General features: G+C 34.6%; 14 protein-coding genes, 1 long non-coding RNA gene and 2 pseudogenes across 18 annotated transcripts; 12 read left to right on the top strand and 5 right to left on the bottom strand.

The window, feature by feature from the left end:
* The first annotated feature begins 14,997 nt into the window (after positions 1–14,997).
* LOC142531243 (uncharacterized) lies at positions 14,998–17,992 on the top strand. The gene is made up of 4 exons (XM_075637337.1): positions 14,998–15,694; positions 15,780–16,005; positions 16,124–17,201; positions 17,277–17,992. Exons 1-3 carry the CDS (start codon positions 15,272–15,274, stop codon positions 16,486–16,488), a joined length of 1,014 nt encoding a protein of 337 aa, XP_075493452.1. The 5' UTR covers positions 14,998–15,271; the 3' UTR covers positions 16,489–17,201; positions 17,277–17,992.
* A 7,843-nt stretch (positions 17,993–25,835) lies between these two features.
* On the top strand, positions 25,836–26,763 carry LOC142531618 (heavy metal-associated isoprenylated plant protein 12-like). The gene is made up of 3 exons (XM_075637823.1): positions 25,836–25,936; positions 26,043–26,121; positions 26,413–26,763. Exons 1-3 carry the CDS (start codon positions 25,925–25,927, stop codon positions 26,586–26,588), a joined length of 267 nt encoding a protein of 88 aa, XP_075493938.1. The 5' UTR covers positions 25,836–25,924; the 3' UTR covers positions 26,589–26,763.
* Positions 26,764–29,785: 3,022 nt separating this feature from the next.
* Positions 29,786–32,286, bottom strand: LOC142531366 (pentatricopeptide repeat-containing protein At3g60050-like). Of its 2 annotated transcripts, XM_075637468.1 has the most exons (2): positions 30,657–32,286; positions 29,786–30,551 (listed from the first exon to the last, which is right to left on the bottom strand). In XM_075637468.1, exons 1-2 carry the CDS (start codon positions 31,738–31,740, stop codon positions 30,244–30,246), a joined length of 1,392 nt encoding a protein of 463 aa, XP_075493583.1. In that variant the 5' UTR covers positions 31,741–32,286; the 3' UTR covers positions 29,786–30,243. The 2 variants fall into 2 exon arrangements, with proteins under 2 accessions (XP_075493583.1, XP_075493582.1); XM_075637467.1 differs by having other exon boundaries at positions 29,790–32,286.
* A 12,168-nt stretch (positions 32,287–44,454) lies between these two features.
* LOC142532004 (protein SHORTAGE IN CHIASMATA 1) lies at positions 44,455–51,626 on the top strand. The gene is made up of 7 exons (XM_075638302.1): positions 44,455–44,842; positions 45,335–45,430; positions 45,528–45,602; positions 46,088–47,401; positions 48,357–48,866; positions 49,306–50,913; positions 50,990–51,626. Exons 1-7 carry the CDS (start codon positions 44,558–44,560, stop codon positions 51,077–51,079), a joined length of 3,978 nt encoding a protein of 1,325 aa, XP_075494417.1. The 5' UTR covers positions 44,455–44,557; the 3' UTR covers positions 51,080–51,626.
* Positions 51,627–51,950: 324 nt separating this feature from the next.
* On the bottom strand, positions 51,951–56,219 carry LOC142531190 (uncharacterized). Its single transcript, XM_075637262.1, has 9 exons — positions 55,917–56,219; positions 55,522–55,722; positions 55,306–55,428; positions 55,051–55,088; positions 54,831–54,936; positions 53,151–54,731; positions 52,895–53,017; positions 52,476–52,576; positions 51,951–52,391 (listed from the first exon to the last, which is right to left on the bottom strand). Exons 1-9 carry the CDS (start codon positions 55,977–55,979, stop codon positions 52,154–52,156), a joined length of 2,574 nt encoding a protein of 857 aa, XP_075493377.1. The 5' UTR covers positions 55,980–56,219; the 3' UTR covers positions 51,951–52,153.
* Positions 56,220–60,109: 3,890 nt separating this feature from the next.
* LOC142531206 (uncharacterized) lies at positions 60,110–61,642 on the top strand. Of its 2 annotated transcripts, none has more exons than XM_075637290.1 (2): positions 60,110–60,254; positions 60,913–61,642. In XM_075637290.1, exon 2 carries the CDS (start codon positions 60,919–60,921, stop codon positions 61,486–61,488), a length of 570 nt encoding a protein of 189 aa, XP_075493405.1. In that variant the 5' UTR covers positions 60,110–60,254; positions 60,913–60,918; the 3' UTR covers positions 61,489–61,642. The 2 variants fall into 2 exon arrangements, with proteins under 2 accessions (XP_075493405.1, XP_075493403.1); XM_075637288.1 differs by lacking the exon at positions 60,110–60,254 and adding an exon at positions 60,308–60,832 and having other exon boundaries at positions 60,913–61,640.
* An 8,637-nt stretch (positions 61,643–70,279) lies between these two features.
* Positions 70,280–72,896, top strand: LOC142531890 (remorin-like). Its single transcript, XM_075638161.1, has 5 exons — positions 70,280–70,678; positions 71,290–71,337; positions 71,456–71,543; positions 72,376–72,457; positions 72,551–72,896. The coding sequence occupies exons 1-5, from the start codon at positions 70,510–70,512 to the stop codon at positions 72,749–72,751; spliced, it is 588 nt and encodes a 195-aa protein (XP_075494276.1). The 5' UTR covers positions 70,280–70,509; the 3' UTR covers positions 72,752–72,896.
* Positions 72,897–73,952: 1,056 nt separating this feature from the next.
* On the bottom strand, positions 73,953–75,602 carry LOC142531953 (transcription factor LAF1). Its single transcript, XM_075638240.1, has 3 exons — positions 75,425–75,602; positions 74,680–74,809; positions 73,953–74,535 (listed from the first exon to the last, which is right to left on the bottom strand). The coding sequence occupies exons 1-3, from the start codon at positions 75,561–75,563 to the stop codon at positions 73,953–73,955; spliced, it is 852 nt and encodes a 283-aa protein (XP_075494355.1). The 5' UTR covers positions 75,564–75,602.
* Positions 75,603–92,276: 16,674 nt separating this feature from the next.
* Positions 92,277–95,876, bottom strand: LOC142531730 (pre-mRNA cleavage factor Im 25 kDa subunit 2). The gene is made up of 7 exons (XM_075637953.1): positions 95,602–95,876; positions 95,354–95,399; positions 93,697–93,790; positions 93,474–93,547; positions 93,042–93,128; positions 92,832–92,942; positions 92,277–92,649 (listed from the first exon to the last, which is right to left on the bottom strand). Exons 1-7 carry the CDS (start codon positions 95,718–95,720, stop codon positions 92,578–92,580), a joined length of 603 nt encoding a protein of 200 aa, XP_075494068.1. The 5' UTR covers positions 95,721–95,876; the 3' UTR covers positions 92,277–92,577.
* Positions 95,877–96,240: 364 nt separating this feature from the next.
* On the top strand, positions 96,241–98,590 carry LOC142531288 (uncharacterized). The gene is made up of 3 exons (XM_075637384.1): positions 96,241–96,565; positions 96,807–97,014; positions 98,303–98,590. Exons 1-3 carry the CDS (start codon positions 96,416–96,418, stop codon positions 98,368–98,370), a joined length of 426 nt encoding a protein of 141 aa, XP_075493499.1. The 5' UTR covers positions 96,241–96,415; the 3' UTR covers positions 98,371–98,590.
* A 451-nt stretch (positions 98,591–99,041) lies between these two features.
* On the bottom strand, positions 99,042–101,389 carry LOC142531289 (uncharacterized). The gene is made up of 2 exons (XM_075637385.1): positions 101,101–101,389; positions 99,042–99,372 (listed from the first exon to the last, which is right to left on the bottom strand). The coding sequence occupies exons 1-2, from the start codon at positions 101,293–101,295 to the stop codon at positions 99,298–99,300; spliced, it is 270 nt and encodes an 89-aa protein (XP_075493500.1). The 5' UTR covers positions 101,296–101,389; the 3' UTR covers positions 99,042–99,297.
* A 2,197-nt stretch (positions 101,390–103,586) lies between these two features.
* On the top strand, positions 103,587–111,664 carry LOC142530468 (fasciclin-like arabinogalactan protein 21; annotated as a pseudogene).
* A 9,059-nt stretch (positions 111,665–120,723) lies between these two features.
* On the top strand, positions 120,724–123,051 carry LOC142531665 (protein phosphatase inhibitor 2). 2 transcript variants are annotated; one of them, XM_075637887.1, is made up of 4 exons: positions 120,724–120,902; positions 121,403–121,524; positions 122,230–122,403; positions 122,606–123,051. In XM_075637887.1, exons 1-4 carry the CDS (start codon positions 120,895–120,897, stop codon positions 122,848–122,850), a joined length of 549 nt encoding a protein of 182 aa, XP_075494002.1. In that variant the 5' UTR covers positions 120,724–120,894; the 3' UTR covers positions 122,851–123,051. The 2 variants fall into 2 exon arrangements, with proteins under 2 accessions (XP_075494002.1, XP_075494003.1); XM_075637888.1 differs by having other exon boundaries at positions 120,752–120,902; positions 121,409–121,524.
* A 1,991-nt stretch (positions 123,052–125,042) lies between these two features.
* Positions 125,043–126,573, top strand: LOC142531788 (heat stress transcription factor B-2a-like; annotated as a pseudogene).
* A 1,410-nt stretch (positions 126,574–127,983) lies between these two features.
* Positions 127,984–129,425, top strand: LOC142531938 (putative non-specific lipid-transfer protein 14). Its single transcript, XM_075638220.1, has 2 exons — positions 127,984–128,369; positions 129,157–129,425. Exons 1-2 carry the CDS (start codon positions 127,987–127,989, stop codon positions 129,188–129,190), a joined length of 417 nt encoding a protein of 138 aa, XP_075494335.1. The 5' UTR covers positions 127,984–127,986; the 3' UTR covers positions 129,191–129,425.
* A 1,835-nt stretch (positions 129,426–131,260) lies between these two features.
* On the top strand, positions 131,261–137,649 carry LOC142531163 (uncharacterized). The gene is made up of 2 exons (XR_012816220.1): positions 131,261–131,327; positions 137,100–137,649. It is a non-coding gene; the product is annotated as an uncharacterized LOC142531163 (long non-coding RNA).
* A 2,643-nt stretch (positions 137,650–140,292) lies between these two features.
* On the top strand, positions 140,293–142,392 carry LOC142531835 (protein COFACTOR ASSEMBLY OF COMPLEX C SUBUNIT B CCB2, chloroplastic). The gene is made up of 7 exons (XM_075638108.1): positions 140,293–140,506; positions 140,595–140,713; positions 140,801–140,872; positions 141,415–141,558; positions 141,682–141,835; positions 141,931–142,122; positions 142,269–142,392. The coding sequence occupies exons 1-7, from the start codon at positions 140,329–140,331 to the stop codon at positions 142,271–142,273; spliced, it is 864 nt and encodes a 287-aa protein (XP_075494223.1). The 5' UTR covers positions 140,293–140,328; the 3' UTR covers positions 142,274–142,392.
* Positions 142,393–142,631: the final 239 nt, after the last annotated feature.

Genomic DNA, 142,631 nt, shown 5'->3' with positions numbered 1-142,631 from the left:
CGATTCTTTGAGACATCTCATTATGAAGGAAGCCCACGACACACCATATTCCATTCATCCGGGCAGTACGAAGATGTATAGAGATTTGCAGCTGTTGTATTGGTGGCCAGGCATGAAGAGAGACATCTTGAGATATGTATCCGAGTGTTTGACTTGTCAGCAAGTCAAAGCAGAGCATCAGAGACCAGCGGGAAAATTGAAGCCACTCCCTATTCCCGAGTGGAAATGGAAAAATATCACCATGGACTTTGTTGTGGGATTGCCTAAGACTGTTAAGAGATTGAATGCCATTTGGGTGATAGTTGATCGTCTTATGAAATCAGCGCATTTTCTACCTATTAAGATGACATTCACCATGGTTCAGTATGCAGAGTTATATATTCGGGAGATAGTTCGTCTGCATGGGATACCAGTATCTATTGTTTCTGACAGAGACCCACGATTCACTTCATCTTTTTGGAAGAGTCTGCATGCAGCGATGGGGACCAAGTTATTATTCAATACAGCATTCCATCCTCAGACCGATGGCCAGTCGGAGAGAGTTATACAGATTTTGGAGGATCTACTGCGAGCATGTGTTATTGATTTCCAAGGCAGTTGGGAACCCAAGTTACCTCTAGTGGAGTTCACCTACAACAATAGTTTCCAATCATCAATTGGGATGGCTCCTTTTGAGGCACTCTATGGAAGAAAATGTAGATCTCCTATTCATTGGGATGAGGTTGGGGAAAGAAGAGACATTGGTCCAGATGTGATTGAAGAAACAGCTAAGCTTGTAGTCAAGATTCGTGATAGAATGAAGACTGCACAAAGCCGACAAAAGAGTTATGCGGACAAAAGACGAAGGGACTTGGAGTTTGCAGTAGGCGACCACGTGTTTGTGAAGATAGCACCCATGAAGGGTGTTATGCGTTTTGGCAAGAAGGGCAAGCTTAGTCCTAGATTTATTGGCCCATTCGAGATTTTGGAGAGGATTGGGACACTAGCTTATAGAGTGGCATTGCCACCCGCACTTTCTGGAGTTCACAATGTGTTCCACATTTCGATGCTGCGGAAGTACATGTCTAACCCGTCACATGTGCTTAATTATGAACCTCTTCAACTAACTCCAAATATGTCGTCTGAAGAAAGACCTGTCCAGAATCTAGGCTAGACAAGAAAGACGAATGCGTAACAAAGTCATTCCAATGGTCAAGGTCAAGTGGCTGAATCACTCGGAAGAGGAAGCTACTTGGGAAACCGAGAGGGACTTGAAGAGTCGCTATCCTGATCTATTCGGTAAGTTTTAATTTCGAGGACGAAATTTTATTTAAGGGGGGGAGGAATTGTAAGGTCCAAAATTAAGACGACATAACCCAACTGCATGCAAATCTAGGAAATACGAAAAATGAGAAGTTAATTTATTTTAATTACTAATTAATTATGTGATGTACTTGTTTATATGCTAAATGAGATTTAATTGTCATCATGCATAAAAATGTATTTTTAGGAATATTCAAGCGACGATCGAGGAACGGGGACCGAGGGCTGAAGAAAACGTAAAAATATTTTTATTAAATAATTATTTTTAATTATTTAAAAGATGGTCGATGCTTTTTAGTATTTTTGTGAAATTAAGGGTTTTGAGGTGATTTTATACGACGGGACGTAAATTTTATCGGTGTTGGTTTTCCAACTAAAATAAGAGCTTTTTGGCAAACCCGGCTAGTAAATTCACAAATTTATTTAACAAAAAACTTTGTAAATATTTTATTTAAATCCTAATTAGACTAATGGGCCTAATTTAATGGCTTATTAGGCCTAAGACCCTAATAGAAAACTAATTAGTATTTAAAGTGTTGATTAAGCAAAACCTTTCACTTTTGCACCTCCAAACAATCGGCCACGTTCTTTTAATTCTGAAAAACTCTCCCCACCCCTCTCCCAACCTCACGGCACACACACACTAACAAGCTAGAAGGGGTTTTCGAAGGAACAAGCAAGAACAAAGCCAAAGGTTGCGTCCTGTTCTTCGTCGTCAACGGATTTTCGAGCATATAAAACGCAAAGGCACGCCATACATCTCCTTTTCTCATCCATCATATCATATTATTGTTTGAATTATTGTATGCATTAAGAACATGAAATATTTCTCATAATTTTCGGATTATTGCATGTATACATGAGGAAACTTGATTTTTGAATCCAATAATTTGTTTATTGTTCGGTTAAGGGACTACCATGACATAGGGTAGGAACAAGAGTGGTTTACACCTGTTTTAAATTCACACACACCCACCCTAAACACCACAAAAAAATCGGCAGGAACAAGAGCAAGCAACCGCGAGTTGCTGTCAAGGGGGAAGGGCGCGGTTTTCATGCACAAGGGTCGGTCAGGGTCTTGGCTTGGGCCAGGGCTCGGCCAGGGTCGGTCATGGGTCAGGGAGAGAGTCCTAGCCAAGCTAGGACTCACGGTAAGGGCTGGGGAAGGAGTCCTAGCCATGCTAGGACTCCCACCCGAGAAACACGCAGCATGAGCGTGGGAGAGGGCAGGTGTCCAGGAGTCGAGGGGCTCGATTCGGGGGTCACAGGGCTGGGTTAGAAGGGGTCCCTAGGGTCCTAAGCAAGTGCACATGGGTTCGGTTCAAGGGTCGGGGCGTTGGCTAGAGCCACATGCACCAAAACTTATAGTCCTAGCAAAGTTAATCTCTCGACCAGATTATGGGCAGTAGAGGAGGTCTTCGTTTTTGGCTCTAGGATAGATTTCTTGGTGATCTAAGGGTTCAGTAGGTTAATTTAGGATGTTGGTCAAGTTTTGGACCAACATGGTTCGGGGGTAACTCGAGATAATCGAAAGTTGGCTCGGGGTCGAAGTTTAGGTGTCAAGTTAGAGTTTTAAACTAATTAAAAATTGCAAAACGGCTCACGGGGGTCGAGTCATGGTCCATAAGGGCTAAAATAATATAAAAAGACTAAATTTAGAATTTAGGAATTTTATATTAAAGTTTGGTATTTTTCGGGATTAAAACACTGTTAAAACAATTAAGAAAAGATAATTCAAAAAGTCTAACATTTAAGCCAAATAAAATTATGAAAAATTCACGTAAGCTTAAATAATTATTTGGGACATGTTAGAGTCGTGAAATCAAGAAAAAATTCGAAAACGTAAAATGTCGAGTCCAGGGGTAAAACGGTCTTTTTATATCAGGAAATTAGTAAAGGTCATGGCAGTGCCCTAAATGCTATTTTTTTTATGAAAATATGATTATTTTTAAATGTTTATGAATTGTTCATGATTAAATGATGATTTTTAAATGTCTAAGGGATTTTTATGATTTAAGAAGACATTTAAAATACATGTTGCATGCTTGGTTTCAAAAATGAAAAACGTAATGATATTCATGATTTTTCTAAAGTGATGTGAATGAAAAATTGTGAAGGATGTGAAATAATTGTGACTAATTCGTTAATGTTGGCGACGTCGTGAGGGTTATTATCCCAGTGGGAGCCCGACGATCGTGTTTCCATCATTGCGAATATGTGGTAACGGAAGAATGAGAATATCGTGATGGGAAAATGCCCCAGAGGGAGCCCATTTATGGGAAAAGACCCCAGAGGGAGCCCCGACGATCGTATTTCTATTCGAATCATGATAGGCCAGGGCCCAGTTGACCGGTGAGAGTGTTGCTGGTGTCCCCCGCCGCCCAGTACTGTGGTTTTATGTAGATGGATCCATCGATCCTCATGAGCATGATCAGGAAAGTCACAATTAACGATCTGAATTCAACAAAGGAAAAAAAAAAAGGAAATGTTCATGATTATGTTTAAGGTTTTATGTCATGTCATGTTGAGGAAAAGGAAATTCATGTTTGCATGTCATGAAAATGTTTATGTTTAAAGTTTTATGCATCATGAAAATGTTTACGAAAATGTTTATGTTTATGCATCTTCATGAAAACGATATTTTAAGTACAAGTATTTTTCACCGTTATATGTTGACTGTATTACGTATTACTCGTTATAAAGATTATGGTGTGTTGAGTCTTTAGACTCACTAGGTGTGATGGATGCAGGTTATCATTATAATGCTAATGGAGGTCTTGATGGTTGATCCGACTGGACTGAAGGTGCACATGACCCGAGGACCGACGCTAGTTTCCGCATATATGTTATGATTTATGTTAAAAGATTTTATGACTTTTATCATGAGTATGAGTGATTTTTGAGAGGTTATAGTATGGGCTATACTTTTCAAATGTTATTTTTAGTTTTAGAAAAATGTTAGTTGGTTGTTTATTTTAAAATGATGTCAAAAATATTTTATGAAATTTTATGGTTCGGCCGAATGCTATGTGAGGTTTTAAAAAAAAAAAATTTCTAGTGCTTTTTAAGAAAACGAATAGGCAGATGTTTCATTTTCAATAACATGAGAAAAGAAACATCAGGGATAGAACCTGTGATTTGGTTGTCGCCTAAATTCAGCCAAACGAGACGGGGAAGTTTTAGAAAGCCCTTAGAGATGGTTCCATTTAGTTTGTTTACTTGAACTTTCAAGACCGTCAAGGATGAAAACCTCGAAAAATCAGGTAGTGATCCGCTTAGATAATTGTCACTCAGATCCAGATACTGCAACTTGTTTTCTGAATATCCAAACAAGTTCAGTATAATATCAGAAAGTTGCCCTCTCATGTTGTTTCCTGCCAAACTTAGGTGTTCCAAACTGCTCTTGTTTCCGAGAAATTTATGAAAATCACCGCTTTTAGCTTTCATGTAAGAGAGATCTAGATACCTCAGGAACCCCATGTTTCGAAAAGGATGATCTTCAATTTGACCCATTACAATGCTCTCAGAGAGATCAATATAAATATTAATGTTGTTGCTGAAATTTGACCACCATCGAATATAAGAGGGATTGAGTTGATTTCTTGAGAGATCTAGGATCGCAAGCTGCATAGTCGTATTGATCGAGGGCCGCAGCACAGAAGGAAGTATGTATGGAAGTTCACAACCACTCAAGTGTAACTCTCTTAGGGAAGTTAGTTTACTGATAGCTTGTAACCAATTCGTTGCAGATGAGCGGTTGACAGAACTCAAGTCCAAGGTTTCCAGGGAATGAAGATGAGAGAGCCAATCGAGATTCTTGCTATGGCGTAGTACATGATTAAAATCAAGATGTTGTAGCTTGGAAAGGTTCCCAAGTTGATGCGGAATTGGTGCGTGGAATGTATTACCTGAAAGATTGAGATATCACAATCCTCGCATCGAAACAACAACATCAAGAGCGGATGAATCTTGGGAAGTGATTGCGGCTGAGATCTAGATATGTTAGATGTTTCAGTTCACGCAATGAAGGGCTAATTGTACCTCTGAGGGGAGCACTGGTGGAAAAACCATCATCCAATGGACCTGGAAGATCTAGTCGTGTGACATGATTCGTTCGAGCATGACAGTGGACACCTCTCCATTTGCAGCAATCCCTTCTACTATCTTCAACTCCCCAAGAGGAAAGTCGACCGTATTCATCGACAATCTCGTCTTTCATGTCGAGAAGAGCCTGCCGCTCCCTTTCGAAGCACCTGATTTCAGTAGAATTTTGTAGTTTGGGAGAACAATGTGTCAAGCCAAGCAATAGCTTAATACTTGACAAAACTAGAAGCTTGATAAAGTTGGTTTCTTTATTCATTGTAACTAGTGTTTTGCGAAAGATTGAAATATGTTCGGAATTTATGAACAATTATGAATCAAAATCAAGGCCACATGCATCAAGCAAATTAATGGACTTACGCAGTGTTTGGTAGATAGGATTAGCGTAGGATAGGTGTCACGCCTCGGGACGGGGGTTGGTTGACACCGACGTTGCTCTCAAATTCACATTCGAAAACAACAAGCCTCAAAAGTACAGAATTCAGAAACCAGTCTTTTACTCATAATACTGAATATTCAATGTCTGATACAACTCAATTAATAATGTTTTATAGCGGAAATGTAAAACCAGAAATACAATGTCTGAACAGATGCAGCGGATATAAAATATAAATCAGAACTGAAAACAACGATCTTCGTCACCAGCCCCAAAATTGAATCTGCTCTTCTTCTTCTAACTTTTCTTCTTCTTCTTCTAACTTTTCTTCATCGTTCTTATCTGAGATGGGTTTGGTGGGTGAGTGATATGGTTGTCACTCAGTAAGCAAGGATGGGAATAACTCCCAGTTTTCGAAATCGTTTTCAACAGAAACAGTAATACAATAATATACATAAACTTATATTTTCAGAACAGTAATCAGAATTCAGAGATCACAGGTTTCAGAACAGAAATCACAATTAGTAAGCACTGAGCACGTTAGTAAATTTCTTGGATAAACTGATATCAGTCCCCTATATGTTCTCTCCTCTAAGGGGTGAGACCAGAATCAGAATCAGAATTCAGAAGTGTTCATAATATATATTCCTATCATTAGTTCACTAGGGAGTTTCAGTGTTTCAAAATCATATATCAGAAATCAAACATACAGAACTGAACTTTAAAACAGAATTATCAAACGGATTTCAAGATATTTATATATAAGCCCACTTACCGTAATTTGCTAGAGTTTTTCGGTTGAAATCTGGAAATCTGCTTGCCTTGCTACTGGATTTTACAGCTTCGAAAAATGCACTCTCTTAGCTCTAATTTCAAGTGATAACTCAAGATTTTCGTGCTATTTATAGGCCAAAATCTGACTGTTAGCCTTCTAATTAATGACCATAATCTGTCATTACTAGTCTTTATTTCATGTTAAATGCTTCAGTTACAAGTCCTGAGCACAACCAGTAGCTATCTGCTAGAATCTCGCTACTGAACTCTTCTGCTGCTGGATTTTGTCTGCTGGATTTTTGTCTGCTGGAAAAATACGATCTTCTGAAATCTAAGTTGCTGCTGGAATTGTTAGCTTCTGCTGAAATTTGCTAGCTGCTGCTACTACTGGAATTTCAGGTTCTCACATCCTTCCCTTCTTATGAGAAGTTTCGTCATCGAAACTTGGCTATGCATGATCTTCAAAGAGATAAGGGTATTGTGCTCGCATATTTTTTTCCAACTCCCAAGTAGCTTCTCTTTCGGTTTGGTTGGACCATTGTACTTTGACATATGGAATAATAGTTCGTCGCCTCAGTACTTGGTCTTTGTTATCCACAATTTGAATTGGAATCTCTTCATATTTCAGCTCTTCATTTAGATTGTTCTCAACCAGAAGTGGTCCAGCTTCCAGAATGTGACTTGGATCAGAAATATATGTCCTCAGTTGCGAAACGTGGAATACATTGTGAATTTCTTGACATGTCGGGAGGAAGTGCTAATCTATAAGCAAGTGTTCCCACTTTCTCAAGAATTTCAAATGGTCCGCGTATCTGGGATTCAGTTTCCCAGCCTTATTGAATCGGATTACACCCTTCATGGGTGACACTTTCACATATGCTTTCTCTCCAACTTCAAATTCCACGGGCCTTCTTTCCATGTCCGCCCAGCTTTTCTGTCGATCTTGTGCAGCTTTTAGTCGCTCTTTGATCATAGCAACTTTATCCACTGTTTCTTGGATTAGTTCGGGTCCAACGATGGCTTTTTCCCCTACTTCATCCCAATACAGTGGTGATCGACATTTTCGTCCATACAGAGCTTCGTATGGTGCCATCCCAATACTGCTGTGGTAACTATTATTGTAAGCGAACTCGATTAAGGGCAGATGTTCGCTCCAATTACCACTGAAGTCTAGAGCACATGCTCTCATCATATCTTCTAGAGTTTGAATTGTCTTCTCTGTTTGGCCATCGGTCTGAGGGTGATATGTCGTACTAAGAGTAACCTTAGTCCCCATAGCTTGTTGAAAGCTCTTCCAAAATCGAGATGTAAATCTAGGATCTCTGTCTGATAGTATGCTAGATGGAACTCCATGTAATCGTACGATCTCATTCATGTACAATGTGGCTAGCTTGTCCAAATTATAGTTCATGCGGACAGGTAAGAAATGCGCAGATTTCGTGAGTCGATCTACGATTACCCAGATGCCATCATGACTTTGTCTAGATTTTGGTAACCCGACAACAAAGTCCATGGAGATATGTTCCCATTTCCATTCTGGAATTTCTAGAGGTTGCAGAAGTCCTCCAGGTCTTTGGTGCCCTGCCTTGACTTGCTGGCACACGTGACACTTGGAAACAAACATTGCCACGTTTTTCTTCATTCCACTCCACCAAAAACTTTTCTTCAAATCTCTGTACATCTTGGTACTGCCAGGATGGACTGAAAATTTCGAATTATGTGCCTCAGACATTATTTCTTGTCGAAGGTTATCGATGTCTGGTACGCACAATCGTCCTTTCATCCAAAAGATTCCTTTGTTATCCGTCTCGAAATCTGGTGCTTTCCCTTCTTTAACTTGCTCTTTTAGTTTCACCAACGCAGAATCTCTATCCTGACTTATCTTTATTGTCTCTCGAAGACATGGTTGTACTGAAAGTGATGTCAGGATCACCTTACTCATATTTTTTTGACTTAAAGCATCTGCTACCTTGTTGGCTTTGCCTGGATGGTAGCTTATCGTCAAGTCGTAATCCTTCATGAGTTCAATCCACCGTCTTTGTCTCATATTTAGTTCCTTTTGAGTGAACAAATACTTGAGACTTTGATGATCGGTGAAAGTCTCGTACTTGGCTCCATAAAGATAATGTCTCCAAATTTTTAGTGCAAATACCACTGCAGCTAGCTCAAGGTCGTGCGTTGGGTAATTCTGTTCATACGGCTTCAACTGTCTCGACGCGTATGCTATCACCTTCCCTTTTGCATGAGTACACATCCTAAACCTTCTTTAGCTGCATCACTGTAGACGGTGTAGTCCTTACCTTCCATAGGTAATACCAGCACTGGTGTGGATGTAAGTTTCTTCTTCAAGGTCTCGAAGCTTTGCTCACATTTTTCACTCCATTGAAACTTAGAGTTCTTCTGTGTGAGCTTGGTGAGGGGTATGGCTATTGAAGAGAATCCTTCAACAAATTTTCGATAATAGCCTGCTAATCCCAAGAAGCTTCGAATTTCTGTCACATTCTTTGGTCTAGGCCAATCTGAGATTGCCTCTACTTTCTTAGGGTCCATAGATACTCCTGCTGCTGATATTATGTGTCCCAAGAATGTGACGCTCTCTAGCCAAAATTCGCATTTCTTGAACTTGGCGTACAATTCCTTTTCTCTCAGCGTCTGGAGGGTGAGACGAAAATGTTCTTTGTGGTTTGTGGTCTTCTTCCCTTGACGAATATACCAGAATATCGTCGATGAATACCACAACAAACTTGTCAAGAAATGGCTTGAACACCCTGTTCATGAGATCCATGAACACTGCTGGAGCGTTGGTTAATCCGAATGGCATTACCATGAACTCATAGTGTCCATATCTTGTTCTGAAGGCTGTCTTCGGAATATCGTCTGTCTTGACCTTCAATTGGTGGTAGCCTGACCTTAAGTCGAGCTTGGAAAAGACTGAAGCTCCTTTGAGTTGGTCAAACAGGTCATCTATCCTTGGAAGCGGATACTTGTTTTTGATTGTGATCTTATTCAGCTCTCTATAATCAATACACATCCTCATGCTTCCGTCCTTCTTCTTTACAAATAGGACAGGAGCTCCCCACGGGGATGCACTTGGTCAGATTTGCTTCTTATCCAACAATTCTTGAAGTTGCCCTTTGAGTTCTTTCAACTCTGCCGGAGCCATTCGGTATGGTGCTTTTGAGATTGGTGCAGCATTGGGCACTAAATTAATCTCAAATTCCACTTCGCGGTCGGGAAGTTCGCCAGGGAGTTCTTCAGGAAAGACATCCGGAAATTCTTGTACTACCAGAATCTCTTCTAGCGTACGTGTGGTTTCTTTCTTTACCTCGCTTAACATAGCCAGGTAAACTTCTTCTCCAGTTTTCATGGCTTTCCAAGTTTGAGAAGCAGAAAGAAGAGTCTTTCGTTCTTTTGTCTTGCCATGAAATAAAAGTTTCTCTTGGTGTGGAGCTTGGATGTTTACTATCTTTCCATGACAGTCTACTAAAGCATGATTCTTGGCTAACCAATCCATTCCAAGAATTACGTCGAATTCCACCATGTTTAGTTGAATTAAGTCTGCCTTGAAACTCTGATTATCTATGAGAACACCAATATCCCGATATAGAGTGCGAGTTTCTAAAATTCGATTTGCAAGAGTTGCTACTCTATATGGTTCTTCTAAGTTATCAGGCTTAGCTCCTAACTTCTAGGAAAATCTCTTAGACATGAATGAATGCGTAGCACCATAATCAAATAACACATAAGCAGGTATATTATTGATTAGAATGGTACCAGCTACAACATCATTCGAGTTGTCAGCCTCTTCTTGAGTGATAGCATAGACTCGAGCATTTGGCTTGTTCTCTTAGGCTTGTTTGGAGTCGTTCCTCCTGCTGGTCCGTTCCTTGGATCTGGAAGAGGACATTGAGCAATGCGATGGTCCATCTTTCCACAACGGAAACAAGCTCCAGAATTCCTACGACACTCACCAGTGTGTGTGAATCCCCAAGTTTTGCACTTGACTCCTTCTTTGCTTGGTTGAGAAGAAGTGGTTCCTTTGGATGGGGCACTGGTAAATTGGTTGCTTGAAAACCTAGGCCTCTTGAATTGCTGGCCCGGTTGGTACTGACTTGGCCGAGGACGTTTGAGTTTGTTCTCACCTTCACGCCTCTTAATGTCATTTTCAGCTCTGATGGCGGCTCCCATCAATTCATCAAAACTAGTGAGCTCGATAACGGCAAGAGCAGATTGAATACGGCTGTTCAATCCCTTCTTGAAGCGATGCATCTTCAAGGCCTCGTCTCCCATGATGGTTGGGGAGTAAGTTCCCAATGAGTGGAAATTGGACGAATACTCCAACACTGTCATGTTTGGTTCTTGAACCAAGCTTTCAAATTCTGACAGCTTCTGCACTCGAACTGCTGTCGGAAAGTACTGCCTCAGGAATGCCTCCCGGAACCTTTGCCAGGTGATAGGTCTCGTTCTTCGCATAGCTGGTGAGACTCCTTCCCACCATTTGGCTGCTCTATCCACAAGAAAAGGTGTAATCACATCTACCTTGATCGCTTGTGGAACCTCAAGTAGTCGAAGATGATTCTCCACCTCCTTCATCCAATTCTGCCCGACCTCAGAATCGGAGCTTCCATCGAAGTTTGGAACTCTTGCTCTTCGGAGACACTCGTAGTGCTGCTTGGTCCCATTCTGAGCTGGAAGTGGTGGTGGTGGCTAGTTAGCATTAGGGTTCACTAACCCTTGTAGCGTGGTAGCCACAATCGTGGCTATAGCCATCAAGTCCACTTGACTGAGGCCAACTGCTGGTGGTTGCTGTGGGGGTTGTTGTGCATCTTCGTCATTACGGTTGTTGTAACGAGGGTTGCGGTTGTTTTTCACTGGTCTTCCGTCCATTTCCTACAATTATGAAAGTTCTAAGGTTGATGACAGAATAGAGACTAAACAAAGAAAGCAAAATGATTGAGTAATTGCTCCAAAATTAAATATGAAACCAATGCATAGAAATAGATTTTTATTGATTCCTCAAGAAAGTGCAATTACAACGAAACATCAAAATTGAAAACAGAAATGCGATTGGAACAAGTGATATTACAAAGAAAGCCATTACAGATGTTCTAATCTATCACTTCTCCTAATCCCAAATCCATATGATCCTCTTCGATTTCTTCTTCTTCTTCGGGATCCTCCTCAGGTTCGTCTTGGTTGGCTATTACTGCTTGTAGGTGTTCAATATAACCATGCAGAACTGCATTATGGTCACTAAGAACTTCAACAGTACTCTGCAACTCATGAATCTGTGCATCAGTCTGTTTACTATACTGATTATGCTGGTGCACGAGTTGGTGATTTTGATCCTTGAGTATTTGGATCTTCTCAACTAGTGTATCACGTAACTCGATGAATTCTGCCACAGTCTCTTGTGAGGTTTCAAACTCTTCTTGAGCCTTCCTACTCCTCTCTTCTGCTTCATGCAGATAATGAGCATAACATTGAACATCACTTCTCAAGTGTTCTGCTCGGCGCTCTAATTCGTCTTTGTCCAGCTCTAGACAATAGTTATGTTCCTTGAGTTTCTCTAGCTTCCTTTCTAAGCTCTTAATGTAGCTACTCTGGTCAGCCATATCCTACATCCAAAACATGAGAGTGAAGGTTCAGAAATGATATCAAGAATACAAGTCGAATTATAGACAATTACTGAAATGAACAGAATCAGCATGCCTATAACATTTAGTAGAAGAAAGTGGCTCAAAAATTTTTCGGTCTCAGAATAGCGTGAAAATTTTACTAAAAATCCTTCACAACAAGAACATGAATGGTACCAAGTTTGGTGTAAAAATGCTAAGCCATTTGGAAATGAAAATTTCTCAAAGTTTCGAAAAGTTTAAAAATTTTACGGAAATGATGATATCCCTATCTAAACGAAGGATTTTGAGGTTCGTTGGCGGTGCTAGAACGATTGAATGGTTCTAGGTTAGGTTCTCTTCTTCGAGATCTTTCCAACGCCTACTTTTAATAGTAAAATTCATCCTGGATCAAAAGTTATGGCCGTTTGAAGTTTGCGCGAAAAACACCTCAACTTCCATGTCATTTGCAAGGTCGACTGCATGCGCTTGCTGGAATACACTATCTACTGCAACTCTGATGCTACTGCAATCAGTCTGCTGCTTTTCCAGCACTGTTAGAAGCAGTCTGCTGCATTCCGAGTCTACTGACCCAATCTTCTGCATTCAGATCTACTGGTTTCCATCTACTGGTTCTGGTTTCGGGCTACTGGTTTTGGGTCTACTGATTTTTTTTTCCTACTCATTTCAGACATGCTGCTTATTTCAGACATGCTACTGAAACACTCAGAGCTCTACTGTATTCTGATTTGTTTCCCTTATTGATTTTTCCCAACTGTACGTAGTTAGTCTATATTTTCAATAGTCTATTACAGTAGTAAATTTTCAGTAACCTTCAGGACTTAATTTCAGAACTCTATCAGAACTTATTATTTCTAGTTCCTCCTCCCCAGATTATGAAACCTGGTTTGCTCTGATACCACTTCAATAGTCAATGTCACGCCCCGGGACGGGGGTTGGTTGACACCGGCGTTGCTCTCAAATTCACATTCGAAAACAACAAGCCTCAAAAGTACAGAATTCAGAAACCATCCTTTTATTCATAATACTGAATATTCAATGTCTGATACAACTCAATTAATAATGTTTTACAGCGGAAATGTAAAACCAGAAATACAATGTCTGAACAGATGCAGCAGATATAAAATATAAATCAGAACTGAAAACAACGATCTTCGTCACCAGTCCCAAAATTGAATCTGCTCTTCTTCTTCTAACTTTTCTTCATCGTTCTTATCTGAGATGGGTTTGGTGGGTGAGTGATATGGTTGTCACTCAGTAAGAAGGGGCGAGAATAACTCCCAGTTTTTGAAATCGTTTTCAACAGAAACAGTAATATAATAATATACAGAAACTTATATTTTCATAACAGTAATCAGAATTCAGAGATCACAGGTTTCAGAACAGAAATCACAATTAGTAAGCACTGAGCACGTTAGTAAATTTCATGGATAAACTGATATCAGTCCCCTATATGTTCTCTCCTCTAAGGGGTGAGACCAGAATCAGAATCAGAATTCAGAAGTATTCAGAATATATATTCCTACCATTAGTTCATTAGGGAGTTTCAGTGCTTCAAAATCATATATCAGAAATCAAACATACAGAACTGAACTTTAAAACAGAATTATCAAACGGATTTCAATATATTTATATATAAGCCCACTTACCGTAATTTGCTAGAGTTTTTCGGTTGAAGTCTGGAAATCTGCTTGCCTCGCTACTGGATTTTACAGCTTCGAAAAATGCACTCTCTTAGCTCTAATTTCAAGTGATAACTCAAGATTTTCGTGCTATTTATAGGCCAAAATCTGACTGTTAGCCTTCCAATTAATGACCATAATCTGTCATTAACAGCCTTTATTCCATGTTAAATGCTTCAGTTACAAGTCCTGAGCAGAACCAGTAGTTATCTGCTAGAATCTCGCTACTGAACTCTTCTGCTGCTGGATTCTGTCTGCTGGATTTTGTCTGCTGAAAAAATACCATCTTCTGAAATCTAAGTTGCTGCTGGAATTGTTAGCTTCTGCTGAAATTTGCTAGCTGCTGCTACTACTGGAATTTCAGGTTCTCACAATAGGACTATCAATCAAGTGTTTGACTCGCTGATAAATGCATTATGGATAACCCCATTCCCGTGATTAGGACACTGTTCACCTGTGAAAACGGCTGACACGGATCCCATTTTCTTCGAGGTATTAGGAATCCCATTTTGTACAGTGCCCAAGCCAACGCCTTATTTTTCCATAAATGCCCTTTGCCCTACTTGAGATTTAATCTGCGAATAAGAACAAGGTGAGTGATTCACTCGTTGTATCAAAGGCCGCCGCTATGGCTTCTGCAATTTGAAGGTGACGACGATGATGGAATTTTGAAGAGAAAGCAAAACAAAGGTTACGGGAAGGTGAGTGATTGGCAGTTTAAAGAAATTGTTACAAACTTCATCTTCTCACCATGTTTGTCGTCAATTTGATTTTTTCTTTCACCTTCATCTGAACTAATTTATTTTCTCAGCCCTATTGAAATCAGTGGAAGAGAGCTGCAGTACACACATTTTCTGTTCAACTTGAAGAGCATTAGCCACATTCAATTCCATATTTGATCCTTCGCTGTTGGGTAGACCAGTGAATAGCACCTTCAATTATATTGGTATATCATTTGTTCTATTCATATTACCTTACATGTTTAAGTTGAAATACAGTGAATAAAATTATTAACTGATAATCTGTAATATGTTTTTTGTTCATTATTTGTGAGTAAGACAAATACTCCAATTGATGACTCATATTCTTTAGTTTTTTGCTGCTGCCTTCATTTTGAATAACAACATTGTACGAACAGGTTTACATTGTAATGTGATGGCTTTCTTTCTAACTTCCGTATAAGTCCATAAGTGGCGAAAACAATTTTTTCAATAAATGTTGTATCAATGTTTTGTTTGTAGTCTTAATTGTGCGACTAAATGTGAATGTGTTCTCATTTTTTGAGTGTTGTGGCAAAGATGGACATGAAACGTAGAAACATGCTACTGGTTCTTGTGGTATAACAACTGTTGTTTCGAAATTTATTGCTGTTGTGTCTTCTAATCCGACAACGTACGAGAATGGTTGGGCAGCGACGTCGTGTCCGTAGTCGAACACCGGTATCGTACACAATGACACAAAGAATCAATGCTCAAGTAAGCCATTTGAATATGATCATTGATGCTGGGGATGTTCAGTGTGTGGTGAATCTGAGAATGAATCGCAATGCCTTCGGAAGTTTGTGCTATCTTCTAATGAATGTAGGAGGACTAACAGATTCTCGATATGTCCGAGTGCAAGAGAATGTGGCAATGTTTTTGTCTATTTTGGCGCATCATAAAAAAAATCGGGTGACTAGTCATGATTACATGCGAAGTGGACAGACAATCAGTTCACATTTTCATGATGTTATGCGTGCCTTGATGAGGTTATATCCATTATTTCTTGTGAAGCCTTCCCCAGTGGATGAGAACTGTGACAATGACTCTTGGAAATGGTTTCAGGTATAATTTCTAACATACTTAATTGAGATGTACTTTCATAAATATGTTAGTCAAATAAAAGTCTTAATTCTCTTATTTGTTTCAGGGTTGTCTAGGTGCATTGGATGGAACACTCGTCGGTGTACACGTTCTTGCTCGAGAGAAAGCCAAATATAGAACACGAAAAGGAACTATTGCAGTAAATGTGCTTGGGGTTTGTGACCGCAATATGAACTTTGTCTACGCTCTTACTGGGTGGGAGGGATCTGCGGCTGACGCAAGAGTATTAAGAGATGCGTTAACTCGGGATGATCTCTTCAAAGTTCCAAGAGGTAATATGTTAACAACTACGGTGTTAAATTTTGTCGAAATTGTCTTCTCACTTCGTTATACATTATATATTTCCGGGTTTTTCCAAAAAGTAATGTATCACATGTAAACATCTTGCAGGTTGTTATTATCTTTGTGATAATGGATACGCCAATGTCGAGGGATTTTTGACTCCGTACAGGCGAGTAAGATATCATAGGAATGCTTGGGGAAATCGAACATCCGCACCACAAGATTACAAAGAGCTCTTCAATTGGCGATACTCACAAGCAAGAAACATTATCGAGAGAGCATTTGGTTTGCTGAAAAAGAGATGGACTATTCTTCGAAGTCCATCGTTCTACCCTTTAGCGATTCAAAACCAAATAATTCTCGTGTGCATACTATTACACAGTTTCATCCGTAATCAAATGCCTGATGATCCATTGGATGAATATGATTACGATGTTGGCAGCCCCGTAATGATACACAGAATGATTATATAAGCATTTTCGAGTCATACAGTGGGTGGGATACTTGGAGAGATGAGTTCGCAATGTCAATGTGGAACACATACAATTAACATTGTTGTATTTGTATTGTAAAGATTCATTGTTAGTGTGGTCTGTAGTTGGACATCTTTCATCTGTTTCATTATTGTGCCTTTTTTTTAGTTGTTTTGTTCATGAATGCTACTGTTTGAACTATGTGTCATCAACATTGTTGGTTGATTGAAATTCTTTGAATTGAACATCCATTCCTAAATTCTACTGCCTTCAACTCTGTTATTGAATATCATATATACTAACTACTTTGATATCATGGCAGACTTCGTACTTGAAGCTTTTCTGTAAGCATGGACAGTGTAGCAGCTTCTGCGAGTGGCAGTGGGCGGTGCAAGAAAGTGGATAAGACACGGAGAAGTTGGACCGGTCGTGAGGAAGACGTGTTAATACAGTCGCTTAAAGAGATTATCACGAAGGGTTGGAAAAGTGAGAATGGTTTTAAAGCGGGTTACTTGAATCTGTTGGAGAACGCAATGCAGACAGCAATACCAGGTACTACTTTACGTGGTAATCCTCTTATAAATTCAAAAATTCATGTGTGGAAGAAAACACATAGTATTTTGGTGACTTTGCTATCCAAAAGTGGAGTCGGATGGAATGACACTGAGAACACGATCGATGTAACGGATGAGACATGAGAATCTATTGTGAAGGTATGTATGTCCACGTATTTTGACCTTCAGTTACGTAACTCATTCACTGAACCATTGTAATTGCATCTGCTGCAGCACGAACCAAGCTTACGATCAATGCGACATAAACAGTGGTCACACTACGGTGACTGGTGTGAAATATTCGGAAACGATCGAGCAACTGGGGATCAATCAAAGAAATTTGAGAATGTGCTGCAACAAGTTCTGAAACTGGGTAACGAACTGCCTTATGAAGAGTTCCTTGGAGAGAATCGTACTTTTAACACGACTGACGGTGCTGATGATTCCATATCCGAAACGCATACGCCTACGTCAAAATCGGTTGAAGGTGCAAGTTCCAAAAGTAAGGAAAAGGAAGCAAATAAACGAGCATGATGACTCCATAGTCGAAGCAATCAACAACCTCGCTCACATAACGAAAGATACGATGTCACACTTGATCAAGGAAATGTCTTCTCAGGAGAAAATTTCAGAAGTGCAAGATACGGTACTGGCTGCATTGCAAAGTCTGACTAAGCTTTCGGAGGACGAACAAGTGGCTGCTGCTAAGTTGCTATTCAACAATCATAATGATCTGGCATTGTTCAAACGACTAGGTGACCGTGCAAGGATTTGCTTTGTTAAAATATTGTTGCGTGGTGAGTAATGGTAACGGGTTTAGGGTGTTTTTGGTTGATGTGTTTGCAATTTTTGATGAACCAACTGTTTATCTTTTGCGAGTTGGATAAACCATATACATCAAGTTATGTAAGGTGGATTTCAGTTTTTGATAAACCACATACATCAACCATATGTGTGTGCACTTCTTTGTGTAATAAAATAATTGAATTTGTGTAATGTTGAGTATATGTGTGTGCACTTCTTGGTTTTGGATAAACCAGATACATCAAATTTTGTATATAATGCTGTTTAAAAACCACTTATTCCTCTGTACAAGTAGAAGGTTGATCGGTAGCAATAAAGGCAAGAAAGGCATTACATGCCACAGTTGGGAATACATACGTATGTAAAAGTTCAAAAGTAAATTGTGCAAATTAAGACTAACATTGACTACTCAAACTTTGATTGAATAATAACTAAAAACATCCGAACCAAGCTTAATACCCAAAACTAGTTACTAACAGAACCATTTTCCATTTCCTCCAATAACTTTCGTATCTCCTCAGACAGCTTCTCCAATTTCATGCCTAGATTGTGATTCTCACGACCTAAATCAGATACTTCCTTTACTAGGTCCGCTAATGTCTTAGTTTGATTTGTTTCTTGAGTACAAGGTGCAGTAGTAGTAGAACTTGAGCAATTAGAGTCATTCAAAATGTCGACAGCAACTGGTTTTGGCAAAGAAGCGTTGTATGCTTCCTCTGCAGCTGCCCTACTTTCATAACCTTGGTAACACGCACCAGGAAACGACAAACTTGGGCGTTTGCCTCGAACCATCTATCGTACACTCCAGGCTTCCTACCGACGAAAACCACGTAGGTTTTGGTCTGCAATTAACAGAGCAAACTAATACATGATATGACGTTACACAAAATTGTATTCAATTACTAATTAAACTTGGAAATAGTTAAGAACATTGACGACTACAAAAATCTGAAGAAATCAAACATTTTGCGAAAAATATGCAGAAAACAAACGCACAAATAGAGTTGCACAAAATTGTAATTACTGAAACAAAACAAGAAATCACCATCGAATTAATTTCGGAGAAGTAGCTGGTTGTGTCCTTCGATTTATGTTTCAAAGGAAACTTGTGGGTTGTCTATGGTAAAATCACCCACAAACCTGCAAAATAATTTTTGGTAGCAACAACGAGAAGGAGATGACCACAAAACCCATTGGTAACGACGTCAATCCGAGAAATCGAAGATTACAGGTATAAAAGAAAAAAATTGCCAAAATAGAAATTACATAGAAATTTTTACATTACCAGATCGTTTTCCACAAATTTCAGGGGGATTCGCTTCAGATTTGAGATGGAAGAAATTTAAACCATCGAGGGAGAGCTATGGGGTAATCCATACGTCTGGGCTTGTAGATCTAAGTGAAGAGTGTTGTGTAGATCAAAGTAATGTGTAAATAATATACTCAACATGGGTAAAACGGGAAAGTATATTTTACCATCTCAATCAATCACAAGGTTAACAATGGAAGCAAACAATATCATTTTTTATGCAAGGTATTATATCTCATGCAATACCACCTTATAATCCACTGTATTGTCTACATATTATTACTCCCATCATGTCTACCAAACGTAACGTTAGTGAAACCCAGTCAGGGAGATACAACACAAAAAAATGGTTGATTCAAGATTTGAACTTATATCTATCATTAATAAATTAAGAATAATATTTGTAATAAATGAGAGGGTATTCAAATCAGGGTTTTGGTCTTGTAAATTATGATATGTTTTAGTTTTCGGTCTTCTTTTCAGAGTGATGACATGACATCAGAAAATACTTTCGCACGCAGATTAATGTCCATGTGACATCAAAAAATGCTTACGTGACGCTGATTAATGCTCATACGGCATCAGAAATGTTGCCTTGTACAACGTCATGTCAACACTTTTATTATTAAAAAAAAGACTAAGCTAAAACAAAACCTAACTAACTATGTTCGAAAATCAAATTTAAATACTCATATAACCAAAATACAAAATAGACAAATTCAAAGAACCACGTTGCTATTATTCCTAAATGGAGAGATACACACGATCAATCATGAACATTCAAATTGGTAAAATCTATCGACAAAAATTTGTGTGAGACGGTCTCAGGGGTCGTATTTTGTTATACAGATCTCTTATTTGGGTCATCTATGAAAAGTATTACTTTTTATGCTAAGAATATTACTTTTTATTGTGAATATCGGTATGGTTGACACGTTTCACAGATAAAGATTCGTGAGACCGTCTCACAAGAGACATATTCGAATCTATTTTGTATTCCTCCAAAACTATCTAATTCTTTTCACTAATTCAAATGTGGGGTCACTCCATATGGAAGATTGATGATACATTTTCTTGGTAAAGTCGATGCTACCTGTGGGGGCAGTGTCTTCACAGGATCTGGACCATTGATTTTAAAGAAATTGGTGGACCTCACATATACTTGATTAAAATTAGGCCTTTAATCTTCTCATGGGGACAGTGCCCCACATGGTAGGGTGAAATCTTCCCATTTTCTTTGTTGTAAATCATATATGTTGAATATTAAGAGTCTCATTATAAGTCAAGCGATAGGAATAAATTCAATTACGTTGAATGTGTTTGAATGAAAATGAATTTTGGTAATTTTTATTCTTTTTACAAAATCATAAAAATTATTATGATGTACAAAAACTTTGATTAAATCTTTAAATATGGTTATTTCAGCGGTTAATATGAAAAATAGTTTAGGTATTTTTGAAAATTAACTAACATTTATTTGGGGTAATCTTGGCAGTTATTTAGAGTTCGATTATTCATTTATGGTGTGCAAATAACAATACACTTGCAATAAATAAGAGGATAGAAAAGAAAAGAAAAGAAAGAAAGGAGGAAATGAGAAAAGAAATTTTTTAGTTTTCCTTCCATTTCCATCCATGAACTTTTTCTTTTAAATCCAAACTCCCAAACAAATCTTAAAAAATTAAGAAAAATTATTAACATATTAAATTTTTAATTGTTGATATACAATCAGTTCTGTTTTTTAGTTTTTTGAATCAAATTTTTGTAATATAAAGTAGGGGTGAGATCGGGTAATGACCCATCCCGTAACTTTTTTACCCAATCTCTGTCTCGATAAGAATTGATAAATTTTTTTCTCCCGATCCCTTACCTGAAACGTGTCGGGACCCGAATTTTATGGGTCTCAATCAGGAGAGAATATCCCGATAATTTTTTTCCCAATTTGAGGTTTTTTAGATAAATAAAAAATTTGTTTGTTTTTTAGATAAATAAAAAAATTTGTTTGTATTTTTTCAAAAAAAAATTAAAAATACTATTTAGAAACTTATATTTCTAAAGGAAAAAATCTTCAATTAAAAACAAATAAGATTAAAATGTTCCCTATACAAATTACAAAAATACATACAAATTAAAAATTATAGGATAAATTTTGTTAAATAGATTAACACCACGTTGCATATCTTATTCTACATGTTTTTCTAATTAAATAATTATAAATATGAATTAATTAAATTATTAATAATTATTTAAAAAATATATTTAAGAATAAAATGTCATTTTGTGATTCTACTATTCATCATTTCAAAAATAATTAATAATTTCAACAACAAACAATTATTAAGTCCATTATTTCTGTATGGATTTAAACCCAATTATTTTAGCTCAATCTGTTAAGAAAACTATTTAATAAAAATATATCAATAATATTATTTTGGGTCGGGTCAGGAATCCAATCCCGATTCCTCTCCCAATATTAATCAAGACGGGAAAAATCTCGACAACTCGAATTGAGAGAATATCAAGTCATAATTTTTTCAGGATGAGTCGGGATTTTGAGAAATTTTGACATCCCTAATATATATAGAGTAATTGTAAGTGTGTGTTAGGATTGGAAGATTGATTTAAAGGGGTTGAATAAACAATCTTAATAAATTTTCAAATTAACTCGGTTATGTTAGCAATGGTAAGATATAATTTTTGTCGGTTGGGTAGCAATAAACCAGCAGTTGAATATTGCGCGAGAAAAAATTCACTCAATTGGTTTGAACATAGTAAATAGATAAAATAACGAAACAGTTGGGCTATGAAACTGATATAACATAAAATAAAATTGCATAGAATTGTTTCAGGATGTCAGGAGACTTAATAACTCCTAAGTTACCCCTTATTTCTCTTAGGAAGGATAACACTAGAAGATTTCGATGATTACAAGCAATTAGCAACAACCCACTTCAACATAACTTATATCTGGCCTAATGAAACTCCTAGATTTCTCACAAACTTAAGCAAAATGAACAGTAAAACTCTTACTGTCAATTAAACATACATCTCAAAGAAATACTAGCACAAAATGATTCATATAGAATAAATTAAGTGTGTGCTGAAAGATTTTCTTGATCAGTTAGGCTCTCAAGAACTTGAAACTCAGAATAATACTTGATGATTCAAAAAATCGTGTAGAGCTTGAAAGTCCATCCAACTAATCTATTTAGTGGTTTCGATTTCAATTGTCATTTTTTTTTAATCTGATAGTTGTTCCAAAATATGGACATGTCCTATGTCATCATTTTTTCTGACAGATAGTATACTTCTAGTAGTGCGCATGGACTCTAACATTTCAACGGATTTAAAAAACCGTTATGGCAACTTTATCATATGTATCAGTTATGCTCTGATCCTTAAGGAATGTCATGGATATCTTCATATAATGTCTGCTACAAAGCTTGACTGATTAACTTAGGGTCATTAGTTGTTTTTGAATCGGTGTCCCTTGAATTTGTAATCTTCCATCAGCTATGCTTTGATACCGCTTAGGCCTTTAGAATATCAGTTCTTCTTGGCAATCAGTTCGGCTGGGGAAACGTTAACATATGAATAATCATTTTCGCTTATGAATTCAATTTGGATTGAATTTATAAAATTCCATAATTTATCGAAACTTAATTGATCAAACAATTTTTTCTTTTTTGATGATTGACAAAATGTGCCCATGAGAACGACTGAATTCATATAAATCTGAAATGTTGAAATTATTATACAATTATTCTGATAAACTGATAAATGGAAAAGCTAAAAGACTAAAACTGATCTAAGCACAATTTTTTGTGATGTTCTTTGAAAAATCCGGAGTGTTTGCTAGATTCAGTTGACTTGGAAGGTTATTTCTTGTTAACAGATTCATTAGAATGATTAGATTTTTAGTCTTCTTTTGTCTCAATCTTTTTTTTTTGTCAATACCACATGGTGTTTTCATAATGTGATGCACTTCACCTAACTGAGCACTTACTCCATCCATTTTGGAAGTAAGTTGAGAGTTTACTTCGTCAATCTTGGAGGATAGCTATAAATTGCTAGTCTAGATTTGTCCTCCAAGAGAATATGCAGATTCAATATTCATTTTCTTGATATGCTTCAAGTGCATGAAGACATCTTGATATGTGTTTAAAGCAAAGACAATTCCATGAGTATTAGCTTCTCTTTGAAATTTTCAACTGCAGTATAGGAGTCTAACTGTCCACACTGTAGTTTTGTCAGATTGGAAGAAATAGATATTAGTCTAGGGTTAATGTCTTCAAGCAGATTGAAGGGAAATATATTTTCTCTGATTAATATGATTTCGTAACTTAAAATAATTTCCCTAATATTATCTTTTCCATGATTAATTTGATTTGGTTAATATTTATTGTAATTTTGCATTTCTAGACAATATGGTATTTAATGAGATAATTATGCAAATATTGATATGATATGGTATCAAGATTTAAGAAGAGTTTTGCTTCTATTAAACTCTTATTTTTCCTTGTTGAATAGGTTTCCGTGTTGAGATAAACTCTAGGAGAGAGAAGATCTATAAATAAGAGAAACAAAGACTTTGTTGCGGCTTCTTCATCTCGACATTATACACGCACATTGCACATTGTGAGTTTCAGAGAAAAGAACACAAACGTTGCTGCTGCTTTGGAGATTGCCGTCGGACGTGTTGCCATCGAATGTTGGAAACATCTGCAGACAACATCCGTGACGAAGTTGGCTGAAGAGTGTTTCTGTGACTCTAGTTTTTGGCACACGCTTCTTTTGCTTTCTTATTCACGTTTTAATATTGTTAGTTTTTTAAAGAAAGCTTTATTTTCTCAAAGTGTTGAGGGAATTGATTTTCGTGAAAATCACTAGTGATAGGTTTTTGTAAACGTTTTGGTTTTCTAGTGATTAATTTTTGCCTTGAGGCACCGCACGAGTATTTATACTTGTGCATATTCAATCTTGTCCATCGCTTTTATTTTAAGTAAATTTGTGTTACAAACTTTAATTTTCCGCTGCATGTTGTCCGAGATGTTGTAACATCTGACACAACATTTAATTCTGATAAAACACGAATATGCACCTTATACTGATTTGGTTATATTAGATATATTTTATTATCTGTCGAACAACACAATATCTATCAAGTGGTATCAGAGCCTTCGCTTGATATACTAAGTGCTGATTCTGGTTTTGGTTTTGTTTGACATGAATTATTTAAATGGATGCATCACTCGCGAACACCGCACTTCGGCCACCAATCCTAGACGGAACCAACTATAGTCTATGGAAATTTAAAATCAGATATTACATAAAATCCATAGATGAACGGGCTTGGCAGCGTGTTATCAATGGATGGACTCCGCCAAGAAGGGTAGATGAAGATGGTGATAGTTTGGTAAAACCAAAAAGTGACTGGACCACCGATGAAGTGCAAATTTCCAACTACAACTCAAAGGCCTTGAACGCGATCTTCTAATAGGTTGACATGAACATGTTTGGGTTGATTACAAATTGTATTTCTGCTAAGGATGCATGGGATATCCTCCAAAGACACTGTGAAGGTTCTGAGAGTGTGCGGCGAACTAGACAAAGGATGCTTACTTCCAAGTTTGAAACTATGAGGATGGAAGAATCCGAGAACATATTGGATTATGATCGTCGCTTGCCAGAAATTGCTAATGAAGCGTTCAGTTTAGGGGACCCTATCTCTAATGAACGATTAGTTAGCAAGGTTCTCTGCTCTTTGCCTGAAAGGTTCAACGTAAAAATCTGTGCAATAGACGAGGCTAAGGACACGTCTCAGATGGCTTTGGAAGACCTGATTAGTTCCCTACGCACCTTTGAGATGAACATGGACATGCAGAAGAAAGAAAAGGGTAAGACGATTGCCTTCCAAGTCTCAAACGACTCCTATAATGATCTCCTTCAAATATCCCAAGAAGTTAATGAATCAGATCTTTGCGAGGACTCCATCGCCTATATCACAAAGAAATTCGGGGATTACTTGAAGAGAATCAGAGATAAAAAGAAGGATGCACAACCGCCTAGATTTCCTAGTCTACCCGCACCTGAAAGGCCACAAAAGTCTCATGTCCAACGTACGTGTTTTCACGTAGGCAAGGAACTCTATAAATAGAGCTCATTCCCATCATTCTGAAATCATCTCATTCTTGAGTTTCTCTCATCTCAACATATACTTATTTGAATGTGTGTACTATAATATTTGTGAGGAGTTTTTTTTCTGTATTAAGAGAGTGTATGTTCTATTCGGAAACACAATGGGTGGTTGTGCACTATAAAATACTATAGTGGAATTCTTTTCATCTTACCCGTAGTTTTTACCCTAATAATTTTTAAGGGTTTTCTACGTAGATCTCGGTATCTAATTCTATTTGTTATTTTCATATTTATATGTGAAGATGCCGCACATGAGACCAACATTCTATAGTTTTGCAAAGTGGCCATATTTGTTAAACTAATATGTATTAATAATATATCTATGTTTATATGTAGCTTTCAATTTGATCGCCATATCATCAATGACAAAAATGGCATTAATTTTTAAACTTGTTACAATATCACCATTATTTCATTAATTTATTTCAAGCTAAATTACATAACTACTTATTCAAATTTGAATTTCATAAATATAATAATTATATGCACACAACGCATACGTTTCAATCTTTAAGATCACACAACTGTTATTCCCCTTTAAAATTCCTTGCTCCATTGCTCCTCCCCTCGGATGGCTGCTCAGGTATTGCCTTTATTTACAGAACAAGAGTATATACTATAGTTACATGTTTCGATCAAAATTAAAATGCAGATTCAAGAATTTTTTTCATCTAATTTTCATGCAACAGAAGGTAGTTCTCAAAGTCATGACCATGTCCGATGAGAGGACCAAGCAGAAAGCTATAGAGGCAGTTGCTGATATTTTCGGTACTATCGAATTCAATCCCATCTTTTTATACGCATTAGCGGTGAAACCTATATTTTTAGCAAAAAAAACTAAGGGTGATAAAGACCATAACATCAGGCTAATTAATTTCTTGAAGGAAACTAAGATCACCCGAGAAAGGGATTCATATGCCCCTTAGACGTACAAATGTTTCACACACTGTTTCTTTTTCCCGAATCCACGAGTTTCGTCGCAATAACACATCCTTTTCTGTTAAGTTCTGCACAAACAGGTAGATTTAAACATTGTATCTGATCTTAACCATGCTCTAGGGGTGGATTCCATTGCTGCTGATTTAAAAGATCAGAAGCTGACGGTGGTAGGAGAAATGGATGCAGTAGCTCTGGTGAAGAGTCTGAAAAAAGTGGGGAAAGTTGACATTCTGGCCGTCGGGCCAGCAAAGGAAGACAAGAAAGGGGATGATAAGAAACCACAAGAAAATAAGTAATCAAGCTCCATATTCCATGTCGTTCTAGTTTTAAGAATGTTCGAGATTTTGTTGTGCATCATCCTCAATCATAAGTTTTCTTGTAAATCATTTGTTTTTCAACATATGCAAACGATGAAATATTATGCCTATAGGTTGTGACAAGCATTTCTTGAGAATTTATTGATTTGTGTCTAAGCTTATTAGTTACAAATTCACAAAAATTGTAATGTAATGTTTTGACCCCAATCTCTTGTCGAGTCCAGGATGACAATTTTCCTCAGGGTTCGAGGCTCCGTGGGAAAAACCCAAAATGGAGATAGGATCCTCAATTTTTTTCTGGTTCAGGTATTCGAGGATTTTTTAAAATATCCGAAGTAGTTCGGACAGATATGAAAATTTTATCCTCATCATCGACTCCGCCCTCGATAATAATATTAATAATAAAATAATAATATTATTAATATTAATAATATAATAATGTTATTTTAAAATAATAATACCACTAATAATAATAAGTTTTGGTTCAGGACTTACCCAATTAATTTTTTTGAAACGAGAATGTGCGTATTGATAGTGATTTGATCCTCATTGTTTCAAGTTCGGGGATTTTTTGAACCCGAAAAAGCGGGGATCGGGACGGATATGAGGGTGATGATAGAATTCGAGGACGGAGTTGACGATGACAAACCCGCTTCATTGCCATCCCCTAATCGAGTGTTTCAACGCCCCTCCTTGATTTGTATGAGATTATGCGGTGCCTAAGAATTGATCTTCAATTATGAGATATCAATTAGGTTCTCCTATAAATCTAAACGCCTTTTCTTTTGAGAAATTTTTTAAAAATAAAATTTTATGATATCAGCTTACATATAAATAAATCCAAATAGCTTTTTGACTTGTAAATTTCTGACCTTAAGATTCGCTTTGTTCAGGGAAGAGAAAAACAGCATAATTTTTTTAAAAAAATATATGGCATAATATCAACCAAGAACAAAGTCCTAAGATCGATTCACTTTAGTACAATTAATAACATTGATGACATGGACATTAAAAAAGCACAAAAATTGTTGTGAGACGGTCTCACGTGTCAATTTTGTGAGACAGATCTCCTATTTGGATCATTTATTAAAAGTATTACTTATTATTGTAAATATCAGAAAGGTTGACCCGCCTTAGGGATAAAAATTCGTAAAACCGTCTCACAAGATACATACTATAAAAAATGGCAAAAATCCTTTAGTGGGAAAACCCAGAACACAAAAACTCATGTTAGATCTCACATGTCAATTTTGTGAGACAAATCTTCAACTCAACCCAACCCAACCCATGAAAAACTACTATTTTTTACGTCAAAATATTATTATTCATTATAGTTATAGATCGGTTCAAACCGTCTCATGATTATAGAATCCTGAAACCGGTTGACTTACTCGTATTGAAAAGAGGTGTTCTATTTTTTTTTTTTACCAAAGAAAGAGGCGTTTTCATGCTACTAATTCTTTTAAAAATATATAAAAACAACTTCAGAATATGAAGTCAAAGCGTGATTAAGTAGTTTGCAATCCCATTTAATAATTTTATGAGAAAGTTTTTAACATTAAAATAACGATATATCGTTCACAATTCCAAAATCAAACAACATAGTTGCTCAAACAAACCAATCAGGGGAAGGAAAAAAAGCAACCCTTGCGACACTCAGGCTCCCTTTTGCCTTTTCAAGAATCTTGTAGCCAAACTTAATCAATACATGGAGAATCAGTAAAATCAATAATTTAAATAATAGGAATAAAAATTCTAAAAAAATTATCAACTCAAACATAGATTTTGTTCGATAAGACGGCTATGTTATTGAGGGTAACCCGTGAAACGGTGTTCAATTAGACCAGCACGCCGCTACCGATCTTCCCCCACGCTGTGAAGCGAGGCTAAATGGTTGTCGCAAAGTAACCGGTCGAATATGGATTAACAAGGTCGGTATCGATATTACGACACTGAGGCAGACATTTTTGACAAATAATATCCAATAAATCGTGGCAAAGAGTATTAGCTTACGCACATAACCACACAGGTCAACGAATAAAACCCACAAAAAAATAGTGGATGTCAAGTTAGAAAGTTGGGTGCAATTACTACGTCAAAAAAAAAAAAAAAAAAACTTTACAAGCAGTTCATTTTTTTAGAAACTAGAACGTATGGTAGTGGATGTTAATGTTGGAGAGATTATTTTCAAATTCCACGAGTTGGAACCAACCCGAGTAAATTTCGACGAAATTCGAATATAAAGATATGAATTGACTATGGTTCGACTCGATTTGACTCGACTCATCTCATTCCTTGATACAAGCAGAATAGCAACGATAAGTCCATAAAAATGAACAAGAAACACCCATGAGAGGCATAAAAAATGATGAATATGTAAACACTAAATAACAGGAACATATGACATATCAGTATGCTACCAAGAGTAGCATAAATGGCATACATTCAAAAGTCATCGATGTTATCCAACACAACTGAAAACAGTTGGTCAACTGGTTTGTTTCAAAAAACACATGATGCCTTCCAATGTCACAAAAGTGAGAAAAGTAGCAATTAAGGACTTGGCCACATGTTCCAAAGCTTCAAGTTGAAAAAAGCCATTGAAAAGCAAAATTATCAAGGTAAAAAACAGCAAACTAACCTAATAGATGGTGCTCCTAGCCACTTATGGAACAATAATGCAAAAGGAGTGCTGCTTCTTAATTACACCACTTTTCAACCACTTTGTATTGTAAGTTGTGCTACATAAAATCAGATTCTAGGGACGATGGAATGCTACAGAATCCATAGAATGTAAACAAGCACTCAACACAAAAGACCCAAGTAATTAACAAAGTTCAAGAGCAAGAGAAAATTGTCCCGTCCATTGTGTCAAAATGGGACCATATGAGATCAGAAAAGCAAAGGTGATGATTGAATTCTCTCAAAAAAATTTGCATCCCCAAAATGTAATTAAGTATTACATTCTCGTTGTTATTCCTCTTCCAAAAGATATTTTTTGATCATTTTCATACAACAACAGAATAATCTCTTTGTACTCAAGTTTTCATCAATTCCAGAACATACTCTAGATTATCATTATTATATAATCTAACCAAGTACAATATATTTCGAAATTTTAATATAACTCACAGCTAATCATTTTTCACACAAATATAACTTCACGTGCAAGTTAACAATTTACAGGACAAAATCTTACCATATACCAGTAAACAATTTTAAACTTATCATACAACAGTTTTTCTCCTAAATTTTTCTCCAGCACAACAGAAACGAAGACAAACATTATAGAAGTTTCCCCGCCATCCCACAAATGAGAACTAATGGAGGGAAGGGATCTGGTTGAATTCAAGTTAAAGGCGCTTTTTCGACACAAGTCTACGATAATGCTTGAACTTTTTGAACATTTTTTATGCAGCTACCAAATACAAATTAAGAAACCAGAAGAGCAGTATATTACCACCAATAATACACTAGAAGAGGAAAAAGCTGAATCTATCGAAAACGAAGTAGAGAATAAACTAGCTATTCATTGCATAATGAAGCATCGATTGCGGTACACCAATACGGAAATATTCAGAATAGCGTGATAAAAACAGGAAACTCCGCAGATCTTACATACTTCTTCATTTCTTTATCGTCTCCTAGATCTTCTAATTTTTGTCTGAAGGTGAACATACTGCCCCTTTGCCACCATCTGCCTTATAACTTCATGAGCTTGAGAGAGTTTTCCTGCATTTCGCAGATAACTAACTAACGTAGTGTATACCAGAAAATTGGGATTACAACCTTTAGACTCCATTTCCTTCAACATCAACCGAGCTTCCTCAAACTTCTTAGCCATGCAAAACCCACGGATCATGGAATTATAAGTAAAAACATTTGGCAATTGTCCCTTGCTAATCATCTCCTTGTACATCCCCTGAGCCTTTTCAAACTCGCCTGCCACGACATAACCCGTTATCATGACAGTGTAACAAACAACATCAGGAACACACCCATGCTTTGTCATTTCATCAAAGAAATATTGGCAAGCATCCAAATTACCAGCCCGACTGAGCCCATCTATCAATGAAGTGAAGTGGAGAACACTCGGATCGACACCAGCTTCCTTCATGAAATTCAAAAGCTTTAGTGCCGCCAATGGCTTGTCCCCTTTACCGAGAACATGGAGCTGGAGATTGAACGTATGGAAATCGGGTGAGAATCCACATCTACCCATTTCATCGAGCAATCTGTAAAACTGATCCAGCTTTCCCAACCTAAATTTTGTGCACATAAGAATGTTATATGTCATCACATCAGGAGAATGACCTTCAGCTAACATGGTCCGATATACCCACTCTATCAATCTGTATTCCTTTAATGTCAAAAGAGAATGCAGAATTGCATTGTACGAATGTTTAAACGGCCTATAATTAAAGGACTTCGACTTAATAAACCTCTCTACAACTTTTCTTGCTAATCCAGCCCTACCACAAGTACATATCAATAGGTTGAAGGTGCGAGCAGTAGTTGGGTATCCTTTCTCAATCATCTCATCCATTAACCTCCACATTGCCTTAAGTTCCTCAGACTCAGCAAAGATCTCCATCATCATATGGTAAGCACTTCCTGCATGCATGTAATTCTCTTGTTCACCAGACCACAAAAAGAATATATACCCAAGCTTCGCACACCTATTTTTGTTCTCATGATTAATCGTCTTCAAGATACCAAAAAGCACATCTCTCACTAGAGGACCCGAAACCCTCACCCCTAGATTACTAAGAGCAAGTTTCACATCAAATTTCGGACCATCTTGACCAAGAATTTCAAGAACTCTTTCACAATCAATTTTCACCTCATCAATTAAAGTCTCTACGAATGGAAAGTTCAGACGATAAAGGCCACCATAATCACGATTGTGACCAGAAGAACAATGTGGATCACATAAATTTGAAGTCTTTTGCTCCACATTGTGCACAACACTTGAACTTTTCCAAGGTTCATCAAGAAAATCCTCAATGCGCCCAAACCCATTTTCGACATTATTCCAATCAAACGTCTCAATGCATAAAGCACGCGAAATGACACAAACACTAGATAATCCCTTCAGAATTCTGGGACTCAAAAGAGCAACAGCGCACATGGCAAAAGTGTATCAAACTTCGTATACGCCCCATTATTCCAGTACCTCGTCAGCTCCCAGAAAAGCCCCCAAATTACAACAACTAACCCCAAGCTCAGAAATTTCCACTTTATGCAGTTCAATTAATCTAAAAATACCCATCAATACAAAACTGAGAAACATCAACCACTGTCTTCGAACAATAAACAGCCTTCATTTGTGCACAATGGCAATTACCGGGTAAAGTTGCGTTCAAAATTTTCTTCAGGAAAGGCCAAATCAAGGGTTTTCGAGTTTTGATAGAGTGGGCCAAGATTGCTGACCTGATAATGGACTTTGAGTTTCCTCAAATCAACTTTTAACGAAGTGATTAAACTTCTCTGCGGAAAATTGTCGCTGAACCGACAGAAAAACGCTGATTGAAGCTCTGTGTTCAATGGAGCAATTGAACTTCTACCGAGGAACCTGAGAACAGAACCCGATTGACGTGTGGGTGGCAATTGGTCCTCTTTATACAACACAACCCACACGTCATTCTAGGTTTTGGCCCCATTTTACAATTTTGGGACTGAACTTTACATGTAGTGCAGTTAAATTAATTTCCTATAATCTTTAAACTAGTAAATAGATATTAGGATAGTATTTTAGGTAAAAGAAAAAAATGAAGTAACAAAAAAAATACCAAATCAATATCTTTTATTTGTTTTTTTTTATTATCAAATCTTATTTTCTATCCTCTCATTTCTGACAAAATCGATCGGATGATGAACATTGAGCGTGAATTGTGAAACATGAGAGTTTTTTCTAATGAACTTGGATTTTAAGGGTAGAGTTGTTTGTTGTTTAGTTAAATGTGGATATATAAATTGTTTGTTGGAAAAAACTTGTGTGAGACGGTCTCACAAATCGTATTTTGTGAGATGAATCTCTTATTTGGGTCATCCATGAAAAAATATCACTTTTTATGCTAAGAGTATCACTTTTTATGCTAAGAGTATTACTTTTTTATTGTGAATATTAGTAGGGTTGACCCCCATCTCACAAGAGACCTACTCTTGTTTGTTTTATTTATTTGGTTTAGTTTGACAAATTAGATTCATCATATGATTATATATTTGTAGCTTAAGCGACACTCTACTCTTTTTAAATAGAGAGGTTTCAGCTTCGAGATCTTTTAAACCTTTTCACATACAAGAAAGATTAATCATATGAATCAAACTGTGGAAAATTATTTATGTTCATATTTTTATTGCATTTTTAATATTATGGTACTTATTATATCACTAATTGATTTTGTTACGTGTGATATTTGTTATTTTGAAAATAATATTTTTGAGAATATATTGGAGAATGAATGATTATTTGGTGAAGATATTAGAAAAATAAGACCTCAGGTAGTGGTTAATTATATGTATTTTGGGTTGGCGATTGTTTTTTTTTTTTTTTTGGGAACAAACTTTTAAATTTATTTATAACAAACGTGGTACATTGTTTATTACAAGGTTATTCATCCAAGAAGGAAAATCTCTAGGCTCCCAAAATAAGGACGTCGGGTGAGAAGAAGCAAAGCGCCAAGAGCATGAGCTATTTGATTTGTTGTTCGTCTTACATGTATGATCTCCACTCTGTCAGTCGTGTCCAATAAATTCTGAATCCCTCGTATGTTTCATATCCGAGTATCCTAGCCCTTCTGTCAGGTTGATGACTGCTTGCACCGCTAACAAAGAGTCTGAAGCTACTTGGTTAATCATCTTGTGATGTTGGATTGCTTTCTCAAATCTCTCCTTGATTGCTCTTACCTCTTCCATCTTTCACTGAAGTCGGCTTTAAAATTTGGTGTTATAGTGTTACTAGAAATATAATTGGGATAGTTAAAATTTAAATTATTATTATTTTTAAAAATTAAATGAAAACAAATAGTAGTGTCGTTTGTGATTTTAAAATTTCATAAACATATTTAGAAAACATAATCAATCAAAGTCTTATTTAGGAAAATATACAAGCTGTTAGAATCAGTAGAGTGTTTAGAAGAGGTTGAATAAACACTCCAAACATTTTCTTTCTTCTGCTTCTGAAATATGTGCATCAAATCTTTTTAGGAGTCAGAAGCTAATATTGAACTTTGAAAGTGCAGCGGACTACTTAAAAGTGTTGAAACAATCTACAACACTTGATGAAACTTAAAAACAATAGAAAAGAAAATTACGCAAGGTTTGTTTCTGGATGTTCAAGGACAAAACCTTCTACGTCTCCTCTTCTTCTGTTTTCATAAGGTATCACTAAAAGACTTTGATCAATACACACTTGTACAAACCCACTTCATTAGGACTTACTATTGGGTACTGAAACTCTTAGTATTACAATTCAACACTTTATAAAAATTGATTCTCGTAAAGACACTTTTCACATATTACAAACACTTCACAATTTTCAATAAGTAAATACAATGAAAATGTATTTGAACAAATGATAGTACATATGATCGTCTGAATCTGATAGAACTTTAAAGCGTGTGCTGTTTTGTATACTTTCAGTATGATAAGCTAGAAGGTGTTAATGATTTCGCAATTTCACAAAAAGTCAGTGTACGTGAACACATTATGAAGCCTTTTTATATACCATATTTAACGTTTGAATGAGAATGACTCTTTTTCCGTTATGAGTACTTGAATCCAAGAATATACTTGTTATTTGTTTTGTGTTCAAAATTGTATTGATCAATAAATGATATGTACAGTTCATTTAATGGATTTAAATAAAGTGTACTATTGTACACAACATATACAATAAATAGGGATATCCTCGGATAGATAGTACAAACCCAAACGGATGTTACTAGAGTAGTCTAACATATTATCGTAAAAGACTATCTTTCTGACTATTGCTACTGGTTCGATATTACTTCATTCTTAGTTCGGTCTACTGGTATTTTTATTTAAGGATGTGTTCTGATTTTCCTTAAGGTGAATATTGCTTCTGGTTTTTCTTAAGCAGAATATTGCTTCTGATTTTCCCTTATTCTTTAAACTTATGTACCACATCACCTCAATTAAAGTATTTTTTTTTATCAATTTCTCTCTTTGTGATGATGTTAAAACCTTGAAAACTTTGGACCAGACAACAAGATAAGAGTAGAAATAGGTAATGTGAGAACATTAGATGGTATAAACGATAAATGAAGTAATTTTAGCGGAAAGTTTGAAAGTGATAAACAGAGAATGATAATTTTGCGGTCTGTGGTCTACTACTCATCTTCATTGATTCCTTCGTCTTCACTAGCAACTAGATTATGTTCTGGTTTTGGTTCTGCTCTTCTTCTTGCATCTTCTTCTCCTTTTGCGGCAGCATAGGCCTTAACCCAATGAATGAATTCAAATAAGTGTTCAGATATGCCACCAAATTTGTTATCCAATGTCTGAAGAGATTAAGATTGATCGATCAATTTTCCATTTAAAGCTTCAATTTGGAGTCCAATTCTTTAAGGGAACCAGTTTGAGCAGATGCAGAAGATGTGAGTCCAGTTTGAGCTAAAATGACGTCTTCCTAGGACTTGACAAAGCTTGATTTGAGGCTAGGAAGATGTATGGACATTCTGGTCATCTCGTCACAAAAATATAAGACTTCTTTAATAAGATGTTCTTTAAAGAAATTAAAGATGATTTGAACACCATCTTGTTCAAATGAAATGTGCTTGACCATGTCAATTATCTTGCTACAGATGCTCTTAAATTCTTCCATCTCAATTCTATCGTAGTTTAATGATCAGATATAAGATAATTTGTCTGCATACACTCTCTAAGTTTGATAAAAACGAGCAGCACGGTCAGATTGTTCACTTGATGTTCAAAAATGAGTACCAGAGCACCAAATGGAGTAATGATGAGTTCTGGTTCCATGGGCACTGAAATAACAGCAGTAGAGAGTGTTTCCCTTATTTCTTGTTGATGTTCAGAGGAAAATATTTTAAGATCAGGAAATGCAGCTTGGGCTGGAGAGAGAGGAGCAGTAGCAGCATCAACATTTGGATCAATAATTGCAGTAGCGAGTGAAACAGCAGGCAGAGCAATAGTAACTATCATATCATCAACAGTAGATGAATGAGAATTATGGGTGACATCTGCAGCAGTATCTTGAACAATAAAATTAATCACTTCCTCAAATAAATGTTTTAGATCTCTTTTGTTATGATCGACTTTGGTGAAGGCTGGGTAGGAGCAGAGGATTCCTTGGAGACAGTTTGTTCCGAGTCACTAACCACAGTGATTAGTTTTCTCTTGGTCTATTTTTGTTTTTTAGAAACCTCTCGATTGGTCCTTATTTCCTTTTGGCTTCAATAAATTCAAGGACATAGGTTTTGGATTGAAGGGCAACCACATTATCAGCATCGATCGTGGCAGTTGTCGTACCATATTTATCAGAAGTGAAACCAAAACCAGCATCCTTGAGGAGTTTGCTGACTTGCACAGCAAAGACAGTACTCTTCATCTGGATCATGTCAGATAGTGTTTTAAAGAGTACATATGCCCAATTTACTTTGGTTCCAAAAGTAATATCAGTCATCGCCTGGACATTTCCTTTGATTAGTCTGTCAAAGGTCTCTGCTTTGACCAACATAGCTTTTGCGACAATGTCAACCAGCACTTGAAATTTCATCTTCAGCGGTTTCTTGAAGCAAGATTGAGATAACTCTTCCCCTGAAGCAGGAAAAAACTTAAGAGCAACAAATATATCTTCTTTGGAGATGGCAGAGAAGTAAGTGATCCCATAAGTGGGAAAAGAGAAGGTGGAACTGAACACATCAGCATCAGTAAGAAGAGTCTTATTCTCTTGAGAGAACATAATATTTTCATCCTTAGTAAAAGAGGCATTCACATAGAAATCCAATATTGGTGCCTAATAGATGAATGCAAGTGATTCCAAAAAGGTACAAAGACCAGATGTCTCCAAGATTTTGAACATGGCTACCAGATGAGTGTCTTGAATAGTGTATACTAAAGCGAAGTAACCTGGTAAGCATTCAAGGTGTGTTTGTTGGCCGTTCCTTCAAATTGAGATATAGAACAAAGGAAAAAGATTTTTGCAAAAAATCATAAGATTTGCAGAGACAAAACAGAGAGCTTGAAAACGCAAGGGTTACAAAGTAAAAAAATGAAATGACGGTTTAGAAAAATATGTACAATCGTAGGTTGAAACATGAAGACACATGTCAGATGTTTACGGTTGATTTTTAAAATTTTGAAAAGACGGTATGTGAAAGCGACTAATAAAGTAAAATTTGTTTGAATATAAAAGCAGTAGGTTGTCCAAACGATTGTTATTACTAAAAGTATAAGAAATCATGATTTTGAGATATTACATTATAAGGTCTGAAAAAAGATATTTTATGGAATAAATCCAGTAACAACGCTAAATCAGTAGAGATATTGTCTTATCAATATAAATTCTTACTTCGATGTAGCAAGTTATAGAATCTTAACCATATTAAAAAATATTCATCCTAAATTGATTCTTAAGATAAATCAACGAGGCCTAACATATTACGGAAATAAGAAAACTTAGCATCGGGTAATGGTTTGGTGAAGATATATGATGTTTGTTGATCAGTAGATACATACTCCAGAAGAATTTCTTTCTTTTGCACATGATCTCTGATGAAGTGGTGTCTGATGTCAATATGCTTGGTTCTGGAGTCCAGCATCGGATTATAAGTTATGATTATTGCACGTGTATTACAACAGAGGATAGGTGACTTAGAAGCATCTATCCAATAGTCTTTCAATTGTTATTGAATCCAAAGCATTTGAGAACAACAACTTCCAGCAGCTAAGTATTCGTATTCTACAGTAGAAGTGGCAATGAAAGTCTGTTTTTTACTAAACCAGAATATCAGCCTATAACCGAGAAGTTGACAAAATCTACTAGTACTTTTTTCTATGCAACTTGTAACACGCATAATCTGCATATGAATAATCTACAAGATTAAATATAGAGTCTTTTGGATACCATAAACCAACATTCTGAGTATCCTTCAAATATTTCAATATACGCTTAACAACTATATAATGAGATTGCTTGGGATCTGATTGAAATCTAGCACAGATGTGTATTACAAACATTATGTCTAGTCTACTAGCATTAAGATACAACAGAGAACAAATTAGACTCCAATACAAGGTTATCTCTACTGAAATTCTTCATTCATCTTTATCAAGCTTAGATGGAGAACTCATTGGATTTGAGGCGGCAATGCATGTTTCCATACCAAGTATTTTCAATAGCCCTTTAGTGTATCTCATCTGGTTTATGAAAATTCCAGACTTGAGTTGTCTAACTTTTAATCTTAGAAAGAACTTTAGTTCTCACATCATGCTCATTTCAAAATGATTTTGCGTCAACCTAGCTAATTTCTCACAAACTCTGAGGTTAGTTGACCCAAAAATAATATCATCTACACATATTTATACTAAGAGCATGTGGTGGTTTTTGACAAAAGTAAATAATGTTTTATCAACTGTTCCAATGATGAAGTCAAGATTAATAAGAAATTAAGATAGAGTATCTCATATCACGCTTTTAGTGCTTGTTTGAGATGATTTCTATAATTTAAAAACATAATTTGGAGATGAATGATCTACAAAACCTTGGGGTTCTTCTACATATACTTCTTCTTGCAGTAGACAATTTAGACAGCATTCTTCACATCCGTTAGAAAATCTCTAAATTTCTTGAATGCAGCAAAGGCTAGAAAGATTCTGATGGATTCAAGTCTGGTGGCTACTGAAGCAAAGGTTTCATCATAATCTATTATTTCTTCTTGTCTGAATCCATGAGCCACTATTCTTGCCATGTTTCTTAATACTGTCCCATCTTCATTTAGCTTTTTTCTGAATACCCATGGAGTTCCAATAACAGAATGATGATTTGGTCTAGTTACTAGAAGTCATACTTCATTTCTTTTGAATTGTTTGAGCTCTTCTTGCATTGGTTCGGTCCAGCTTGGATCATTTAAAGATTCATCAATCTTCTTTGATGAAATCTGAGAGATGACGGCAACATGCATATATCATTTATCATTCGCCTTCTGGTTCTGAGAGGCGCTGATATATTATCAATAACTGATGAGGGCTGATGAGTCTTGTTCCATTTATGGCTAGGTTCTGAAAAAGTGGTCTCTTGAAATGTTTGGACAACAGGTTACTCTAGAATGTCATCATTACGAGAAAGTTCTAGATCTTCTAGGACAAGTTACGTACTAACTTGAGTATCAGCTACTGGTTCTTTCTCGGGAACTTCAGGTTCTGGATTTTGATAATCATTTACTCTTGGTGTTGTTTCGTCTTCAATGTCCATATCCAAATGAATCCTAATTAGTATATTACTTAAGGTTAAAATATCATGATTTTCAGGAGCAATATTAATTTCATCAAAAAAACATATATAGATTATTCAACATTAAAATTTATGTTATGAAATATTTTGAAGGCTCTGCTAACTGATGATATCTAAGAAAAATTTTAGTATCTGATTTTGAATCAAAAGTAAACAGATGATTTTTGACATTATTACGCACATAACATTTGTATCCAAATATAAAAAAGTAAGATACATTATGCTTAATCTCTTTCCATATATCATATGAAGTCTTTCTATATGTTTTGTTGACCATGGTTCTATTTTGTGTATAACAAGCACTGTTGATTACTTATGCCCGCTGAGATATATGCACCTGCAATCTGGAGACAAAACTGGTCTTGGATTCTGTATCCATGAAAGTACTTCTGAAACCAGTACTCAATCAAAACTGAATATGTTCAAAGAAAAATACATTCACTTTGTTAAATATAATACGATATATGAACACAACAAACTTAATGTTCAAGTTGAGAAACCTATAAATCAGATGAACAAAAACAGACATGTTGGTCTCAGTTATGTTGAACCCGAGAGGAAAGCTCAACTAAATACTGGATCCAGTAAAAGATTAGTTTCAGTAGCACAATCCTCAACGAAGGTTAAAAACTACCGATTCTATAATTGGGGACCGGTTTAGAAGAGATATAGACTGGAAAACAAGAACAGGGGATAACATCATCCTAAATGAATATTTTTAAGAGTAAATCATATGCTACACATACCCATGAGGCTACTCGAAGTGCAAAATCTTTCAGGATTGTACAAATGTGAGTTCCTAAGGTACTAATCAGTTTTGAACCCAAATAGATAGGGTACCGTTCACTGAACTTTGCGATTACAGGAAATGAAGAAAAGAATGACGAATAGTAACTCCACCTAGTATCTGGACAATGGTTGACTATGCATATGACTGACCAAACAAATCTACTTTCTGAAGTAATTAGTTGTAGTGGACCAAAAATAACTTTGGGGACAACTCAAAAGGTAAAACCATGGGTAATATTAAGGTTATTCTCGGAAATATCATTATTAATGATGTAATTATAGTAGAGAATCTTTGTTATAATCTAATAAACATTAGCCAATTATGTGACGATGGATACTCAATAGCTTTTCAGAAGCACGCATGCGTAGTAAGTATTTGTGGTTCTACTATTTTGCAAGAAATCATAGAAAGTTGTTTTGAATATAAGTCTAACTGATCATCCTACATGCTTGATGGCATCTCAGAGTGACAAATATTGGTTATGGTACAAACGGTTAAATCACTTGAATTTCCAATCTATCAACAATCTCAGAAAATAGAAGTTGGTTACCGGTTTGCCTAATATTAACTTCATTAAGAATCATATTTGTTTTGCATATCAACTAGGTAAACGAATAAGATCAAGCTTCAAGAAAAAAGAAAGTAAATCAACCTCAAGATGCTTTGAACTACTGCATATGGACCTCTTCAGACCTATATATGTAATGCGTTTAGGGGGAATGAAGTATACTTTAGTTATTATTGATGATTTCTCTATATTTACATGGATTGTATTTCTCAGTGGTAAAGATCATACTAGTACTCTCCCATCACGATACTCCTCAAACATGAGAAATCAACAAGAAACCTTCCAATTCAAAGAAACTATTTATGCTCAAGTGTAATAATTAGAGCAAAGAAACAGTTCGTGTTCAACTTCTCTTAATTACACGTTCACTCAAAAAGTATATGTCAGGATCAAGATAGAATTTAGAATTTTAGTTAAAAAAAATTTCTTAACTTGAATTCGCCTTAATAGTTATTAGTTATTAATGTATTTTCTCAACCAACTAGATACAAGTGGCCTTCAAAGTGCGGAAATGGACGGCTGGTACTAGTGAGCTATTATATTCTCTTGGTTTGATATTTTAACAAGTTATAAAGGAAAATAGATGGAGTAATCAAATAATATAATGTATATGGTAAACAACACAAGATTTTATGGAAGTTCAAAGGAACAATCTTTCTACGTATATCTTTCTTCCAAGAAGAAAAAATATATTAGAAAATTTTGATTTTACTACTCTTTTAATAATAAACTTCAGTTAGGGATACATTGAAACTCCTAGTATCCCATTCAACAAAAAAATGCAAAAAGTGGTTGTCTTTTGAACCATAAATTCAGACAAAAAGCAACACTCCAACAGATAGATTCAAGTGAACATCCTAGAGGAATTGTTCAAACAAACCAATAAATTTGTTAACATATATTTGAAATCCATAACTTTAAATCTATCTATTCAAATGCAACATAAATATTTGTGAATGTGTTTTTGGAATATGGTTATTTGTTGCTCAAATTTTAGGGTTTAACATTAAGTTTGTTTTGTTCATATATCGTACTAGATTTAACAAAGCGAATGTATTTTCCTTTGAGCATATTCAGTTTTGGTTGAGTACTGGTTTCAGAAGTGCTTTCATGGCTACTAAATTCGATACCAGTTTTGTCTCTGGATTGTTTTGTAGCTCTTGTATCTTCTCTAATGAAACAGAATACTTATTCCATGCATCTACCAGTAGCAAAAATTTCTAATTCTCAATCAATAGTGCTTGGTAATCAGCATTTAATCATTCACTCTTAGTTTTCAACCTATTCACTTCGGCTTTCTGATCATTGCAACTGATCTCTTGTGAACTTATTGATTTGATCTAACAAGCCTTGGTTTTCAGTTGTAACTTCCTCGAATGATTGAGATAGTTTTGAATACCATTCAATCATGTCATGCAATGCTTTAACTAAGTAATTATATGCAAGTTCTTCTAAATCAAAATCAAATATCTCATAAATAGTCAAGGTTGAATCAATATCTTCCATGAGACACTGAACTTCTTCAACATTACTTTCACTGGATCGGTTCTCGGAGTCAGAAGACTCAAAATTAAAATCTTCTCACTTACTTTTATTTCTACAGCAATCATCGTCTTGTGAACTTTTCGAGATTTCTTATCATTGTGCTTGTATCCTTTCATCTTGTAATAATATTTTTTAGGCTTCGGACAAGCAACAATAAAGTGATCAGTCTTCTCACAGTTGAAACAGGTCATGTCACAAGATGACGAATTTTTTTTTAAGTTTCGATTGGGGTTCTGATATGTTCAATGACTTTTCTTCATGAATCTTGAAAATTTCTTGATGAATAATGACATAACATCTGTTGTTGATTTGCTCAGCAGTCCTTTCAGATAGTATTTCAGTAACAGCAATAGTTGAAGCACTTGAAACAACAGCAGCAACAGTCAGAGTTTTAGTTGACTGACTTGATGAAGGCTCTTCACCACTTCTTGCTTTAAGTTCAAACTCATAGACCTTCAAGTCTGCAAACAAGTCATTGAGTTCTTGTTTGCTCAAATCTTTTGATTATTTCATTGTCATAATCTTAACATCTTATTCTCTGGGCATTGTTCTCATAACTTTGAGTGCAATTTCTCTGTTGTCAATTCTTTGCCGAGAGTTGCTAGCTCATTGATAATGCTACTGAGTCTTTCATCAAAATCATTTAAAGATTCCTCTGCCTTCATTTTAACATTTTCAAACTCTACATTGCTACAGAAAGTTTATTTTCATTTGTCTGGTCATTTTCTTCATATATCTGGATCAATTTTTCTCATATTTCTTTTGTAGAAGAACACATCTTGATTTTTCTTATGGTGTTTTTGTCAAAATTCTTGTACAGAATGTCATCGGCTACGTTATCTAGTTAAATTTCTTTGTATTTTCGTTGGTTCATTCGCTTCTGTATTTTTCCAGTATTTGTGGAGCTCCTTCTATTATAGTCACTATTGTATTGGCTTTCATAATTTTAATGGGACCATCAGTGGTGACATATCACATGTCATCATCTTGTGCTGCAAGATGAGCATTCATTTTTATTTTTCTTTAGAGAACATGGGAACCTTGCTGAAAATGTCATAGCTTTTGCAGTAGATGTTTCAGATCTAGATAAACATTCTTTGATACCACTTGTTAGGATCGATGAAATATTTAGAAAGAGAAGATTGAATAAGCACTCCAAACTTTTTCTTTCTCATGCTTCTTAAATATGTGCTTCAAATATTTTTAGGATTCAAAAACTAATCTAGATCTTTGAAAGTACATCGAACTACTTAAAAGTATGGAAATAGTCAACAACACTTGATGAAACTTAAAAATAGTAGAAGGTAAAATAACACAAATTTTGTTTCTTGAAGTTCGAATGACAAAACTTTTCTACGTCTCTTATTCATCGGTTTTCAAAAGGTATTACTAAAAGAATTTGATCAGTACACACTTGTACGAACCAACTTCAATAGGATTTACCCTTCTCTACTGAAACTCTTGGTATTACAATTCAACACTTAATGAATATTGATTATGAGAAAGATTTTTTCCACATATTACAAACATTTCACACTTTTTAGTGGATAAATATAATAAAAGAGTATGAACAAATGATAGCGTATATAATCTTCTCAATCTGATTGAACATTAAAGCGCGTGCTAGTTTTTGTTGACTTTCAATATGAAAAGTTAGAAGGTGTGAGTGATTTGAAATTTCACAAAAAGTCAGTGTATGTGAATGCATTATGAAGCCTTTTTATAAACCATGAGTACATGAATCCAAAAATAAACTTGTTATTTATTTTTTTACTCAAAATGATACTGATCAATAAATGATACGTACTATGCATTTAATGGTTTTAAATAAGGTGTACTATTGTAGAGAATGACTACAATAAATAGGAACATCATCTGATAGATAATACAAATCAAAATGGATATCATTATAGTAATCTGACAAATTATCATGAAAGACTATCTTTTTGGATATTGCTATTGGTTTTATATTACTTCGGTTTTAGTTCGATCTACCGGTATTTCTATTTAAGGGTGTGTTCTGATTTTCTTTAAATAGAATACTTCTTCTGGTTTTCTTTGAGCATTCTGATTTTTAATTATTCTCAAAAGTTTACTTTAAGCAACACATCACTACAATTAAAAATATTCATATCAAACAAAGTCTTGTTTAAGAAAATACAAACAAAGTCCTAATTAATTTTTTTCCTGTGTTCCAAATTATTACTGGTAATTGATTTTTTTTTTATTTATAGAAGTTATACATTTGGATTTTAAAAAATAAATATACAGTTAGAATTCCCATCTTTTCTGCGCTAATCCCTACACTTCCCAGTGAAGATATAATTTATATTATTAATAAAAAAATATAAACAGAGAGGTCGTTGGCTAAACTCAGAAGTGCGATATTAAAAAAAAATGCAGACACTGCGCAGTATTGTAGGAAAGGTAACTGGAGAGGATTGAGCTCACTTCCAGCTGAAAGCACGCGAAATCTTCTCAAATTGGCGCCAAGTCTCATAAATGAAGACGAATTCTACCCGTTGAGAGCGAAAGCATCAGACGCTATGCGCACTCGCTTCCTCGCCACCGAGCACTCCTCCGCGGCTGTCCGGCCCCTGGATTATGTCCGCATTCCATCCCCTCACATTCCTCCTCCAGATCTTCCACCGTTCTCCGCCGATTTCGCACAGCCCTTCAATGATGTTGCTGTTTTCAGTGTCTCTTCCGAAATTGACAAGCTTCCTATCGACGATGCTCTTTCCATCTTCCTGTCTGACGTGCTTCCACACTTCGTCGATGTTGCTGATCATGAGGAACGGGGAATTGCTAGCTCCAAGGAAAATTTCGAGGTTAGCTTGACTGTGATTTTTGTTTCGTTTGAAATCGCGTTTTTTTTGACGATTTTGTTGCTTTTGGTTCTAATGCGCGATGTTATAGGAAGATTTAGGTGTGTTTTGAAATTTTATTTTCTAAGAATGTGATTCTCTGAAGGATTAAGTTCTGTGAAAATCAATTTGGAGTTGGTTTGAGTTATTGTTATACGCTCGAATTGTTGTTTTTTTTACTAAGTTTTGCATCAATTCTGCTGGAACTTTATTAATCTAATTTTACGACTGGAATATTGAGATCTGATGCAAAAACCTCAATATCATCCGTGTGATCGTGACATGTCATCTGTTGTGTTGTAGTGCGGTCATGACAAGCTTTATCAAATAAATAGATGATCACATTGAGTTTGAATTATTGTTTTCAGAATATCATATGCTGTAAAATTGAATCATTTCATGCTTTCATACTTGGTATTCAGGATACTGATCGATTACCTCTTCCTCCATTTGCAGGTAAAACGTGAGAAAACATCCAATATTAAGGGCTGGATTGGTACTGAATTTGTGCAATTTGAAGTTCCCCAGATCGATGCCTCCTCGCTTTCATCAGTAATTTTTCATTCTGAGAGCATAGATGCACATTGTTATTATATTTTTTTTGCCTAACTTACAATCTCTCTTTCTACCTACTCCTATCTGTATTCAGCCAAAAAGTGCATTTCGTTATCAAATGGAGAGCTTGTGTACTTTCTCGGAGATTTCAGATGCCGAATGTACTATGGTAAATATTTTGAACTTTATCTCCAGCTCTGGGCATATAATAGTCCCCATCTTTGTGTTGTGATTAGTGCAAGCCATCCTAGATTGAACAACCGGTCTTCTTCTCCACACTTTGTATGACATACAAGTGGTAGAAAGGATCTTACAAATGACTGGAATTTGGCACTTTTAGAAAGAAAAAAAAATTATCAACTGGGAGGTTATTTAGTTTGGAATGGTTTACTACACATAATACCTCTCATACTACTGAGGATGTATGCATGGAATTTTATCTATTTGATGTTTGCAAGAAGTTGAAGTAGGTGAAATTTGTCTGACATGTTATTAGTCCTTTCACAATCCATTAGTTTATAGTGGCATAATATAACATGCAAGAAGAATTCTTCCTCCACATTTTGCTGATTGGCTTCTAAGATTGATACTTCTTACTTGTTATTTTTCCTGAAAGTAAATTCTTTAATAATCAGTTTATAAGTGATATTGCAGGATCTAAGTCATACTGAGCTTCTGCTACCTGATCACCTAAAGATTAAACAATCTGTTTATTCAGTTGATGACATGAAGATGGAATACCCAATTGAGCATAATGTTCCTTTGCTGGAAAATACTGATTCTATTCAAGGACAAAATATTTCCCATAATGTTAAATTTCCCCTTTTTGAAGTTGATGCGAGAAGTCTATATACGGTTGACAAAATATATATGGAGGATCCACTTCTAATTTTTGAGAATGTTGAAACTCAGCAGTTGACAGAACTAGATGGTGTAATTGGTGACAGCAAGGAGCTTTTGGGTTCTATGGAATTTGACTTAATGAAGTATGTACTAAATCAACGTGTTTCAGTTCAGTTCCTCGAAGAGACAAAATTTTCACTGGAAGTTGACTATTTAAGTATTTTAGAACACACAAACTTCCATAAATCTTCCACGCTCCATCAGGGGAAGCCGGATGATTCAGTTTGTTCAATGAACTCAATCCTCTTCAATGAATTTCAGTTCTTTGATTTGGTTATATATAATTTCTATGAGGTATTCTCAGATGCAGCAAAGGAGATTGAGGCAGAGACATGTGAATCCATGTTTGGAGAAGTTATGAACTTTAAAAGTTTTAATGAAATGATCGTGTGCCCTGAGCTAACACTCATGGATGACTCTTTCAAATCACTGCCTGTACCTATGCTCTCAGATTGTAAAAATATTCACTCATTGCCTTCATACATTGAAGAAATACTTCTGACGCAGTTAGATTGGCAGTCTTCATCAACGTCTGATGATCTGTATCTAGACTGGGATTTTCTTGGAGAATATGATTGCAATATTGTCGAACATTCTTCTTGCTGGAAAATGTTGTGGGAAATAGATACTTACAGCATTGACTCATCTATCAATTCTAGTGACAACGGAAAGCTGATATTTAATTATATTCTCTCTGAAAATCAATCCAATGAACAAAGTGCAGAAAACCACGACGACGTGCTGAATCTACCTTTTAGTGACGTCTCTATATTCCATAATTCACCTTCTTCTTCTGGTAAATTAGATTCTAATGGCTTGATGAATCCTGCAGATCAAAGAATGACAAGTGGTGTTGAGAAAGTTCCATTGTTTGGGGCATCAATGTCTAATGATCTTGAATTTTTTTTGAATCCTCTCAACTTCAATATGCAAAGGGTGCGCTTGCCTGAAGACAAGTCCACTAATACAAATACTATGTGTCAAGTGCTTTCATCCAACGATGATTCATTAGCTGCTAAAGCTGCCACTTTCGCTCCGGAGCAGTGGAATGTCAAATTGCATCATGTATGGTTGTTAGATAGAATTCTGATACACATCGATCCATAGCGTAGTCGAACAAGTTATATCTAGTTGTTACAGATATCATGTTTCTGGATATGACATGCTTTTCTTTATTTTCTGATGCCAAGCATCCAAAATGATTGATAATTTAGTTTTGAAAAATTCATTTTGAACATTGCATGTATGAAATCATATGATGGAACAATTTCGAGGTTGTGGTTATTTGAATAGACCATGATATAATAGGGCTAAGGCATGAGATAACTGATGACTGTCATGTCAGGAAGTGTAGGCATCGAATTTGCTGAACTCTTTCAGTTCAGATATTAAGCTGTGTTTTTTCTTCTTCTCTTCTCCTAACTGAGTAGCAATCCAAATCAATCGATCTTCAAAGCCATATGAATGCTTGGCTTCCCGAAAGCATGGCTCTTTGAATGATCAATTCAAATATGCATGGTTCCCAAATGCTTAGTCCCCTTCCTACTCAAAATTCGTGAATGTTTTTTTCGTGATACTTCTGCACAAACTCGTTTTTTCAATTTGATGATAAGTCACATATTTTGTTTTGAATGGAAATTTCCTGTTCAAAATTTTCCGTTTCACTGTGGGAAAATCCTTCAGTTACTTTTTGCTAATTGGGTATTTATTCTTTGGTTACTTTTGCTAATAATATACCATCATAAAGTAGATTTTCAACTTTTTCTCAAGAAATGCAGTTGTATTAAATGATTAATTTTTCAAGGATCACATTCCGTGCTTCATAGTTTGGTCAAGCTTTGCTCATCAGTCCATGCAAAAGTTCTGAATCATTCAACTTTTACCAATGAACTTATGGTTGTCGTAGTTCCTGTATATCTGTCTCAAGGATCATCTTGTGGCTATTGATTATAGTTTAATTGTTTCATGTCATCATAATCAACCTCTGAAAATTTTATTTTATCTGTTTAAATGTGTTCAGAAAGGAGATTTAGACTCCACATCAGCCGAAGAAGAGAGAAAAACTAAATTGGAAGAGATGTTAAATACTGTACAAGTGATGATGATGGATGAAAATCAACCTGTGAAAGCTGTATATGAAGATAAATCCTGCACTGTGATGCTAGTTCCATCCATGCAACCAGGATCGGAGTCAAAACAAAATGACTCGTGCAAGCCTTTTTGCCCTGACACTGTCATAATTGTGAATACCCGAAACTTCAACGATGAAATGGTAATTTCAAGGAGAAGCACATATAAAAAAATTCTTGAAATGGAGAAAGAAGGGGCACAAATTGTAGAACGTGACATAAGTCTTCCAATAGATATTATCGCAAGTGCTAAAGTTTGCCTCACTTGGTACGACTGCAAAAATATTGGAAAGAAAGCTTCAGCTCCAAATGAGGCCTTTTCATGCTTGCCTCTATGTGTTGAAAGCATTGCAGCAAGTACTTTGACATCATTGAGTTTTGCTTTTGGTTGCTGCATCCTGGTAAGTCTTACTTGAAAGTTTTAAGATTTGGTCCATTACTCCTTTCTGCTTTAACTTCAAAGCAGTGATTCTTCTGTTTTATAAATGAAGAGTAATGGAATGTTGAGTCTTTGCACATCTCTTTGGTGGTGAGATACTGATTCAGAATGTGACGAAATGTACTTCCAGTCTGTAGTCTAGTTGCTATGGTGGTTCAAAAAGGTTTTTCTTGATAAAATAGGATATGAAGAAATAGACCATTGAGTTTGTTGCACCATAATTACTAGGGAAAAATTTAGCAATGTATTAGCTTGCCAAGTTGGCTAATCAATGGAGTAATTTAAAAATCTGAACTCTATTATTTGAGGATATTACTTTTTAAGCAAAACCTTTTTAATCTGATAGTGTGGTTTATTTTTTAAAAAAAACTTATTGTTAGATGTTGATTTTGGCCTTCCAGATCTTTGAGGGAGAAGGCAATTTCCTTGGTGGAATAATGGAATCATCAGATGAGCTCTATGCTGCCGCTGCAAGCTTAGGAATTGATGTACAGATCTTCTGCTCGTATTCATCTGAGATGACTGAAGAAATTATATTATCCTGCATCAACAAAATATCAAAGTTGGACAGGGGCCTCTTTCCGAAAATGTCTGAATCGGAAAGTCTAGCAGAATCGTTCCTCACAACATTTCCTTCCATAAATCCTCTTTCAGCTCATGCAATATTATCTTCAGATACCGTACTTGGCAAGTTTATGGGATTTTCAAACGAAAGTAAACTCTGTAGTCTTCGAAAATATCAGGTTCCGGAAGAAAGCGTCTCTTTGTTAAGTACAATAAGCAGATTTGGGGAGAGGGAGGATTCTAAATCTGGATTGACTGACTGCTCCTCAGTATCTTCAGTTCTTGACTCAGAAAATGTACAGTTCAAAAGTGCATCCGAGAGGAAGAAACCAAAATATTCTCCCAACCTTTATCATGCTGAAGAGCCTTCAAATTGCTCTTTTCATTTGGAATCTCTAAAGCTACTCCCAGATGAACTTAATCATCCCAAATTTTCTGTTTCTTGTAATTCTTGGATGCCTGGAACTGCTGCGATATTTGATGAACCCGGGAACTTCAATATATCTTTTGACGACAAATTAAGGAGTTATAGTGAAAGATTTGATGTGGATACAAATAAGATGCCCACTAATATGCCAAAACCTTATGATTTTCCAGTGTCAAAAAGTCTTTCTACAATTGACACAGTTTGTGATCCAGATTGGAGATCAGCAACAACTAGATTCAGCGTTCAAAGTACCAAGGTATTTGGGAATTCACAGGAAAATTTAAAGGGTGAAGTCATTGATGTACAGGGTACTCCAGAATTTGGTGATGATTTACCGTTTGAAAATTTATGTAGCTTTTCACCTTTTCTACTTGATGCGGAGAAAGATTATGCAGGAAGAAATTCTAGGAGTAAATTTTCTTTAAGTGCAAATAATATTGACGTGGTCACAAATCCCTTTCATACTGATTCTACCTTTGATGCCTGGATTCCTAGAAAAGATGGACAAATTATTGGGGAAGAAACAAAAACACATTTTGAAACCAATAACAGCGACAATATTTCCATGGAGTGCCAAAAAGGGCTTCTCAAAGTGAATATGATAGAAGAAACTCCCAAAAATTTCTGCACACGACCTTCTCAAGAAAATCGTACAAACAGTTATGGTGGCACACCACTATCCAATGCCCTTCACTCGACCCAACTGCAGCAGAGATCACCCTGGACTATTGAATTTCTCAACAGGATAAAGGAAAAAAGTAGACTGCGCAAACAGTCTCTTTCATATAATCCATCCTCCCCTTGCTTTGTTTCTTCAGGAAACACATCAAATAATGCTAAACGAAAGAGTCCCTCTATTTTTGAATCATACAAGTATGAAGTAGGTAGTACCTCAAAGAATATAGGTGAACAAAAGAAACAAAAGAGAGCATCCCAACCACCCAATTCGATGAAGAATGAGAATACATCAACCTCACGCCCTCCGTTGTGGACACCGCTAGATAAGAGGGCTAGACGAGTAAGCAACTGAAAGTCCTACTAGATGTTCTCGTAATATTTGACATTGAATCTAATTTATTTTTCCTCAACTGCAGGTGCTATCTTTTGCAACAAAAGGAAGTGGCGGGCAAAGTAAGTTGGTCTGGAAGGATAATAATTCTCATACTGCAAAAAGAAGATTTTAGCCCCAAGTTTTTGTTGCATGAAGTTTGCAAAAGTTATATATGGCTTTGGACTTGTGCATGCGAAGGTCAGGTGTCGTGTTATTTTGGCCCAGGTGGTGGTGTGCAAAGAGATTGCATTTGGCATACTAGCTACCCTTTTGCTTCCAGCTAATATCCACAACTATCTACTCAATTGGTTTGGTTCAGAATGCTTATGGTTATAATAGTTTTGTTGTGTGCTGGAGATGGTGGGTGGAGGTTCATATTGAGTTTTTTTTATGGTAAGGGAAGCACAAGTGTGATAGACTGCAATTAAAATGTTTGTGTTATGTACATAGGTGTTGAAGGAAATGTCAAATTTCAATGCTTCTCCCAAATAAGTATTTCTTAAGATGTAATGCGAGCCTGGTGAACCGACTCAATTTGAGTTTGATTGAGCCAGAGATTTCTTGAGCTCGAGTTCGAAAGTTTAAAATTAATTTTATTTTACATATTTTATTAATAAAATTAAAATTAATATCTATATTATTATGTGTGTGTAATAATATTTTATTATGTAGAATGTATATAGAGCCCATGAAAGCATGTAGGAGCTCATGTTCGTGATCTAAACTCATGATTTGAGCTCACGGACAAGTTTATTAATTTGGCAGATGTTTCTTGCAACCGACCAAAGCTTTAATCTGCTCGAAATGATGCTCCTCTTTTTTTCATATCGTGTTATATCTTTCTTTTGTATGAAATTGGTTTCCTCTAGTTATTATCTTCTAAATTTTCTGGGCGACTAGTTCAGTCATTTTTGTACTCTTGAGATTCTACATTTCACTTGAATTAGTTCTTTTTGCATTTGTCCTTTTCTGTGGTAGTATTATATGTCATAAAGAGATCCATATGCTAAAAAGTGAGGTGCAAGTGACTAATGTTTAATGCAAAATTTCACAAAACGGAATAACTGTATTTTATCGCATTAGCCATAGAACAAAAAGTTGAACAAATAACGGAGAAAGATGCTGTTGAAAATGTACTATTAAAATACACGCCATGTCTGCTGGACAAAAATCCTCAACAGTTGGTCTTCACCATTACTCCAAGTATCTAGTTTTTCTTTCCGTTTTTCAGGGTACGAAGGGTCATGACAAGTTGTTGCCGTTCACCTTCTACCTCTGCAAATCTGAGACTTATTTCTGAATATCTCTCATGCATTTCTTTCAAACTTTCTTCCATGCTTTTGTTTTTTTCCCTCAGTGATATGACTTCACTCAACAAGCTGGAAATATCACAACTACCACTGAAGTGGTCACTTTTCTGTTCCAGCATTGTTTGGTGAGTTGCTCTGGAAAAATAAACAGATTCAATTCCTTATTTTATCAAGTTAAATATTATGATATTAATGGCTCAAGTCGGTGCCTGATATTACCTTTTCATATGTTCTGTGTCCAATTGCCCTGTCGTTGGAAGGTTGTCTATACCCTTGCTTCTTTCTTCAAACGGTCTATCATTTATGTCCTTGGCACTCACCTGTAGTCAGTTTATTGTTGCTTATCATTACAATTTGGTAAATGATAACTTAATTTATACATATCACTGATGTGAGCTTATTGTTTCTTAAACTTATATAAGCTATCACTGATATTTCATCAAGCACAATGTTTTACATCATATGGGATTTAGTATATATCCAAGCTGGAGTATTTCAGTAACATAAAGAAAAAGGCCATGTTAGTTCACTTGATATTTTTTTAGAGCAAAGTTGCTCCATGCACAAAGATATTTCAGGTTTGAGAGGTTTTGTTAAATGTTGGTTATTTTATGCTACGTATTCATAAATGTCCCAACCTGCTCTAAGTGATCTGTAAGGTTTGTCTGTGTGTTGCTCTCTTCTTCTTCTGCAGTATTATACACAAGATTCTTTGCCTTCACTGGAGACCTGATTGAATTTTGTAGTGCTGCTCTCTCGTCCTGTAAAGTTAACCATAGTCAGTCGAGTCACTGATAAGCAAGACTAACAAATGCACTAGACGTCTGTTTTTCATGTCTGACATAGTTTTATCATTCTGGAAATTTTGTGGGTTTCCTATAAATTGGTGATTACCTTCTCATTATATAAGTCACTCTGTAATTTAGAGACCTCTGTCTTCAGGTTTTCTTTCTCCGATTCTGCCTGTAATAAATTATTCTTCACCTCATTATTCTTCTGTCTCAGCCTTTTCATTTCTAAATGCAAGTTCTCTTCTTTTGTCTTTGCCTGATCTATTTGAGACTTCAAAGAAATGTTTGCTTGTATAAGTTCTTCCTTTCCCCCTGATGCTACTTCTTCCTCCAAGTGTTCCTTTTCCTTGAACCAAATCCCTTTCTTTTGTTCTTGAAGGTCATGGAGTATTCTTTCATACTCATCTCTTTTTATTTGATGTTCTTCATCAGCTTTCTGAAGCAGGTTTTCAAGAATTTCATTCCTGCGTCTCAAATCATTAGCTTCTGCAATCGACATGTGCGCCAACTTTTCATTCTCCTCAATTTTTAACGACATATCAGCCGAAAGCCTTTTGAATTCCTCCTGAAGTCGCTCTGCTGCATTTGCGTTATTCCACCTTGTCTTCCTAAAGGCTTCCTCGGCTCTTATGGCTCTCTGTTCCTGCATTATTTTTGCATTAGTTACTGCATCTAAATCTTCTTCAAATGCTTGTGCCTGATTTTCCAGTTCCTTTTGCAGGTTCTCAACCTGAATCTCAAGCTCATTAACTGCATTCGAAGTTCCAGAGTAATGAAGTTCCTGACTTTTAACTTCTTCCTCCGAGCTTGCTACCTGGAGCTTCAACTGCTTCACCATAGCCAAAGATTCAGTGTACTGATGTTGCATTTCCATTTTTTCTTTTTGGTTTTCACTTAATGTGGAGTAGATTTCCTTGCTTTCCGTCTCTAAACATTCATAATCCAGCTTAAGCCTCTGTAAGTCTATTCGAATCTCTGCTTTTTCATTCTTCTGGATTTCTAATTCGAAAATGAGGTTTTCAACATCTTGCTTCAACCTTTGTATTTCAGCATCATTTCCAAGATTGTTTACCAGGTATTCCAATGCTTTCATATCTTCATTTTGATCCATCTTTTTGTTTGGAACTATTGTAAGGGCTCCTGGTGCACTTTGAAGGGCTTTAATTTCACTTGAAAGTTGAGCCATTTTCATGTTCTTCTGCTCCAAATCTTTATTAAGATCTCCTAAGGTAAGAACAAATTCAGAATTTGAATCTTCTGTTTCCTGCAACCGGAGCTTCATTTTTTTATTCAAGCACTTCTCATTTTCAAGCTCTTGCTTGACATTTTCTAGCGACCTTCTCATATTTGCAGTCTCCTTTTGTACATAAAACGATTCATCTTCCACATTCTTACTATTTGACGAGGACTTGAGTTGCTCACATTCTGCTTTAAGTGCATCTCTATCTTGTTTAAGGTAAACCATCTGCTCAGATAACTTTTGTCCTTTCTTGCTCTCCTTAATGATTTGTTGCCTAAGGGACTGTGCTTCCATTTCTGCAACCTCTGCCTTCCTTTCTAACATTTTCATTTGATTTTTCAAGTGCCCCAACCCGTTTGCTGTTTTATAATCATTATTATCCGATTCGGTATCTCCTAAGCTTCCATTTAGTTCACGACTTGTTGCTTCACTCGAGCCCTCACTCTATCGAACAAATGAAGACAGTTCTAATTTATACAGCCGATAAGTATGTATCATATGTAATTCGTTTAATCAGTATTTGCTGATAATTAGAGACCTTACTTCAGAAGAATTTATGTTTATCTTCCCTTGACTATAGCAGTCATTCAATTCCGTATCTAAGCACTCGTCAGATTCATTCATTGGTGATAGATCATCTTCTATACATCTGAAGTTCCGAGTGAAAAAAGAGCTTTATCATTTCAAGTTTTATTATATCACTCAACATTGTTATGCAAAGAAAAGGAAGATGAATATTACTGCTGTTGGTCGACATTGTTACCTTGAATTAGGATTTCCATGAATCCTCTGAACTGTAACCTGGTTTTCAATAGTAGCTTCAGGAAATATTTATACCAAGCACAAATTTTCAAATTTACCACCTCATAATTTAAAAAAAAAAATTAAAGAAAGAAGAAAAAAATACTGCTGCAGGCTACTTTCTCTGCATCTTTGCCTCTAAATACGTGTGCATAAGTTGTGTGCAGGGACAGAACCAGGATTTTAATCGCGCAAGAGATGAAGGGAAAGAACTAACGTGCAAAATTGCTCCAGATTTTGAAGTCTGTAGCGGCAAAGTTAACTTCAACGGTTTGTTTGCTTCCGCTAGATCAGCAAAATCAACCGAGACTTCTCCCAGAAAACCTGATTTCGACGATCCCTTAGAGGAATAAAATAAAATAAAAGTGTTAAATCTTATTTTTTTCTCATTTGTGAATCTTGGGAAGAAGAAAACGGAAAATGTGTCGCTTACAGTCGACACAATCATGTAGTAAAATTTCTCTCTAATTCTTCCTGTTTTAATCTCTTTGACTAATTTCACCGCTTCATAGACAGGATTTTCCCATGTACAGGTTCCTTCAGTGATTGGAGCTTTCGGCAATCTCACCGTTGGCTTTCCGACATCCACCGGAACCAGAGAAATCATGAGGCCTTTTGCTTTCATCTGTGGAACCTGGAACAACATTACTGGTGAGAACTGCATTCCAAAATCTTGCATTTCTTGATCAATATATCACTTATTCTTACAACCCATGAATAAAATGGTTTGGTTTTCGCACCGTCGCTTTAGTATTATCATCCCTGCGTTTTATGCTAAGAAGAGAACTCGTTTCTGATCCATATAATTTGGTTTAACATCCAATGTACCTGTGTTACTTGAAATTGCATCTTGAAGACAGCTTTGATCTTTTTCTCGCTTCGTTTGAACATCTTTTCTTTGATATTAAGGATTCAAATTCAAGGAATCCTTCAGTTCTTGCTGTGTGAGAACTAGGAGAAATTGAAAACTTTGTGTTGCCTAATTTGCTGCATCAAGTGGAAGGATATAATTTACTGTGGAAAATTTGGTCGTTGAAAGGAGGAGGAGATTTAAATGAATGGAATAAAAATTGTTTTCATTGTGCATTAAATATTCAGAAATTTTGCGAGGGTACTTGCATAGGTAGTAAATCTTGGTTTTGACTTTTGAGTTTGAAAGTTCAGGATTTTTCTTCATTGGATCTGCCTGCTACTTTGTATGATGCAAATTTCAGTATTACATTTAAGAAAGTTCGGTACGTATTAATTATCGAGTAGATTTTTTGTGAGACCGATATTCACAATAAAAAGTAATACTCTTAACATAAAAAGTAATATTTTTTCATATATGACCCAAATAAGAGATCTGTCTCACAAAATATGATCCGTGTGACCGTCTTACACAAATTTTTGCCTTAATTATCTAGTGTTTTTTTTAAAAAAAAAATTGTTTGATTATACAAGAAAATAACAAATAGATACCTTTCACTTCGAAAATTCTAGATCACCATGGTTATGAAATATCAAATTCATCATGGTTACGTAACCATTTGTATGTATATGTGCGTGTGTTTATATATATTATCGTTGGGTATATAATGAATTTTTTTTGGCTTGACAAGATGCTAAATCCTCTTATTTCCGTACAAGGGTTTTAATTTCGACATTATATTCATTAACATCGGTTACATACAATAATAATATTTTATATTAAAAATTGTTTAATGTTTCAATCTAACGTTGAGTCCATTTTTATGTGTGTGTATTTATTGAATCAAATAACAATTTAGACTTCAAGTAAGCTGCTTGTAATTTACATTATCAAATTCTTAAGTTTGTGATGAGGTACTGAGTTCGAGATCAAATTGTAATACGCATCCAACTAAAAAAATGATAATTCAAAAATGACCAAAAAAAAAGGTGATTCGGAACTTCAGAATTTCTAGGTTTTTCTTCGATAAGTGACAGCATTAATCATGTTTGTTCTTTTAGTGAAAAGAAAATGTAGGTAATAAATTGAAAATCGAGAAATAGATCCGCTGTTATGATAACTAAAAAAATAAGGAAACACCAAATACATTAGAGTAGGTCTCTTGTGAGACGGTCTCACGAATCTTAATCTGTGAGACGAGTCAACACTATCGATATTCACAATAAAAAGTAATATCCTTAGCATAAAAAGTAATACTTTTTCATGGATGACCCAAATAAGATATCCGTCTTGCAAAATACGACCCGTAAAATCGTCTCACACAAGTTTTTGTCAATACCATAAATCCAAAAAAATTGGTTCAATTTCAAAGAGAACCCGAGAAAGTTGGGTTGGTTTTGTGACTTTAATGTTTAATTCCGACAGATTGAAAGGAAATTGAACCATGTATCTTCTTTGCGATTTGAAGTTAACAATCAAAATGACATCTATCAATACCCAAACTCTCATATATATATATATATAAACGTGATTTATTAGATACACACTTAAACAATATCTTAAAAAGTTCGATTGAACTCAACCCATTATGCATCATGTTTGAAGTTTGAACCTTACACGTCGATGTACTTGCAAGGGGCTAAATGTGGACACGTTTTTAAATTTCATTTATTGTTGGAGTCCATTGGAGGTTAAATGTTACTGTCCTGATTTAATCATCCACTTGTCAAGATTCCGTCCTAAATTGTTGGGTGGACATGGTGTTTTCTGCCTTTTCAATGTACATCATTAATTCATTTTTTCTTAATCTCTCGTGTATTTGGTTCAGACCAAAAACTTGTGTGATACGATTTTATTAATTTTATTATATGAGACGGATCTCTTATTTGGATCATCAATAAAAAAGTATTACTTTTTATGTTAAGACTACGTTTGGTTGGAGAATAAAATAATGAAATGATTAACAGAGAAATAATAAAAAATGATTGAAATAGAAATATAATATATAATGATAAAATAATATTATGTTTGGTATGATGATTAAGAATGAGATAATTAATAATCTTTTGATGAATTGACAAAATTGTCCATCCACTTTTGCGACGATCGACGGCGATGGTGGTCGGCCGGCGGTCGACGGCGACGGCGGCGGTCGGCAGACAGGAGGAGGAGGTGGTTGGCAGCGGCGGTTGGCGACTGCCCGAGGCGGCGGTCGGCGGGTGCGGTCAGCGGCAGGCGGCGGTGTTCGACGGCGGCGGTGGTCGGCCGGTGGCGGGGGTTGCCGTTAGGCGGTCGGTGGAGGGAAGTGATGATGAGTTTGGATTTAGGAGAATGCTAAAATTGAAAAAATATGATGGATTAAGAGTGAGATAAACAATCCTAGGGGGTGATGAGTGATTGTTTTAACCCACCTAATATAATTTAATCATTCATATGAGAGATTGACTTGGTTAAATAAAAAACGTATCAAAAATAGGATTAGGTGAGTTAAAAAATCATAAACTCACCTAATAACTACAACCAAACGCAGCCTAAGAGTATTATTTTTTATTGTGAATATCGGTAGGGTTGACTCGTCTCACAGATAAAGATTCGTGAAACCGTTTAACAAGAGACATACTTTTAATTCAATGATATTGATTTAATTTGCCCTCTCAGCTTATCAATTATTTTTTCTGACTCGTATTATGCTCGTACTAGTCAATCTTGTCCTATGTTGAAATCAATACCTGAACAGATTCACAACATGACAATACTGTAAATAGAGTATTATATCATTCCGCCAGCATCATCCCTACTGTTCTGAAGGATTGTTTTAATTGCATTTGGGTCCCTATCAAATCTTTAAAAAATTTCAAAGATTCTAAATACACACTGAAAAACGGTTGAATTAGTGACGATTATAAAGTAAACCGTCACTATTATAGCGACAGTTTTTGTTAAACCGTCACTTAAGTATCATAAAACCGTCGCTAATATTGCGACTGTTCGGACAAACATGTCCCCATTTTGTGTCACGGGTTTTTTGACCGTTGCCTACGTTTATATTTAGAGATGTCAATGGGGCGGGTATGAGGCGGGTTTGGCTAAACCCAAGACCCTCCCCATGAAAAAAACTTTGACCCATTACCCGCCCCACCCCGGTTAAATATTTTTCGGACCCACCCCACATCGAATACGAAACGGGGCCGGGTAGACCCGTGAGACCCGAATTTTTTTAAAATAAAAAAGTAATATTTCTTCTCACATGACTGAATTATGAAACAGACAAGCCTCTAAATACAACATTGTGGAAAATTAATTCATGTCTTCGACCACACTTAATAATAACAAACAAAGTATTTTCACGACATAAAGAATTACATAAAAAAAGAGTTACTAGCTCTCCAAAAAAATCTTGACATCTCCGAAAATAAGTAATAACATAATTTAAACATATCAATATAAATCAGCGAGTAGACAATATTTAATCTACTAAGATGAGGACCAACTATTCTTCCACTATTGCTAAAAGCAGATTCAAATGCAACAGTTGACATAGGAATAGCTAAGATCGTTATGGTTGAGGTAAGCTACTAAAAAATGAATATTAATAAAACTAATAAACCCTAGAATATTTATATCTACATATATATGGGGAGGGTATTATAGGACCCATGACCCGCCCCATATCCGGACTGGTCTGAAAAATTGGACCCGAGACCCACCCCATGACCCATTTAGTATGCCCGAACTCATCCCATATACGCGGGTCCATTACGGCTCTGGGTAAAACTCGGACCCATTGACATCCCTATTTATATTTAAGTGTGATTAGGAGACTGGTTTTTACCACATATTAGAAGATTTGGCGACGACTTTTTTAGACAGTCGCTATTAGCGACGGTATTTCAAAACCGTTGCTAATAGAGACGGCAACAACCGTCACGAATCAGATCTGCGACGGTTAATCATAAATGCGACGGTTTAGACGGTTAAAAAGAAAACTGTTTCTAATGGCGATGGTTTAACTGTAAACTGTCGCTAATGGCGACGGTTATTCAAAAACCGTCATTATGATTCTTTATATACCAAGGTTAGCGAACATTTTCTTCAGCGATTTTCGCCTTTCTTCTCTGGTAGTAGCGAAACTCAATTTTTTCGCAGTTTCGGTTTTTTTATTTTGTACTAACATTTTTTCGTATTAATTTCGTAGATTTGCTCGTCAGTGTGATCTTCTAGCGTTACGTGAATCTACATATCTTCGCGCACATCAGGTTTTTAAAGCATTTTTTTTACAGAAAATTTAATTTTAATTTTTACGTAGTAATTATTTATGAATTTTACCGTAGTATTTTATTTATGAATTTTAGCGTAGTAGATTATTTATTTTGTAAATCATGCATGAGTTTTTTTTTACTAGATAATTAAGTTAATGTTATTTTTGTAGATACTTATTTAACTTTTCGTATTATAGTTTTTGGATAATAGATTTTAAATAAATTAATATTTAAAAACTTGTAGGCTTCAATGGGTAAACACAGATAGAAGTTGGATATATCGTAGGTTGGAGAATGAGTTCTTAAGTAGTGAATTTTGTGTTGGTGTTGAGACATTTGTGTCATTTGCACTAAGTCATCCCGAGTGTTTGTTGGATGGGAAATTACGATGTCCATGCAACCGTAAGAAGTGTCGAAACAAATGTTTTGAGGATGCCAAGACGGTAAAGTTTCATTTAGGTAGATATGGTTTCGTAACGAACTATTATTATTGGCAGTTTCATGTTGATCAGTACGTCCCTCCTATGTTTCCAAACTTCAATATGGAGGCTCCTTCTTCATCCCGCCTGCTCAACGTAAGTTTATGAAATTTTGTTATTCACATTAACATTACATTAAAAAAATCGATTTGATTCATTTTTTATCAACATCGCAGGTGGAGATGGAGCGCTACATGGCTGAGTCGATGACTCCCGCAGATGATGGATCAGAGCCTGCTATCCCCAGCCCACAGTCAGTGAACAGCATGTTCAAGACTGTGGTTGGGGGGAAGAAGAAGGGGAGGATGTACGGGTGTGGGTCGATGGCCAGCACCTTATATCCAGATGAGATGGCTCCGGGTCGACGTGGTGGGACATCGGGTGTCAGTCAGTCGTCTGAGTCCCAGCAAATGGCAGACATGCGACAGACTCTAGACTCATCGTTACGCCGTAACGATGAGCTTTGCGAGAGGATGCAGGCTACAGAGGCGGAGAACGCCGTGTTAAGAGATCGCATGGCGTCACTAGAGGAGCAGGTCCGAGTCCTAGTTGCAGGGATGTCACAGGGAGCTACTGCGCATACATCAGGCCGTACGTTGCTTGGACCAGGCACTTCTCACAGGGGTCGATCTTGTGGCGCAGCTATTGCTTCTTCATCTCGTACCCACAGATTATCACAGAGTTATGTTCCTCCGACGCAAGGGTACGGGGATGGAGACGACGACGACGATGACGAGACCCAGTCACTGTAGCCATGTTTTTGCTGATTTTTTTTACGACATTTGTACCAAACACTTGTATTATTATTTGTAGATTAGTAATATTATTACATTTCTCAAATTTTGTTGTTAAATTTTTTTCAATTATACTGGACAAAATATATTTTTATATCACTACGTATTTAAGAAAATTAAAAAAAGCGACGATTTTTCTATATAGCGACGGTTGATTAAAAACCGTCGCTTCATTAAGCTACAGTTTTTTCGAAATCCGTCGCTTAATATAGCGACGGTCTTTCATTCAGCGACGGTTAAGTTAATCCGTCGCTTAAATTAGCGATGGTTTGCATGTAACCGTCGCTATATTAGCGACGTTTAACTAAACAGTCGCTAAATTAGCGACGGTATTTTTCAACAAAACCGTCGCTAATTTGTAACGGTTATTAAGAAATCATCGGTGCTATAAGGCGACGCGACCTCTGGTTACGGACTACCAAACCATCGCTAAAATCGTCGCCTAACCTTTTAGGCGACGGTTTGTTAGCGAACCGTCGCTAGCCTTTTTTTTGTAGTGACAATTTCAACTTCTTACGTCTAAATATTAAAGTCTTGCCTTGAATGTTGGAGTGTTGTTTTTTTCACATTCGATGAATAAAGGAAATTCAAAATATTCATAGAACGTGGTTTGATTTAAAATTATTTATAGGATATTAAGTTTATTTACCTTTATATTCTAAATTATGACACCAACTAATAATTTATTTACATTTGTATTCTAGTACGTAGCTACAGTCTCCATGTTATCTCGAGTTAGAGGATTAATGATGTGCAATTATAATCACAGACTATTTTACTCGATAAATTATAACAATTTGGAAAGTCCGATAGATGGTTGTTCAATGATACATCTTATGATCACTCATCTGCATAAATGAATATCTCCATGCTCTTAACCACGCATTAAACGTGATGTTTACATTACAGATGCTAGTCTCGAGCTCGAACTACATTTATATTTGTTTTAGGTGGTTGAATCGACTACAAATAAATTTAGAATATACATTATGCGTCTAATGAATTTCATTATCCACTGGACTCGTGGACCTCATAGTGTTATAGCATATTAAAATACTTTATTTATGCAGCTTGAATGAGTATATAGATAAAATTAATATCATAATGGATAAAATCTATAAAATATTATTAAAATAAAGATTAATTTATATAAGAGTCAATAAAATTCAAGTTATAAATTAATTTACTGGACATCTACTCTAATACTAAACATTGAGGGTACATAACCTAAACTTGAGTGTAATAGATTACATTAATTAAGCTATATTACTTTTAAAGTCAATAATAGGATATTAGCAGTGGGGAAAAAGTTTTAAAAAGTTGGGATTAGTATTTCAGGTTATAAATACGTGTCTGTCCACCTTTTCCTCTCTTTAATGAATCGGCATCACTAATTATCATATATATGTATCTTTGCAATGGTTTTATATGATACATGTTTACTTTTTTATTACGTGTCGTTATTTTTTGGTGTGAATTATGTAAATTTCCGAATAACGCAATAATATACAAATCATGTTAGTCAGTAAACCACACTGGAAAACTCATGTATGATAAGCTCGTCCGAAAAAAATGTTTATACAAGAAATCGAACTCATGAGCATTGATCAATCATACATGCTTATTTTTAAACTCTTTCATCGTTAGCAACAAATATGATGTTTATACTTTCAACAAATTTTTTTATATCATTCTATCGATCATAGCTCAATTCAAGCAAGAGCAATCTTATATATATCCCTAAATTCTACTTTATATTCTTTTTCGCTAAAAAAATGATTAATCTAAGTCAATTAATAATTATTTCGCATTCATTTTCGGTGTGACGAAAGATATAGGCTTACCTACTAGAGAAAACAATTATGTAGTAGTCACGCCCCAAAACCGAGACATGTCATCGGCGTCGTTTAACAATTTAAAATCATATAACAACAAGCAACGTAGTAGATCAAATAGCCAAAAGTCAGTCTATTACATAAATCAATAATCTTCTTTACAATACGATTACAACGAAATGCGGAAGCGTAGAACACGATAATACAACTAAAAGACAGAATGTCAAGATTGGTCTTGAATTGGTTTAACTTCATCACCAACCCAAAAGTATTTTTGTTTTTTATCTTCGATTTGTTCCTCGTTCTTATCTAGGGTGTGAATGTAAGGGGTGAGTATTTGAGAAATACTCAGTAAATGGGGGTCGATCGGGCATAACAATTATCAAGGTTATAATTATACGAATACGTTATCATAATTTCAATAATAAGCATGTTAAATCCAATACGAACAAAATACAAACATATCACTGAAAATCATCTCATTTCCATGGTTTACTGATCAGTCCCCTATATGTTACTTCTCTAAGAGGCGAGGCCAAAAGAACGGTTATTATATCCCATCGCATCAGGGCCTTAACCAAAACATATCAAATATCAGAATTTTCTTGTCATTTCTAATTCGAATCATGACAGTGCATTTCAAATATTTCAAACATACTTTCAAATATTATAAATAATATCAAACAACAAATTGTTCAAGGATTTTCATAACAAATAGGAACAAATATATTATGTCGATCGAATTTCAAGAAACATACATAATGTATTTTTAAGCAAATGTGGGCATACTTACGAAGAACAAGTATGTTGATATATATATCGAGTAGTACACTTATAAAATGTAAGTGTACGTAAAAGTATAGCAAAAACTCACTTATCTGATGATAATCTTCAAAGATTTGAGGGAAAGACAACTAAAATTCGGACACGAAAGCTGTTGGACTGCGTCGAACCGGACAAGAATTCGGCTACTGTTGCGGTGCTTCGAAAATGGACAAGAATGGGTTGCTGAAATGCAAGATGGAAAGTGTGATTTCTCCTACCTTTTGGCCACTATTTATAGGCTCATGGAAGGGAGGTGAAAAGGTTATCAGTACAACCATGTTTATGGCCTTCTTAATGGCCTTAAACACCATTAACATATTATGGCTCTTCAAATTGCTCTTTGAATTCATGGCTTGAATGTGTTTTTAATTCTTTGGGGCTTCACAGTAGTCTTCAGAAAAATCATTCAAACTCTTCCTGATGTCATATGGTTATTGTCCAAGAAACTTTCGAATATTTAATGGTAAAGAGACACTTCAATCTTTTGTTTGTTGGAGAAAATAAAAATAATAAACGGATTAAAAGATAAGATTTCGTGAGTACCTCTAGTTTTATATCATTTATTATTACATAAAAGGACACTCGGAGTGATTTTCCTAGCTACTCTTTTTTATTCGTTAACTAGAAAACATAATTTTATTTGAATCATCTATACATATATACAAAACTAATTTAGTTTACTTTTTATATATTTTAACTTTTCAAAGTTGTATTTGAATCTTACGACTTGGTTCTTTGTCATATCTTCAAGTTTGGATACCACATTGTTATTTTTCAGTATCATATCAGTATTTTTTTAGTATCAAGCAACATTCTAACAAAGCAGTACTAAAAACAAATAAAAAAAAAGTTTTAAGACTATCACACAACTTTAACAAGCTAGATTAAAAAATAGAAAAAGACAACTCAAGGACTAAATCTGTGAGATTCTGTAAAAGTCGATAAAAATCTATTAAATCCGTAAAAAATCTATCATTTGAAAAAGTCATCAAAATTCTGAATTGAATACACTATCCGAAATTGACTATTTTAGCATAATCTTAAATCCACTTATCCACTAACCATTAGTTAAACAAAAATAATAATACATTGTAAAATCACACAAGTGTAAGTTGAAAAAAAAATAAAATAAAAATAAAAAAATCACACAAGTGTAACGCATCGTTCGCTAAATGTCTGCCAAAATGGATCTGGAAATTAGGGTTTTCACGTGAGTCCATGTTCTGCTTTCATTTCATTATGCTGTTAATTTCACAAACAATTAGTTAATTTCTTCATGCTATTTTCATGCATGAATCAATATCTTACTGTTCATGTACGTCAAGATTTTGAAAAACATTAAATTTTAAAAGAGTTTGTTAAAATGGGTCTGAAATACAAACTAAATATGTATTTCTAATATTAACGACGGTTTTTTCATGATTTCCGTCGCTAATATTTTCACAAAAAACAAATTACTTTTAATAATTTAACAAATCTAAAAAAACTCACAATTTGACTATGCTAACAATATTCATGAACTTAACTAACATTTAAAAATTTACAAAAAAATAAAGCGAAAAAATTTACCTTAAATCGAAACTAAAATCGTGTAAGAGAGAAATTTTAAGTGTTGTGAAGTGATAAAATCGTGTAAGAGAGAAATTTTAAGTGTTGTGAAGTGATAAAATCGTGTAAGAGAGAGAAATTTTAAGTGTTGTGAAGTGGTGTGGAGGAAAATGGAATGAAAGTGCGGATATTTATAGGCAATTTGCGATGATTTTTGCTTAAATCGTCGGTAATAGCGATGGTAATTGTAAAATCGTCGCATATTTTAAATTTGCGATAGTTTTGTTTACAACCGTCGCTATATGTAGCGACAATTTTGCTAAAATCGTCGCTAAAATTAGAGACGGTTTAGGAAAAACCGTCGCTAATTTAAAACATGCGATGGTTTAAGCAAAACCGTCGCTATTTTTAAATTAGCAACGAGACCGTCGCTAAATATGGCAACAGTTCCTCCATACTGTTGTTATCTGTTCAAAAAACACGTTAATCGACAACGATTTTAGAAAACCGTTTTCGATTGTCCAAAAAAACATGCTCAAAGACAACGGTTCATAGAATTGTTGTCTTTGACCCTAAAAAACGCTCAAAGACAACGGTTTTATAGAACCGTTGTCGTTGACCCTAAAAACCGTTGTCTTTGACCCGCAAAATACAACGGTTTTATGCAAAGACAACGGTTTACTGTTGTATTTTGCTTAAAAAACACATATACGACAACGATTTTCACTAAAACTGTTGTCGTATGTCTGTTGTTTTGGTTTTTTTCTTGTAGTGGTATATCATTATCAAGGAGACAAAATTTGGAGAGGAGATGATTCTTGAAATTCATGGAGAGAAATTTGAATCTCTTCTTGTCATAAAACGACTCTCGATAACGGATAGCTCGAATCAGACGAGATCCTTGATGCGATGAGCCCCATGGGCCTCGATGGCTAATTAAACGTGGGCCTGTAACTCAGATCGTAGTTGTGCCTTGTTCTAAAAAGTTTCCTGGGCCTCAAAGTCCATTAGAAACCAATATATAATTGGGTTTGTGATAAGCCTAATTTTTCTTTAAAGCGTGAGCACGTTATCACATTACTTCCTTTATTTGCATGCTTTTCTGTGGACTTTTTAATTCCAAATAATTAATTTTTAAATGTCTTTTTGTGACCAAAGAAAAAGAATTATTGGTTTCTAAATTGGTTGGCTAACTATGTGATATGGAACCCCACCACCCAACGAAAAGATTAGGGACGAATTTAACTTTTTTTTAAAAAAATCAGTGTATTTTTAGATTGAAACTAATATTTTGACATAAATTTTAATGAAAAATAAGACATATTTTATTTAAATAACATGTTGGTTTTTAGAGCATCCGCATTCGTTGGGTGTTTAAACACCCACCAACTCATCAAAAAGCATGGAGTCCACTGCCATATAATCATTATAACAACATATCTCTTTTAACCACATTCCTTTTAACATTCAAACTCATTATTTATGGGTCTTACTGCCACATACTCATTATAACAATATATCTCTTTTACCCACATTCTTTTAAACATTCAAATTCATTAATTAAATATTTAAAATAAAAAATAAAATATATACAAATGATTTACAAATAAAAATTAAAAAAATTACAAATTTATTTTTTAGTAAAAAAACCTGAAAGTCAAAATTTAAAAACAAAATTTGAATGAATTTTTTTTTAAAAAAAACCGAAATTCAAGATTTGAAAACAAAATTAAAATCGTGTGTAAGCAAATCAGCGACGGTTTTTGAAAATCCGTCGCTAATAGTGACAGTTTGTTCAAAACCGTTGCTAATTATCCAATTTTTTTAAAAAAAAAAACTGACACAGGGGCGTTCATACATATGAACGCTTTACACCCTCTCTCATGTGAGTGGGCGTTATAACGCCCGCTCACATTGGAGAGTGGGTGTTAAAGGGGTGTTTGGGTGTTAAAGGGGTGTTATAACACCCCTTTAACACCTAATGTGGGTGCCCTTATGAATAATGATTGAGATTGGAGAGAATTCCATTAGTACGGCGTAAAATTATATTAAAATTTTAATATAGTAGGGCAAGGTGAGTCCCAAGATCCTAGTTATCTTAAGTTCAAGGTATACCGACTGCGTGAGATGTATAGTTATTTATGTTCGGAGACGGAGCTGAGACACTAACCCGCCCTTCTCAACTTTTTAATTTTGTTGACTAGGGATCTAAAATTAATTATATTTTTTTCACGTTCTTTTCTAATAACTGTTCTTCGGCTAAAAAAAGTTTTAAAATTTTTTTTTGTCTCACAACCTCTATTTTCTGGCTCCGTCTAGTTATGTTAAATTGCAATGAAAATAATCGTATCGTCCTCTATTTTATATTGAATTCGTTTTTAAAAAATCGTTATATTGTTAATAATGTCATAAAATTATAGAAAATGGATATGGTGAATTAAATACTTTTAATTTCGCTGACCAAAAAGGCGAAGTGGCAGAGAAAGAATTTTACCTAGAATACACTGGAATGGTTAAATTTGGCTTTCAAAAACATCGAAAACTTGTGTGAGATGATCTCACGGGTCGTATTTTTTGAGACGGATATCCTATTTGGGTCATCCATGAAAAAAATATTATTTTTTATGATAAGAGTATTACTTTTTACTGTGAATATCGTTAAGGTTGACATGTCTCACAGATAAATATTCGTGAAACCGTCTTACAAGAGACCTATTCTTCAAAAAAAGAAAGAGCAGGGAAAAGCAACACTAAAAAGTGCTATTCCAAGTAAAAAGTCGCATTTGTGCGTGGACCACTTTCAAAATAAGGTCACACACCCCCCCAACGGCTTTCTACCATAGTTTGGACTCAAGTCCACATGCAAACATCAATTCTCACAACTCAAGCTTTCAAGTCCAATTTTTCATTGAATTTTAAAAAATAAATATATATATATATTTTTAAAAAAACTAATAAATAAAAATGGGTTTTTCTTTTTCTCCTTTTTTTTACCTATTCGTTTTGTCATAGTAGTCAATTTCAAGTTTTTATTAAATGAAATCATTTTAAATAATCTAACTAAAGTGAATAACTTACATTCATTTTCTTTAATGTTATGTTTTGGATGACTAAATTTAATTTGGATTGAGGGATTTGATAATCTTAGAAGTATTCTAAATACACTTACATTAATACTGAAATTGCGTAATTTGAAATTTACTTCGATTTTGTTCATGAAAAACAAGTTAATGAAATTTAAAATCTATTTATCTAAGTACAATAGAATTTGTGCTCCTTACTCAAATATAACCAAATTATTTTGTATACTTAACAATCTCAAGTTAATTCACGTTCTTTCCTAATAATTGTTCTTCGGCTAAAAAAGGATTTAAAATTTTTTTTGTCTCACAACCTCTATTTTCTGACTCAGTCTAGTTATGTTAAATTGCAATGAAAAATAATCGTATCGTCCTCTATTTTATATTAAATTCTTTTTTTAAAAAAATTGTAATATTGTTAATAATGTCATAAAATTATAGAAAATGGATATGGTGAATTAGATACTTTTAATTTCGCTTACCAAAAAAGGCGTAGTGGCAGAAAAGAATTTTACCTAGAATACACTGTAACGGTTAAATTTGGATTTTGAAAAGGGCAAAAATTTGTGTGAGACGGTTTCACGGGTCGTATTTTGTGAGACGGATTTCTTATTTGGGTCATCCATGAAAAATTATTATTTTTTATGATAAGAGTATTATTTTTTACTGTGAATATCGTTAGGGTTGGCCTATCTCACAGATAAAGATTCGTGAGACCGTCTTACAAGAGACCTAATCTAAAAAAAAAAAAAGAAAGGGATGGGAAAAGCAACACTAAAAAGTGCTATTCCAAGTAAAAAGTCGCATTTGTGCGTGGACCACTTTCATAGGAACACATTTGAAGACAAAATAAGGTCACACACACCCCCAACGGCTCTCTACCATAGTTTGGACTCAACTCCACATGCAAACATTAATTCTTACAACTCAAGCTTTCAAGTCCAATTTTTCATTGAATTTTAAAAATTAAATTTATAATTACATTTTTTAAAAAACTAATAAGAAAATAGGTTTGTTCTTTTCTCTTTTTTTACCTATTCCTTTTGTCATAGTACTCAATTTCAAATTTTTATTAAATGAAATCATTTTAAATCATGTAACTAAAGTGAATAACTTGCATTCATTTTCTTTAAGGTTATGTTTTGGAAGACTAACTTTAATTTGGACAGAGGGATTTGATCATCTTAGAAGTATTCTAAATACACTTACATTAATACTTAAATTGCGTAATTTGAAATTTACTTCGATTTTGTTCATGAAAAACAAGTTCATGAAATTTAAAATCTAGTTATCTAAGTACAATAGAATTAATGCTCCTTACTCAAATATAGCCAAATTATTTTGTATAATTTAAAATCTCAAAAAAAAAGGAAAGAATTAATCAAAATTCACAAAATTAATTTTGTTAATGAAAAAATAATAGAATTGGGAAACACTAATAAACATATGGGCATTGTGAGGCAACACACGACAAGCCAAACGTGTCCTATCTGTATCATTCAACAATCTCTCCGCTGTCTGTTCAAGTCCAAGCGACACTTACCTTCCCTCCCCTCAACCACCGCCGCAACTCAGTTTACTCTCATTTCCTGCTATATAATCTCCTTCTACCCTCGAAGCCCTTTTCTTCTTTCAGTTTTCTTCTCTAAAGATAGCTAAATTAAGCCAAAATAGCTAAGTTTTCTGAAGTTATGGCTGAGGAAGCCGAGAAAGTAGAGCCCAAGGTATGCGCAGAGCAGAAGCCGCCGCCGGTGGAGACGGTGGAAGCTCCGAAAGACGTGGAGAAATCTATTCTTCCGGCGCCTCCCCCTCCCGCTGAAGAGAGGGCTGATGAATTCAAGGCTCTTGCTGTTGTTGAAAGTAATGTGTCTGTATGTTTATGGGTTATGTTTGTGTGTTTTGATGGTATAATTTTGCTTTCTCAAAAAAAAAAAGTGGGTTCTTTCTGTTTGTGTGAAAAATTGTTTCTTGATTTCGGAATTTGTACTGCAACTTACTCCTGTTCACTGGAGTTTTTTTTCTGAATATAGGTTGGGTTCAGGACTTGAAAATTTACTGTTTCTGCCCTCTGTGTGGGAAAGATATCTAATTTTGATTAATAATGTAACTGAAATCTATAATTTTTTCTTTCTTTTGCTGTCATGTATTTGTTGTTTTGAGCTGGAATTGTAGAGTGCCAAGATCGAGAATTCTTATATTTCCAAGTTTTTGAAGGAAAAGATACAGGCTCATGTGTTTATTTGAGCTTTTACTGAGAAAAAATTGCTTCTGTAAGAAATCAAGTTTTTAGGATAACTGTATTCGGCCTTTCCTTGTTTCAAAATTGAGGTTTAATTTTATTTTTAAAAAAATTCTTGAACTCATATGTAAAATTACATTAATTTCAAAATTCACTCTTTACTGCCCATGATTAACAGTACTTTAGTAGAAAATCTCCAAACTTCTGAAGTGTTTTTGTGTGTTTTCCAAAGAGCCAGAAGCTGTCGAGGAGAAGAAACCTGTGAACTCTATAGACAGAGGTGATCAAGACTACATTGAAGTATTTATTTCTTTATTTCTTTATTTTGATGAAGGAGTAATTTGGTGGAAACATTAGAAGTTTTCAAGAAATACTAATTTTCTTGTATGTATCTTCAGATGCTGTGCTTGCCAGGGTTGCAACAGAGAAGAGAATATCTTTAATAAAAGCATGGGAAGAAAGTGAGAAATCTAAATCTGAGAACAAGTGAGTTCTCTTACTGCTTTTATAACGAAAAACGAGTCTCGGTGTAAGACTGCGGAGACTAGACTTTGCTATTGGAACAAAAAATTGGTGTCGACAACTCCTGAACTCGATCGTGCTTTTTCCATACTGTCACTTGAATTGGATATCCTAATTGCGATAAATAATCCTAGCCAGCATCGAATTTTCTGGCTATGTGTCTGAAAAATCATTGAAAATTTCGAAAAAGATTAGGCCTTTCTGTTTTCAGTCCTCTCCCATTAACCGTTCATTTTCTATGAGATAACTCTGCTATGTTGTATGGTAGTACTAGCCATATATTTGGGCCTGCCTTCCTTTGCTTTAAATCTGTTGTGTAAATTATGTGGTGAATTTTGTTTAACTGCAAAACAAGCAAGATCGTATGTAACCATAAATTTATGTTTATCAGAATTAAGTGTTACGTGAAATGTTGTAATATTTCAAACTAACATACAGCGGAATATATAAGTTTGTAATACAAAGACCAATGAGTTTACACAAAAGCTATCGCCAGTGATTTTAATCAAAAATCAATTTTCTAAACATGCTGAGAAAATCAAATACTTGTTAAAACAAAGAATCATATTAAAACAATATATGTGGAAACAAAACACGATGTCAAAATTGGAGCAACAAAAACAAATCTTCAGCCAATTTTTTCACGGTTGTTGTCTACAGATGTCTTCAACAATACGGCAACACGTGTATTATCTTTTCTTGTTTAATATCTTTAATGAATAACAATGGAAATGTGAAATGAGAGATGTAATTATTTGATTAGAAGGTTTTGATGATGTTTATGCTCCATTTACAGGGCTCAAAAGAAACTATCTGCCATCGGAGCCTGGGAAAACAGCAAGAAAGCGAGCCTAGAAGCCGAGCTCAAAAAGATCGAGGTAACTATACTTCTTTCCTTATTCATAATCTTTGTCAGAAATTTTAGCCTTGACTAGCCAAGGTCGACTAAATGTACGGCTGGCTTTCCATAGGAGCAGTTAGAGAAAAAGAAAGCGGAGTACATTGAGCAAATGAAAAACAAGATTGCTCTCTTACACAAGGCTGCAGAAGAAAAGAGAGCGATTACCGAAGCCAAAAGGGGAGAAGATCTTCTCAAGGCAGAGGAGACAGCGGCCAAGTACCGAGCAACTGGAACCAGTCCTAAGAAACTACTTGGTTTTTTTCAAGTATGAAAAATGTCGTCTCTGTGATATGTTACAGAAGTTGTATTGTATGTAAATTGTTGTTATTATTCCATTTGGACGTCTGACTCTAATTCTTGCAATGTTTTTGAGTGTCTTGTGTGGTAAACTTGGTGTAGAATTGTTTGTTTATTCATTTGTTTTGTGCAAGTTTCTGAAAATAGTGCTCCATTTGTCCAAAAAAAGAAATGCAAGTTTGTAACAAATGCTTATTGATTTGATTTCTCATGCTTTGAGAAGAGTAAGCTCAATATTCTATAGCAAACACAAAACGAAAATTATTTTTTTTCAAGAAATAAAAATTGTCTATTTGAGTATAAATAAAATCAATTATAAAAACACTATACAAGAATGTCTCTATTGTCCCCAATATATAATATTTCTTTGTCTAGGGGTGTCAATCGGGTCGGGTTTCAGGTCAACTCGCGAAATTTTTTTATTTTTTTTCAACTCGAACCCGAAAGCAACCCGAAAACCTCCAACCCAAACACGAACCCGTCTAACCCGAATTTTATTTATTTTTTTAAAAAAAAATTAATGAAAAAAATTCGAAAAAATAAAAATAATAATAATATTTTAATTTAAACACATAATAACAAAATTTTCGATTTAAATTTGAAAGTTTAATTGTAGAAAATTAAAGTATATTTACTAAATCAAATAAACAATTGTTAAAAAATAAAAAATATACAAAATAAATATTAAATGATGAAAATTTATCATATAAATATACAATAAATTTTGTTCAAACATACAATATATAAAAATATAGGTAATATTTTCAAAAAAAAAAATTTCGGATCAACCCGCGACCCAACCCGAAACTCGTTTAACATGGCACTAACCCGAACCCACACAACCCGAACCCGACCCGACACAAACCCGAACATGATTTTTTTCGTGTTGAGTCGTGTCGGGTTGACAGGTCGTGTTGTATTATGTCATGTCTATGACTTTGTCTGACTATCAGACGTTGGAATGTTACGCTTTGTTTTTCTGACCGAGAGAATATCTCTGAGATGCACGTCAACAGGATTAATCATTCCAATGTACGTTGAAAATAAGAGCAAATTAATGTAAACAATAAAACAAATAATGCCGAGTGTGTTTTTCTGTCTTATTCTTTGCGTTGTAGTAATTTTCTGTACATTATTTCAGATATTTCTCGATCTTCCTCACTATGAATCATCATTTACATGTAAATATCGTCACAAAACAAGCCAAATTCGCCAGTAAAAGTATTGATCAAACCACTTTCTGAGATCTGATCCTCGAAACCGAATGTCAATTGTGATTGAATCATGTGATCATCAACCGAAATGCTGTTGGATTGCATTTCGAATTGCCCTTCATTCAGAAGAAAACTATGAACCAAACCGTCGTCGAAATTCGGATTATCATATTGATCAATGTTATTCTTGAAATCCACTTCGCTGCAGGAGTTCACCGGGTGATCCTGGCCATGAAACTGGTCTAAAGCTAGCCACTCGGTGAAAAGAACTTTTGGTAAATTGCTTTTTTGGACTCCCCACGAGTGGTCTGTTTCTACTATCTGCCCTTCCTTGTTTTCAAACGATTCAGCGACAGAATTTTGGGAGATTGACTCGAAGGGAGGCAATGTTTCTAGTTTTAAAGGTTGGTTATTCGCGCATTCGTCTTTGATCCGAGCTTCGGTTTCAGCCGTTTTCGCCACCCTTTTCTTCAGATAAGAATGCCAGTGGTTCTTTATTTCGTTATCAGTTCTTCCAGGCAAATGACGTGCTATCTGTGACCACCTGAATTATAGCAATAGTATTAAAAATCCACCAGGAGAACGTGTATCCATTGCTTCGTATTAATGCTGTATGTATAGATATACATACACATAGATATATAATTTAATCTTCTGTATAATTGATCAAAAGGACTCAGTTTCTTACTTGTTGCCTAGTATTTGATGAAGGGCCAAGATTGTCTCCTCTTCCTGCATGCTAAACGTTCCTCTCTTTAGTCCCGGCCTTAAATAATTAATCCATCTTAACCTGCAGCTCTTCCCATTCCTCTGCAAACCTGCGACCATGTAAAACGATGATGTTACAGATTATTCGCCATGAGCCTCGGCCTGCTGGCTTAATCTAGTCAATTGAGCAAGGGACGGTAACCATAATGCTGATTTCTATCCTATAAATTAAGATGTTTAGATGGTTATACTGTCAACCTTCATCCTTTATAACACAGTATTATTAAATCATATTCAACTTGAAACATATATTTCTAATGTTGTTGACTTCTGGTAGCAAACTTACTGGTTCAAATATTATTCTATGTGTGTGTGTGTATATATATATATATATATATATATATACTGCCTTAAAGAATTAACAAATTCTGATGAAGTGTGTTAGGACCTTCAGCATGTTGGTTTGCACTAGTTTTATTACATCATCTTCCACAGACCAACATGAGAGCCTTACATATGATGTCATGATGAACAATAAGACGCCTCAATTCACGTTTATCTTCGCATTCTTTACATACAACTTAAATGGAATGTCGACGGAAAACAACGACGACCTAAAGATTCGAGGTGCATGTGAGCACGATCTTATGTTTATATATATATATAATATATTCATGATTATGTTTATATACAAGTATGATACTAGCACGAAATTTATAACTTACCGGCATTTATAGGAACCGAGCTCCAACAACCATGGCCATATATCATGATGTAGTTTTTTAGCTTCTGATCTTCGTCCGGCGACCATAGTCCCTTTCTGTGCTTCTTCTTTGGCTTATGATCTAATGGCTTGCAACCCATTCTTGAACAAGCTAAGTAGGATTCAAATTATGTAACTATTTCTTCTGATGTTTCTGAGTTGTTTAGTGTCATATATTTGTTCAAGGAATGGAGGTTTGTGAAGAATGAGGTTTTGTTGTGAAGTTGGGAATCTTGGTACTTGGAAATTTAAAGGAGGGAATTAGTAAGGAAAGTTGTTTTTTTTTTTAAAAAAAAAAAGACTGGGAAAATATGGCATTACCTACTTCTTTGATTGATTAGAAATTATATTAAAAAAATTAAAATCCACTTTTTTAGTATATTGTCGGTATACTCATTCTTGATTTTATAATAAATGTATTTCACATTATCGAAGAGTAAACACAATCAAATTAATGGATTGACTAGTAAAAAGTTCTTGAGCAAAGATGGATTGTTAAATATTTGATCTGTCCTTATTAATTTCTTTTTTCTTAAGTACTTTACTTGACTTTTTTTTTCTTATTTTATTACATTCTCGTTCACAAAAAATAAAATACATTATTTTTTAGTATGAGATAATATTCCAAAGATAAGTATTTTGAAAATGAAATTGAATTTTTCAGAGTCTCATGTACCCAAGATTTTCCTATTTCATGCATCAAAATGAGGGGTGGTAATTTAGTGAAATAAAAAAAAATTCCAGCTTGTGTTCAAGTCTTGCAATTCTGTGTGTTTAGGCAAAAAATATGACGAGTAAAAAAAAAGTACAAAGAAAAAAAAAAGAAGTTAATTGGAACACACACATTAGTTTAGACAGAGAATCTCATTATTGTCAAAGGAGGAGGACTTTCGCTTAATTAAAAAACTTGGTGCAAAAAGTATTTAAAGTGGCTAAAAAAGCATGAACAATAAAAAAAAATTTAACTTTAGAGCACATTTCGTAACAGAGTAGGTTTCTTGTGAGACGGTCTCACGAATCTTTATCTGTGAGACGCATAAACTCTACCAATATTCACAATAAAAAATAATAATATTAGCATAAAAAGTAATATTTTTTCATGGACGACCCAAATAAGATATATGTCTCACAAAATACGATCCGTGAGACCGTCTCACACAAATTTTTACCTTCTTTTCAGATATGGTCAAAGATGTGTACAAATTTTTTTTCTTTTTATCAAACAATCACCATAATAATTTTTCACGAAACAAATCGATTTACATGACTTCTCCAATCATTGTAAAGCAGCCCCCTCATCACCATCCCCGGTCCACCTCGAGAGGACCCTTCACCGCTGGGACGTGTAGGGATGGGTGGCCCGGTCAGCTCGTTCGAGGATAAGTAAAAAAATGTTTGTCTATCTATAGAATAGTTGGTCATGTCATCCATATATATTGTTATTCAATTTAGCAAGTGATTATACCTCATAAATTTAATAACGAAAGCTTATGATGATTCATACAAAATTACAATTGACTCATATAACAACTTAGGTTAATCGTTTCTGTACAACAAATATAGATACGATTAATTAATATAGAAACTAACAAAAAAAAGACATTTCCCTAATTCCTCACCAATATTAGTTTCAAGCCAAACCAAATAGAATTGAAGGATTTAACAAAGGGACATGATTAATTAAGATTTTAATTTTATATTGACGAATGATTTACGTGTGATGTCTTCGTCTTTAAAGTTCGGTTTGGTCATTAGAAATAAAGTTTTCTTGGCGTGTGGAATCTTCATATATTGTCAATTTTTGACAAAATCCAATAATTAGCAATCATTTTTATTAAAAAAAATCAAGAAGTTTGGTTATTTTATAATTAACCAAATGACTAATAATTAACATGTCGATAGTGCAATTATATTGTATTTGCATTTGGGCAAATTATGCTTAAAACTTAATCATTTGTTCATTACCCGAAGTCTTCGAAATATGGAGACTCAAGTAACCTCATGGAAAACACAGTCTTTATTGAAAAAACACTAAACATGTTTATTAGGTTGGGTATGAACATTACATTATTACAATGCACATAAGATTAAGTGTGTCTATAGATGTGGAAAATTATGTTTTGTACTTTTTATTTTTTATGATTATAGTCAACTATGTTGTCAAATTTCATTCTTACTTCGTTATATATATCAGTGTTTTTATAACCGGACCGTTAATCGAACCGGTCAAGCCTTAAAAAATGGTTCAACCCAGTGTTTTTATAATCGGACCGTTAATCGAACCGATCAAGCTTTAAAAAATGGTTCAACCGGTTCAACCGAACGGTCGAACCAGATCAATAAAATTAATATTTTATTTATTTTATATAATAAATAAAATAGTAAAATATTAATTATTTATGTTTTTATAGTTTTTACTTAATTTTTAAGATGAAAATTACAACAAATATCCAAATAAACATCACTTTTTAAATTCAAAAATCCAAATTACGCCTAACATGTAACCAAATAGTGATGACCAAGTTTAAGTGCCCAAGAAAACATCAAGTTTAATTATACAAAAAAGTAGCAAACATCAAGTTTCTTATACAAAAAAGTTTTTTTTATAATTTCACAGACCCGTGCGGTTCCTAAAGACCGGCCGGTTTCCGGTTTTTCCGGTTTAACCGAGTTTTAACCGGTTTTTTCCCGTTAAACCTGTTTTCCGGGTTTTTACTTATCTCCGGACCGGTCTGGAGGCCGGTTCGCGGTTGAACCGGTCCGACCGGCCGGTCCGGTCCGGTTTGGAGAACACTGGTTCAACCAGTTCAACCGGTTCAACCGAACGGTCGAACCGGATCAATAAAATTAATATTTTATTTATTTTATATAATAAATAAAATAGTAAAATATTGATTATTTATGTTTTTATAGTTTTTACTTAATTTTTAAGATGAAAATTACAACAAATATCCAAATAAACATCACTTTTCAAATTCAAAAATCCAAATTACACCTAACATATAACCAAATAGTGATGACCAAGTTTAAGTGCCCAAGAAAACATCAAGTTTAATTATACAAAAAAGTAGCAAACATCAAGTTTCTTATACAAAAAAGTTTTTTTTATAATTTCACAGACCCGTGCGGTTCCTAAAGACCGGCCGGTTTTCGGTTTTTCTGGTTTAACCGGGTTTTAACCGGTTTTTTCCGGTTAAACCTGTTTTCCGGGTTTTTACTTATCTCCGGACCGGTCTGGAGGCCGGTTCGCGGTTGAACCGGTCCAACCGGCCGGTCCGGTCCGGTTTGGAGAACACTGATATATATATATATCATAAAAAAATATTGATGTGACACAGTTTTGGACCATTTTCATATGTGACACAGATGTGGAGCTCAGGTAACATGGATATGATGCTGAAATGTGTAGTGTCACATCAATATTTTTTAATGAAAAAGAACTGAAATTGCAGAAAAGTGAAAGATACAAGGATAAGACTGAAATTTTAAAACATAAACTATCAATATCGAGAAGAGATAAACATACTGAGATCTTTAAATACAATTTTCTCATATTTTATATAAGTTTGTTCGGATTCCAACCGGCCATGAGGCTATGTTATATATGACTTATAAGCCTTTTTTGGGTTTAAAGAGAACAAAACCAAATAAGCCGATTTGATTTTATTTTTAAATTGGGTTAACTAATTAATATCATAATAATTTACTCAATTAATTAATCTAATTTAATATAAAACTTGAAGCGTGGATAGTAAATGATATTTTTTATGTTCTAATTAGTAATTAATATTTATCGAGGCATTTCCTTGGACTCAGTTGTGCTGCTCCCTGCCGAAGGTCATATAAAATATATATTATAGTTTGTAATATCTGTAAACTCGAGTAAAAAAATATTTGCACCAAAAAATTCTGAACAATGATTCATAAATAATGGTTTGGTATTGTATTTAAAAGTCAAGTGGAATTTTCGTGTACTGTAAATGTCTTCAATTAATAAAATTTGGAAAGTCAATGACGCATAAAATATGTAATTAATTATATTAAAAAAATTAGATTTGTTTGGTTTGATAATCGATTAAAGAAATAATGTTTAAATTACTAATAGCTTTTTTAGATGTAATAATTATTCTTGCTTGAACAAAGCAATCAAATCACGGTGTTTGGGCTTTGTACTGTTCAAATATTTGAGTCGTACCATTACAGCAAGAGTAGATCTTTTGTGATACGGTATCATGAATCTTTATTTGTGAGATAAGTCAACCCTACCGATATTCATAATAAAAAGTAATACTATTAACATAAAAAGTAATAATTTTTTATGGATGACCCAAATAAAGATTTGTCTCTCAAAATACAATCTGTGAGATCGTCTCACACAAGTTTTTGTTTTACAGCAAACGTTCGGTCCTATAATTGGTATCAGAGCTAAGATCATGAGTTCGATTCTCATTGATTGCAAGAAGTGCGATTATTGAGAAAGAGATTATTGAGGTGCAATAATTGTCCCTGCTGGATAGATCAATTGAATCATGGCGATTGAGTTGTTGTACGGTTTCAATTATTTGAGCTGCACCATTATCACCGACTATAAATTTTGGTAAAACGGCAACCACTCGATACTATATTTTTTTCCATATAATTAATATGAAGTCAAGTTGATGTATTTTTTTTCCCAAATCCTTGTGTTTAATTGTAATGCCCGCGAATTTTATCCTAGTAATCCGTAATTATTGATTTATAATTTGATGTGATTATGAGAGGATTAACCGAGACACGATTTGAGGTAACGTGTGATAATTTATGTGCGAGGACAGTGCCTCTCGCGCACGTGCGCGACGTGATGCGCGCCCATGCGCCAAATGGGCAGAAGACCTCGCGCATATGCGCGACATGAGGGCGCGCATATGCGCGAGCTGCACAGGTCGAGTCCAGAGAGCCTCGCGCATATGCGCGGAATTGAGGCGCGCATATGCGCGAGCGGCTGGGAAGACACGCGCCGAGACATACTGTCACGCGCATATGCGCCGAGAAGGGTCGCGCATATGCGCGAGACGTGTTGCATGTAGGATGAGCCATTTGCTTTACATGCGTGAATGTGTATAGATATATATATATATATATATACAAAACGTATGAAAATCCTGCAGAATCAGAAAAGAATCGAGAAAAAGTCTCTGTGAAGTTATAGAAAATCACTACGCCTTTTGTGAGAAATTCGTCCGTTCGATTTTGAATCCGACTTCGATACTGTGTTCCTATCGACGCAGGCTACAACTGGACGTAAGTTTTACTACGTTTTGACATGTTTTGAAATTATGATATTGTCAGAATTGCATGGAATTCATATATGATGTTCTTGACATAGTAGACATCATAGAATCGAAGTCAGATTAAGAAACAGATTGATTATGGAATTGTTATGAATTTCAGAGTTAAATTGACTGAGATGTGATGTCAGATTCGTACGGTGGTTGATTATAAGTTATTGGAATTAGTATATACTGGATGTGGTATCACCGGTATCGCAAGATTGTACTGTTGTACCGTCAGAATTTGATAAGATGGGGATGTTTTGATTTGAATAGAATATTGATACAGTATATTGATATTGTCATTGCCAGATTGAACATTGACAGGCTTTGAGTCGAGACTTCGATTGTATCATAGCGACAGAATAAAAGGTATAAATAAATGTTGATTCGGGATTGCACAACTCGAGTTAGGTTTGACTTGAGTTTCCCAAAATCACATACTTTATTTTATTGCATTGATATTTGCAGATTATCAGATTAATATGTTTAGTCTATTGAATTATAGCAGAGCCAGAGTTTGATTCTAGGGCAGATCAGCCTAGCTAGGGCAGAACTGCCGAGTCTTTGTCAGAACCGCGGGGACTCTAGACTTACGGTGTATCGATGAGCTTAGATGTAGATCGACGTCTATTGTAGACATTCGATACAGCATACCAAAGTCTAAATTAGATCGGGATCCCTAGGTTAGAAATAAGTTGAGATAAGATAATAAGTCATTGACTTAAATACAGATTCGTATTGATTCATGTAGTCAGATTAGATACATATTTTAATGATTGTTTATGTTTTTATATATGTTTTATATGATTGCATTGATACATTGTTTATACTGGGATATTTATATCTCACCGGAGTTATCCGACTGTTGTTTTGTCTGTATGTGTGCATGGCAACAGGTGAGACAGGTTCAGGGTCACAGAGGTAAAGAAAGATCGAGTTAGATTGGAGACTACGGACTTGGACTAGAGTTAGGGTTTAAACACTTGTTATATAGTTGTTAAACCTTAGTTGAGACTGATTGTATATAGTGCAAGATTTGTACTTTTAATACTGACGTGTATGTTAAGATGTATGTCATTACGTTCCGCATTTTAAAAAAAAAATTTAGACCATGTTTATTATAATTAATTAAATTAGTCTCAATGACGATTAATAAGATGATTAGCGTCCGGGTCCCCACATTAATAATAACAACCTGTGTTTGTTTTTTTTAAGAGGGGAAAAAAAAGAACCATTTTTTTTATTAAAAAAAAACATTGACCACCCAAAATCAATTTTCTTTCTATATGCATATATGGTACGACACATAATAATTTAATAGAAAAATGAAAAAAAAATAAAATTATATTATACACATCTCCGGACCCGAACAAAGGTAATTTTTTTAAAAATTCTTCCATTTCATACTTGTAATAGTAATGAAGTCAGATATTTGAGTTAGGTAAAGAAAACTAAGATTTAATCGCCATTAATTCAACATTTTAGTTTCGTTCATAACCTTAATTTCAAGAATTAGTTAGCTTTAAATCATGTTTTACTTTGCAATTCATTACATTAATTTTCATTTTTTTTTTTGGCAAAAATATGTGTGAGACGGTCTCACGGATCATATTTTGTGAGACAGATATCTTATTTGGGTCATCCATGAAAAATTATTACTTTTTATGCTAACCGTTTGGTTCATGGTATGAGATATATAGTATGAAGATAAGTAATATTTTGTAATAATAAAATAAATAGAAAATGATAGTTAATATAGTGTGTGATTTAATTTATATGATTAATTAAATTTGAGATAATATGTTATTATCATTTTGTTATTGTTTAGAATATTAATAATATTATTTATTAAGGGTAATATCGTAATTTTATATTATTGATTTGATTGATGTGAGTTAAATTATTACCAATTTGATTGATGTGAAATAAATAATTAATAATTTGATTGATCGAGATAAATAATACTTGTACAAAACAAGTGATATGATATGATTATTTATATTAGTACTTACAAGTACTTGAACCAAACAATACCTAAGAGTATTACTTTTTATTGTGAATATTGGTAGGATTGACCCGTCTCACATATAAAGATTCGTGAGACCGTTTCACAAGAGACATACTTCCATTTTTTTATATCATTACACGAGTAGAACAAGTTTACTTAATTCTGTAGCTAAACTTATCTTCTTTTTTTATGATTTAAACCTTAACCAAATCAAAAATTAACTTATTCAAACAAATCAGAAAGGATTACTGAAAAAGTCTCACGTGTCCTTTTGGAAAATAAAAATGTGTCAATTGTAAGTATTAAACGATTTACCAATGTTTAGTATTATTTTATATGCAACTTTATTCAATGTAATGATACTATATATATATATATATATATATATATATATATATTTTAACTTGTCTTCGGGGGCGGGTTAGGGTGGACTTTAGCCATTAACCTTAATTTATATACATGGATAACTTTTAAATAATCTAGCATTTTTTAGCAAATAAAATAGGTATGTGGTTATTTTAACGGTAAATTTAAGAAAAATGCATCTGTCAACATTTCAATTAAGATTCAGTATCTAGACATATTTTTTTAGAAATCAGTACCTGAAAAATATATACTTTTATCTTAACCCTTATAAGGCAAAATTTACATTTTTACCTTTTATTATTTAAATAAATATATTATTTTATTCACAAATATTACATATGTCTTCTCAATTTAAAAAATAATTTTAAAAAAATATTGTTTCTCAATTATCATGGAATAAAAGTAAATACTTATTTTGACATACAAAGTACCTATTATGGGGTTTCAGATATTTGATTTCGCTCTTTGAATACTCCAAATATATAAGAAAATACTATATTTTCGAGCATTGACCATAAATTCATTCATTGTTGGTCTTTTCATGAAATATACATTAGGATTTATTATTAATGTCATTTTATTTTTTTAAAAAAACATAGGTAATCACTCATCATGAAATAATATTAAATATTTATTTTGATCTACAAAATACCTATTTTGGAGTTCCAAATGCTTGATTTGACTCTATAAATACTCTAAATGTGTAAGAAAATACTGGATCTTCGAGCTATCTCAATAAATTCAATAATTGTTGGTCTTTTTGTTGGAAATGCATTAAGATGGCTTTATTCATGTCATCTAATTTTTGAAAAAACACAGTTTTTCACTCATTCTTGAATTAGAAAAAAGTACTTATTTTGATCGATAAAATACCTATTTTGGGGTTCCAAATATTTGATTTGGCTATTTGAATACTTCAAAGGTGTAAGAAAATACTTAAGTTTCAAGTAATATTAAGTGACTTTTGATGGTGTCATTTATGAAGTTAAAATGTGATACTTAAATTCGTACAAAGAGTATCTAATTAGAGCCTATAAATAAATGATTTTACCCCGTAAATACTCATATCCAATCATTTGAGGATGCCAAAATATAATTTGAAGTTACTATTAAGTGACATCGATGATGAAATTCGTGAAGTAAAAATGTGATACTTAAATTAATACAAATAATACATAATTCGAGTCCACAAATACTTGATTTTACCTTCTAAATACTCAAATTCGATTGAGTATGTCAAAATATATAGTTCGAATATAATATTGAATGTTATTTGATGATGAGACTTGTGAATAAAAAACGTGCTACCTAAATTGATACAAATAGTACTTAATTTGATTTCATATATACTTGATTTACTCTTTTAAGACTCAATTTTGATTATTTTTGGATATAAAAAAAATATAGTTTCAAGTAATACTGAGTTGCTTTTGATGTGTCATTTGTGAAGTTAAAATATGATACCTAAATTAGTACAAAAAATATCTAATTCGAGTATACCAATACTTAATTTTACTCTCTAAATGAGAAGTACTTAATTTGAGTTTGCAAATACTTGATTTTGTAAATGAGTTACTCACAATATGTATTAAAATACTGGATATTCGAATAAGAAACGTAAGTTCACCAAGTGTTGGTATTTTTATGGAAGATACATTTGGATCATATTCATCTCATTTAATATAATTTAAAAAAAAAAAAAACAAATTCTCAACTAAGCATGAAAATTTTAAAGTACTTATTTTTACTTGAAAAGTACCTAAGTTGAGTTTGCAAATACTTGATTTCGTAAATGAGATACTCACAATATATATTAAAATACTGGATATTCGAATAGACAACGTAAGTTCATCAATTATTGATATTTCTATGGAATAAGCATTTGGATGACATATTCATCTCATTTAATATTTTTTTGTAAAAGAAAAAAAAAACAAATTCTCAACTAAGCATATAAATTTTAAAGTATTTATTTTATCTGAGAAGTACCTAATTTGAGATTGTAAATATTTGATTTGGTACATGAGATACTCATAATATGTAATAGAATACTGGATATTCGAACATGCAACGTAAGCTCACTAAGTGTTTATCTTTCCTTGAAAAATGCATTTAGATGACATATTCATCTCATTTAATATTTTTTTTGAAAAAAAAAATCCCAACTAAGTATTTAAATTTTAAAATACTTAGTTTTACTTTAGAAGTATCTAATTTGAGTTTGTAAATAATTGATATATTAAATGAGATATTCACAATATGTATTAAAATACTGATATTCGAATAGGCAACGTAAGTTAACAAAGTGTTGTTCTTTCCATAGAAGATGCATTGATACGAAGAGTATCTAAATTGGTGAAGTTAAAATATGATAGCTAAATTGGTACAAAGAGTATCTAATGCGAGTTCGCAAATACTTGATTTTACTCTCTAAATACTTATATCCAACTATATTGGGATGTCAAAATATATAATTTGAAGTTAATATTTGTGGTCTTTGATGATGACATTCGTGAAGTAAAAATGTGATACCTAAATTAATACAAATAATACCTAATACGAGTCCACAAATACTTGATTTTACTATTTAAATACTCAAATTCGATTATTTGATGATGTCTAAATATATAATTTGAATTCAATATTGAGTGACCTTTGATGATGAGATCCGTGAAATAAAAATGTGATACATAAATTGTTAAAAGTATTACATAATTAGATTCAACTGATAATTGATTTTATCATTTAAAAACTCAAATTTGATAATAAGTATAATGAAAGAATATTGATATATATAATGAATGATTACCAATAAATATTATGAATGAATACTAATGAAGATGATATCAAATGAGTATTGTCTTGTAATTTAATTAATACCAACAAGTATTGTGAATGAATATTAATGATATTATAAATTAATACTCATAACTATAAACAAAAAAATACTAATAAGTATAATGAATAATTACTAATAAGTATTATGTCAAATAAGAACAATTGTCAAATAAGTCATTCAATGAATATCAAAAGTATTGTCAATTAATATTGATGAGTATTTTATAAATCATTAATCCAAAAATCGATAGATATGCTTAAAATGCAAACTTCAAGCTCATTTACGAACTATGTTCATAATGTTCTCCCAATTAGTCTATGTTGAATAATAAACTATGTTTATTTATTTAAATGACATGAATAAGTATCCTAATGAATTTTAATGGAAAGATTGCATATTCGAATATTCAGTATTTTAATGCATATTGTGAGTATCTCATTTACGAAATCAATTATTTGCAAACTCAAACTAGATACTTTTCAAGTAAAACTAAATATTTTAAAATTTTCATGCTTATTTGAGAATTGTTTTTTTACCAAAAATATATTAAATAAGATGAATATGTAATCCAAATGCATCTTTCATAGAAAGACCAATACTTGGTGAACTTACGTCGCATATTCGAATATCAAGTAGTCTCTTTACATATTATGTGTATCTTGTGTACTAAATCAAGTATTTGCAATATGAAATTAGGTACTTCTCAAGTAAAATTAAGTACTTTTAAATATCCATGCTTATTTGATAATTTGTTTTTTTTTTTACAAAAAAATATTAAATGAGATGAATATGTCATCCAAATGCATATTCCATAGAAATACCTACACTTTGTGAACTTATGTTTCATATTAGAATATCCAGTATTCTATTACATATTATGAGTATCTCATGTACCAAATCAAATATTTGCAATATGAAATTATGTACTTCTCAAGTAAAACTATGTACTTTAAAATTTTCATGCTTATTTAGGAATTTGTTTTTTTACAAAATATATATTAAATGAGATAAATATGTCATCCAAACGAATCTTCCGTGGATAGCAAACACTTGGTGAACTTACGTTGGATATTCGAATATCCAGTATTCTATTACATATTATGAGTATCTCCTGTACCAAATCGAGTATTTGCAAATTTAAATTAGATACTTTTTATCCAAATGCATATTCCATGAAAATACCAACACTAGGAGAATTGACATTGCCTATTCGAATATCCAGTATTTTATTACATATTGTGAGTATCTCATTTACGAAATCAATTATTTGTCAACTCAAATTAGATATTTCTCAAGTAAAACTAAGTGCTTTAAAATGTTCATGCTTATTTTAGAAATTTTTTTTTTTACAAAAAATATATTAAATGAGATGAATATGTCATCCAAATGCATCTTCCATGAAAAGTCAACACTTGGTGAACTTACGTTGCATATTTGAATATCCAATATTCTATGACATATTATGAGTATCTCCTATATCAAAACAAGTATTTACAAACTGAAGTTAGGTACTTCTCATCCAAATGCATATTCCATGGAAATACCAACACTTGGAGAACTTACGTTACCTATTCAAATATATAATATTTTAATACATATTGTGAGTATCTCATTTACGAAATCAAGTATTTGCCAACTCAAATTAGGTACTTCTCAAGTAAAACCAAGTACTTTAAAATTTTCATGCTTATTTGAGAATTTGTTTTTATTACAAAAAAATATATTAAATGAGATGAATATATTATCCAAATGCATTTTCTATTGAAATACCAATACTTGGTGAATTTACGTTGTCTATTCGAATATCCAGTATTTTAATACATATTGTGAGTATCTCATTTACGAAATCAAGTATTTGCAAACTCAAAATACGTATTTCTCAAGTAAAACTAAGTATTTTAAACTAAGTATTTTAAAATTTACATGTTTAGTTGGGAATTTAATTTTTTTTACAAAAAAAAATATTAAATTAGATGAATATATTATCCAAATATACATTTCATGAAAAGACAAACAATGACTGAATTTATGGTGATCTTCGTATTTTCATATACATTCAGAGTATTTAAAGAGCCAAATCAAGTATCTGGAACTTCAAAATAGATACTTTATATGTCAAAATAAGTACTTAATCTTATTTCATTATGAGTTAACAACTATATTTTTTTAAAAATAAAATGACGTGAATAAGTCATCATAATGCATTTTTAATTAAAAACCAACAATGACTGAATTTATTGTTATTATTCGAAAATATAGTATTTTTTTTACACATTTGAAGTATTCAAATAACAAAATCAAGTATTTGAAATCCCATAATAGGTACTAATATTTTGGTAGATGGAAAACACACAATTAATTTAGTGGATAAAATTATATATCTTTTAAATAATACAAGGGCAAAAATGTACATTTATCTTTGTAGGGAGCTAAAACTAAGTTTGTAGAGTTGTCAGGTATTGATTTGTAAAAAAAATCATCTAGGTACTGAATCTTAAACCAAAGATGTACATATGTTTTTTTTTTTTAAATTTGCCCTTATTTTAATTTATATATTTATTCAATATAGTTTTATACTTTATATGTAGGATATAGTTGAGTCGAGTCAAGCCGAATTTTTGAATGTTTGGAGATCGATCTTTATTTAACGAATTATTAATGACTCACTATTTTATTCAAACTTTTATAGATTCTAACGAGCGTAATAAATATAAATTTAAATTTTTATTAAATTCATTAAAAAATAAATTATATATTTAAAGAAAAATATAACATACTGATTTTAAAAAATTAAATATTCTAACAAATAAATTTAATAGGTTTTTTATATATTTAATAAGTAACGTGCAAAATCAATCAATTCAAATATCAAAACTATTATTTTTCATCTAAGAGACGTTTTGTGAATTTGCCAGCGAATATGTTCACGAGCTAATGAGCCGAATATCATAAAGCTTGAGCTTTATTTGTTTATCTCAACGAGCCTCATTAAACGAGCTCAAATGAACTTTTATCGAATCGATCTTCGAATAATTCATAAACGGTTTTGTTCATTTATATCCTATTTGTATGTGTTTATATATATATATATATATATATAAAATAAAAATATACAAATATTAAATAATAAAATTAAGCGATTAAATTAAAAAAATAGCTAAATTAATTGATTAAATAATGTGTTATAATATAATTTTTATAAAAAAATACATTGAAGAACATTAAAATTGTCACAAGAACTTTTATGTAACAGTCTCATGTATTAATTTTGTGATACTGGTCTCCGATCTGACTGCGAATACCTGACTGACTCATGAAAAATACTCCTTTTATGATAAAATCTTTAATTTTTCGCTGTAGATATGATCCGTTTCTACCCTTCTCAAAAGATATCTAGTCTTAAAATTTAATGGTTCAACCTCTCTATTTAGAAATCCTGGTTAGACCCTTGCTTGTATTGGCTTGTTCTAATTTTTCTTTTTGTTTTTTGAGAGCGCTTTTCTAATTATTATTTTCAATGACGAGAGAACTCACAGTCGAAATCATTCGATATGTATTAGGTAAACTTCTGAGTTTAGTTATATCATGTGATTGTTTTCTCATCTTAAGGTGGAGAAATAAGAAAAATTTGTGAAAATATATTCGCGATTTAAGATTTTATATCTGTATATCACCAGACATCAACGTTTTCAAATCAAAGTTACGAGGTTTTCGATTTGAAATCCAATTCTAACCATCTCTCCCGCAACTAAAAAAAAATTTCATCAGAGAAAACTGATCATTTTAGTTCTTACAATATAAAAATGTAACGCTGTGTGCGTTCGTTGTGCTTTCTCTTTTCGCCTATCATAATCACTCATAGTAATTAAGACGACGGTTTTAGTCCTAACAATTCTCATTAATGAGATTAATTAAAACTTATGACATCGCATAAATGCACGACCTTTGAAATTTTATTTGCTTTATAATATGTCGCGAGAAAGGGACAAGTGGTAAAATACATTCTTCCAATATAAAATATAAAAAAAGTACACTTGATATATATATATATATATATATCGTCCAATTTCAGTTTTAATATAATATTTTATATATATTGTGTTTTTTATTTTTTTCAGGCGTAGCGCTGATATGACATTCACTTATGCAGTGATACATCGACAATTTAGACATAAAAATTATCCGAATTACAATGAGACAAATGTATACGTTGAAAATTGCAATTTTCTCAAAAGAATATTCAAAATTTTTACTGTCTCTTTTAAAAGATTATGCATTTAAGCCGTCTGAAATCTGAAAATATATTAATGTGTCATTTACTCATTCAATTCAAAAATTTGATGGTCCAAGAATGTAAAAGGTAACTGAAGTTATTTTAAATATTATCCAGCCAATTAAATTGAAGGTATTCGTGCCAAATACAGTCTTAACCCATTTTTATAATTAATATTTCTTTAAAAAATTATTATCTTATAAAAAATTATTCATTTGATTTGATTTGATTTTCTATGTTTAGAAAATGAAGTCATGAATTGTCGGTACAAACATGGAATGTCAACAATTGGAATTTATATATATTATAAACCAAAACGCAAAATATTTTCAAGAAACACTGAATCTGGATTTCAGAAAATACGACATTGTTTAATTATATATATATATATATATATACATATATATTGGTTTTTTTACATATAACATACATAAATCATCATCTCACCGTACGAGTCAAACGATTTAGTATGTTTTTAATTATTTCTAGGATATATGGTTTTATATAACTATTATTTACGTTTTGTTTTTATAAAAATTTCTAAATTAAACAATCGAATAATAATTTCTCAATCAATTAATACATTAACAATCCTAATAATTATGTTTTAACACAAGATTTTAATTTAGATTAGATTATCTCAACTTTCTATTATGTTATGATTTTGCAGTGACATTTGATTTTTTAAAAGAGAATATATAAATAAATTTAACTTTCGGACCTCCTAAATTTATTATTATTGAAAAACTATCTTGATGCCTTCGGGGAAATATTTTTAATTTTTATCTATTTAAAAGAATAAAAATTAGTTATTATTCTTAAAGTATTTATTATAATCTATCAATTATAAAATTGTTTTATTTTTCGATTTATTTTAAATTATATAAATTAAAATATGAATTATAATTTATAAAATATATATTTATCTATTATTTTACATAAACAAATGCGCTGAAAATTAGTATAATTTAAAATTTTGGAGTAGATCTCTTGTGAGATGATTTCAAAAATATTTATCTGTGAGACGGGTCAACCCTACCGATATTCACCATAAAAAATAATACTCTTAGCATAAAAAATAATTCTTTTTCATGGATGACCCAAACAAGATATATGTCTCACAAAATACGACCTTTGAAACTTGTCTCACACAAATTTTTGCCAAAATTTTGAATCGTGACCGTGTCCCTTCCGACAAATGCTCAAGAACACTAATATATATGACACTTAATTTATTAGGTGTATATTATTGGTTCTAACTTCTGTTTAATCTTAATTTATTAATGGCTCAAGCACGTTCGGGTAGCGTATAAAAGAACCAGAGAAAATTGTCACTTCGACATAGCAAGAATAATTTTTTTATTTTCATTTTTTATAAAAAAATATTTATTTATTTTTTTAAAAAAAGTTGATTGAAATTGTCGAGTCTATCACCATTCAAGATTAACTCGAAACAAAACTTAAAAAGGAAAAAAAAAATCATCAAATTGCTCGCTGAAGTTTAATATAAAATAAATCAACATTGATTTAGAAGCCAAAAGTTAAAAAAAACTAGTTACTCTGCACACGCAATGCGTGTGTACAATCTTTTTTATCATTATCGATGGATTAAGATGAAATTTGACAAATTATGGAGGGACTAAATTGATATTTGAATAGTTGAAATAAAAAAAATAAATAAAAATGTTGGTTGAAATTAAAAAAAATAAATAAATAAAAATATAATATTAATATCATAAAAAGGTAAAATTGAAAAAAAAAAGATAATATCTTCTCTAGGTAGTTATTATCATGTCCTCACACTTAATAATATATTATTGATAAAAAATAAAACATTCATATCAAACTCTACTTTTTTTATTAAAAAAAATTAAAGAAAATAAGAAACAATCTTGGTATTTGATTAAAATAGTGGAAAAAAATTGTAAAGACAAACTAAAAGAAAATCCGACAAGTCACATTCCGATTTAAAAAAAAATATTTTAAATAACCAAAAAAAAAGAGAGGAAGTAGACATGTTCTTGAAGCCTGGTAAAATAATTGTTCATTTTTCATATGTTAAATGGATACATTGTGGGAAAATAAAAAATGAGGGAAAATTGCAACATGTTCAATTTCATGAACAAGAAAGACTTGGTAAACTTGAAAACACACGGTTAAATAAGTTTGCTAAACCACGTGATGCAACCAACATGATTAGATGCTGAACCTACGCCTCGAGAAAGCCAATTGGTTAGCCTCTCAAGTTCGAAAACGTCAAATTAGAAAACAAGTTCATAGTTTTGCGAGGCCTTCGGAGGATGCAACACAAAATGATCTACGGATGGATCATGTTGAACTGGAATCTGGATAGCTGCTGTGGGATGGTAGATATAACAGGTCCATATCTCTGACATAGATCAACAGAAGGCTTTGTAAACATTATTGCGGTTTTAGATATATGAATATATATTATGGCTACTATATTAAGATCAATCTCCAGTAAATGCTGACAAAACGAGTGTATGTGAAATGAAGTAGAATAGTCATAAAGATCATAGGAATTACCAAATTAGGTTGATCTACTCGTACCTGAACATTGTCATATAGCTCAAACAGTGGAACAGCAAGAAGTTTCAAGTTCTTAGGGACAGCAAAATACTCTCGTTCAGACAAGTGAACAAGGAAAAGCTTCTTGCACTCCTATGTCACCAAATAATAACGGTGAGTGTTATTTGAAAGTCAAATGAAAATGTAACATACTACATGTGAATGCTGTGGTTGTAGCACATGGCGTGGTACCTTAGGCTTTGTTATGTGTGGGGGGCAATAAGGGTACATAATGGTTTCGAAATTTGGTCTCCACCAGACTGCTACGCACTCACCAATCTGCTTGAAATTTAGCATCACAAAATAAGCATCTCCAAAGCAAAAATTTAACTAATTGTCTAACCAACATCAAGCTGATGAACAAGAAGCGGCAATAAACAAAGTATATGCAGACACATGAGTCTTCTGTCTGAAACGATATATCAGCTGACTGGACATGGAACTCACATTTTTTCCTTCAGATGCACACATGATGTAACAACTATACAAGTTTCGGAAATAATATTGAGATTAAGTTTCATGCTTCTGATACTACTTGTTAGGATAGATAGCTCACCACTTTCCATTTTCACATTGGATTCTTGATATTTTCCAGTATATATTAATGGTTCCTTAAAACAGTACCTGCCAATCAGGCTGTAAAGAAGGTGAATTAGCTGCAAGTTTGCTCGAGAGTTTCCTTTTCAATCCTTCAATCTCTGTGAATTAGTTTAAAAAGAATCAGAAAAAACATAAATAAGCATAACGAAATTGAGTAACACAATGCTTGAAGTTGGAACTTGGAAGGAAATCTCTCTCTGAATTCACAGAATACAATGACCAATAACATGAAGTATAATTATCATACCGTTCTCTCCTGGTTTCAATCTGCCACCTGGCAGCTTGCAGAAAGTATTTCCAATTTGCAGAAGAAGGATATGGGGATGATTATGTTCTTGTACCTGAAAGTTCAGGCATATTTCACTCCAATTAGAAAAAGCAAGATGATTAAAATGTTAAGTCACATTTTAATAATTACAATAATAAGACCAAGAAAAAAAAATTAATAGAGTTGATATCCTTGTGCTATGACAGAATTCTAGTTGCAGGTCCCAATTCTGATATTCTCAGGCCATTAATTTTCCAATCACAAGATAATATAATTGCGATAATGCAATGAGATTCTGCTACAATTGAATCTCCAAAGAAGAGACCCCTAATAGGTTGATTTCCTGCTCGTGAATGCTTCACTTTCTAGATGTAGTATGTATAAAATCCATCTGTTGAAATAACTCTCAGACAAGAAATTCACAAATAAATTTTCTGTAGACAGAAAGACCGCAATGGAATAAGCAATGCAGAGCACTTTTAGGACAATGACTTATCATGTATGAAAATGACACCGATATGCCAATTTCAGTTGTGATCCAGAAATGATGTCGATGGTACATGTTGAACTACAATGAGGGATATTGCTTCTGGCAGTATTTTCTTGGAATGATAAAAGAAAAATAAAAATATTAGCAACAGTTTATGAGATGACTGCATTTCTTAATACCAGGTATTCACTATTGTTCTTCTTTTTTATCACAGTAAAGTATTATGTTCTTAAACATGACAAAAAAGCGTTGCAACTAAAATTTTTATGTACTCTACAATGGAATATCATGTCACAGAAAAAGAAGGTAGAATAAAACCCAGTGAACTGCATTAAAACATAGCCAGATCAAACCAAGAATCTCATGATTGCTTCCATTACACGAACAACAGATTGTTGGGAATTCAATCAAGAAGTAGAAACAAAATGCTAGTCTACCTGTGCCTCTGTTAATACATTTTGGAAAAGCAAATTAGATTTCCATGCATCTAGTCCTCCACTTCACAATATGAAACAGAGACCATGATAGAAAATTCAAAGAACTATCAAATATGTCAAAGATAAGAATAGCTATAAGTTGATTGGAAACTTATTAAAAATACATGCTTGATAGCAACAACTTGTTTTACTTTCAGAGTCAGTATAATCGGGTCAAGAAGTGATGTCCAACCAAATGTAACAAAACAAAATGAGCATGTTTGATTGTGATTCTCAGAGCGATAGGACATTAAGGTAATGTTACTAGATAAAGGCATTATAGTACTATGTGTGAACGTAGAATTTTCAGGTGCAAAAACACCGACAATCTTGTTTTCAAAGGAAACATGAAGGAAATACTAGAACAAACAATTTTTATCAACATTTCTCAAGAAAACATCTAAAGACAAACTTTTGACCAAATTCGGGTTCAATTAATCAAAACATTCCTATCCACTTCCTCCATTCTAATCTTTGGACCAAATGGAGAGTTTGAGGAATATATTTAACTAAATAGCCAAGTTACTAGCATGTTTGTCAACTTGAACTGCTTCAAGACTCAAAATCAAAAGATTTAACAAGAAAATATGTCTCTCGAAATGCATACGCAAAAACATCAGAATCATCGAACATGCCAACAATATCCCAATTGAGGTCAAAATACGCGTACCATCAAAATCCCCTCGACGCTAGTCCTCATGCCTTCTTTCATGTAACTGCAAGCCAAGAAAGCAAACAAAATGCTGTAAAATTCGAAATATTCACCTCTAACATTCAACCCCAAAACCCTAGACATCCAATAAATTTGATCTAGGGTTTTACACACACAGTACAAACAAACAACTATAAACAAAATTCTTTGATTAAAAAAAAGGAAGAAACAAAAAACCATAAAAAGAAGAAAAGAAAAATACGAACTTGACTTTCATACGAGCAAGACGATCAGCGACTGAAGTATCTTTCTCCATTTTCGGCTCTTTAGTGCCGAAAGTGTAGCTCGACAGAGGATATGTATTCACCACATGAGATGTTACCATTTTCCTCTCTATTCTTCGTTTTTCCTTCAATTGATCTTCGACAAGATTGGTGCTGATAAAATTTCAATCCTTCTTCCGAAGAATTTGCAGGTAGGTGACCGAGCGGGAGGATTTGGAGCTTGTGGAGTGAGGGGTGGCAGCTACTCATAGACAGGAAAAAATATTACTGCTAAAAATTTTATTTTTTATTGTTAATTGAGACGATTCAATGGCTCACGTTTTTTTAAACGGATTTTTATTTGAGTTATCTATGAAAAAATATTACTGTTAAAAATATTATTTTTTATTGTGAATATCGATAAAGTTGAATCATCTCATGGATAAATAACATACTCCGTAATTAAAGTGAAAACCTAATGGCACTTAATATCCCATTTTAGAAAAGATCTCGATTTCAAACCCCTGTAACACTCAAATTCATTTATTTTTTTAAAAAGAAAGAAATATTGGGATCAAGAATGATATTTCTTTAAAATATATGAATCAAAACTCATATACTAGGAAACTAGTGGAATCAAATTCTAATTACACACACCAAACTGAAACGACGTCATCGCGTGACCTTTGGAGCTTTGCCGCCGATGCCCCGCGTGAAATTCTACTCACACACAACGTTGCTTCAACTTCAATTTTCCCTGATTCTCAAAATTTATTGTGCTTTGGTTAGAATTTGAGAATCGGAAGAAGATAGGTAAATGCAAATCAAGGTAAAGTGCAGCTGTGGAGAAGGCGATTGTCCTGAATGGGCAGTAGTTGAACTTCAGGGCATCGTTGAAGCCCAGCCCTCGTTTCAGGACCGCCTTCAGAACCTCCAAATCGGCGTTCTATGCCGCCCTTCTTCTCAGGTTTTCCTCGTTTACCATCCATGCGTTGTTTTCAAATCATTTGATTTCTCCATTTTTTATGAGAATTAAGGGTTCTCTGCGGTGATTTGAGAGAGGGGATGAGGGGTTGTTTGTTTGTTTGTTGGAAATTTTTGGCATTTACGGTTATTTGAAGGTTTCTTATTTGATTTCCTTTTGGGTTTTCAGAATGTATACAAATTGATAGTCTTTTGAAGTGTTATTTTTCATTGGTGGTGTGCAGGAAAGTTACACATTCACGGTTGGGTACCATGAACTCACCGGGACAAAAGTGGCTTTGAAGAAACCAATATTAGTGTTGAAGAAGATCAAACATGGCAATGATGAATGTGAAGGCCAACTCCCGGTGAATTCTTCAGTGGAATTAGATGTGATCGGTATCATTCGCCATAAGATTTTGTTCAAAACCAGGCCTAAAGCACTTATATCTAGTAAGGGCTGATTTATCATTTATGAAACATTTTAACCATGATCTCATTTGCCCATTACTTCACTATAATATCATGCATGATATGCGATTTATGAGGTGTTATACTAATGCTTATTTTAGAAAATGATTCATTCATGCTAGCTGAATTGGACTCCAGTTCTTCATCTATTTATGTCGTAATTTCTTGCTGAAATTTGTGAGCGAGTTGTAGTCTGAAATGGGGCGAAAGTTATTGATCAGAAGCTAATGTGTTTGCTTGTATTTCATCAAGTAAGGTATGGAAGTCCCAGTTGAGAATCAAATGACCTTTTCTTATATAGTTGGCATGTGAATCTAATTATTAAATAGGAAGTAGCTTTGCAACTCAATTGACTGTCTTTTTCATATCTCACTTAATTAGCTTTATACGGGCATTCTTTAGTCGAGTGAAAATGGTGACTTGGATTTAAATGGGCTTGTCGTACTTTTCTTTTTCCTCAAAATGTGCATATGGTGGTCTGCCTTCTAATTTAAATTTTCCATCACACTACAATAAACCTATCTTTACCATGTGCCGGACTTAGGTTGGTGTGAGGGTTGAGATAATGGGCCTCTAGCAAACCACTGGATTTTTGCTTTGCTGTGATGTGTATATATGTATATTGTTGATGAAATGAAATGTATGCTTTTAAATTGGAAAGATGCCATTAATTGCTTGTTTTTGTTTAAAAAATTTAAATAAAGGAGGTTATCCAATTGATGATCTAAGACATATCAAGAAATACTCCATATATAGTATATAATATCTGATATATGAGCTCCAAATGTTGTTATGTGAAATCAATTTTGCTGCATCATACAGTTTATATATCATGTGGGTGGTATTTATACGGGTAAACCAAGCAACAAAAAGGATTTGGCAACTAGACGTGACAGCAATCTCTACTGATCAATATCACCAGGAAGCAACCACTTCTATGATGTACTTGCAAGTTGATACTTCACTGATTAAATCAGAAGAACCATTGATCAGCTACCTCATGCTTCAGCTTTCCTTTCGGGGCATTCCATACATGTTGGAATGATGCATGCAATCCAGTTTACTGTTTGCCATGAGTATAGTGAGGAACCAGTAAAATGCTATTGAAGAAGCAAAAGTTTTCGTTGTTGAGTCTGTTTTCCCAACATAATGTTTTCTGCATTATCAGATATTTGCATCAATTACACATCTTAATTTTAACAAAAAACATTTACTCTCTTTCATTGAATTTAGACTCGGCAGAGCGATTACATGTTTCCTTCTTTCTCAGGACCCCAACCATCAGCCAAAGGAAAGGTCAGCGTGATGGGTACTGGCAGTTCAGTAGTGCCAACGTAGCTGGGAGTGGGAACTAGCTGTTTAAATCCCAAGGATGATAAACGTAGTCGGAAATGGTGCCTATATCCTTCCCGGTCCTGTATCCATTTCATTGTCATATGATGTAGCACATCTCAAATCTCCTATAATATTTAGTGTTGTGTCTTTTGTTGGGTTAACTGTATTTCATGCATTAACGAAAATATTAGCACCTTTCTATGACATGACTACGTTAGTTGAATACCGTGTGTTTGCTATTCTTCTGTTTTAGATCAGTTATCAAAGTAGAGTGTTATGTTCTAAAACATGACCAGAATTTATTCTATAATATGGACTCACATGACTTCACATGCTTTTTATAAAAAAAAAAAAGATGAATTTGGGTTAAGCTATTTTTTCCTGCAAATTAATTATCTTTTATTCATTTTTTATTAGAAAACAATCGATCAATTCTATTCGTCCAAAAAAATTTAGGTTAATACGGTTTTGCCCGATTTGGTTCGGTAAGTTGCCGAACTCACCGAATGCTCACCCCAATGTGTTGCATGGTGTTCAATTTTTCAATCATGTGTGTTGCATGGTGTTCAATTTTTCAATCATGTGATGTATCCGACATGCAACCACTAAGAATATATGGTTTCACTTGCGTATATTTAAACTCAAGCGTAAACAATAGCTGCAGCTCACAAAGATACACTTTCAAAATCCAAGGTTTCAAATTTCTTGATCTTAAGCTTAGAAACAGTAGCACCATGTCCTGAACTAGCACCAAGAAATCATTATTTCTTCTTCTCAGTGACCGAATTTGAAACACCAAATCACAAATCCAGTCATTTGTTGCTTCATTAAACACATAATCGATTGTTTCGGGATAAAAAGAATCTTAGAACACACCTTCCAGAATATGTTACAGAACTTGCAGCTGCATGTCAAAAACTTTATTACAATCTAGTAGTCCTTGTTCCCGAAGTTCTTGCACCAAATCTGGGAGGGGATAGGCCGAACTGGAAGATGTGGACGTTGCTGCAAAGAAAAACAAAGTCCTGTTAACTACACAATCAATTTAAGGGCGAATATGTGTTGTAAACCTTGGAAAAAAATGAATATGACATAAGACCTTGCAGTGGGAAACATAACAAAACGACAATACAGACTAACTAAGAGATGTTCAAATTTACATCCATCAAGTTCCATCTATTCTTTCATTATAATCATATCATAAATGAAAATTCAGATTTGTTGGGGTTTTGCAGTAACATGTAAGAGTTACGTAGAAAAAGGATCTCACGACTCTCTATCTCCTTTCATTACTGGAATCTCGCATCCTTGTCTTCCAAGGATGGGCGAGTTCAGCTCGAGCCTTTGGTAAATCTATACATGTAAGGTTGTGAGCGAGATACAAAATGACACAGGTTTGAATCCTCTCATCTTGATGTTGGGAGGCACCTCGCTGAACCCTAGTGCACGGCAAAGTTTCCAACATCAGATGAAACTCAATTTTAACTGGAGACTAAAACAAGGTAAAAGTCGCACCCAAACTTGTCAAAACACATACTGGTACATCTACAACTTCCCAGTCACATACCCCAGTTGCAATTAGACAATTAGTAGACTTCCATAAACTTCCCTGAATTTCATCAAATACAAAATTTTATCAGACTTTCCCTACAACCCTGAGATAGGATCTTAAAGACTTGAAGGCGTAGGGTCAGGAAAGCACGGAAGATGAAGCTTCCTCATTGTCTTACAGTCCTAGATAAAATCTTAAAACATGATTTCATAAAAACAAACATTTATAAAGTTTCTTTTAATTCAGGAGTTTTCTGTTAGCACTTAGCATGCAGGTCCAAGAATGAATTCAAATATGAAAGACTACGATCAACAAATTGGGATAACTTTTCAAGCTTACACACACACACACACACATATATATCTCACCACAAATGCTTGATCAATGATCACAACATGGGTCACCCCATGAGAGATCAATCGGACGACAGTCAACTTTGTAGAGCTTCTACTCATATATCATATATAGTAGTTACACATTGATCCAGCCTATAACGTAAATATGAGTCACATATTAATCCAATACAGTCTTCCCAAATTGCTTGTTCTACTGTATAGATATAAGCCCCATGGAAGAATCCAAACTCAAAAAAAACTAGAATACCATATGAAAAAGTATCAATCTTAAATCTCATCCCAGAATTTTATTAAAAAATAATAATCTCATCCCACAATTATTTGAATCATGTAACTTCCTTTGTGTATCCCTATAAGAGCCTCTTCTGTATTTTCTCCAGTGGTGTTCCCAACACAACACCAAGGATACGCAAAAATCCATGCCTTTTATAGCCTAAAAAAGCAAAATTACAACACCCCCAATATGAAAAAAAGAACCAAGAAAAAAAAAAAGAAAACTTTATCGATGACAAGGAAGAACACAATACAACCCTTCAAATACTCGAAAATGCAATCAGTCGTAGCAATAATTATTATAATCCCATTATCAAAAACCAAGAACTTCGGAATCAGAACAGTCAAATGTCAAATGAAGTAAAATAAAGCTAAAATCAAGATTCTAAATTTTAAGAAAAAATAAAAATTGAGTATAATGTAATAATGGCGAACACCACGAAATTCCCAATACTTTAGATACAACGCAACAAAATCAGAATCAAAATTTAAAAATATGTTAACAAACGATGAATACAAAACACACATATAAATGCCTAGTTATGCTTTTACCTCAAGTTGTGCAGATTTCATTGCGATCGGAATACAAATCAGAACGATGCCACACATTGCAAAAGCGGTGTTGCGCTTCCAGTGTTTGGGGCGGCAGTTCGCTCCGCCCGTGAAGCTCCACACTTTCGATCTGAAGTCTCCGCCTCCGTGCCCGTGGGCACCTTCCACGTGGTGATGCTCCCCTCCGCCGCCCATTTCTTTATCCGACCGAACTTTTATATTGCTGATGGAGCCTGAGGTCGAAAGAGGAGAAACAAAGTTATCACCGATTTCGATGTTTGGATTTGGGTTTTTTTTTTAATATCTAAATCTAAATAATACAAAATTTATTTATTTATTTATATTTTCCGAATCGCATTTACCCCTTTGTGTTATCAGAGTTAAGAGCAAATAAGTCTTGTAATATTTATTGCATATTAGCCCCTGTATTTTTAAACCAGGCGCATATCCGTCCCAATGGTGGTGCTTGTTTTCTCACGCGCTTGAATTGCGGGTATTCAGGATGGTCGTAGGAAAAAACGACGCCACTTAGACAAAAACAAACTGCCTATACTGTTCGATTTTTTTAAAAAATATATATGAATAAAAACTTTAAAAAATAGTTGAACAAATTTATGCATATTTTGTCGAAATACATGCACATAAAAAATTTATGCACGTTAATAAGCATGGTTGAAAAAATATTAATGAAAATGTAGAATACATTTATGCGTACTTTGACTAATGTTAGATATTATAACAAAATATTATTTTTATAATTAATCAAATTATTTGCAAAAAAAAAAAAAAAAAAAACATCCACCGTTCGCCTACCGCTTTTCAGATTGTTCTCAAGTAATTTTGCGACACTCAAGCTTGCCTAAGAACAACATAAATCATATAAGAGTATAGACTGTGTGTATCATTTATCTGCGTAATCATCAACCCAAAGTCTACCCTCTTCTATTGTTGTGCAAGCACGAAAACATGGATCATCCAAATAAAAAATACTGGTTTACAAATCCATAGGCAGAGACAACTTGTATTTGGTACTCGAACTCATTTGAATAAATGGCTTTTGTTCATTTTCTTCATGATGTTTGGGAATATCTCCCCATGATATTTCTCCATTCCTCTTCTTTTAACCTGGATTCTTTTCATCGATTTAGTTCGAATATCCTCAAGCATTGTGATGATTGGCTTATCCCTATCCTCCATTATGTAACTGTTGAAAGACTCACTCAAATTGTTAACTAACACATCAGACTTACTTTGTGTGGAGAAATAACTTCTTGCTCAATGAACATATGGAATCTTGTTTAGCCACTCAGCTGCAGTTTCATAATTTTGGTCCAATTAGGATCCAACTGGCCCCATCTTCTTCATGAAAGCTTCAAATTCATTCCTATTAGCTGTTGTTGCTGCTTTCCAAAAAAACTCTTTCAACCCAAAGCTCCTAAGGTTTTGGTACATGTGTCTGAGGCAAAATCTATGTTCACTAGCAGGTACCAACTCTTTCAGTGCCTCTACAAGCCCTTTCTGCCTATCAGATATGAATATCAGAATGTAACCACCAATATCATCCAACAACTCTGTCAAGAACCATGTCCAACTTTCTCTATTTTCAACAAGAACTACTGCAAGTGCTATTGGGACCATGTTCTCATTCCCATATCTTCCAATAACAAGAAGCAATTGACCACGATATACGGTTTTCAAAAAACATCCATCAAGTTCGATTATTGTTGTAATCGACAAAGTATTTTATAAATTCTCGAATCACCAGAATTTATAAGTAAATAGCAATTAAAATTAATTTATCGTATGAAAGTACACAAAAATTCATATGAGCATTACGAGTCAATTTTATGACACGGATCTCCTTCTCGATCTAACTCATGAAAAAGTATCATTTTTATGTCAAAATATTATTTTTCATATCAGGTAAAGATGATGTTGATCCATCTCATATATTTAGACATAAATATTTGAGATTGTCTCATCTGATATTTACTCATAAAAGTTACAAAACAAAATATTTGAAAATAATAATTTTTTTTTTTACTTTTATGATCTTTTCTCATTTAAAAAATATGTATATACTTCCACAATAAAAACTCTACTTAAACTTGACACTCCTCCATTACTGCTCATTTCCAGCGTTAACTTGCATTATCAAACAGCTTAACTTGCATTTTGATACAGCTAATTCTCTTGCCATTCGCAATGGCGGATTCTCCTTGTTAGCCAAATTGCTAATAACAATAATCTAGAAGTAGGGAACAAAAACAATCTCGTAAAGACAAAATATTAAACGAAAATGAACATACTATATTGAAAGTATGTTATCGTGTATACAAGAACAACAAGAAAACACTAACTCAAACCGAGGCCGGAACGAAGTTCGGTTTTCTTAAAACAAATTTGTCCCCTCTGAAGGTGCTTCGAGGATCAGGACGAACAATTGTTTCCCAGGATACAACGACAAAACCATACAACAACTTACCATGAAGTAACTACACCGATGAACTGAAAATGTACCTTCACTTTTTCACCAAAACTTAACGGAAGTCAAATGAAAACCTAACAATATAAATGCAAAAGAATGCTTGAGTGAGATTTTGAGTGTGTTTGTAAAATATATTTTATATACGTGATTGGGGAAATGGTCACAATATTTATAAGCTCTAAAATGCAAACTAAAAGACATGTAAGATTAATTAACTCAATTAATATTGCGATTAACTTAAGAATATAAAGAGCAAATATTCTTCAATTAACTCAATAATGTGAAAAATCAAAATACACTTCTATAATAATGAACTACAATTGACTAAAAAATTCGAAGAACCAAAAGACACTTTCACCTTAACGATCCACAATTTTATTTTGATTCAAATTTCCAACACCCTTCCTCACATTGTTGGCACGCTCCATTCTACTTGGCCATGTCTTTCACCCTAGTCCTCGTATCCATAACGACACCCTACCGTTCTGGGCCCAACAACCAATCCCATCGGGCCACATGTTTGTTAGAGTAAATGCCATGCAAGCCAACGGTTGGCTAGGGAATTTAATGACTCAAGTGAAATAAACAATCTTTATTTTAATATAATTTAATTTTTCATGGTCTTGTTATACTTTATCTGTATACCCAAGCAAACATCATAGATAAAGTCCTTGATTATGCTTTAATACAAATGAATCATAATTCGATGTTGAAACTCATTTGTAATCACTGCATATTATAAATTCGTTCCTAGTCGATTCGGCAGCCTAAAACAGGGATAATGGTCGCTTGAGCTCGAGACTAGCATCTGTGATGTTGTGTACTGAGTTTCTTAGTAAGGGCATGGAGATGTCCAAACATGCAGATGGATAGTCATATGATGATTATACCGAACAACCCTCCCTCGGACTTTCCAAGTGGTTATCATTCATCGAGAGGATAAATCCGTGGTTATGATTGTACACCATTAGTCCTTACGACCCGGGACAACACTGAGGCTCTATATGCTAGGGCTGTCCTTTGACTCGTTTACCGGCTCCAGGAGAGTCATCAGGTGGCGAGGTTGGGTACAGTTGCGACACATATAAGAGCCCGTGCATTGTAGTCGGGGATTCACCGCTCACCTACGGGTGTGGATATCCTATGTGATATGATGTAATAATAGTGCATGGAATCTCTGGCCAGAGTATGAGATGTACGTTGGAGAAAGAATTCTCCAATAGTACACGCGATGTCACTATTATATGTGTCACATAGTTATCGAATTATTATGCAACCCTCGATGAACCAATGGTTGCAGATTCGATCGGGATATATGAGATGAAGGGACCGTACTGTACGTTAATCATAATCGACTGGTTCTTGCAGGCACTATCAGTGATACCTAGGGGATCATGGGACGATGCTACTAGACGCTATTACCATGATCCGATGGGTGCAATCAGAAACGAGTTCTGACATTCTTGGTCAAGGTGTTGATGAAAAGAATGGGGCTAACTAGGGTAAGCCCGAATAAAGGATTATGTCCTGAATCACAAAGAGTTGTGAACTCACGACTAGCTGTATCCCTGAACCATTGAGGGTCACACAAGTACTGGATCGTTTGTTCCCGTTGAGAGAATAAATTCAAACAGTTGAATTTATATTATGATATAGTAAATTCAAGGAGTTGAATTTATGATAATTAAATTTTAAGATAATAAATTCAATGAATTGAATTTATAAGAAATAAGTTTGATATGATCAATCGATAAGCAGATAAATAAAGTTTATAAAAGCTTATAGAAATTTGAGAGCATAACTGTTAAGACAGTCAAAGGAGTACACCTGTCTTATTTAGACATTGGTGATCTCGAAATTAAAGTGTGCATCATAATAACAAACAAGTTGAAATTGTCACATCGATGATATTGGATCGACGATCGGGATTATGATGAGATTAATGTAATGAGAGCATGGATCGTGGGCTTGTAAGTGTATAAGCACATCATGCAAATTTATTAAAGTTCAAATGGACTTTAATAATTAATTATATTTTAATTGAGTTAAAATATAGCTCATTAAGTTTTTATTAAATATGTTATTGATTTATGCAATATGGAGATATTCATGATACCATAATTTTAAAACTTGCACACAAAGTAATATAATATTAATGCATGATATTTTCTAAATATATATATAGATGCATTAATCGAGATTCATCATAAATGGGATGCTAATTTTTTGGAATATTTAATTAACTTAATTAATTTGATTAATTAAGTTAAGAAATTATTAGAAATAATACTGAGGATTATCATTCTTATTTTGACGTAAGGTGCATCCGAAAATCAAGGGGCCGAGAATCAAGGGGCAAGAAATTCATTATTCTCGGCTCTTCCTAATTTCAAAAGTCTCTCGAAACACTTTTCTTTTGAAAAGAAAAATTCGGCTTGGGTACTGAGTCGATTTTTGGTGTTCTATCTCTTTGCAAAACATCTTCTAATTTTCTAGTGCAAATTAGAAGAGGAACAAATAATTCAGTCGTGGACCTGATTCGGAGATCGAAGAATGTTCGTAAAGATTTACAACAAGAACTACGTCCGCTAATACCGGTGTAGTTGGAGCTAAGTGAATTATTCACTAAGGTATAATACTAAACTCCCTATGATTGTTAATTTATTAAAATCATATGAGCGCTCAAAGCAAAACATACTTTGATTGTCAAAATAAATAAACAAAATTTTTTTAAAACTTCCGCTGCGTTTGAGCGTGTAGAAAACCCAGATCCAACAATATTGGCCTTCAACGCCTGCAGGGCCCTCCGTGCCCACGGCGGATTCAACTTGCCACTCTTCTACAAATATCTCCCGAACTATCCATCTCCAGGCCCGAATCCACTCTCTTCGCCATCCAAGATTCCGCCATCTCCAATCTCTCGATCCTACCGTGGGCAATGCGGCAGCTCCTCCGCTACCACGGCACCTCCTCCACCCTCCCCACGGCTGAGCTGTTCAAGAACCCGCCCGGGTTTTGCTTCCATACACTTCTTTGAGACAAGAACCTGGTGATCACGAAGAACGATGCGAAGACAGGTTCGATCATGATCAACAATGTCCTGGTTTCTCACCCTGATTTGTTTCTTGAAGTCCCGTTCGCTGTGCACGGTGTTTTCCGGCCTTTCGACACGATTTCTTCTGCTGTGTGCAATGTGTCTACTGATCAGACCAATATCGTTGCTTCAAATCCTACAGATGACATTGAATGGAACATAATTGTCAGAATACTCAGCTCCCATGGATTTGTTTCTTTCGCAATTGGATTGAACTCAATTATTGATGGGATTCTTGAAGATTATAGTAATTTGAGCTCTGTCACTGTCTTTGCTCCCCCAAATTCGAGTTTTATTTCGTCGCAATCACCATTGTTGGACAGAATTGTGAAGCTTCACATTCTTCCTCGGAGGTTTTCTCATATGGAGTTGTTAGCTGCGGGGAATTCATCTCCGAAAATGCTGGTTCCGGGTTACGATCTCAAGATAAAAACATTTTAGGGTCTTTTGGATATTAATGGAGTGGAGATTAGTAGACCAGATTTTTTCTTATCCAAGAAATTTGTAGTTTTGATTCAGACGAGATTTCAATATTCAAATGATGGTTTTGTAAATTTAAATGGACTATTTATACCTTTAATTCGACATTGTCTGATGTATCATTACATCTTTTGTCATCTCATTTCACGAATCAAAAAATAATTCAGTTTTTCTGTTTCAATCAAAAAAAATTTCTTTTGTTAAATCGAATATAGAATGAGTTTTTTTAAGAAAATTACATCGTTTATTCACAAATGATGATCTTATTTCAGAATCACAATATACTTACTCTTCTCATAATATGAGACACAACTCAGACATGTAACTTGACATAGATGTATAATAATGTATATTAATTCTTGAGCCAGAAAATGTATATATATGTATATATCTTCTGTCACATTACGTTCCGTTTGGTATGTGTGATGAGATAAGTAAATGATTAGTAATTAGAGTGATTAAAAAATGAGAGATATAGATTAATAGTGTAATGCCCGAGATTTTATATCGTGTTAAATTACGATTATTGATTTTAATCGAAACGATTATGAAAGGGCAAATCGAGACACGAATTGAAAGTTTGCATGTAAGATTGTTGATGCGAGAGCCGAAGGTCTCGCGCATATGCGCGAAGAGTAAGCGCGCATATGCGCGAGTAGTGCGGAAGCCGATGATGCGGGACAGAACACTGGGCGCACATGCGCGACTTGTATACGCGCACATGCGCGAGAGGTCCAGAGAGTTGGGCGCACATGCGCGACTCGTATACGCGCACATGCGCGAGAGGTCCAGAGAGTTGGGCGCATATGCGCGGAAATGTGTCGCGCATATGCGCCAGCAGTTGGGAAGACACGCGCCGAGAATTAAGGTCTCGCGCATATGCGCCGGTTGATGTCGCGCATATGCGAGAGACGTGTTGCTTGAAGGATGTGCCATTTGCCTTGCTGCATGTACGTGTATGCATATATATATATATATGAATTGCAATTATCCTCGGGAATTCAGAGAAAGAGTCGAAGGATTGGGAAAGAAAATCCTTACGCCTTTTTACAATTTTGTTTTGTGATTGTGAAAGATTCGCCCATCCGATTTTGAATCCGACTTCAGTACTGTGTTCCTATCGACGTAGGCTACAACTGAACGTAAGTTTTACTACGTTTTGATATGATTTGAAATTATGGTATTGTCAGAATCTGATATGATTCTTATATGATGTTCTGGTCATGTTAGACATCGTATAATCGAAACCGGACTGAAGAATAAATACCATATGGAATTGTTATGATTTTCGGAGTTGTTTTGGAATCGATTTGATATCAGAATTGAATTGTTACCGATTATGAGATGTTAGAATTGATATCTGACTGAGATGATATTGTTGGGTATATTGAGACTATGACGTTGTGCTGTTGAAACAGAATTTGATTGAATTATGATTATATCCAGTGTTGTTTGAGTGGTGTATTGATACCGTACCCTCGATATTGTTATTGTCAGATTGAGTATTGACATGCTTTGAGTTCGAGACTTCGACAGAGTCAGAGTATCAGAAAGAAATGTATAAATTAATGTTGAGTTGAGATTGCACAACTCGAGTGAGGTTTGACTCGAGTTTCCCTAAATCACATACTTAGTTTATTGCATTGATATTTGTAATTGATGTTTGTAGTCTATTGATTTATAGCCACTGCATGTATTGACTACTGATACGCTAGTCATCGGCTAATTCGCCTAGTTACTGTATGCATGTATTGACTTGCTGATTCGCTAGTCATTGGCTGATTCGCCAAGTTACCGGCTGATTCGTCTGGCTATCGGCTGATTCGCCTAGTCCCTGACTGATTCGTCTAATTATTGGCTGATTCGCTTAATCCTTGACTGATTCGTCAATTCTGTGGCTGTTTCGCCCAGACACTGGATATAGGAATTATATCGATGCCGTTTAGGGTTGAGTCATTCCTATCGACTGAGATTCGATATAATTCTCAATATTCAAAACCGGGATCCCTAGATTAGGAATGAGTCGAGTTTGAGACGACGCGTTGTTTGAGTCAAGTCTGATACGACTAGTTGATTTACAGTTTTGATATCATTCATGTTTGTTGATTGGCTGCATGTGAATGATATTTATTATATGCTTTTGTATATGTTTTTATATGATTGCATGTTTACATTGTTTATACTGGGATTTATTCTCACCGGAGTTATCCGGCTGTTGTCTTGTTTTGTATGTGTGCATGACAACAGGTGGGACAGGTTCAGGGTTGAGAAGATGAAGAGAGATCGTGATTAGAGTGGAGGCTCCGAACTTGGATTAGAGATAGGGTTAGACACGTGATATTAGCTGTTAAACCTTAGTTGAATAAATTTATGTGGTACAGGACTTGTACTTTTATACTGAGATGTATATACGTTTTATTTCACTACGTTCCGCATTTTAAAAAAAATTTAGACCTTGTTTTATAATTGATAAATTAGTCCCAATGATGATTAAGAACATGATTAGCGTTCGGGTCCCCATAAATAGTATGATGTGATAAATAATACGGTGTTTGGTATAATTTTAAAATGATGGATTAATTTTGTAAATTTTATTGTAATGACCAAAATGCCCCAAGTGATAATTAAATATATATTCATAAAATAATTGGATATATAATTAAATATTTATAATTATAATTTATATTTATTAAAATAAATTTAAATATATTTATTAGAAATACATTTGTAAATATGCATTTACTTTAATAATTAAAATAACAATAATATTTTTTGAATGTTACTATTAAATAAAGTTTAGTGATAATTATAATATTATTATTTTTTTAAAATATTTATAAATATTCTTAAAATAATTTGATAGATAATTAAATATTTATAATTATAATTTATAATATTAAAATTAATTTGTAAATATGTATTTAATTAATAATTAAAATAGTAATAATATTTTGAATATTAATTTTATTGTTATATTTATTAGAAATATATTTGTAGATTGCGTATTTTTAATTAACGACAAAATAATATTTGACATGGTATAAAATGATGAGTGTTGACATGTAATAAGAAATAAGAGGATAAAAATGTAATTTGATGAGTGTTGATAGCCTATCCCACTTGTTTTGTTAGATTAATAATAAACTAATTATCCATCAAAATGGGTCTTAAACCGGGTCAAAGTGATTGTTAAAGTATCTTAAAATTTTAACCAAACATTAGATAAATATTTGATTATTTATCTAACCTTGTTTAATCCATCCAATCAAACACATCCTTAATGTATTAAGATGCATAGTATGCAGTCGAATGACATAATAAATCATGCCACTTTCTAGGATCAAGTAAAATTAATAAACCAAAGAATTATGGACTTTTGATCAAGTCAAACCACACTTTCAACTCATAGAAAAGTAAATATTAATTATATAGATGCAAGGAGAAGTTAGCCTGCAATTAGATGCCTTTTGGTTGACTTCTAATATATATTTAAAAAAATGAAACTAACTAATTGGGAAAAAATATCGCATGTTCTCTGTTACATTAACAATTGATTGCTACGTATTAAGTTTTTATTAGTCTAACAATTTTTAAAATATGCTGAATTAAAAAACAGTTGTTATAATTTGATATGCGTGACAATTAATGATTAGTGAAACACAATATAAGTTTTTCCCGATTAATTAATTTTTGAGTAGGTCTCTTGTGAGATGGTCTCACGAATCTTTATCTGTGAAACGGGTCAACCCTACCGATATTCACAATAAAAAGTAATACTCTTAACATAAAAATTAATACTTTTTCATGGATGACCCAAATAAGAGATCTGTCTCGGTCTCACAAAATACGACACGTGAAACAGTCTCACACAAGTTTTTGCCTTAATTTTTTTAGTGGAATGCCATGATGAAGAAAACTCTATCAATGAATTGACTTGTAAGGGCGAATCCCATATTCTAAACTTGGCTAGCAATTCTTATTATGTGTCACGATTTTTATATTATTTCTAAAAAAAAATTATAAAATTTGGTACAACAATGGCTATCTCCACCCCCCTCAGTTCAAGCTTTCTTGGATTGACTTTTAGTAAAATATTGGGTGCTAGATTAAGTCATTGCAAATCCTAAGTATAAATAGGTTCTTAACCTGATATATAGTTCCTAACCTGTGACAGAAGTTTCTTGTTTTGTTTGAAGAAGAATAGAGTGTCTTGTGCATGATAATATGCATCGGATATGAAAATATCGACCCTTTTCGAGTTCTTTTTCGCGCTCGTAATTCTTGTAGGGTTGGTGGATCTAGCCAACTGCAGGAACATCAAATATGGCGCCGATGAAGGAGCTGGAGTTCATACCATAAGAGGTAACTATGAATCCTCCTTCTTGAAGTACCGGATCTCTGCTGCTCCATACCAAGTAGAATCGAAGGCAAACGAGCAAAAGGCGTTGCACGTTGTGTCGCGTAGGCTTGTTCCCGACGGCCCTAATCCTCTCCACAATTAAGCTAGGGACAAGAATTCAGAGTGTTGTTACAAGGAAAATAAGCTCTTTGTTTGTCTGAGAGATGGAAGATAAAATATATATATATATCGGTTTACTTTGTTCGTTATGGATGCAATTTGTCTCATTTCTAATTATCACAAAATATTTTCTCGTTACTTGATGGGAGTCAAGGAGGAAAAAAAATTGGGTTCTATCGTATAATTTATTTAAAATGCACATATATACATTATTGGATGGATTTAGATCATATACTGTCTTGAAAACACAATACCAAATTTTGTGCATTTTTTATACGAGATGATGACATGTAATCATCTCGTTTAATTCGACAACTTTTAAAATTTATCTCATATGGTGTGATGTCCACAATATGATCACGTGATCATCTCGTGTATAAAATGCAAATCATCAAATGTTGTATTTTCAACACAGTAGAAGATCCAAATCCTTATTGGATAAATATGTTCGGCTTATATTTTATTTAAAACACCCATATATATTTTAATTCAGCAAATATTTCCTTGTTGTGGTCTCTTTTTATTATATCCATGGTCTCGATAATAATGGGTGTTTGATTTTTGTACCATACTCACTTTTTTGCTAAATGAAATACTTGTTTTATTCGGTCACTAACTGAAAATTTATTAGCTACAACATAATTCCAAAAGTATAAATCTTTTAGAGTATAAGAATGATATTGTTCAGACTATAAAAGATATAATGTAACTATATGTATTACTGGCGTGACTTGAATGTGGAACTAAGACTTGCTTATCTCGGGCAAAAAAAGTACAAAGAGACAACTGAATCAACATTAAAAAAATTAAAAAAATTGCTCACAATTAATGGGACTCAAACTTAAAACCAATAAATCCGAGAGCTTCAACCTTAATCATTGGGTCAAGGCTTCATCGCCTCCAAAAAACTAATTCATTAGACCTTTATTGTAGCTAAAGAGTTATAATGATTTTCAATTATAGGGCTGTAAACGAATCGAATCGAATCGAATTTTATGAAATTTTCAGTATTCGAGCTCGAGCTCGAATTCGAATAAACATCTTCGAAGCTCGATTCGAAACTCGAACTTTTATTATTTCGATTCGAACTCGATTCGAACTGAGGCTCGAGTTCGAATTCGATTCGAACTCGAATAATATTATATATATTATATATAATATTATTATACAAATATATTATATATATATATACTTAATAATATTATATATATATTCGAACATTATATATATATATGTATTTATATATACTTAATTATATTATAAATAATATTATATATATATTCGAACATTTTATATATATATATACTTAATAATATATATATACTTAATAACATTATAAATAATATTATATATATATTCGAACATTATATATATATATACTTAATATTTTATTTATTTTTTAAATATAATGCTAAAGCTCGCGAACAATCGAACAATATAATTTTAGCTCGAATTCGATTCGAAAAATATTCGAACATGTTCGAGTTCGGCTCGAATTCGATAATTTCGAATTCGAACCAAATATTATTCGAACCGACTCGAAAAGTTCGTGAATGTATTCGGTTCGTTTACACCCCTATTTTCAATATTGAAGTCACTAACTTCAAAACATTTTTTCATTGGAGTTAAAAAAAAATTCGTTAGCATCTTTTAATCTCTTAAAAAGAAGATAAATCAAAAGGAACGCGAAGTTTAATTTTTGAAATTATATTAAAAAAAAGAGTAGATCTTTTATGAAACGATCTCACGAATCCTTATATGTGAGACGTGTCAACCCTACCAATATTCATAATAAAGAGTAATACTCTTAGCATAAAAAGTAATACTTTTTCATGGATAACTCAAATAAAAGATCTGTCTCACAAAATACTATTCGTGAGACCGTCTCACACAAATTTTTAACTAAAAAAATTACTTTCTTTTTGAAGAACATACTTTTAATTGATTTGAAAAACTTTGGAAGCATATATAAACACAAAAAATTAATAATTACAATTGTGTCTTATATATTTTTCATTTTATAATCTATATTATCAAATTATAAGTTTAGTCGATATTGTTGTGAAAAAGTAAAAATTTATGGTAAAAAGTAAAAATCTCAAACTCTCAAAATTTACCAAACTACACACTTTATAATATTTCTCTCTACTCAATTGTGATTTTCTTCACAAATGAGAGATCTATTTATAGGAAATCTTTACAAATAATCCAAAAATAAAATACATCATTACCTACATCATCACACACTAATTTTCAATATTTACAACTCTTATTTTCAACATTCAAATATTCAACACACACATTTTAAATATATTTTTCAACACTCCTCCTTGTGATGATGATCATAATGATTGTCTTCATTACGTGTTTTTATACTGCCTCGTTAAAAACCTTACTAGGAAAAACCCATTGGGATAAAAACCATAGCAAGGGAAAAAGAGTGCAGTCACGTAAACTCCCCCTCATGTTGACACGAACAATTCTTCACAAATTTCGTAGATTGCGTATCCCAATATTATATATATGCTTTCTGAATATTGACGTAGGAAGCGCCTTTGTGAAGAGATCTGATGAATTTTCACTTGATTGAATGTGACGAACATCAATACATTTATTCTTCTCAAGCTCCTTGGTGAATGCGAAGAACTTAGGAGGAATATGTTTAGTTCTGTCGCTTTTTATGTATCCTTCTCTCATTTGAGCAACACATGCAGCATTATCTTCATATAGTATCACAGGCTTCTCGTCGAATGATAATCCGCATGAGATTTGGATATGTTGGGTCATTGATTTTAACTACACACATTCACGACTTGCTTCATGTAGTGCAATAATCTCGGCATGATTTGATGAAGTTGTTACGAGCGTTTGTTTCTGTGAACGCCAAGAAATTGCAGTGCCTCCACAAGTAAAAACATATCCAGTTTGGGAACGTGCCTTGTGTGGATCAGATAAGTATCCAGCATCGGCATAACCAATTATACTTGGATTAGCATCTTTTGAATACAAAAGTCCCAAGTCTGTCGTTCCTCGTAGATAACGGAATATATGTTTAATTTCGTTTCAGTGTCTCTTTGTTGGATATGTGCTAAATCTTGCCAACAAATTTACGGCAAAAGATATATCAGGCCTTGTACAATTTGTAAGATACATAAGGGCACCGATAGCACTTAGATATGGTACTTTTGGACCAAGAATATCTTCATCTTCTTCACATGGTCGGAATGGATCCTTTTCTATGTTTAATGATCTAACAACCATTGGAGTACTTAAAGGATTTGATTTATCCATATTAAAACGTTTAAGGATCTTTTCTGTATAATTTGTCTGGTGAACAAACATTCCACATTCTTTTTGTTCAATTTGTAAACCCAGACAATACTTGGTTTTTTCAAGATCCTTCATTTCAAATTCTTCTTTCAAGTATGACACAACTTCTTGAATTTCCTTATTCGTTCCAATGATGTTTAAATCATCAACATATACAGCAATAATTACGCATCCGGATGTTGTTTTCTTAATGAAAACACAAGGGCATATTGAATTATTTACATATCCCTTTTTCATCAAGTGATCACTTAGTCGATTATACCACATTCGACCAGATTGCTTTAACCCATATAATGATCTTTGTAATTTCACAGAATAATATTCTCTGGGTTTTGAACTTTGTGCTTCAGGCATCTTAAATCCTTCAGGGATTTTCATATATATATTACTATCAAGTGATCCATATAAGTAAGCTGTAACAACATCCATAAGACGCACTTCTAAATTTTCAGATACCGCCAAGCTAATCAAATACCGAAACGTAATTGCATCCATCACGGGAGAATACGTTTCTTCATAATCAATTCCAGGCCTTTGAGAAAAACCTTGTGCAACAAGTCGAGCTTTATATCTCACTATTTCATTTTTCTCATTTCGCTTTCGAATAAAAACCCATTTGTATCCAACAGGTTTTACACCTTCAGGTGTAAGGACTATAGGTCCAAAAACATTATGTTTATTTAGCGAATCCAATTCAACCTGGATGACTTCTTTCCATTTTATCCAATCCTGCCGATTTTTACATTCACCAAAAGATTTTGGTTCATGATCTTCATTATCATTTATGATGTCGATTGCCACATTATAAGAAAATATATCATCAATTTCTTCTATATCTTTTCGATTCTATATTTTTCCAGTATTAATGTAATTGATAGAGATTTCATGATTCTCGTCAAGTTTGTGGTTCTGACAGAATATTTTCATCATCATGTGTTTCTTCAGGAACACCATTCTCTATTTTGTGATCATCATGTGTTTCTTCAGGAACATCATTCTTTATTTTGTGATCATCGTGTTTCTCTATAAATTTTCTTTTTCGAGGATTTTTATCCTTGGAACTGACTGGCCTTCCACGCTTTAGGCGTTCAATGACATCATGAGTATCTTCAATTTGTTTCTTTGGAATTTCAATTCGAGCAGGGGCATTTGCAGCATGTATATATGATTTAGTTACCCCTTTTGTGTCAGCAAATGCATCTGGTATTTGATTGGCTATTCTTTGCAAGTGTACAATTTGTTGTACATCTTTTTCACATTGTTTTGTTCTTGGATCCAGATGTAACAATGATGATACATGCCATGTAATTTCTTTTTCGGTATGTTTCTGTTCTCCCCCTAACATTGGGAAGATTTCCTCATTAAAATGACAATCAGCAAAACTGTGCTGTGAACACGTCGCCTGTCTGAGGTTCAAGATATCGAATGATTGATGGACTATCATAACCGATATAAATTCCAACCTTTCTTTGAGGTCCCATTTTCTTTCGTTGCGGTGGTGCAATAGGCACATACACCATACATCCAAAAATTCTCAGATGAGAAATGTCTGGTTCTTTACCAAATGCAAGCTATAATGGGGAATATTTATGATATGCACTTGGTCTGATGCGAATTAATGAAGCAGTGTGTAAAATTGCATGTCCCCATATAGAAATAGGGAGCTTTGTTTTCATAATCATTGGCCTAGCAATCATTTGCAGACGTTTAATCAATGATTCAGCCAATCCATTCTGTGTATGTACATGAGCAACAGGATGCTCAACAATGATTCCCATAGACATACAATAATCATTGAAAGTTTGGGAAGTAAATTCACCAGCATTATCAAGTCTAATTTTCTTGATTGTATAATCGAGAAATTGATTCCTCACTTTTATTATTTGAGCAAGTAATCTTGCAAATGCAACATTTCGAGTTGACAATAAACATACATGTGACCATCTGCTGAGGCATCAATCAATACCATAAAGTATCTGAATGGTCCACATGGTGGATGGATTGGTCCACAAATATCACCCTGAATACGTTCAAGAAACATTGGTGATTCAGTTTGGATTTTGGCTGATGATGGTCTTATAATAAGTTTTCCAAGAGAACATGCTTTACATTAAAACTTATTATTCTGAAAGATCTTCTGGTCTTTCAGCGGATGACCATGTGTATTTTCTATAATTCTTCGCATCATTGTTGAACCAGGATGTCCCAATCGATCATGCCAATTGGTTAATATTGAAGAATTATCAACTACCATGTTTGATTCAATCGGACTTATATGTGTATAATGCAATTCAGTAGGGAGCATTGGTAGTTTTTCAATCACATATTTCTTTCCTGATTTATATGTGATAAGACACATATATTTCTTATTCCCTTCATTCATTGTTTGAGTATCATACCCATGGGAATATATATCATTAAAACTCAACAAATTTCTTTTCGATTGTGGTGAATATAAAGCATCATTGATCAAAAATTTTGTACCATTAGGTAACAAAAATTGTGCTTTACCACATCCTTTAATCAAGTCTACAAGACCTGATATTGTATTCACCGTTGTTTTTGTTGGTTTTAGTTCCAAGAAATATCTTTTATCTCGGAGGATAGTGTGCGTTGTACCACTATCGGGTATGCAAACTTCAGCTTTGCTCATAGCATTTTTCATTTTTTGAACTTCAAAAAAATATGCAATGAAATAAAATTACTGGCAATATATATTTAAATATAACACATATCATAATTATACAATAAAACATTATATGGATACATGAAAAATAAATTATTGTACATTTATATTCTACCACTATATTGTTCATTTTCAGAGAATCATTGAGAAAATCTGCAGCATCAATATTGTTCATTTCTATCCCACCAACATATTGATCATTTCCAGAGAAATCATTCATAAAATCACCAGCATCAAAATGAGTTGAATCACTCAAATGGTCACTGCGTTCAGTGAAGTTTGTCTCCTTTTCTTTCCCCTTTAATGATTCTTTATAAAGTTTACAAAGGTGTTCAGGGGCTCGACAAATTTTGGACCAATGTCCTGGAGTACCACATCTGAAACAAGAACTTTCATATCTTTTTGAGTGATTCTCATTAACACTTGTATTCTCATGATGCCTTTTCTGTGGATGGTTTGGGACGTTCTTTTGAGATGAATTATAAAAATAACTATTTCTATTGTTTTCAAAACCACGGCCTCGACCACGACCACGGCCAATTCCACGTCTACGTCCACGTCCACGACCTCGACCTCGACCTCGACCTCGACCAAAACCTTGTCTTTGAATTTGATTTTGGTTTCCAGGTTTAAATTCATTTTTACTTACAGCATTTACTTCTGGAAATGCTGTTGATCCAGTGGGTCGGGACTGATGATTTTTCATTAATAGCTCGTTGTTTTTTTCCGCCACAAGAAGACAGGCGATGAGTTCAGAATATCTCGCAAATCCACGTACTCTATATTGTTGTTGTAGAGTAATATTTGATGCATGAAACGTGGAAAATGTTTTTTCAAGCATTTCCGATTCTGTGACCTCATGTCCACAAAATTTTAGCTGCGAGATTATTCGATACATCGCTGAATTATAATCGCTGACTTTCTTAAAATCTTGGAATCTTAACATATTCCATTCATCACGAGCGGTCGGAAGTATAACTTCCCTTATATGTTCAAATCTTTCTTTCAATCCTTTCCACAAAGCCATGAGATCTTTTTCAATTAAATATTCACATTTCAATCCCTCGTCGAGATGTCGACGCAAAAATATAATGGCTTTTGCCTTTTCTTGTGATGTCGATATGCCATTTTCTTTTATTGTCTCACTTAGACCCAATGACTCAAGATGCATTTCTACATCGAGAGTCCATGTCATATAATATTTTCCGTGATGTCGAGCGCAACAAATTCGAGCTTTGTCAAATTTGACATGGTGGTACTAAAAAAAATTACGATGCATTTTATTAGTTAATGAATATTGCAATACAAAGTAATGGATAAACAACAAGTACAAGCATTTGTAAAAATAAAGAAAACACACGAGGAGGATATTCTCCGATAAATAAAAGACTCGTGAGTATGATAACCAAAATAATTAAAAATAACCTTGAGAAAGCCATCTTCTTTTTTCTTCGAAAATTTAGTGAAGAATAATTTTTAGAGAAGAAGAGAAAGTTGGAGTGATTGAATGTGTTTATGAGATCATATTTATAGGGCAAAAACTAGCCGTTTTGTTACCGTTTATGACCGTTGGTGTATAAAAAAATAAAGGTATGTATTTGTATAATTTTATGGTAATAATATGATGTATATAATATTAGACATATTTAAATAATTATGTATATCATATCATATTATTATAATGATGTGTCATAAGATATTTTATTTAAAAATCTTATAGGCTTTTATACTTGTCGTATCCCTTACCGGGAGTGTGGGATGTCGTCTTAACATCCTCCCAGGATTTATAACAAGTTTTTGAAAAAATTATTTTTATTATTAATAATAACATTATATTATATATTAAATATATACACAATAAATAAATAACAGTAAAATAAATATTATTACTTTTTGTTACCTTTTTCTTCTGTTTGGAGCTTGGAAAAGGATGGAGGACTTTTAGAGCTTCGTGCTGATAACGTGTTGTGAAAAAGTAAAAATTTATGGTAAAAAGTAAAAATCTCAAACTCTCAAAATTTACCAAACTACACACTTTATAATATTTCTCTCTACTCAATTGTGATTTTCTTCACAAATGAGAGATCTATTTATAGGAAATCTTTACAAATAATCCAAAAATAAAATACATCATTACCTACATCATCACACACTAATTTTCAATATTTACAACTCTTATTTTCAACATTCAAATATTCAACACACACATTTTAAATATATTTTTCGATATGTTCTTTTTTTGTTATTTTTAGATTATTATTATTTTTTATGACGTGACGTCGAAGAACGTCATGGTCATCTTCGGCACATTCGTTATTTTACTCCAACTACCGGGACACTTTCGGTAGTCCAATGAAATACCGCGAAGAACCGGTGAAATAAAAAGCCAAAACTCGGCATTGGCCTGGAACCTCAGAACTTGGGAAAGATCCATCGCTCTTCTTTGAGGTATAACAATTGTTCTTCGTTTAATTTTCTCCATTTTCTTGATTTATTTTCACCCTATATGATATATCTTATTTCTCTTGCTCGTTGTAAATGTTTCGATCTCGATTTCTGAAATAATAGTTGTTATTTTAAATTGTTCTCGATATGATTTAAACGATTTTTTTTCGTTTGTTGTTTGTTGTTCTATTGGGCAGTTTATTTTCCGTTGATAATCGATCGCTGAATTGTAGTGGGTATTGTTTTTTCTGAATTCTGTCTGAATTAGGGCTTTTGTTGTCTCTCTTCTATTTTTGTTTATATTTTTTTCAGTTTGCCAATCAGGGAGGATTCGGCGATTTAAGAACCTGAATTTTTATGCTATGGCTGTTTTATAATCGATGTATACATTATGTTGAAGTTAAAAAACTGGGTAGCCAAATTCGAGCGAGTAACTTGGCTGCTTGTGGCTTGATTGCAATTCAATATAATGAGAATCTTGGCACTTGAAGTGTTAAAGTTTCAGTTTTTTTAAGGATTTGTGGATGGAATGTGAAAAAGGGTCAAATATGGCAACTGCTGTATGATATGGTTTGGTTTGGTTTGGTTTAACTCCTGAGCATGCCATAGTTGTTCGATTTAGTTTGTTTTTCTTTGTTCAGTATCTTCTTCGGCTTCACGATTTTATTAATGTGTGTGTTTGTTTTCTCCGGACAGTGAACCAGTTTTTCGTTGGTGGAGACCTTGCTTCCGAGAAGCATCGGATTGCTGAGATGAAACAGTAATTCTTTTGACATGCTTTGTCGTTTACCATTTTCTTTTATATTTTGCTAGTACTCAAAAGTTATTTGGCCTGATGGATGCCCAAACAAATTGAACTGGGACTTTAAAACAAAGTATTGGCAATGGGACTTTAAAACAAAGTATTGGAATTGCCACTGGGTGGACACTGTGTCATGGAGTCCATGCATTTGTTGTTTACTTGAATTACATGTCATGCAGAATGGAGGATTGAAAACTTTATTTTTAGTTCGGGTAAAATTGTTGTCTTTTTGACTGGTGTAAATGGGGTTAGCTTTCGCAGTTAAATTTAACAGTAAGAATTGTCTGTCTTTTTTGTTATTGACTTGTCGTAAGTATATAATTTTTTGAAAAATTTCCAATTTCCTTTTCTTGACAAATGGAGCCTCTTTATGCACTTAAGTGTTATAATATGAAATGTTGTTGATATAAACCTTTAAGCTCTCATTGTAATCATGCTGACACTGGCATTTTATGAAGTATCAGGGGTAGAGTGAAATGGGATGAAAATAATCTGGGTGAAATCGAGGCAAATAAGCCTGTGAGGCAGAAAATAACTGAACCAAAGACACCATATCATCCCATGATTGATGATGATGATGGTAAGTTTTTCTTTTCTTGTATGGTTCTGAGTACGTTGCTGTGATATTGACATTCATCTAAATTTTTAGCATGATATTGGGTATCACCCCCAAGAAATATGTTGATGATTCCCAGATATTTTTGTGTTTTATTGGTATTATTTACCTTTATTTTGCTGTGCATGGCTGTTTAGAGGTACAATTAGTTGGTGTAATTTCTTGCATCAGCGCAGTAAATTTTGGGGGTTATTTGATTCTGCAATAGATGTTTGGCATTCCATTCGTGTATGGCTTGTGGATTTTTTATGATTGCATATTCAATAAAGATACATTTTTTTCTTGTTTAGCTTGAGACAGTCTCACATATTCTATCCGTTGACAGGCTTCATTCATACTGCCAAATAGCTGAAACTCAATCCAAATTACTACTGTATCTTGCTACTTGTTGGAAAGCTTTTTATTTTTTAATGAATAAAACACTGAATTAGCATGTAAGACATGTAACTGCTGTTTGTCTTCACTGACACATAAGTTGCTATGTATTTGTTTATATTTTGCTTTTACTCCCGTTTGGTGTGCCTATGTGCCATGCCAACACTGTCTACCACATGTCTGGTTTCAATATGTTGGAACTTTTTTTAAATTTCCGATTTCAAGGAGTTATTAGTTGTGGAAATGATTTAAATGGGCTAAGACATTTCCTCACTGTTCTATTCATGGATGTAGAATCACCATCACCTATTCGAGGGAGTTCTGAGGATCATTTTGAAGAGGCGGTGCATGCAGAAGCTATTCGTTCAGCATTAAATGACGTAGCTTCCTCGAGCAAAAATAACTCACTTCTCTCAGGCTGGACTTCATCTGAAGATGAGATTGATGCAATGGAACAAGATGAAGAAGGTTCTTTCCTTGTCTTTTTAAATTAAATTTTTCATGTTAATGGGTAGACCATTTGGAAGCTGGACCCTATCCAGAAAAAAATATTTAAAGTTTTTGTAATTTTTGAGAAATAGGTTTCATTCCTACTCATTACCAAAAAGTTGCCCCTAGGTTTACCGCTGCATCTATTAAATCTAATTCGTGTTCTACTGCAACCTATTAGGCTCTGATTCTGAGAGACGCAAGAGCTTCAGGGAGCATAGGAAAGCTCACTACGATGAGTTCCGCAAGGTTAAAGAACTTCGACGAAAGGGATCCTTTCTCGAAGAAGGGTCCGACGAGGAACCCCATGACAATAGAAAGAAGGCTGGAAATGGTGATTCGTCGCCATCAATAATCGATGGAGTCAAAGACATTGAAATTGAGGGATCCTCGCCCGCTGCTAATGGGGCTCTTAATACCTGTTGACAGACAACATGATACAACTCTTTTAAGTGTCTGTCCTCACCAGGGTTTGCTGCTATACTGTGATTCTGGAACTCCTGCGTTGTGTTTTTGTAACATGTATTTATGCATTCATATTGGCCTTAAATTTGGAAACATAACTTTTCACCAGACGTGTGCTTGGAATTATGCTTTTTTTCTTATAATGCGAGACTTTCATTTGAACCTACTGTTTCATAAAATGACATCTAAAATTGTTTGTGCTGCGATATGGATTCTTTAAAATGCAATACGATCAAAAGTTATTAGCCCTTAAAACTCATGTTGTCAATATTATAAAGTGATTTTATAAGAATTTATAGAATAATCTTAGTTAGAACAAAATGTGTTATTTAAAAAATATATTTTAATATGCATAAGTTAGATTTTACAACTATATATGGTTTATTATAAACATATGACAAAAACTTGTGTGAGACGGTCTCACGGGTCTATTTTGTGAGACAGATATTTTATTTGGGTCATCCATGAAAAATTATTACTTTTTATGCTAAGGATATTACTTTTTATGCTGAATATTGGTAGAGTTGACTCATCTCACATATAAAGATTCGTGAGACTGACTCACAAAAAATTTACTATAAACGTATTATGATATCAAGCTGGAAAACTTCAGTGATCAAAGGGACAACAACGCTAGTCATTTTCTTTGGTGCTTGGACTATTCAAAATATAATTAGATAATTCATGAAAAATGATTGGGGACCATAATCCATATTTGGATGAGAATAATATCTGCCCTCACTTTTCAGCCACATAAAAACTTATCTACCACTACATTAACAATTAATCACTCGTATTTATAAATAATTCAACATATTTAAAATATATCGGGAGTTGATATTTGTTATTTTTGAAATAAAATAAAATAAAATATATTCTAACATTTCATGCAATATTTTTTGTTACATTAACAATCGATTGTCAAATATTTAGTTTTTATTAATACAACATATTTAAAATATGTTGAATTATAAAGTAGTTGCAACTTTGTAAACGTGACAACCAACGAATAATGTGATAAAAAAAAAATTGTTACAAGAATGGTCGGGGATGAACTTTTCTCGTAATTTCTAAATTAACTTAACTAAATATTTGCTAAAAAATAATAAATAAACAAATGTAGTGAAAATTTTCTATGACAACAAACGAGAACTAGCGTGTTTATTTCTGAGAAATGGTGGATAATATTTTTAAAATGATAAAAACTTGTGTGAGATGATCTCATGGGTCGTATTTTGTGAGACGGATCTCTTATTTGAGTCATCATGAAAAAATATTACTTTTTAAGCTAAGAGTATTACTTTTTATTGTGAATATCGGTAGGACTGACCCGTTTCACAGATAAATATTCGTGAGACCGTCTAACAAAAGACATACTCTTTTAAAAAGTGACAAAAACTTGTGTGAAACGGTCTCACTGATCGTATTTTGTGAGACAGATCTCTTATTTGGATTATCCATGAAAAAATATTACTTTTTATGTAAGGTTGACTCGTCTCACATATAAAGATTTGTGAGATCGTCTAACAAAATATTTATTTTTTAAAAATTAAATAAATAAGAGTAAGACTACCAAATTTCAAGGGTATTCACTCAGACCACAACTTTGACTAACGTTAGCCAGATTTTTTAAAACATAAAACAGTTATCATTGTGGTAACAGTTTTTTTTTATGAAAAGACTCTGATATCAAATAACGAGTAGTTACAAGTTTCATGGATACGCAAAATAGATTTCATAGTTGTTTTTGAGAAAGACATACAATTAGTCTTTCAAGTTATAATGTCAATAAACGTAAATTTGACTGAATTTGGAGATATTATCGACAATATTATCTGTAAACCCAAATTTTTGATTGAAAATATCGATATAAGTTATGAAGTCAATAAACGTAGATTTGACTGAATTTGGAGGTATTATCGACAATATTATTTGTGAACTCAAATTTTTCGATTGAAAACATCAATACATATTGGTGATCTTTTGAGTCTGTATTTTGTTACTTTAATTCAGGCCGGATGTTTTACGTTTAATTTGAATCATATTGGAAACAAATTGAAAATTTAAATAAGATTATATGATGAGTTGTACTGAGTATCATACATAAATTATAATTATTTAATATATTTGTTGTGTCGTGTTAAAGTTTATATTTTAAAAAATAAGAGATAAAATTAATTAAGAATTTAAGTTTCTACAAACTCCTTTGTAAAAAAATTCATGATAACATAAAGGCCCGTACCTCGAAACTTCTCGTTCTTTCCCCAATCAACGTCCTTCTTCCCATCTCACCGTGGTGGTAGAACTTTCTAGGACTTACAGGCTTGCTCCGATCTTTCGCCGCGCTAGGTCTGCCTCCGAATTTTTGGTGAGTTTAATTGATTTTCTACGCGATTCTGATCGGATTTTTCGTTTTTTTTTTTCATTTTTCTTGTTTTTTTGGTTGAATTGTGAAGAAGGTCAAGCGGAGTTGCATGGCTCGGCGGGGAGGGTGTGAATTGACGGCGAGATCGCTTCCTACGCCGTTCTTGATTAAGACGTATCATCTGGTCGACGATCACGCCGTCGATGACGTCATCTCGTGGAACGAAGACGGATCTGGTTTCGTCGTGTGGAATCAGACGGAATTCTCGAGGGATTTGCTTCCCAAGTACTTCAAGCACAACAATTTCTCCAGTTTCGTTCGTCAGCTCAACACATACGTACGTGAGGTTGAATGGTGTAGAATTTTGTGTTTTTTTTTGGCGATTTGTTGAGTTGTTTTTGGTGGAAATGTAGGGATTTAGGAAGTTAGTACCTGATCGGTGGGAGTTCTCCAACGATTGCTTCCGAAGAGGCGAGAAGAACCTCCTGAGCGATATACAGCGACGGAAAATCGCGACTCCGTCACCGGTCACGGCGGCGACGGCCTCGTCACCTGCGATTGCCTTGCTACCCACATCAGTTGTAACTCCACCGGAGGTGTCTTGGTCGGACTCCGGCGATGAACAGGTTCTTACCTCTTCTGATTCCCCCTCCCTCGTTCGCGAACTCGACAGCAACAACGCTGGAGCTGATTGGCGAAAACGAGAGATTGAGAAAGCAAAACGTTCACCTCAACAAAGAGATATGCCAAATGAAGAACATGTGCCACAGTATCTGCAACTTAATGTCGAATTTTTCGAGCAACAAAAGCAGTAACAGTAGCAACGGCCGCCAAGAGCATCATCGTCGCCGATTAAGCTGGGAAGACAATCCGGTGAAACCATTGGATCTACTCCCAATGACTGGATTCTGCACAGAAACTGACACCACCGCTGTTGTGGAGCCATCAAACGACAGAGAAGCCGTGAATGACATGAAATCCGCGGCGGAGGAACTAAGCTCTAGATTATTCGGAGTGCCAATCGGTCAGAAACGCGGGCGCGAAGGCGAAAATGGTCCGCCCACACATGGCGTGGATTTGCGGCTCCAGCAGCCGGGGAGGGACATTAAATCCGAGCCGTTAGATCGGGGAAACAGCGGTCCCGATCAGACGTCACCTTGTCTTAAGAGGAGCAACTCGAGAAAGGTATGCCGTTGATATCTTGTTTACCAACGGTGTGGTGGGGATTAGCATAGATGATAATAACCAGATTAATCTTTTCTTCAACCTTCTTTTTTATATTAATTTTAATATTTTTTATATTAATTTTAATCGTGTTACATTATATTCTTTGTTAGGCCTATTTATGTAGAACCTTCTTTTGCTAGCTACGTCAATTATTGGTCCAGCGTGCGAGTTCATTCCTTTTTAAAGAAAATTCAAATAAACATTAGGAAAGAGAATACTAGCCACCCAATCTCGTAGAGTTGACTCACTTGAACCTATATCGGGTGTATATCTAATACTAATAATTCATCTTTTCCCCCCCCTCACCCCCCCGCAATAGGTTTTTTGGGAGACGATTTAACGAATTTTTATCTGTGCGACGAGTTAATCCTACCGATATTCACAATAAAAAGTAATATTATTAATATAAAAAGTAATATTTTTTCATGGATGACTCAAATAAGAGATATGTTTCACAGAATATGACTCGTGAGATCGTCTCACACAAATTTTTACCTTGTTTTAAGTTATAAATACAATTTACGATAATACGATAAGAAATCTACATCTCATTAAACATCATGACCGTGAGCGGAAGTAGTCGATTTGACTGGTTTAGTTCATGGTACCAAACATTGTGGTCCATATCAAAAATTGTGTGAGACGGTCTCACGGATCGTATATTGTTAGACAGATTTATTATTTGAATCATCTAATAAAAATATTAGTTCTTTATGTTAGTGTCTCATTAACCAAATTTACATGATGTGGACCTGAAGTATATTCGCTATAGCGACTTGTAAGCTCAAAAATTTTATTTTAAATTTACTCAAGCTTGCCCTCATAAGTTTTGATTTATTTTAATATCAAATTCGAGATCAGATGTTATTTTTAACAAAAGGGTCCTAGATATTGACCAAGTTGTATACGAAGATACATAATTTAAAGATTAGATAGTGAATATCGATATTGAATAAAAATATATTTATATATGATTTGTGAGGATTTGACCAAATCTATATCGTATCTAAATGGCATTTATCAATCTGGGTTGATTATATAATTTTTATAAATCGAACTAAAACTTTCAATTTTTGAATTTTTTTTACAATTTATATAATAAATTACCATATAGTTTGAATGGATCATGAACTGTAGCTTGCACGTAGCGTTCTCAACTCACATATGATAATATCATCCTATTTAACGCAAAAACTTATGTGAGACGGTCTGACATGTCATATTTTGTGAGATAGATATCTTATTTGGATCATCAATAAAAAAATATTATTTTTTATGCAAAAAAGTATTACTTTTTATTGTGAATATCGGTAGGATTAACCCATCTTATAGATAAAAATTCGTGAGACTGTCTCACAAGAAACATACTCCTCGTTCAAATGGAATTAGCCCACGCTACGCATTTTGCACCAAACCTTGCCCACCTACTTTTGCAGTGCACTATATAACAAAGATTTCTTCCTCATTCAATTTAATTTAATTTACTAAAATAACAGATTAATTAAATGATGTTCGATCGATATAACAAAATGATGCGAATCAGTTCAGTCACTGCCGCAGCTCGCATGATCGTTGTGGTGGCCATTGTGCTCTTTCGGTTTCGGGTAGTATTCGCTGCCGACTGCACAACCGTGACATCGCTTGTCTCTGCCTGCTCGAGCTTCGTGACATATGGTTCCCCGAACCCGATTCCGGGTTCTCCATGCTGCGTGGCCATGACCAGCCTGAACAATCTGGCAAATTCCGGCGATAATATCCGCACCGTCTGCCGGTGCGTGATGGAACTGATAAGTAATTACAGCCCTAACGCCACTGCCATATCTACCTTGCCCGGATTCTGCGGCGTCTCTCTTGGGTTCACCATTGATCCTAACACTGATTGTGAATAGTAAGATCAATACAAAGTTTTTCTACTTAATACACCTCATTTTATTATATTCATATATATACTATAGTTAATCATAATTTGATTAATTTTTACAATATGATTTTACACAATTGAGTTGGTATGATTAGTAAAAATTTTCAAACATTGAAAATAATTATATATATACATATTTTAAAAAGACTCTATACTATAGTAATAAGCATGATATTAAAAAGAAGCACGAACAGTGAGATAACTATACATGTAAAATATTATTTTATAGCTTCAAAATGATGTTCAAGTTGATTATGTGAGCATTTGATTAATAGTTCGGAGTTCGATTTTCTTTATCAATACCTTCTTGAACGGGCTTGTCAAACTTGGCTTACCTTGTGTGGTTTACTTGGGTAACATAGTTTGCAGACTATTGCGTTAGTTCGAGTGTTTATTCAATATACACCGAAAAGTAGCGGTCGTAGATTCTCACTCATAAAAAAAAGTGATTGATAAATAATAATTTTTAATATGATTGATTTTTACAAGGGTAAGATGAAAGATGAAAACCAATAAGATAATAAGATTTGTATAATAAAATTTGGATGGATGTTGGTATTATTTCATTTAAATAGAAAATTAAATACATTTACTCTCGTTTGTATTAATGAAGTCGATTAAATGAAAACATTTGGTTTAATTAAGGGAGTAACTAATTATAATTATATTAAATAAAATAATAATTATGTTTTAATAGTTTTGAGTTGGCAATAATACATATTTAGATTGAAAATGTAGTTTTAATTTTCTGCAGCATTGACCAATACTCCAAACTGAAGGGAGGATGAATACAAGGAATCGAGGCTGGCAAAGCTTGGACAAACAAATCCTACTAGGATCTCATAATATTTTATTAAATTATATTTTTCAAAAATTAAATTAATAATAAGCAAGTTTCTTATATATACATACTAATATAAATAAATTATTATATTAAATACAATTCTGAAATGATTAAGCATCGATTGTGACCATAAATTATAAGAATATGGAAGCTTCTAATTGTTGGAAGATTTTGTGATAGTTATGTTTGATTTTCATGCATATCATCTTTAACTAACATGTTAAAATGACTCGGATTTGTAATTATCGATAATCGAGTTTTAAAACAAGATTTAATTTGTAAATCTAAAACAAATTTATATGAGATCGTCTCACGTTTCAATTTTATGTGATGTGTCTTCAACTTGACCCAATTCGTGAAAAAATATTATTTTTATATCAAAATGATTATCTTTTGAAAGAATTATTGCGCATAAAGTAAAGGAAATAAATATTAAAAAAAACTAGTATATTAGAATTGGGTGTTGTGCTCGGTGTTGTCAACACTGCACACAACACAGCAGCGAAAATTTATTATTTAACACGGATATAACTTTACTAAATAAGTACTTGGATTAAATTATGCACAAGTACAAAGACTTGTACGGCGCCTCATGGCAAAAATTTCACTAGAAAACTTATGTAAATTGTTCACACCAAAACAATACCAGTGAAAGAAACAAAGCTAAATTCCTTGACACTCTAAGAAATTAAAATATGCATCAAAAACACAAATCAAATCTAGATGCATAAAACAAACACGTATTGCTTAAAAACCAAATGAATCCACTCTTCGATCAACACTCTGCGTTAGTGTTGCTCTTGAGTGTTGGCAACACCAATCGGCAACAGGGTTACTAGATAGACGGACCACCCTTGCTTCTTATGCAAATCTTCAAGAACTGAATATGCTTCACCAAAGCTCCTGTCGCCGTCAACGTATTTTTCTGCATCTCTGCACCTATTGATAATTGACCCTCTTATATATATAGTCTCTTCTTTGACCTATATCTTCGTAAATCCTTCCCACCTATAAACAAGGAAACTAGAGTTTAATAAGAATCAAACTCTAATTTAAAGTCAATACCTTATATCTTATAGATAAGTTTCCAACTTAATTAAATCATTCCTAATGATAGGATACAGTATATCTTGAAAAACAAATCTAATAAATTTTTCTAGAAGTGCAAAATCAAAAAAAATATCTTAAATGAATTCGGAATACAATATTCATCTCAGTTTTAATTGCATATATAGATTAGATCGACCCCTCTCACGGATTCATCTCACAAAAAACTTATTTCAAAATTGTTCAAGATCATTTAAGTGGTCAAGAGAAACATTTAAATGTCAGAATTTTGTACATAATTTTTGAGGTTAGGTTTTGCATCATTATATTGTTCATAATTTTTCCATTTTAAGAATAACTTGAAGAATATTTAAGAAGATGATGAGTTGTTCTGTTGGAAGAAGAACTTTGAACGAGAGTCCAGAGATAATGAATGACATCATATTTTAATTAAGTATGTTGTTTACATATATATTATTATAATACTATGTCAAATACTATGTCAAACGAATAAGGTGATACTGTTTGGTGTGGTTCTTGCAATAAAAAAATAAAAAATCCCCGCACTATATATGATGCGGTTTATAATTATTATTTTAATCGTAGTTATCAGAAAAAATGATGTTGAGCAATTCGGTTCGAACAATTTGTATGTTAATAAAAAAAATTTGATCACCCCTACTTGATAACATAAAATAATACCCAAGGAAATGTAATTAACTTATAAATAAAATTTACTCGTGTGAAAAAAAAGAATATTTATAATAATATATATCACAACAAATAATGAAAAATCAGATAAATTTGATTTATTATTATTTCGTTTTATAACTAAGTATTTACTAATTAATTTCTTATAATCTTTTGTATATTGCATAAAATTGTAAAATCATTCTTTCAAACAAAAAATATTTATAATCAATTATACATCAAGACTTATATATTTATATTGGCTTTTGGTGGAAATGAATCCTGAAAGTAGAGCTATTAGGCAGAGTGTAGACACAATAAGTGGATGGGCAATATTATATATGGTGAGTTATTTTTATGTTCTAGATATTGAATCTCAAAATTTTTTGTCCACGGGGGAGTAAATCACTTCAGGCCCCTGCTGGATCCGCCTACACTTTCTCCTGCTATATATTTAAGAACAACAGTTTATATCTTATATCATATGTCTCTTGATATCCCATGGATGAGCCCATTATCTCTGGCCCATTCCTAGCCCAAATGGAAGACAGGCCCATCAAGGGCCCAGGTATTCTCTTATAAATACCAGGTTTGAGCGTATGATATTTCATTCACTATATTGTTTTCAGCAGCACCCTTAGCTGCTCCTCCTATATATCCTCAGTCACTGACTTGAGCGTCGGAGGGGCTACGCAAGGACACCCTCCTGGCCCCCTTTAACGGTCTTTTTCGTGATTTCAGGCTCAGGACAATTTCAAAACCCTGCGTCTGCACTAGTGACACTTGCCGGGAGCGGACCCTAAATTTCTCGTGAGTATCACTTGGCGCCGTCTGTGGGAAAACTTGAGTTGAGACGTAGAGATGGTAGGCAGGAAAGGAAGTAGAAGAGCTACCTCAGCATCATCGCGTCCTCAAAGGGGACCCGAACAGTCTCATGGTGAGACAAGACAGGAACAACCGCGTCTCGAGACGAGACAGGAACAACCTCGTCCAGAGACAAGAACCGAGCGGCCCCTTCAGGATACAAGGGTCGAGCAAACCCATCCCAATGAGAATGTTGGGAACTTGACTTTGGAACAGTTGGGCCAATTTATCACCCGGACAGTGGATGAGGCAATGAAGAGGAATAAAAAGTCTATGTTTGTAGAAGAGCAAGCCGCTCGCCAGGAGCAAGAGGAGAATGTGGAGGGCAGTCAGAGTAGGGGGGAGGAGACGCGACCCCTCCCAAGTGAAGAGAATCCGGAGATAGAGGAGATGTGGAAAGAAATACAAATGTTGAGGCAGCAGTTCGGGAGCAGAGCGCCGACACCCAAGAGAGGAAGTCCTTTTTCACTAACCATTTTAGAAGAAGGGCTTCCTCCAAATTTTCGACAGTCGAATGTGGGAGAGTACGATGGACATACTGACCCCGAGGAACACTTGGGGAGGTTTGAGAATGCGTCTCTGTTGCACCAATATTCGGATGGAGTCAGGTGCAGGGTGTTTCTGGGCACGTTGGTGAGGTCAGCCCAGCAGTGGTTTAACACTTTGCAGCCCAGCTCTATACGTTCTTTTCAGGACTTCTCAGTTGCCTTCTTGCACCAATTTGCTAGCAGCAAGAGGCACCAGAAAAATTATTTGAGCCTGTTCGTGATGAAACATCAAGAGAATGAAACTTTGCGAGAATTTGTCCAGCGTTTCAACAGTGCAGCGCTGTGAAATACCAGCGGCTACCCCTGACATCATGATAAGTGCCTTTTTCACACAAGGACTGAGGGGAGGGGAGTTTTTCAAGTCGCTGGTCAAGAAGCCTCCGTTGAGCTATGATGATTTGTTGGCTCGAGCTGAGAAATATGTAAACTTGGAAGATGCCCAACGGTACAGAAGGATGGAGAAATGGCCCGGAGGAAGTAGAGTTGAGGGAGCGGAGAAAGGAGGAAGGAAGAGGGGTACGGGGGAAAGAGAGGAAGACAGAACTAGTAGTAGAAGACAATTCTCATCCCATGTTCCCCTGGATAGGAGTCGGGACGAGGTGATGGAGGTGAGGGAGCCCGCGGGGAGGTGGGAGAAGTCGCGAAGGGTTGGGTGCAGTGCTAGATTGCCTTCACGGGATAGACGAGAAGGATCCTCATTCAGGAGTCGACAAAGGTCTCGCTCGCCCCCTAGGCGTGGTCAAGGCCCTCCATGGATAAATCAGAGGATCGGGGAGCAGAGAGGGGAAGGTCGATGTCAAGATGTCTCTCAGGAGCTCGTCGAACCGAGGAGGGGAATGAATGAGGATAACCACCCTACGAGAGGAATGATTCATATGATCTCGGGGGGTGCTACTGATGGAGACTCTGGGCGAGCTCGGAAGGCACATAGGAGAAGGTTGGAGAACTTTGAGATATCTAGGGGTGCAGACTTACCACAAGACCCCGTCATCAGCTTTGGGCTGGAAGACCTCTGAGACGTTGTGACTCCACATAACGATGCCTTGGTGGTAACGACCACCATTGCCAATTATGATGTGGCGAGAATATTTATTGATAATGGAAGCTCTGTGAACGTCTTGTTCAAGAGTACGTTGGATCAAATGAAGATGGGAGGACTTGAGTTTGAGCCGATATCCACCCCGCTGTATGGGTTTGCAGAACGCGTCATCTTGCCTTTGGGTCAGATTGTTCTTTCCCTATCCTTGGGGACTGATTTTCGGCGGGTAACAAAGATGATAGCCTTCACTGTAGTAGATACCCCGTCAGCGTATAATGGAATTCTAGGACGACCAGCCCTGAAGGATTTTAGAGCAGTAACTTCCAGTTATCATCAAAAGCTTAAGTTTCCTGTGGGAAAAGGAGTTAGAGTCCTATGCGGGGACCAAAAAGTCGCACGTCTTTGTTATGAAAGAATCGTGAAAGAAGAAGAAAAGAGAGGTTACGAGCATTCGCATGGAAGCTTGAGCTCAGTCTTGCAGTTGTAGAGTCATTCGAAGAAGCTTCTAAGTGGGTAACTTTGTTCTGTGAAGGTATAAGAGGAGCATAAAAGTTGGAGAAAGCGCAGGGCAAGGCTTCAAAGAGACCCTGAAGTGCTTACCACCTCAGAAAATATTACTCTTGAATTTATTGTTGATGTATTTCATCTTTGCATTTTCCCATGTAATCAGTTGAAATTCAATAAAACCAAGTTCTTATATTAAGTTCATGGATGTTGTTGTATTGTGAGGATGAAATAAATTTTATTTTCCTTCTAAGGCATCGCCTAGCAGAGGAGCAGAGTTGGGGTGGAAGAAAGATTTTATTTTCCTGCTAAGGCATCGCCTAGCAGAGGAGCAGAGTTGGGGTGGAAGAGAGAGGAGCAGAGTTGGGGTGGAAGAGAGATTTTATTTTCCTGCTAAGTCATCGCCTAGCAGAGGAGCAGAGTTGGGGTGGAAGAGAACTTTTATTTTCCTACTAAGGCATCGCCTAGTAGAGGAGCAACGTGTAGAAGAAAAATTTTATTTTCCTACTAAGGCATCGCCTAGTAGAGGAGCAGCGTGTAGAAGAAAATTTTTATTTTCCTGTTAAGATATCACCTAGCAGAGGAGTTAGAGGGTGGGGGAGTTGAATTTTCATTCTCCTGCTAAGGTGTCACCTAGCTGAGGAGTTAGAGGGTGGAGGCGTTGAATTTTTATTTTCCTGCTAAGGTATCACCTAGCAGAGGAGTTAGAGGGTGGGGGCGTTGAATTTTCATTCTCCTGCTAAGGTATCACCTAGCAGAGGAGTTAGAGGGTGGAGGAGTTAGAGGGTGGAGGAGTTAAATCTTTATTTTCCTGCTAAGACTCGGCTTAGCAGAGGAGTTAGAGGATGAAGGTGTTGAATTTTTATTCTCCTGCTAAGGTATAACCCAGCAGAGGAGTTAGAGTGTGGAGGTGTTGAATTTTTATTTTCCTACTAAGGCCCGGCTTAGCAGAGGAGTTAGAGTGTGGAGGTGTTGAATTTTTATTTTCCTGCTAAGGTCCGGCTTAGCAGAGGAGTTAGAGTGTGGAGGTGTTGAATTTTTATTTTCCTGGTAAGGCCCGGCTTAGCAGAGGAGTTAAAGTGTGGAGGTGTTGAATTTTTATTTTCCTGCTAAGGCCTGGCTTAGCAGAGAAGTTAGAGGGTGGAGGTGTTGATTTTATTTTCCTGCTAAGGCCCGGCTTAGCAGAGGAGTTATGAGATGATGAGGTGAGAGTTTGATTTTTTCTGCTAAGGCCCGGCTTAGCAGATGAGTTAGAGGGTGGAGGTGTTGATTTTATTTTCCTACTGAGGCATCGCCTAGCAGAGGAGTTAGAGGGTGAGCGCGTCGAATTTTATTTTCCTGCTAAGACCTGGCTTAGCAGAGGAGTTAGAGGATGGATGTGTTGATTTTATTTTCCTGCTAAGGTATCACCTAGCAGAGGAGTTAGATGGAGGAGTTGAATTTTATTTTCCTGCTAAGGCATCGCCTAGCAGAGGAGTTAGAGGGTGGGGGCGTTGAATTTTATTTTCCTGCTAAGGCATCGCCTAGCAGAGGAGTTAGAGGGTGGGTGCGTTGAATTTTATTTTCATGCTATGGCGTCACCTAGCAGAGGAGTTAGAGGGTGGAGGTGTTGAATTTTATTTTCCTGCTATGAACTATGTTAGCAGAGGAGTCAAGGGCACGGGGAATTGGAAACTATTTCCCTTCAAAAGCTTAGTAGAGGACCTTGAAGATGGGGGCGACGAGGGCATATTGTGTTAGAAAAATTTATTTCGTTTGTCATTAACGAACAATGTTTGCCGCTGCGAAAATTACGGGATTCGACCTGCCCAGTCAGGTCGCGGGGATCGATCTGCCCGGTCTGGTCGTGGGGGCAACGCCCCCATAAAAAGTTTTCAGAAATCACACAACCAATCGCAAGGCAATGTATCAAAATTCTCAACGTACTGGACGAGTGCTCAGGCGAGCGTGCGTTCGGCAGGTCGACTTGACAAGGGGATGGGGCGAGAAGGTGAAGGGAGCGGGGCGAGCACGCAGCAGGTGTGATGGGCGAGCGTGCGCTGGTTGGGCGAGCGTGCGAGAGCGAAGAAGGTGCTTGGGCGTGAATGCGACGTGATGGCAGACGAGCGTCGAGAGGGCGAGGGTGAAGCGCGGCAGGCGATGGCGAGAGCAGAAGGCGGGCGAGCGTGGCGCTTGGGCGAGCAAGAGGTGCACCGGGCGAGCTGGGGTGAAGCTCGGGCGAGCAGGATGCGCGGCGCGGGGCGAGCTTGGGCGAGCATGGAGCAGGTCGAGCGTCTGCGCGCGGTGCTGGGCGACCCCTGCGCCGAGAGCGGGCGAGCTGGGGTGAAGCTTGGGCGAGCGTGGCGCTTGGGCGAGCAGGAGGTGCGCCGGGCGAGCTGGGGTGAAGCTTGGGCGAGCAGGAGGTGCGCCGGGCGAGCTGGGGTGAAGCTTGGGCAAGCGTGGCGCTTGGGCGAGCATGAGGTGCGCCGGGCGAGCTGGGGTGAAGCTTGGGCGCGCGTGGCGCTTGGGCGAGCAGGAGGTGCGCCGGGCAAGCGGGGGTGAAGCTTTGGGCGAGCAGGAGGTGCGCCGGGTGAGGCGATGGTGGAGCGGTAGCTTGGGCGAGGCGGGGCCGGCGCGCAGGGTGAAGCGGTAGCTCGGGTGATGGCGAGGTGATGATGAAGCGGTGCTAGGATTACGATTTGATTTGTTTCCAAATTTTTGGGGACTGACGAAAGGCTGGAAGATAATGCACAACTCGCACCCGGTAACCCGAGGACAGCACGACTAATCGAACTTCGAACCTGCGATTCAGTTCGACTCGGGAGGGGGAGACTGGTGATACCCCATGGATGAGCCCATTATCTCTGGCCCATCCCTAGCCCAAATGGAAGACAGGCCCATGAAGGGCCCATGTATTCTCTTATAAATACCAGGTTTGAGCGTATGATATTTCATTCACTATATTGTTTTCAGCAGCACCCTTAGCTGCTCCCCCTATATATCCTCAGTCACTGACTTGAGCGTCGGAGGGGCTACGCAAGGACACCCTCCTGGCCCCCTTTAACGGTCTTTTTCGTGATTTCAGGCTCAGGACAATTTCAAAACCCTGCGTCTGCACTAGTGACACTTGCTGGGAGCGGACCCTAAATTTCCCGTGAGTATCATCTCTCTTTAAAAACGAGGCTGTGAAAACGACCAGTTTTGTCTTACAAGCAATCCTTGCAGCATGTGCAAGTTGTTGGTATACCACTCTCACCTGCCTTTGATGTCGAAATGCTCGACGAACACCAAAAATGCACATTGAAATACTATCCAGAATCTGTCGACCTTTTGTTACCTCCAAAATCTTTGGAGCCGCAATCGAGCACCAGCCCTTCTCGGTTTCACAGGTTCAGTACAAGCTTGAGGACGTGGGAGCAAATGGTACTCGACACATTTCTTGCAGCTGGACCTTTGATTGTGGACGATGATGATTCTGATTACGATTATATTGATTAGCAATGTCCTCTACCGAGTGACTTCGACTGCTCTTTTTGAGTATCTGGATTAGTTAGATTGTTCGAAGAGTGTTCGGGTTCTCGGGTTACAGGTGTTTTAATTGTCATAGCTTGTAGAGAAGTAGCTAGTCCGTTTCGGACCGGAGGAAGTATATGAGTTGATAACTTTGGCCTTCGGAAGTCTAGAATTGTACGTGTATAAACGCTGAATGCATGCATCAGTCTTTCGTGTATAGTCTGTGTTTATTTGGGGTAATTCTGTCGGTATAATACATACTTTTTGATTTAATAAATGTGACCCGTATGTATAAACATAGAACAAATATTATATACTATTATATTGCATGTATGTGACCTACTCATACAAACAATATTACATAAAACAAGAAAACCGATGACATCCCTAGCAGGCATACAAATAATATCGAAGGAAATTAAATGTAATTAGGCTTATAAAATTTATTCGTGTAAAATAAAAGAATATTTGCAATAATGTAAATCACAACAAATAATGAATAATCAAATAAATTTGATTTTAGTCTTTTGATTTTCCATACATGTATTCACTAATTTTTTTTCTTAATTGCTTATGATCTTTTGATTTTTTAGTTTTAAAATCATGAAATCATTTTTTCAAACAAATATATATATTTAAAAACAATTTGAAAATGCTGATGAAACTTTTATATGTGTGAATTATTAGCTAGCTAAGTGATGGGGTATATTTCAATTTTATTATTTATCTCATTGTTAAAATCCAAATTACTTATAAAAGTTCAAGTCCATTAGACACTCCTAAAAAATCTATAAATAGAGGAATACTCTTATTATTCAAGACACACTCTTATTATGTTATGTTTAAGCTCTTTAGCTTTCAGATAATAAAGTTGAGTGTCTAATGCATGGCAAACATCTGAATCAGAAATTTTTTTCTCCACCAGCTACTTGGGTCTGCTTACAAGCTATCTGGAATATCGATCTACAATTACTTGGATTCATTTACGAACATGCAGAGTAGTCCGAGTAATTACAATTTTTTACTACATCACCACGGATCTAGCTCAAGGCTTTGGGTATGATCATGTACTTACTATTCTCAATGCGGAGACTCCGGGTTTGGACTAAAGATTTCTGATTTTTAACCTTCCAAAGTTTGTCATATGACAGCCTCGTCTTGCATGATGCAAATAGTTGGGTTAGATGATTTGTCTCTTTTCCATTTTAATGTTTTTAGTTCTTGCATTCTTATTCACTTTTATTGTTTTCGAACAACTATGCAGTAATTACGAACGGGCTTTGTAAGCAGGTTTGTCTAAGAATGTTCCCTGTGATATTGAACTTGGATCACGTTGTTTAAATCACAGACATGTTTCAACCTACGCCTACGGAGACACAGACAGATGATTTTTCCGAAAGGGCTTGTCTTGAGAGGGAACATATTGCATATGCATCATCCTTGAGTCGAAGTCTTACCTCTTTGAAGGTGGGAATAAACCTTGCTGCGGTGGTTAGTTTCATACTCCTTCATGTTTATTTTCAAACTAACCTCCGAAGTTGTCTTCAAAACAGCATATTTTCAGTCTGATTTCCCCATATATTCATCGAAGGCTGTGAGATTTCATGTGGGCTAGCTATACTAAGAGTTCATGAATTCTTGCTAATGATTTTAACGAAGTTGTAACTATGAGCAGACAATGCTAAGTCCGGTGTGGCATGAAAGCTCAGATCTTGGCTATAAAAAGTATATTTATGCCTAGTTTACTTCGTCTGTATTTGCTTTAATTTTTGTGAGGGATGCCTAATGATCAATTATGTCATTTTATCGATAGAATAGGAGAATCAATTGCAAAATTTATTCTCCCTAAACCCGTTTCCGCCTTTGCTGGACACCTGAAAATAGAGCTATCAGGCAATATTATATATGACATTTTTTTCTCCCAAGCCCCTGCTGGATTTGCCTACTCGTTCTCCTGCGATATTTAAGAACCACCCCTCTATGTTCCTCTAAAATATTGGCTTTAAAAATGACCATTCTTACAAGCAATCCTTGTTGCAGCATCACTCACATGCAAGCTGTTGGTATACGACTCTCACCTGCATTTGAAATTCAACAGCTCGATGATCACAGAAAAATCAAATCATGTATTATAATAACGAGTTGTTTATAGTCATCATATCGATGATATTAAATCGTCGATCAGGATTATGAATGGATCAAAAGTTGGTTATGATATATGGGAACAATTTTGATTGACTTGGAGTGTACATTTCCTAGTCCAACGAAACTAGTAAATGACCTACATGATGTTGATTGTCTATAAATAGGTTATGAGAGCATATTATTGAAAATAACATTCATCATTCAAAAGTTGAATTCTTTATCTCAAAAACTAGGTCTTGGCTGTAATTTCTTTCATAATTTTATGGATTTTCGCACAAGCTTCGTTCTTCATCTCAACGCACAATCTCACTTGTTTTCTAGTGCAATCAAGCGAGGGGATTTGGAATCTGATCGTGGACTTAACAGAGACGCAATGGAAAGCATAAATAAAAGCGCCTATTTCGTAAGGATTTACAAGAAAATTAATATCCGCTTAACATTCAAAATAGTTGAAGTCAGCTTGGAGATATAATTCTTAAATACCTATGGATGTTTATTAGTATGCATTAATTTTTCATATGTTAATCTAAGTATTTATGTTATAAAATATAAAAATTTATATTCCGAAAGACACGATTTCCAACATGTAAAATATATAAAAGATAACTGCCATTGTTCGAATTGAGTTGAGGCCCGGGCCTATTAAAATAAGGTCAAAAGTTTGGGCCGGTAGACCCCCCCCCCCAGCTCGGCCCGGTTGAAATATGCTTCATCTCTTTATCCGTTCCTCCGTATTTCAGCTGGTAAATCAAGATGAGCGGGGGAGTTGCTTCCCTTTTCATGATGCCATTCATCACAACTCGAGCCAAATCCTATTTCCCCTCGAAATTTATCAAAAATCGATCATCTTGGGCAGTAGTTTCTTGCTCGCAAAATGCCAAACCTCAACAGCAGCAGCGGCTTAATCTTTCAGTTCTTCGCTTTACACTGGGTATGTTTTTCTCCTTCTCGGTCGTTTTCCTCACCATTTAATTTCGTTTTTAGATTTGTATGAATTTTTTTGGGTTTTATGATTAAAGGGATACCTGGATTGGATGAATCTTACTTGCCCAGATACATTGGATATTCATTTGGGGCGCTTCTGTTGTTGAATCATTTTGTGGGCTGGGATTCTTCATCGATCACTCCAGCTCAACTGGTTAATGATTTTCTGATATGGAAGTGATTGTGAATTTTACTATATTCTTGGAGATTTTGAGACGCGTGATTTCTTGATACTTTGTAGAGAACAGAGGCTTTAGGACTTTCACTGGCTGCGTTTTGTATATGTGTTCCATATATTGGAAGATTTCTTAAGGTAAAACTTTTAAATTTGCTGACTTTTTTCCTTTTCTAATACTTCTAGAAGAAAATGTGTATGAGCATAGTAATAGAACTTCTGAGTGTGCAAATGCCTAAACAAGTTTTATTATGCTATTTCAATCTCCGATTTGATGTGAAGAGAATTTGTGTATAGCTTGGCTGGTGGGACGGAAGAACAAGCTCATGTAAGACTAGTTATGTTAAAGACAAAACTATCGTCAAACCATTTTTTATGAGTTCGAGTTTTTGCGATGAGTGGTTATTTGTATGGTACCCGAGTACAAGATAGCAAGTTCGAAACAAGTGGATGCGACCATTTTGCGTTAAATTAAGTTGATCTTGGCTGATCATCTCTAGATTTTTGTTGCATGATGTCTGACTTGCATAAAAGTGTGAGAACATTAATTTTGGGTGTATATTTACCTGTTGGTTCGCACATAAGATGGCATGTTAAAGTATAAACTTATTGGAGGGCACCTCTCATTAGCTTGAGCTCGTCGAATCAGTGATTACTGACAATTATGTGGCTACGTGTAGGGGGCTACTCCAATTGATCAGAAGAATATCATAGAAGGTGTCGAGCAAATCTTCCTCATGTCTCCAAACATGGCAGATTCCCTTAAGGAAGATTTGGCGTGGGGAACATATGTGCTACTGCGGAATACAAATTCAATATCCGTGGTGCGTTGCCTCCTTAATACCTTAATTATCATGTAGTGGGACATAAGATGGAAGATTTAATACCTTAAACAAATGTGAATTGTGACATGTCTTTCAGCCTTATGAACTTTGTGAATGCTGTAGCTCGTCTCAGTTCAAAATAAATTGTGTGTGCGAGGCTATTGGAACGTACCTAAAGATGTATCAAAAGAAAATGCTTTCAGTTGGTTTGAGAAACAGACGGAGAAGATTGGATTCTCCAACTTGAAGAGTCCCTTGTATTTTCAACAGGCTACAAGTATAAACATGGTGTTCTTACTTTTGCAAATGACAATGGATGTTTTTCTACTAGAATTTATCGACATTCATGATGTATTTACTCATGAAATGCAGATTCTGAGCTAATGGGAATGGTCCCTGAGGGTGTTCGTTCTCTCGTCGTACAACCTATTTTGCAAAAATCGAACTTGAGCTCCGAGGAAGGGGAGAAGAACTCGGGTTTTGTTCTATTGGCTTCTAGTATTGATTATGGATATAGTGATAAAGACAAGGCCTGGATTGCTGCAATCGCCAACAAATTTAGAGGTACTTAAAAAGACATTTTATTACATATAGGCAATGGAAATAATCGTCATACCCTCTTATTTTGCATCACTTGCATATACTTTCTTGATTCTGTATGAATGGATTTTGTATGTATTATTTAGAGTTTTATTTTCCATAACTTGTAGGATAAAAGTGTGAGATGCCATCAGTCAAATACAAGTATCAGGACTCAGATGCGGGTTCGAGCCCCATCAATCCTTGTTTCTTACAGGAACTTCTCCAAGTCATACACCAGACTCTAGCAAGGGACAGGAAAGACGCTGTTTAAGGTAAAAAAAAAAAAAAAAAACATTCATGACTTTAGCTTGGACAAAAGCTCGATGAAACCGAATTAAGTAACCTAGACAATGACTAATCTCTGTCGTGAATGGACCAAGAAAGGGTTGCATTGCATGATGAAACATGACATTAGTTTGATAAAAAAGCAAAGTATCAGTTGTAAGTATTTTTTCACCGCTCGTTATTTATCATGGCGGAACATAATCCGA

Source organism: Primulina tabacum, chromosome 17, assembly GCF_025594145.1.
Source record: "Primulina tabacum isolate GXHZ01 chromosome 17, ASM2559414v2, whole genome shotgun sequence".
NCBI classification, from domain to species: domain Eukaryota; kingdom Viridiplantae; phylum Streptophyta; class Magnoliopsida; order Lamiales; family Gesneriaceae; genus Primulina; species Primulina tabacum.
The sequence above is the reverse complement of the archived record's forward strand: the minus strand, read 5'-3'. Positions and strand labels throughout refer to the sequence as shown.

Excerpts from the sequence above, each read along its gene's own strand:
- LOC142531243 (XM_075637337.1), top strand. The coding sequence starts at position 15,272 with ATGGTTGGGCAGCGACGTCGTGTCCGTAGTCGAACACCGGTATCGTAC. Across the intron at positions 15,695-15,779 it reads ACTCTTGGAAATGGTTTCAG|GGTTGTCTAGGTGCATTGGA; the intron begins GTATAATTTCTA and ends TATTTGTTTCAG. Across the intron at positions 16,006-16,123 it reads TCTCTTCAAAGTTCCAAGAG|GTTGTTATTATCTTTGTGAT; the intron begins GTAATATGTTAA and ends AACATCTTGCAG.
- LOC142531618 (XM_075637823.1), top strand. Across the intron at positions 26,122-26,412 it reads GGCAGTTGCTGATATTTTCG|GGGTGGATTCCATTGCTGCT; the intron begins GTACTATCGAAT and ends ACCATGCTCTAG.
- LOC142531366 (XM_075637467.1), bottom strand. The coding sequence starts at position 31,740 with ATGTGCGCTGTTGCTCTTTTGAGTCCCAGAATTCTGAAGGGATTATCT.
- LOC142532004 (XM_075638302.1), top strand. The coding sequence starts at position 44,558 with ATGCGCACTCGCTTCCTCGCCACCGAGCACTCCTCCGCGGCTGTCCGG. Across the intron at positions 45,603-46,087 it reads CAGATGCCGAATGTACTATG|GATCTAAGTCATACTGAGCT; the intron begins GTAAATATTTTG and ends GTGATATTGCAG. Across the intron at positions 48,867-49,305 it reads CTTTTGGTTGCTGCATCCTG|ATCTTTGAGGGAGAAGGCAA; the intron begins GTAAGTCTTACT and ends TTGGCCTTCCAG.
- LOC142531190 (XM_075637262.1), bottom strand. The coding sequence starts at position 55,979 with ATGTTCAAACGAAGCGAGAAAAAGATCAAAGCTGTCTTCAAGATGCAA. Across the intron at positions 55,429-55,521 it reads ACTACATGATTGTGTCGACT|GGATCGTCGAAATCAGGTTT; the intron begins GTAAGCGACACA and ends TATTCCTCTAAG. Across the intron at positions 52,392-52,475 it reads GACACAGAACATATGAAAAG|AGCAACTCACCAAACAATGC; the intron begins GTAATATCAGGC and ends TTATTTTTCCAG.
- LOC142531206 (XM_075637288.1), top strand. The coding sequence starts at position 60,782 with ATGTTTCCAAACTTCAATATGGAGGCTCCTTCTTCATCCCGCCTGCTC. Across the intron at positions 60,833-60,912 it reads CTTCATCCCGCCTGCTCAAC|GTGGAGATGGAGCGCTACAT; the intron begins GTAAGTTTATGA and ends TCAACATCGCAG.
- LOC142531890 (XM_075638161.1), top strand. The coding sequence starts at position 70,510 with ATGGCTGAGGAAGCCGAGAAAGTAGAGCCCAAGGTATGCGCAGAGCAG. Across the intron at positions 71,338-71,455 it reads TGTGAACTCTATAGACAGAG|ATGCTGTGCTTGCCAGGGTT; the intron begins GTGATCAAGACT and ends ATGTATCTTCAG. Across the intron at positions 72,458-72,550 it reads CCGAGCTCAAAAAGATCGAG|GAGCAGTTAGAGAAAAAGAA; the intron begins GTAACTATACTT and ends GGCTTTCCATAG.
- LOC142531953 (XM_075638240.1), bottom strand. The coding sequence starts at position 75,563 with ATGGGTTGCAAGCCATTAGATCATAAGCCAAAGAAGAAGCACAGAAAG. Across the intron at positions 74,810-75,424 it reads CTCGGTTCCTATAAATGCCG|GTTTGCAGAGGAATGGGAAG; the intron begins GTAAGTTATAAA and ends ACATGGTCGCAG. Across the intron at positions 74,536-74,679 it reads CATCAAATACTAGGCAACAA|GTGGTCACAGATAGCACGTC; the intron begins GTAAGAAACTGA and ends GCTATAATTCAG.
- LOC142531730 (XM_075637953.1), bottom strand. The coding sequence starts at position 95,720 with ATGGTAACATCTCATGTGGTGAATACATATCCTCTGTCGAGCTACACT. Across the intron at positions 93,791-95,353 it reads GCGTCGAGGGGATTTTGATG|GTACAAGAACATAATCATCC; the intron begins GTACGCGTATTT and ends CTGAACTTTCAG. Across the intron at positions 93,129-93,473 it reads CTTTACAGCCTGATTGGCAG|ATTGGTGAGTGCGTAGCAGT; the intron begins GTACTGTTTTAA and ends AATTTCAAGCAG.
- LOC142531288 (XM_075637384.1), top strand. The coding sequence starts at position 96,416 with ATGCAAATCAAGGTAAAGTGCAGCTGTGGAGAAGGCGATTGTCCTGAA. Across the intron at positions 96,566-96,806 it reads TATGCCGCCCTTCTTCTCAG|GAAAGTTACACATTCACGGT; the intron begins GTTTTCCTCGTT and ends GGTGGTGTGCAG. Across the intron at positions 97,015-98,302 it reads GCCTAAAGCACTTATATCTA|GACCCCAACCATCAGCCAAA; the intron begins GTAAGGGCTGAT and ends CTTCTTTCTCAG.
- LOC142531289 (XM_075637385.1), bottom strand. The coding sequence starts at position 101,295 with ATGGGCGGCGGAGGGGAGCATCACCACGTGGAAGGTGCCCACGGGCAC. Across the intron at positions 99,373-101,100 it reads TGAAATCTGCACAACTTGAG|CAACGTCCACATCTTCCAGT; the intron begins GTAAAAGCATAA and ends TTTTCTTTGCAG.
- LOC142531665 (XM_075637887.1), top strand. Across the intron at positions 121,525-122,229 it reads CATGATTGATGATGATGATG|AATCACCATCACCTATTCGA; the intron begins GTAAGTTTTTCT and ends TCATGGATGTAG. Across the intron at positions 122,404-122,605 it reads AATGGAACAAGATGAAGAAG|GCTCTGATTCTGAGAGACGC; the intron begins GTTCTTTCCTTG and ends GCAACCTATTAG.
- LOC142531938 (XM_075638220.1), top strand. The coding sequence starts at position 127,987 with ATGATGTTCGATCGATATAACAAAATGATGCGAATCAGTTCAGTCACT. Across the intron at positions 128,370-129,156 it reads CCTAACACTGATTGTGAATA|CATTGACCAATACTCCAAAC; the intron begins GTAAGATCAATA and ends AATTTTCTGCAG.
- LOC142531835 (XM_075638108.1), top strand. The coding sequence starts at position 140,329 with ATGAGCGGGGGAGTTGCTTCCCTTTTCATGATGCCATTCATCACAACT. Across the intron at positions 140,714-140,800 it reads CGATCACTCCAGCTCAACTG|AGAACAGAGGCTTTAGGACT; the intron begins GTTAATGATTTT and ends GATACTTTGTAG. Across the intron at positions 140,873-141,414 it reads ATATTGGAAGATTTCTTAAG|GGGGCTACTCCAATTGATCA; the intron begins GTAAAACTTTTA and ends GGCTACGTGTAG.